The sequence below is a fragment of the Gambusia affinis genome, linkage group LG08 (assembly GCF_019740435.1).
Source record: "Gambusia affinis linkage group LG08, SWU_Gaff_1.0, whole genome shotgun sequence".
Lineage (NCBI taxonomy): Eukaryota > Metazoa > Chordata > Actinopteri > Cyprinodontiformes > Poeciliidae > Gambusia > Gambusia affinis.
Window position 1 is genome coordinate 8,391,874 of NC_057875.1, and position 126,355 is coordinate 8,518,228.

General features: G+C 37.8%; 10 protein-coding genes across 19 annotated transcripts; 6 read left to right on the forward strand and 4 right to left on the reverse strand.

The window, feature by feature from the left end:
* Positions 1–1,416: 1,416 nt before the first annotated feature.
* LOC122835053 (circadian-associated transcriptional repressor) lies at positions 1,417–12,709 on the forward strand. Its single transcript, XM_044123760.1, has 6 exons — positions 1,417–1,680; positions 3,928–4,333; positions 4,663–4,738; positions 5,833–5,911; positions 8,477–8,603; positions 11,070–12,709. Exons 2-6 carry the CDS (start codon positions 3,968–3,970, stop codon positions 11,460–11,462), a joined length of 1,041 nt encoding a protein of 346 aa, XP_043979695.1. The 5' UTR covers positions 1,417–1,680; positions 3,928–3,967; the 3' UTR covers positions 11,463–12,709.
* Positions 12,710–19,604: 6,895 nt separating this feature from the next.
* On the reverse strand, positions 19,605–38,845 carry dapk2b (death-associated protein kinase 2b). Of its 3 annotated transcripts, none has more exons than XM_044123762.1 (12): positions 38,646–38,845; positions 37,900–38,071; positions 30,470–30,691; positions 28,905–29,043; positions 26,950–27,079; positions 26,801–26,849; positions 26,683–26,709; positions 26,445–26,597; positions 25,289–25,334; positions 21,704–21,793; positions 21,510–21,590; positions 19,605–20,545 (listed from the first exon to the last, which is right to left on the reverse strand). In XM_044123762.1, exons 2-12 carry the CDS (start codon positions 37,974–37,976, stop codon positions 20,468–20,470), a joined length of 1,092 nt encoding a protein of 363 aa, XP_043979697.1. In that variant the 5' UTR covers positions 37,977–38,071; positions 38,646–38,845; the 3' UTR covers positions 19,605–20,467. The 3 variants fall into 3 exon arrangements, with proteins under 3 accessions (XP_043979697.1, XP_043979696.1, XP_043979698.1); XM_044123761.1 differs by having other exon boundaries at positions 38,650–38,742; XM_044123763.1 differs by lacking the exons at positions 37,900–38,071; positions 38,646–38,845 and adding an exon at positions 30,827–30,898.
* A 119-nt stretch (positions 38,846–38,964) lies between these two features.
* tbc1d2b (TBC1 domain family, member 2B) lies at positions 38,965–57,143 on the reverse strand. Its single transcript, XM_044123764.1, has 13 exons — positions 56,708–57,143; positions 53,355–53,505; positions 49,131–49,278; positions 47,593–47,747; positions 47,252–47,505; positions 44,924–45,334; positions 44,708–44,818; positions 44,405–44,604; positions 43,324–43,818; positions 43,123–43,240; positions 42,103–42,288; positions 41,716–41,837; positions 38,965–41,002 (listed from the first exon to the last, which is right to left on the reverse strand). Exons 1-13 carry the CDS (start codon positions 57,125–57,127, stop codon positions 40,807–40,809), a joined length of 2,967 nt encoding a protein of 988 aa, XP_043979699.1. The 5' UTR covers positions 57,128–57,143; the 3' UTR covers positions 38,965–40,806.
* Positions 56,407–64,519, forward strand: LOC122835056. Of its 4 annotated transcripts, XM_044123767.1 has the most exons (10): positions 56,407–56,509; positions 58,352–58,407; positions 60,967–61,090; positions 61,171–61,313; positions 61,723–61,889; positions 62,404–62,493; positions 62,826–62,991; positions 63,079–63,234; positions 63,562–64,221; positions 64,316–64,519. In XM_044123767.1, the coding sequence occupies exons 3-10, from the start codon at positions 61,036–61,038 to the stop codon at positions 64,358–64,360; spliced, it is 1,482 nt and encodes a 493-aa protein (XP_043979702.1). In that variant the 5' UTR covers positions 56,407–56,509; positions 58,352–58,407; positions 60,967–61,035; the 3' UTR covers positions 64,361–64,519. The 4 variants fall into 4 exon arrangements, with proteins under 4 accessions (XP_043979702.1, XP_043979701.1, XP_043979703.1 ...); XM_044123766.1 differs by having other exon boundaries at positions 58,352–61,090; XM_044123768.1 differs by lacking the exon at positions 58,352–58,407 and having other exon boundaries at positions 56,410–56,509.
* A 3,956-nt stretch (positions 64,520–68,475) lies between these two features.
* cib2 (calcium and integrin binding family member 2) lies at positions 68,476–84,917 on the reverse strand. 2 transcript variants are annotated; one of them, XM_044123775.1, is made up of 6 exons: positions 84,793–84,917; positions 72,143–72,177; positions 70,167–70,278; positions 69,543–69,690; positions 69,246–69,441; positions 68,476–69,139 (listed from the first exon to the last, which is right to left on the reverse strand). In XM_044123775.1, exons 3-6 carry the CDS (start codon positions 70,233–70,235, stop codon positions 69,118–69,120), a joined length of 435 nt encoding a protein of 144 aa, XP_043979710.1. In that variant the 5' UTR covers positions 70,236–70,278; positions 72,143–72,177; positions 84,793–84,917; the 3' UTR covers positions 68,476–69,117. The 2 variants fall into 2 exon arrangements, with proteins under 2 accessions (XP_043979710.1, XP_043979709.1); XM_044123774.1 differs by lacking the exon at positions 84,793–84,917 and adding an exon at positions 74,301–74,880.
* Positions 75,035–78,534, forward strand: lrrc61 (leucine rich repeat containing 61). 3 transcript variants are annotated; one of them, XM_044123771.1, is made up of 10 exons: positions 75,062–75,164; positions 75,258–75,294; positions 76,172–76,267; positions 76,340–76,486; positions 76,582–76,642; positions 76,971–77,056; positions 77,142–77,207; positions 77,314–77,382; positions 77,513–77,638; positions 77,871–78,532. In XM_044123771.1, exons 1-10 carry the CDS (start codon positions 75,162–75,164, stop codon positions 77,975–77,977), a joined length of 798 nt encoding a protein of 265 aa, XP_043979706.1. In that variant the 5' UTR covers positions 75,062–75,161; the 3' UTR covers positions 77,978–78,532. The 3 variants fall into 3 exon arrangements, with proteins under 3 accessions (XP_043979707.1, XP_043979706.1, XP_043979708.1); XM_044123772.1 differs by lacking the exon at positions 75,258–75,294 and having other exon boundaries at positions 75,035–75,164; positions 77,871–78,534; XM_044123773.1 differs by having other exon boundaries at positions 75,083–75,294; positions 77,871–78,533.
* Positions 78,717–83,984, forward strand: idh3a (isocitrate dehydrogenase (NAD(+)) 3 catalytic subunit alpha). The gene is made up of 11 exons (XM_044123770.1): positions 78,717–78,997; positions 79,809–79,871; positions 79,994–80,077; positions 80,248–80,362; positions 80,521–80,708; positions 80,870–81,003; positions 81,090–81,192; positions 82,111–82,175; positions 82,412–82,496; positions 82,611–82,763; positions 82,847–83,984. Exons 1-11 carry the CDS (start codon positions 78,983–78,985, stop codon positions 82,928–82,930), a joined length of 1,089 nt encoding a protein of 362 aa, XP_043979705.1. The 5' UTR covers positions 78,717–78,982; the 3' UTR covers positions 82,931–83,984.
* A 1,079-nt stretch (positions 84,918–85,996) lies between the features above and the next one.
* On the forward strand, positions 85,997–89,342 carry dnaja (DnaJ heat shock protein family (Hsp40) member A). Its single transcript, XM_044123776.1, has 8 exons — positions 85,997–86,154; positions 86,477–86,615; positions 87,458–87,632; positions 87,727–87,831; positions 87,925–88,152; positions 88,247–88,477; positions 88,573–88,673; positions 88,771–89,342. Exons 2-8 carry the CDS (start codon positions 86,484–86,486, stop codon positions 88,984–88,986), a joined length of 1,188 nt encoding a protein of 395 aa, XP_043979711.1. The 5' UTR covers positions 85,997–86,154; positions 86,477–86,483; the 3' UTR covers positions 88,987–89,342.
* Positions 89,343–90,585: 1,243 nt separating this feature from the next.
* On the forward strand, positions 90,586–94,781 carry LOC122835062 (ras-related protein Rab-8B-like). The gene is made up of 8 exons (XM_044123780.1): positions 90,586–90,868; positions 92,192–92,252; positions 92,352–92,412; positions 92,506–92,583; positions 92,723–92,812; positions 92,903–92,968; positions 93,535–93,585; positions 93,667–94,781. Exons 1-8 carry the CDS (start codon positions 90,745–90,747, stop codon positions 93,757–93,759), a joined length of 624 nt encoding a protein of 207 aa, XP_043979715.1. The 5' UTR covers positions 90,586–90,744; the 3' UTR covers positions 93,760–94,781.
* A 42-nt stretch (positions 94,782–94,823) lies between these two features.
* LOC122835061 (transient receptor potential cation channel subfamily M member 1-like) lies at positions 94,824–114,131 on the reverse strand. Of its 2 annotated transcripts, XM_044123778.1 has the most exons (27): positions 114,060–114,131; positions 106,891–106,967; positions 106,012–106,207; positions 105,720–105,933; positions 105,301–105,425; positions 105,054–105,225; positions 104,244–104,418; positions 104,027–104,150; positions 101,935–102,007; positions 101,366–101,466; positions 100,863–101,039; positions 100,632–100,766; positions 100,451–100,501; positions 100,195–100,335; positions 100,081–100,110; positions 99,693–99,985; positions 99,355–99,583; positions 99,136–99,267; positions 98,922–99,053; positions 98,696–98,824; positions 98,356–98,607; positions 98,078–98,270; positions 97,070–97,090; positions 96,828–96,972; positions 96,517–96,722; positions 96,274–96,406; positions 94,824–96,195 (listed from the first exon to the last, which is right to left on the reverse strand). In XM_044123778.1, exons 1-27 carry the CDS (start codon positions 114,129–114,131, stop codon positions 94,926–94,928), a joined length of 4,998 nt encoding a protein of 1,665 aa, XP_043979713.1. In that variant the 3' UTR covers positions 94,824–94,925. The 2 variants fall into 2 exon arrangements, with proteins under 2 accessions (XP_043979713.1, XP_043979714.1); XM_044123779.1 differs by lacking the exons at positions 94,824–96,195; positions 96,274–96,406; positions 96,517–96,722; ... (15 more) ...; positions 101,935–102,007; positions 114,060–114,131 and adding an exon at positions 108,003–108,143 and having other exon boundaries at positions 103,935–104,418.
* Positions 114,132–126,355: the final 12,224 nt, after the last annotated feature.

Genomic DNA, 126,355 nt, shown 5'->3' on the forward strand with positions numbered 1-126,355 from the left:
CTTAATCCCAACTGGTTTACATTACTTACAACAGCAAATGAAATGACACTCACAGGGCTTTCGATGTATAGAAATCAAACAAAATTTCACAAAACTGTCATGCTTGTCATAGTAAAAACATCCCAATTTCATGCAGTAAAGTCATTTTCATCATTGAATGAAAGTCAAAGGCTTTGAAACAAAAATGGAGGTGAGCAAATGTGAAATTGATTTAAAATATTTTAAATTTAGATAGGAGTTAGGACCATCACTAGTCCTCATGCGTTAAACATACTTGGATCATAATAAGAAAATTATTTTCATTCTATTATAAAGGATCACTGAATAGATTTTGCTGTAACATTTTTGGAATCAAGAGTTCTTTTAAGATGATACAAGTCGGATTTGGTCTTGGCCTTTCTTGGACTAGCTTTTAGCTTTTTTACATATTGGGATCAATATACAAAATAAAGACACTAAGACATTCAATGCAGGTATGGTGAGGTAAATGCAAACAAAATAAAGCTAATAATTAACAGCCAAATTGTTCAAGCACTTCTGCTTCATCTTCTTAACAGAGGAGAAATGTACAGGCAACAATGGATAAAAGTGAACAAAGAATAATAGTTAAGACTACTTTTTATTATTCTATAAAATCTGATAATACATCAGGGAATAACTTCAAAATCAACTTAGCCATGTTTCTGTTTCAACTCTGAAGTTCAACTAAATTTCCAGCAGCTAAGTATATGGAAGATATCCAACTTGATTTAAAAGTTTAGGTTGGTGAGACGCAACTAACTTTCCGACTTTAAGGGACCTTGCTATTATTATTTTTTAATTTGGAAGAGAACCTTGCAGCAAGGAGGGCCTGTGCTTGAATCCTGGTCCCACTGCATGGAGGCTGTATCTTCCTGCGTGTGTGGGTTCTCTCTGGGTACTCTGGCTTCCATCCACTGCCCAGAAATGTAACTCTTAGGTTAACTAAATCGCCTTTATGTATGGTTTTGGGTGCAAGGTTGCTTGCGATGTGCAACTTTGTGCTGTCCTGGTAATGGATTGGAGACATGTCTAGTTGAGTCTAAAAAGTTATTCAGTTATGTAAATAAGTTTTTTACACCACGAACATATTTCTAAGATGTGGGGAAAAGATTTGCTATTTCCATTATCCGCAGCTGCTTCCTGAAACCGCCGACTTTTCATAGCCATGTCCCCTCAACTTACCTACATGCTTCGAGCCATGCATCATCATCATCATCATCCTCATCCAGATGATCATGACACCGAATGCCTGTGCAGCGTGTAGTGACCAGAGGCCATCCCCGGCTTGACTTGTCGCCCAGCTGCTGAAATGGAAACCGATCCGCGTGTCCACGTGTTTGTGTCATTTCCATGCAATTTGCATATGTAAACTGGCCTCGCCTATTGCTCCGCGGCTGCACCGAATGGACGAGGCGATTCGTCGGCAGGGGCCAGGCGCAGCAGCGAATGGGAGAGCCGCAGCGCGCCGGTCCCGCCCTCTCAGACACGTTGCTTCGGGAGAAGCAACACGGGGTTGATCACTGGCTGTGGCTGCTGCCTCACCGCTCACACGCCGCACACGTCTCTCACATCAGCTGCTCCTCTCTGCCCGACGCTCCTGCCGGATTCACAGCTGAACAAAGGAGGAGAGGACACGACCGGCCGCCGCATCCCGGGAAGGTAGGTAGACCTCCACATCTCACGCCTCACCGGTCAGATTATCTCCGTATGAGCCGGCGAAGCGCTCCTGTTACTTATTTTAAAAACAAAATCTTCTGGAGGAATTTAACAGATATAATCGCAAGAAAAAAAAGACCTACTTCTACGACCTGAAAGTGGATTTTTGTTAATAGATTGATCAGTATTTCTAATACTCTTTTCTGATTATGCCTTTATGTAATCTAACAGGGTGCTGCCAAATTTACTATGACCGATGAGGAAGTCTATTGTGTCTCCTGCTCTGATAGGCGGACAGCCCTGATCATTCGCTTTATCTGATTTTCCTCCCCTTATGGTCAATGATTACAATGTTTTACCTCCTCTCGGTAATATTCTTACATAATGCGACTGTATGTCGGTAACTGATGAGCACCGTCTGTACATGTAGGGGTCCCTACCTGCCCAGGTGTGCACCACAATGGCCGTTTGATATTTTACATCTTTGACAAATTACACATTCTATCGTTTCTTAATCAAAATAAAAGAATTACAGGCCTGGGTTGTGTTGAAGTGTTTTCAAAGGCCCAGGGTTAATCGATCGTTGTTAAAAGCCTGGCATGTTGTTTCATTACATAAGTAAATGAAGTCTTTGGTTGAACAAGTCCAGCTTGATGCTAGGTTGTTGTTTTTTTTAGATGTATGAAATGCTCCAGTCATTTCTTTTATGAAAGTAAAGTGTAATTGCCTTATGAGACTTCATATCACAGGAAGTATGGGATCTCTTAGTCAGCCCATGTTATAAACAGAAAATTTTATAGTGGACTGTATAAAGATTAGATAAAAGATGTATACTAATCTGTTTGAACTGCCTTTTGGGTTATTATATATCAATTGCTTGCTATTATAATTTTAGAACTACAGTCTGGTTTCTGTGATTTTTGATGCTCCTGTTTCTATCCGTGAAACAAATGCATGCAGCATTTTTTTAGGCCTGTGTCGGGTTGTGTGAATGAGTGAACCCCCTCTGCTCCACCCTCGCTCTTTGACTATAAGATCAGAGTCCTAAAACAAAGAAAGAGTGAGCCATTGCTCCTTCTAACCCTCAAATTTCACAGAAAACCCGAGACATGCCAGGCGTTAACAATCCAACCACTAAAGATAACCCTGTTCTGTTCTCACTTCCTTTTATCGCCAAGGAAAAGCACTGAAGCTCCTGCAAGCAATTAGGCGTCCGCGAGAATCTTTTTGAATTTTTTGTCCACAAGACATTCTTCAAAGCGAACCAGTAGAGAGCTGATGTTTTACTACGTCTTTTATTACTTCTTCAAGACGTCGAGGCTCCAGTCCCGTCCCTGGTCCCCTTTTTGAAGGAAGCTAATGATGTCCATGGATGAATGTAGCAACTGTTGGGGGTCAGAATCAGATTTTACACAATATCATAGAATTATGATGATAATTATACAAAAAGTTATAATGTTATATAATCAATCTTGCACAGGTATAACATGCTAATATTAGCAAGTTATTATTTGGGCTGCCTGTCTTGCAACCAGCCTGCAGTCTGCTGCTTTACAAACTGCCAACTTTTTAAAAACAACTTTTTCTCTATAAGAGAGATTGATGGATGCCTCTTCATTTTTAACACAATAATCTTATGTGTTTTTTAAGACCTGAAGTATTACCAAACAGAGAGGGAAAAGTGTTAGCCTTTAAGCCTTTTTTCAGCTAACTGGTTGGAAATGTGTGTAAATGACTTGATTATCTATGCAAGAGATCAGTCTCGCTTTCTCAGGGAGTGCATAAAAAAAGATTTTCAGCCATAGGAACAATTTGACAAAACTGGTACCTGGCCCATGACTAATTTGTGCACAACCTGGCATGTGTGAAAACTTCCTTTGTCAAGGTTTACAGTGACAAGAGTTTGGACACATGTAGATCTGCGGCCTGGAGGGATGTTTTCGTGTTTGATGGTGCTTGGTCTGTGTTTACTAGCTCAGGTGTTGCATCTGCAAAACAAACAGGTCATTGTGGTCTCACTGCCACTGTCTGCTCTGGCGCCGCTTTGTCCTTACTCATGTCTACTTACTTGGAGATGCTGTATTTTTGGAAGACTGTTTATTACTGTTATTATTCCACCAAATCCTCGGTGCTCAGACAAGGACGCTCCAGTAGTTATTTTGACTCCAGCCTTGATTTGTTGATTTTTTGGTCATGTGTCTCATCTCCACCCATGTTTGTTTTCCTTCATGAATCTCTATCTCACCCCAGGTCAGTGATGGTCAATGCTGGTTAGAGTCTGCAGCTGAGGATGTCTGCTACAGATTCAGACAACTCCATCGACTGGCTGGCCAGCGACACAGAAGAAAATGAGAGCGAGCAAGAGCCGGACTGCACTGCAAAGCGCAGCCAGAGAGAGGCTCCTCTGTCTGAGAGCAGCAGCGAGCTGAGCGAGGACAACTGGTGCGAAGTCTCCGGTAGCAGGGGATCTCCCGGCGGCACTGCGAGATCGGACAGAGACTCCGGCAATGGACTGTGTAAATCACAGCGCGGAGAAAAGGTGAACGGCAAGAACACTCAACCGGTGAAAAGACCTCATTGCTCCACAGGAGAGCTGTGCAAGGAACGGCAGCTAATATCCAACGCATTTGAGAAAGATCAAGTTTTTATCAACAAGGTGAGCACCCCTGCGACTGTTCTGTTTTATTTCTCACTGGAGGTAGTTGACAGTGTCAACAAAACTAGGACATGCCCTATCACCCAGATCCACCCCCACACCAACACACACTCCCCACTGCTGCTTTTACTGACATTTCCAGTAAGGCTGTCCCTTCTCTGTAACTGCATAAGGGGTGTTTGTCATTTTGGTCTCACAGAACTGTGTCTTTTGATAAGAAAGCAAGCACAGCGTGTGAGTTATTTGACTTGTGCTACTCAATATGCATTTCAGATGTTTTAGCTCATGTTTAATCACCTGATTGTAAATCAATCTGTTATCATTTCCAGTGCATGGAGCTACAATGCTACATCCATCCGCTGTCATCAATCTTGAATGGCCTTCGTTCAGGGAGATACAAAGAAAGTAAGTCAGCCTGTGCATTTGTCCTCAACAAGTTTGCGTAATTAACTTGAATAAGATGACCTCTGATGTTGCAACTAGAGATGCAGCAATTAGGCTTTTCCTGGTTTAAGTTGAGTATGACAGGTCCTGTTTTTTTTGTTGATTTATTCTGAGAACAGTGACACATGAAAGAGAAAATTTAAACATTTTTGAATACAGTAAAATTAGGTCTGCGTGTGTGTATATATATGTATATATATATATATATATATATAATAACACATTGGTATGACTTTTTTTTATGCTTTTATGACTTTTATAATGGAAAAAAGGGATTTTTCCGTATTTGACCTAACAATCACCAATCAGTGCTGATTAAGGAAAAACCGGCCACGTGGTTGGTACATCTATAATTGCAGCATTCCACATCTCAAAAACCTGCGTTTTCTATGGTCTCAGCAGTAAATTGAAGCAGGGTTTGTTTGTGTGGAATCTAACTGACTGCTGGTGAAAAGGAGCATTTGGGCCTGTCAACATTTCTCCCAGAAAAACAATGGAGGGAACAGACAACACGCAGACCTTTGTGGAAAAAACATGTCCCTGAGATTTGAGAGTGTGATGTCTGAAACATGTATTGTTGTTGGACTATCCAATAACCACAAATATTTATGAACCCATCTCCGTGTGTTATGTAACAAAGATCATTTCGGGTGAAGGCTCGCTTAGGGACTATGCTATTTCAACTGATAAAGAAAGCACTCTGCAATATTATTTAGCCTACCAACAGTAAGAAACTTTCTACACTTCTTTGCAAACTTGGCAGAAGTGAGTGGGAACATACTGTACCATAGCTTTACCAAAGAAGAAGCAGCTGCTGTTTGTGTTTTGGTCCGAGCAGCATTACATGTGCTTTACTGCAGATAATGCCCGTGTCCAGACAAGCTTAGATTTTGGGATCTTGGTCAGACCCAAACCTTATGTGACCTAGTGCTTGCTGCTCACAGAAGCAGGGGAGGCTGTTCCCTTGTACAAACATTTCACAGAGCCCATCTGCAGCACAGACTCGGGGCCTGCTGTTGACGTGCTTCACGCTGCAGCTTTTCTTTCTTTTCCAGGGCTCAGCAGTTTCCAGGAGAGTGTGGCTATGGACAGGATTCAAAGGATCATGGGTGTTCTGCAGAACCCCTTCATGGGGTGAGTTTGACCTACATACCTCTGTATCTGTTTTCCTCTAAATGTTGTATAAAATGCCTTGAAAAGTATTGAAATCTCTTGACTGCTTAAGATTTTGTCACATTACAGCCACAAACTTCAGTGTACTTTGATTTTGTGTTCTAGATCAACACAACAGAACACTTAGTTGTCAAGCAGAAGAAAAACGGTAGTTTTTAGGGGTTGCAAAAGCAACCCCTGAAACCAACTGGTGGTATTCAACCTCCTTTACTCTGATACCCATCATTATAAACAAAAAATGTTTTGCTTAATGTAACTCACCCCCCACGCCTCCAGTGATCTACAGCTTAGTTGGCATGTGGTGTTGGATAATATTAGTTGTACAATCCACAAATCTGGCCCTGATGGGAGAGTGACAAGGTTAGATATTTTTAAAAGAAAGTCTAGCCATTCTTTTAAAAATGTCTAAAAGAATAGCTTATTTAATCTTTGCCACCAGCTTCTACTCAGATGAGATCAAAGACACAGTGTCTAATGTTAAACTTGTGCCGCATAACACCCTGAACACATCATCCTTACATTAAAACATGCCGTGGAGATGGCTATCATCAGCTGGGGGCTGAAAAGCTGGACAGAGATGATGGGAAGATGAATGGAGCTAAAGACAATGAAAATCTGGTTGAAAACCTTTTAGAAACTCCCAAAGCCTTAAGACTTGGGCAGAGATTTCCCTTACAGCAGGATAGCAACCCTAAACATACAGCTAGAGCAGGGGTGCCCAAAGTCGGTCTTCGAGGGCCGGCATGCTGCATGTTTTAGTTTTAGTTTAGTTCACCCCTGAGCTAGAGCTACGATGGATTGCTTTCAAATCGTCCAGTCAAAAGTCCAGACCTAAGTCCAAATTCAAATTCTAAATTCTAAGTTGCTTTTAACAGAAGCTAACCAACCCAACCAACTGAAACTGAGGTGCCATATTTTATGAAACAGGAATTTGTCAACTTTTCTCTTCCTAGATGTTCAGAGCGGTTAGAGACATAGTCCAAATTATTTGCAACTGTGATATCTGTAGAAATATAGAAAATAGAAAGATTTATAAATGAACCCATAACTCTTGCACCACTTTACAACAAAGGTTTTCTTTATGTTATCAAATAAAACCCGGATGTAAAACAATGGAGTTGCTTTCACCATGTCGTAACTTGAAAAGCTCTTGGCTGCATTTTATCCTTTTTTGTTTTAAACATGCTGCAGCCTGGATGCGTGCACTGCCTAAATGTGTTTTTCCGCTGTAGCTTAAATCTAGTCGGGGATCTGAAGTGAAGCACATCCGGCTGCACGGAAATACTGTTTGCTTTCTAAGTGGTCTCCATTATGTCTGTGACACATGGCTCACAGCAGGTTGCTGCTACCCCCACACGCATTCAGGATAAATTTACTGCAGAGACGGCAGAGTCGCTCTCTAGCCGGCCATCTCGTTAAAAATGTATCATGCTCCTCGGTGGGAGAGGGACGCTTGTGTCTGCTTGATTAGCTCTCCACCGACCATACAGTGTAATGGAGTATGATATTTCCCCTATCTCCTCTGTAGAAAGGAGAAAGTCTGAGTCCTTGTAATATGATCATCTTTCATCTAATGAAACTGAAGCTTTGTTGAATTATGTTGGTAAAAATAAAAATATACTGTAATTGTTTTTTTTGTTTGTTTTTTTGAGCTCTCAGTTTTAAAAGCGACCTATTTTTTTCCGGCTGTTCACTGAAAACAAAAGCAGATTAATAATAAATGCACCCTTGATATTTAAGCACGGTTTCTATTGGGTGTATCAAGGTATGCTGCTGAGTCTGGCACAGACTAATTGAAGAGACCTCCCAGCAGCTGCTGCCGTCATATTTAAGACAAAGAGTGGGTGTGGCCGCCTCCTGCAGACAGTTAGGGCTCAGCCTGGAAGGTGGGCTTAGCCCCTCCCACTTTCCTTCAGTTTGTCTGTCCCAGCTTTCTGCTCTGTGCTACCAGCTGGCGGCCCCTCCAGCTCCACAAAAGCAGATAGGATCAAAGTGACTTCTTTTTTTTTTTTCTTTTTGTTTAGCTAGCGGATAATCTTCCACATGAATTTTACATGTTTCGAAAATGAATATAACAAGAAGGTCCCGATCGTGTGACGGCAGTTAATCCCCTGCCTACCATCTGGTTTTGTCAGGACTCTTCTGAGCGCGCTCCCCTCCTTCCTCCTCCCACGACATCATCTAGTTTATTTCCACAATGACGCTGTTGGACACCGTTGTGGCTTTGGTGTTTATATTTAGACACAAGCAGAGCTATTACACGTCAAGCCACGTGTGAGCTCTAAACATGTGAGAAATGTACTCAAGACTGTCCCCCCCACACACACACACACGCACACACATGCTTGCTTTTCAAGGCTGCATATTTCCTAGGTACGTCTGATTGGGAGATAACAGTTCTCCGAAGCAGTTGGCGAGAATGTTTGTAGACCAAGATTCATGCATGATAGCAAAAGTAAACACTGTGTTTCTTTCTCTGTCTTCTCTCCTCCACCTCTGGTTCCGTTCTCTTCCTTTTTTTCCCAGAGAGAAATATGTTGACATCATTCTGAAAATGGAGGCGATGCTAAAGAGCTGGTTCCCTCATGTGAAACTCCAAGAACAACTCGCCGCCACACAGACAGAGGGACTTGTGCCCAGTAAAAGACTTAAGGTAAAGGTTTAAAAAAAAAAAAAAGCAACCCTGTTGTGTAAGAGCTCGTCAAGACGACATGAGCCGCTGCCGAGAGTGACAGCGTTGAAACGGTAGAGACAAAAATACCCATTGTTATTTAATCACAGCTCTGTGACAAGAAAAGAAGGATTTAAGGCTATTTTTTTTTTACTGAGTCTCAGGTTCACTTAGAACAATGACACAAGAACAAAGATAAAACTGGAGGAGTGTCCCTCTCAGGCTTAGAACGGTCTGAATATACCTGGAAGAATCCTTTGCATTTAAGTGGTGTGTATTTATCCCTGACGTTAATCTAATCCTCCCAAAAAAAGGAGGTATCATGTTGCAGGTTTTTCTTGTCATTGTAAAGATGAAATGTTTTTATAAGTTCACTACACAAGCTGTCAGTGTTGTTTCAGTGACTACATTAAAAAAAGAAGAAGAGAATCTATTCTGTAAAAGACTGGAGCAGAGATTCACCTTCCAGCAAATATACAATACAGTCACAGTAATGCAGGACTGAGCTGGTGCATGTGGTTCCTGATCTCAGTGCTGCTATGCACACTTCGAGTTTGAACCTTATAGCATGTGGTCGTACCTGTCCTTTCTTTTGTTTTTCTTTTTCATCAGGCAGTAAATTTAGATTTTAAGGTGCTAATCCTACCTTCAAAAGAAAAACCATGAAGCATGTAATTATGATGTGGAAAGTTGAGTGACTCATTTCTCAGTGGGTGATTTTTGAAATGTACACAATTATAGGTAATGACCTGTTTACAAGGTCAAAGTAGCACAAGCCACGGATGTCTATATATAGTCACGTTGCAAAATGTCCTGCATTAATTTAAATCTACTGTCATTTATCATCACAGGCTGGCCGAGATAGTATTATTACCAATAAGTCCCAGTGATAAATGTGTTAGCCCCTTTCCTGGTCTTTCCTTCCCTAAAGGTGTTGCTATTAATATCAAACCGTCCCACAAATGATAAGAGTGAACAAGACTGTAATCACATGATTATCTTTTATCTTCTAATTATCCATAATTGACATCCTACAGGAGACCAATTAAGAGTTATTTTCTTTGATCTCAGATCGTATTTTGTCCTTTTTCATAAGAGCTAACTGGCCTAAACAGGATTCAAACCCAGTCAGAGGAAATGTTGTATAATCGAAAGCCTTCAGAAAGTAACAAACAGCCAAACTGGATTACACATAAGATTGGAGAATGTTATGTTTATCTATCTCCATAATTCCTTGAAATACTTACCTACCTAGAAAAATAAACTCATATGTTGTTTTCGGTACATAGATACAAAATAACATATTTTGCTGCTTTAACTTTCAAGAAAGAAACATTCCCTGACATATTTCTTTTTAATTTTTAAAGATGCGATCTGAAAACTATTTATTCCTAATTTTTCCCATGTGTGTGCAACCCTCTCTTTTACAGCATCGTATAATTACTGACCGCTGCATTTCACATGCAGTCTCTGAGTGTCATCCGCAGAAACAGACGAAACCTTCCTTATGTTACCTGTTTGCAAAAAAAAGCTTAAATCTCATTCTCAGCAACTGCATTGGCTCACGCCTATTGTCAGACAGAGTATTAGACTTTCCTGATCCAAAATGTCAACCGCAGATGCCAACTAACTTGTAGCAAACAAGCTTCTTGAGAAGTCGTGTCAGTTGATTTTCTGTTAGACCGACCGCCAGATTTATTGGCACAGCTGGTGAAGTCATGCAATGACTTTAAATATATATAAATTTAAGAGTTATTACTCTTAAATAATAGAATATTCACTGCAATGACATGATGTCATACGTAGTCTGAAAAATGCAGCCTATTAAAATTTATAGTTATTTGGAAATATACATACATATCTATCCATATATATGTATGTATTTATATATATATAAATTTCATCCCATGCTTGATGCAACTGTTATTGTCAAGCCTTACAATTCCTTAAAAAAAATACATACACAAGTAAAGTGCACATCAAGAAAACAAACATATATATTTCAACTGAATTTGATGACAGAGTTATTAATCCAAGACACTTTTTTTGCTGGGGTGTAAAAATTTATGAGATAGATTTCCTTCAGCTGTACTGCAAAATGGAAAATAGAAGAGAACTATTATTTCAAAAAGGAGAATGTGTGCCAGTCTTAATAAGTCATGACATGTCAAATACAAGCAGCTACTTGCCTTATTTTATCCATCTGTACCGTTGCAGCAATAATTATAGTTTAAATGAATAATTACTTTTTATTGTAGTATTTGCACATCTTGCATTTAGAGAAATAAAGTAACAACTTGTAGAACAACTTTACTTGCAATGTTAATCTCCCTTTTTTAAAATAAAGCAAACAAAATGGTAATATAAACTTTTAAAAGACATTTAATTAATTTGAATTGTCTCTGATTATGTCGTTGAAGAACTGAAGGTCTCCATGTTCCCTCACAGTTATCTCCAACGACGACGTCTGCAGCCGGGAGCTCCGTCTTTCGCGGCGAACCTCCAACCGGCACCAAAGCTCTGAGGGTCACGGACCTGACTCCGCCCGAAGCCTACTCCGCCAACAACCTGAAGTGGCTCCACACGTCGCCTATCTGCTCCCCGACAGCCGAGGAGGCCCAGGCTGGTCCCAGGCACCCGCTGTTGCCCAGAGACAAAGACCTTACGCAAGACAGTGCTGTTTCCTCCAGCACAGACGGCAACGCTAAGACAGACTCTGTGCCCCAAGGCCCACCGCCAGGCAAAATCAACGCTCCCTGCCTGGAACGGCTCCTTAAATCCACAGACAGCATCATCACACGCAAGGAGACTGGGGGTTTGATGGGCAGCAGCTGGTCCTAGTCCAAACATAAGGGGGTCTGGGGTGTCCGGCCATAAAGTGGCATTCGACCCAGCCTCGCCTTGCCCCTTCCTGCTCAGAGCCAGTCAGCCAGCTTCGCTCATTCCAGCCTTCGGGATCGCGTTCAAAAAACAAAAAAAAGGGACGTCGCAGATTCCTCTTCAGCACGGAGCGGGTATCGACGAACATGCTGCTGTCTCTGACATAACGAGCATCCGCCTTCATTTTCCGTTTTCTGTTGACTTATCCTCGTTTCTCTAGTTTGCATTCTCGAGTTGCGTGTGTGTGTGTGTGTGTGTGTGTGTGAGCATCCAAAGGCTAGTCGACAAGTGCGCTGATAACCGAAGCAAGTATTGTCAGAACTGGAGTCTTCCCGCCGGCTCCCGGGCTCACTGATACAGGTTTACACCAATCTGCTGTTTTGCTTGGAAGGGAAGATACATTTTAGCTGGTAGGAAGGATTTTCAGATATTCATACATGGTCTACATATTGTTGTGCTGAAAATGTGGCTGAAATATGATGGTAGAGACCCCTCTTAGCCCCCCGCCTCCCTTCCCAGTGACTCCACTCTTAGGTTTATTGATGTGACTGTTACTCATTTCTACTCTTCATCGATAAATCCTTTTTGGGTACAACTGTTCTACCTCATCGAGCACCACGTCACGGTTAGTGAGTTGGGATGTGACCACTTTGCTCAGAGTCTGGACCCCCGATCAGATCTGCGGTGAGCCAAACGGAGACCACCCGAGGCCTCCGACGGCGAGGCCGTGCAGTACAAACAGAGGATGCTCTCTCTCGCTCTTTCTCTCCCTGTGGCCTGACTGGTGCCATTGTAAAGAATGTCAGCTGAAGAGTTGTTTTTTCTGAGTCTCCCAGAAGAAGGCAAACAGTGCCTGCAAAGTCAAGCTGTGCCTGTGAGCTGGTTTGATTAAAAAAAGAAAAAGAAAAAAAAGAGAAGCATTTATATTACCTGCACCTCTGTGGGATGTATGGAATCAGGAATTGTCACTCTCCTGCCATTTTCCTGTACGAGTAAATTATTGCCAACTACTAGCTGTGGTGGAGTAGAACAACTATCATTTTGTTTTGCCACAGAACTAGATGGTGTGTTAGACCACCTGAGAGGAACAAAGGATGCGTCTGTGTAAATCTTACTGCGAAGGTTGTCGATTTACCCTGAAAAGTGGCCTTTATAGTGTGAAATTTTATACTTTCTAAATAAATGTGGTTATATTTGTTTGATGCAAACTGCTTGAGATTAATTATATATTTTTCCCCTGTGAATACATTGTCAGATTTTTACTGTTTGATTTAATTGAAGAAGCTATACAATTTTTCACTTTTTATTTATTTTTTGTTCTGTTGTCCTTAAATACTTGTCTCAAATTTTAAAACAAAGCCTCCTGCTTTGGCCTAAATTACCCAAATTCTGCTTACTCAGTTCCGGGCTTATGGATGGAGCCAGTGGGCTGGTTTTACACCACAGGGTTGAGTTGTGGGTTTCATCCACCTCAAACTGGTTTAATGTGAATAATCTGTTAACAGGGAAGATACCAAACATAACTCACATTATGGATTACTAAACAACTAATTTTAAAATAATAAAAAAAATAGTTACACTGAAATTCTGCAATAAAAGATGGTCAACACAATGTCTGACAGTAACACTTTTATTGAGAAAGAAACTCAGATAACAAAATCCAATGCAGAGTGTTTATTGCTCATCTTATCTTGACTTTACAAAACAATTGTTTGCTCAAAGTGAGAAAGTTTAATATAGCCGGTAGCACATTACTTAGCACGTAAACGACTTATTTACATTTGATTGACGAGTACAACACCTACAGTTAGAGCATCCGAACTACAAGTTGAGTTGTCTAATTGATGTAATATCTACCCACTTTCAGCAATACATGTAAGAATGCATTTCTCCAATTCTATTTGATAAAACACAGATGAAACATGTTTATAAGTATGTCTTTTATGCTTGGACGGGAGCAATATCATAAAAATTATTTCATTTTTTAAATTACAGAGCTACCAATAAACTATAATAATAAACCATGCACTATTTAATTATTTTTTAATTACATTTGGCTATGTAAAAGAAGTATGGCCTTTTAAACCTCTTTCAAATATTTTATTAATTTGAGAAAACTCTACTTACATCTTAAAAATAATGCAAATGTGGATCTTTTAAATTTAATCAGACAAAATCAAGCGTCACCTGATTAGAAGATAAACTGGTGTGTAATTTAATATCATTATATAGTAGATAATAAATACAACTGCTCCATGACGACTTCAGAGGTTTGCTATGGAAAACAGAAGTGACCACCCAGCATGACGGAGACCAAGGACACAGCAGGTATGTCAGGGATAATGCTGTGGAGAAATTCAAAACAGGTTGTATCACCAGAATGTGAAAAAGTTCAGGCATATTAATGCTTTTGCAAGGCTCTGTATGGTATACAAGCACATGTTTTCATATAAAACAGTATCTATTTCACTGATTATTTAGTAAAACTTCCACCGAAAACCTCGATCTTATAACAATAGCTGAAGGAAGGAGTGGTGTGTGTGTGTGCGTGTGTGTGCATGTTTTCAGACTTGAACTAGACTGCAGACTGCACCTGACTAAAGAAAGGAAAGCTAAATATTATCAATGATGATTACAAAGACAAAAAAATAAATTAATCTGAATAACATTTTTAATATTTTGAAAAACAGATAGAAATTCAGCTGAACCCTCCAACATTGGGACTTTGTGCTACATCTGCTTTTTCTCACCCCTGCTTAATAACATAAAAAACATGATGTATTTACAAAGTGTCAAAGCAGATTTTTTTTAAAAGTACGGCACTCATATCCCTTTGAGCTCTGCATAGTCATGTGTCACTTTTTCTAGACTGAAAGGGAGTGATTGGATTGATTAACCACACTGCATTGATTTCAGTGACACTGTCCCAGATCCCATCAACCAGGGCAAGGCTAATGGTCCAGGCTCACGTGCATAGATGACCTGATAGTGTCCATGGCCAACCACAGCGGGCAAGGACTGTCTGGAAAAACTGAAGTTTTTATTAATGAGCGGAGGAGCTGCATCAACAGAAAGGGCACCTTTATAATTGTGAGGCAAAACAGGGGGAATGCCAACAGACATTGTCTGATGCCCTCCAGAAATATGAAGGGACACAGCTTTAGATGTTATACAAAATGTAGTATAAATTTTAATCTTCTTGTGTATACTGCAACGTGTATACAGGAACCCTTTTTAAATTCTCATACAATACAACCACAGACTTCAATAATTGAAATACATTTATATTATTCTGTTCTACTGTTGGCTTTTTGAAATCTGAAAGACAAAATCAGCTACAAAATCCAAAGTCATAGTTACTTTGCTCCTCAGTTTTGTCCCACAAGTGTTCAACAGCACACCGCCAGATATTAATATGGAATATTGTCAGCCAGGATGAGAAATTGTATTGCTTTCCATTTTAAAGCTGCAGCATGTTATTTTCCCTTTAGAAAACCAATTGATGTCTGAGTTCCTTTTGTCCAGGCCACATTTTATGGGCAGAAGTACAAAGACTGGTCATTACTAGAGCAGCGCAAGTGAGAGTCTTTTGTTAAAAGCGTTCAAAAGGAGATTGGGAAAAAAGGGTATGAGGACTGGTTCAAGGTTCCAGGTGCAAAAGGATAGATGGAATATTAAATAGGGCCTCATTCACTCAAGCTGCTTTTTGCTAATTGGCCTTCACTTTGAGAGTAAAATGAGAACGGCATTAGCTTGAATTACAGCCAGCATGATGGTGCCTTACTGTGCTACAGTTATTTAAGGCACTGCATTGTATGAAACGTGCAGACACTGTCATGTGCAAGTTCGCTCTCCTTCACATACCCAATAATATGACTAATTATTGGGTTATATAATATAATTAATATTATTAGGTCTGTTGTGCAGCTTTTGTCCTGTACAATAGATCCTATTTTTGGAAATAATTGCATCACTTTGTGCTGTTCACTTTTTAAAGGTTGTCGGTGAAGTGCAGGTCAAATGCTCCAGTCTATATGCTCTGCTTTTCCAGTTTGTACCATGTTACAATAACACCAATAATGACAACATTTTATATAAAATCATCCTAAATGCCAATTTTGTTCACTGTCAGACTGTAATGCATGAATCGCAGAAATATGCAACGCAGCAGTGAGCAGAAGAATCCCCACTGATTTCCTCTGTAATTCTGTGAATTGTTAGAATGGTGGAATCTCTGCTCAAAACATTTTCCATGAGACCTCGACATGCTAGAATCCCATTCCTGCAAAGCAACGAATAGACTCATTATGTTATTACGAGCTGCAAGTGATTCATTCGCACTCCACAGAGATAATGGTCTCATCTGTCAGAGAACCAAGCACCTTTAATTAAGAGACGTGTGAACTGAAAATATCCCCCCTGCTCAATTATCAGAAAAGCAGGTTATACAAATAATTAAACAGTAGCAATAATCCAGAGCCACTTCTGACTGTGAGATCTTCAATTTGCCAATCCCAATCTGGTTTGAATAAACTGGTTAATGTCGTCTGGTTTTATGTGGATGAATAAAAGCAGCGCTCTGGAAGTATTCTGAGCTCCCAGTGCCAAGAAAGCACCAAGTGCATCTAAGATTCAGGTAGGAAAGGGCTTCTGACATTCAGAGAAGTGCAATCGATTTTGCTGGCTCCAATAGGTTACCCTTTAAAAGTGACAGAACAATGCTGAAAGGGCCACAGCATCTTACAGTGAAGGCTTGCTATGTTTTTGTATTTTTGAAAGTAGGAAAAAGGAGACTTGTGTGTACACAAGAAACTGAAAAATACATCTTAGTGTTCAAATATTTTCTCTAGTAAGATTCTTTTTCCTCACGCGGTTGAGATTTGTTGATTCAATCTCTAAGCTGTGTTTGTAGATCAACTTCAAATTTCAAATGTTCTGTGGATTATAACATTTTATCTCTTGGAGCTATATGTACTTATGTATAAATACACATAGATACAGACAGATCTATGTTTCATAGATGTGACTGGGTTTATTCATGCACAAAATGTGCTTGATTTGTTCACATTTAGACCTTGGTACCTTGTTTGGTTTGTCGACAGCTTTACATTTATAATTTAGCTGCAATTGATACACTGAATAAGCAGTCACTTAACTACCAAAGCAAATATTCAGACCCACAAGTAAACAACAGGTAACCCAGGGCAACAAGTCACCAGTTGTGGTAATTTCTGCATAATATGTTTGGGAATGAGTGTTCAGCCTCTCTGTTTCCAGGATATTTAATATTTTAGAGACCACGGTAAAATAAGTATGTTTGTATGGGATTATTTTAAACAAAATTGGTTGTTCTTTTTGCACCCAAATATGTGCTCTACAAACAAAAGCTGGTGTCAGTCATGTCTTCATTTACCAACTGGATTTTTTTCTCTGAAAACATACAGGGAATATGGTGCACTGATAGTTGTTCTTGTCACCACAGATTCACAGCTTTAACTAAAGGTCCATCTCTCAAGTCACATATTTTGTCCTGAAAGGGAGCGGTAGTCATCCTCCATACAGTAATGAGCAATCCTTGTCACCTCCCTCGAGCCTAATGGTGCAGGTACCAGTGAGGCAGATCATAGAAGATGAAGCGCAGTGGGAAATGAGATCACTACCACACAAATGCCACTCAGCGTTCAGGAGAACAGAAGACACTCCTCGCCCTCCCCTTCATTCACCCACTCCCATTTTGTCTTATTTCCAAGAATAAGTAGGCAGGCTGTGCTCTCATAGGTATAAATAATGGAAGCAGCCTGCAGCAGGAGCTCATTTCCAGTGAGTGATCATCACACCGATGTAAGACCTAATGATCACACAGATAAAGAGAGAGGCTGGCATGAATGATTAACATTGTCAGTTCCGTCTCTAGAGCCGCGCAGCCACTGCTGTCGGATCCTCTGACCACTCTGAGTGTGCAGCATCAAAAGCATCCAGGAAAGTATGACTGAGTATGAATCACTGGACTCAGCACATGGGAGTGAATAACACAATCATTAACTCTAAATGTTATGAAATATTTACATTATCCAATATCTTTATAGGTAATTTACAAATTTACAAAGATATGATCTATGTTATTTTCTCTTTTTTATTTTTATGCATTTATTAAAATTTTACTTAAATAATACACAAAAGTTATTTACTAAATTGTGACACATTCGGCTTTTGGTCACTAGATGGCACTATTGTAACAATAAAAGAGTATGTAGAGAACGTTCTCTCTTCCTCATAATTATGTCAAGCTAACGTTAAAGATACACATCTCTCAAAATGCATATAACAGATATTTAAATTTTTTAAAATAAGGTTTTGAAATATTCACTGGTATATTTTCTCTCTTTTTTGGTTCATTCGGAATTAGAGTCTCATGTTCACAACAGCATTCTTACAGAGCGTAGTGTAGGTTTGACTCATGCTGAAAATAGGAGATCTCGCATTCTGAGCTGATGACACAGCTGAGTCAAACTCTGTTCTAAAGACATCCTGAAGGACGTGGTTTTGAGTTGCACTGAGGTTTGTGATAGCAAGTTTTATTTGTCTGCTGGAATAAGCTGGGCTTCCAGTCATATTGACATAAGTCTGCTGGAATCCCACAGAAGTGATCCCAGCACACCAGCTGTGACTCCTGTTGCCATGAGATGCCTCAGACTGAACTGTAGCGGATGACTGGAAGGCACGTCATCTGAATCTAACCCAGTGACAAAAACCTGAGCTCATGCATCAGCGAGAGGAGAATGAAACATTTACATTAAGCTGTCTGTTTCATCAGGCGGGGTACATATGATAAGCCTGAGCATGCAACAAATGTTCTCTCTTATCTCATCTCATGCCAGTAAGACGCCGGCTGTCATTACAGAGTACCAGAACCTGCTAACCAACCAACACTATAGCCAGGCAGTCATGACAGAAAGGCTTTAACTGCTTTTCATCTGGCAATGCAGGTGGATTCCTAAATCTACCCAAGAAACCAATTAATACATAGTGGTTTTATTCAGTTGGTATTAAATATTTAAATTGAAGCATAAAAATTTAAAAATGTGTGACTTTTTATGGTGAAATTTATGCTAAAGTAATTTCAAGGTTAATTGTTTCTTAAGTGGTTCTTTTGGACACTCAGCAGTATTTTATTTGAGTTGTATTGGGTTGTATATGATCCATTCCTAAATCATTTTGTGCTCTGCATTTGCTTAGCATTTGAGAGACCACAGCAGTAAAATCCACTACAGAAACTCCTACAACAGAGTATGGAAAAAGCAAACAGGAAAAAGATCAAGGCTAATTCTGAGCAGGTGTTCTTGTGTTGAACTGCTTCAGTAAGTTTGTCACAGTTAGTAAAGTGTCTGCTTTGAAGTATTACATAAAAATCCTGTGATATATGAAAACCATGTCATTTTTATTTGCTTTTTCAGCCTGCTGTTATGAAGTTATATCTTCTTTCACTCAAACCAGCTTGTTCAAATAAAACTTAGAGAAACTTCACCTCTCACAAATGCCAGAGATGAATTTATAATACTTGGAAAACTGGAAAGCGAACTTAATATTTATGCCAGACTTCACAAATTTATGTTCACCTCTTTTCTTAAATCTTTCTTTGGCTTATGCTCATGCAGGCACATGCATGAATGCATGGGTTGTTTTCAGTAGCACTTCCTGCTGTTTTTCACTAGGCAAATATACGACTCCATAATATTATCTGAGTAGACCAACACTGCAGCAGGATTCAGAAAAATTTCACAGTAAATCGACATGAAATGAATGAAGCCAAAACTGGCCACAGACTCTCAAGCTGACCCACTTGTTGGTTTCTCACTATTTGTACAAACTGGCTACATTATGCCATCGCCAACTTGTATTTAGTTCAGGTCAATTTATCCGTTCAATCTCCTTCAACCCAGCTGAGCCCAAACACCCTGACTGATGCGATAATAGTTGCTTGGAGAAAGTAAAAAAAAAAAATAAAAAAAGTTATGCAAATGTTCCAATACGCATCATTTTTGATGTGTGTGTAAAACTGTTGTTCAGTTACACGCTTTTGACCACACTTTTATATAACATAAAAATATTCTTCACTTTTATTACACAAAATATCAGTTCATACAGGTATAGCATAAAATGTGTGTTTAAAACTATAAAAGCCCAGATGAAAGCTAAAGTAAACTTAAGACATTTGTTGGTGCTACAGAGCTTCTATTTACACCATAAATACATCACATTATAACAATAATTAAAACAAGAAAATTAGCTTCACATATAAAGATTTATATGGCATCTTTATGTACACGTAAGAAAACAATTCATTTTTTTAATATGATCATTTACAAGTATGCAGTAAACAGGTGGTTCTGTATACAGGCTCATGAGAATTATTGCTGAGTTTGCAAAATGTGCAGGACAACAGTAAACACTATTTGCACATACAGGGCTGCATCTAAGCAGAAAAACATGTAAACATTTGGTTACAAAGATCTAATACCAATTTGTGTTGCTCCGGGGGCTAAAACTTTTAAATTCCCAATACTTCGGAGAGCAGCACCAACATGTAACCAGTGAAAGAAAACAACAAGAAAAAAAAAAGCGTGCGACTATCAATAGACAACAGCTGAAGCACTTTGTGAGGCTGCAGTCATAAGAGGAACCTTTCTGCGTTCTTGTGCAAGTGTATTCACTAAGAGTTCCTGTCAACAGTATAGTTGCTGCAAATATTCTTCTGCCAGAAAGCAGCTTCAATTAAAAAGCGGCAGTAGTCCGTGTCACACGCAGCAGACTGTGTGCTCATTTTGTAAAAAACTAACCCAGACATTGCCTTAAACAGCTGTAACTCAAACACATGCGGTTGCTGCTCAAATTCTGTGTGCTTCAAAAATAAAAAATGGTCCAGAGTCACTGTTTTACACCAGAAATAGGGTTTATCCAGTACTCCTTCAGGAAGTACTGCTTCTCTTCCTGGTCTTGGGCCTCCTCTTGAGAATATCGTCCTCTTGGTCACTTTCACAATCCCTCTGATTCAAATAATAATAAAAAAAGTGGTTTGCATCATTGATATTGTGACAGCAGCAGAGTGTAGAAATAAAAATAGGATCTTTTTTAAGTAAAATCCGGAATTACTTCTTGAACTATTGTATTCTAGTCCATCTAACAATGTTTCTGCATTACTGCTGCACATATGTGTACATTTGAACCACAAGAAACTATCAGTATGTATTGGAATGCTCTAAGGTTTTTCCAAAGAAACATCTATAATACACCTATAGGCACTTATGTACTCAGATATAGACTGGTAAAGACGCATGTAAAGGAAGGAATTTCACTATCTGCTCCAAAGCATAACAAAATCTATCAAAGTATGCCTAATGTATCTGAAAAATATATTTTTCAGAAGAAAACTTTTCTCAATTAAGTTTACTTCTGTACAAATGTATAAAAGTTGCTGGGTATTTTTTCATCCACTCCAGTATGAGAGCATTTCTCAAAATACTAGTTCTTGCTCAAATATTTGTTTGTTTATATCTAATTAGATACAGCCACATTTATCGGTGTTGATTTGTTGAGGTGGCATGATAAATATGCTTGCTACTTTTGTTTAAAACAATCACATCTTATCCAGAGTAGAATTTTTTGATTTGTTTAGTTTGAGATTCCACATCTTTATCACTATTGCAGACAAATTTGTCCTTACCTAAATACAAAATCATAATTATTGTTGGTAAGATTGCTGATCTTAAATTAAAGGAAAGGTGCTTCTAGACACATGTGTGCAAGGTTAGGTAAACCACGCAACTCTGTTTCCAGTCTCTAACAGAAGCAAAGCCCTTGCGGAGACTATCTGTGAAATAGCAACTCAGATATGAGAGCAGCAGCAGCAGCAGCAGCAGCAGTCTAAACCTGCATCAGCAAAGTCTGGAGGCAGCTTTCCTAAATTATTCCTCTGCTGCAACTGGTGAACCCTGGCAACATTCTCCTCACCTGATCCTCTTCGGGCAACTTCTGACCCTTCTTCATGATCCTCGTTAAGTGGTTGCACAAAGCCACGATTCGAAAGGACAGCTGAAGACATCATAAAAAAAAAAGATGTGAAATCACAAAATTAACCAAGTGCAACATTTTCCACAGATGATTTAAGAGTTAAATCTGAGTTGAATCCTTGTTATGCAATTTACCTTCCAGCGTCGTCTTGCATATTGCTTCTTAAAATTCTCCAAGTTGACCACTGATAGCCTCTTCACCATCGCTTGCCTGGAATTGAGAGGCTAAAGACACACAACACAACATGGGATGACAAGACAAAGAAAATATGTGATGTTAAATGTTTAATTCTCCTAGCATCACACTGCTCAGATGTTGACAACGAGCCTAAGAAAGGTCAAGGATCTTGCTAAAATTGCAGTTTAAATGGTGAGTTTATAGTAAAAAAAAAAGAAAGAAGAAGAGACAAAAATGTGAGGAAAAAAATATTTATTTGGAAGAGCAAATTAAAGTAGAATTAAAGAAATGTATTTATACACCAGAGGTTTTATAATGGGTGATGGATCCTTGTCATCTCCATGAAAGAAATACAAAAAGTAAACAATTTTAACACCGAGTAAATGTGCAAATTTAAATGAATCAAAGGCAAAAATAACATGTTTTAACAAATCTTTAAGAAACAATAATTACCATCAAGTAAAATAAATAAATAAATAAATACAGAAATACGTAAATAAAATGATAAAGAAAAAAGAAATTAACTTTCTGACATCATTAAATTAAGAAAAGTGCTTGATTTTGTGCTCAATGTGAAATACTTTCATTTTTAAAGAACCAACATAATTGCAAGTTTTAAAAGTATTTCAGAGACAAACTATAAGTATAGCTTTATGATCCACAAAAATACAATAATTTCTAACAGGGTCTGAGTTCAAGCTGGAACCATTAGGAAATTAGATAAGTTTATTTTTGGACAGGGCGCTGAGCCTGTTAGTAGTTGGTGTGGGTTAGTGCCTGATGTGAGACAGACGAGCTTAGACAAATGACTGATAACGAACTGAACCCATCAGTGAACAGATAGAGAAAACCAAACTACTTCTTCAACTGAAAAACCAGTCTCCTAAACATTGCTTAAATTTGTATAAATAATCCATTTCTGATATGTTATGTTGTTACAAACATGAGATGAACTGCACTAGGATCACTGAACTAAACTTTCAATCTGAGTGGGTTTGGAAAATAAGAAAACTCCTATATCTGCGAGACCAAATGTTAACAAGTGATACAGACAGTTGAGTCAAATTATAGGAAGTTGTAGCAATAGATATTTTTTAGAATAGAGGAAAAAATGTTTAAAATCAATGAGACAAAACAGCCAGGTTATAAAATTTAAGTTGCTGCACAGATGCAGATGCAAACCTAAATTCACATCCAGCTATGATGAAACCAGCTACTCACGACATTCCAGAACATTTCTGGTAAAATCATTTCTTTAGAACTTAACACCATATAAATATTTAAATAAACAGTATAGGCAGGCAGTCTCTGTGTTACTTTCTTATGTCCATTTATTTTCAAAGAAACTAAATCAGTAACCATTTTCTCCTTTAGTTTATCATGAAAGCAAAAAAAAATGGCTTTTTTTCACAAAATTCTACATCATGTTTATATTTCCTGTACTAAAAAGGTGTTTCTAACTCATATTAACTAACTTTTGTACCTTCATCTAGAACCATGGTTTTCAAACTGTACTACAAGTATCAACACCTGCATTCATTTTTCCTTCAGTGGAGATTTTGTCATTGATCATTTACAACAGATTAATGGAGATGAAGAAACAACTCAAAAAGAAATATGACCAGGTGCTGGTGGCTTTGTTCCATTTATACCAAACCCAGCTTTGCTCTTCAAAACCTTATAATGGTTGACAGACAAATTTGACTGAATATGTTGGGGCTGGTGAGAAATCCCTTTCATACTTGTACTGTAGTTTTGAAATTAGGGACCTTCTTGGTTAATTATTCTAATCTCAGTTTAGATTATAGCTAAAATTTTGAACATGTGATTGAGCGGCATCCTTCATCTAAACAGGCACTGCCAGAAGATAAAACAGTTCTTTCTTCTTTATTGTTTGGTGTTAAAAATGTTTTGATTGTTTCGTGCCAGACGTCTTGGGAACAAACTGGGACCATTAGCAATCATTGCTACTTGCCAGGGAGAAGATTATGCAATAGTTTTAAGGGTTTTTTTTTTTATAGTCTATTCATATTCTACCATTGGAAATGTGGTTATAGCTCTCCAATCCATCAGCAGGAGCCTGCCTAAAGTTAAGTTTCAGTAAACAACTGAAGATCAGAAGTAAAAAGGTTTTTAAGCTAATGTAAGGTTATCTTAAGGCTATGATAATTAATGAGCATATTGTAGAAACAAATGTTTGAAGACAATTTGTCAAGAAAGAAAATTGGGACAGGCATTCAGAAGCTCAAATCCATAAAAAAAAACTTTAGCTTTTTAGATCCCATAAGGATTTTTAAGAATAATAAAATTGACTCCATTCCTACATTAGGCAGACTCTCATACATGGTTTGGCCTCTGGACACAGTTCAGATCCGCAGGACTCCTGCGGCAGAGCCTGGTTTACGTCTGCACTCTGGATGCTCCATTAACTCCTTCAGGAGTTGACGTAGCTCCCGGTTCAACTCCACCCTCATGATGTCCAGTTGGCTCTGCCTGATGTTCTCCAGAGTCACATTCATCGCCTTGACGTCTTCTTGCAACTGCCTCCATTTTGCAAAATTCAAAGTGAGTCTGAGAGGGAAGTTTCTTCACAGCTTTGCTCTGCCCCTTTTACCAAGCCTTCTTGTCGACGTAGATGGAGGACTGCTTCCACGCCGCATTGCAGTGTGCTGTGGGGACCCTCTACCTCCAATGGCCCCTTCTCCATGAAGCCGATGTGCCTCACCACACAACCAAAGCACTCCACATTAATGTACGTGTTGTTTTGAGGCAAGCTGCAGTGTGTCTGGATGCTGTACTCCTTCAGGTGTTTGCTTTCCAGCTTTTCGGTTTTCTTCTCAGCTCCAGACACATTGCCATCCTTCTCCGTTTGGCCCCAGGACTTAAGAAGGATTGAAGGAGGATGGGGGGAACACTGAGTGAGAGGCAGTCACACAGATCCATCTTGAAAACACACATTGTGGTGAGAATCCCAGTAGATGAACCACAGTGGTGATTAGTGCATGAAGATGGTAAAAACACAGCAAACATTCTTGAGGAGTGTGTAATATTTCCTGGTTTCATGCTTTGATCCAAACAGGATGGTGGGACTTTACAGCAAAAAAAAAAACAAACAAACACCTTTTACATGCATTACAGCAACCATTGTGAGTGAACTTCCTCAATGTCGTCAGCTGTTGCATTTCCTTGCCATCAAATTCTGATATTTTGTTTCGGTTCAGTCACATTTAGACAAAGAGACTTTTCACACAGCCTCAGGGTCTATATGATGTCGTGGGTGTAAGTTGTGAAGGGTGAAATAAATACCGCAGGTGGGAGTGAAGTCCAGAAACATACAAGCCAGAGGGTGTAAACTCAGGGACTCTGAGACTGCAGTCACACATCTTTGAACTTTTAATGATAAATCTACTTTTCCTACGAGCAGTGACTCAGTTACCCGGACACAGCATTTGACATTAGTAACCTCCTTTGTTTCATTTTCAATAAGACATGACTGGAACAACACCAAACAGGCCACAGAGCAGTCTGAATACACCACATACCTTAATCCACGGGTGATTCAAGGCATCTTGGATAGTCATTCGTTTTCTGAAATTGACAGAAAAAGGGCAGCTGAGTAAACAAGTCTGTCACACACACATGGCGAGCTAGTCTGTCATGCATTACAATTAAACTCTCTAAGGAGTTCAGTCAGATGAAAAAGCTCTCAGTAATATCATGTTTCCTAAAGGGTTATTTAAATGGAAACAGATGTTAGAAATAAGAGGTCACATGATGCAAATAAAGATAAGTATTATTTTGTCTATGATAGTTAGCTTATGTTTTAGCCACAGTTTGTTTTACTGATACTATACATAATATTGTCATAAACACCAAGTACAAACAGTGCCTTACAGAACTGCGTGTACTACTTGAATTTCTTCATATTAATGTGGCATTTTGAACTGAAGACAAGTGCTAACCTCACTTTTCATTTTTTTTGAAAAAAGATATTTTACATGACATGAAATGCGTGGTGCATTTGTCAAACAAATACAAGGCTCCTAGATAAAAAAAACTTGTTAGAGTCTAAAAAAATTATACTTGGCCTAAAGTTCACTTCACATAACCATAAATGTACAACCAGAGCAAAACTACAATGGTTTCAAAGCATATTCATGTGTTGGAATGGTACTGTCAAATTCCAGAGCGGTATTTAGCTGATCATCCGTGGCAACACTTGAAAATGTGTTTAAATGTGCTTTTCATTCAGTCTGACTGATCTTGAGTTATTTTAGAAAAGAAAAGAGTGTTCTCTTTTCTTTTCTAAAATTCTAAAACACATTTAATTTATAGAAGCTCAAAGATGGTACAGAGATGCCCTGAAAGACATTCCGCTGCTCCTGCAGTGAAATGTTACTTCTTCAAAGTATCGACTCAAACAGGATGAATATAAATGCTCGTTGCAGTTTTTAGATGTTTAATTGTTAAACTCTTTTCACATGAAGTATTATTTTCCATGGCATAATTATGCACCACCTTGTGCCACATAAAAGCCTAATAAAACACACTGAAGTTTGCAGTTGAATGTGAAATCATTCAAATGGTATTAATACTTTAGTAAAGCACCTTGTGCCATGAATCTGGACTGACTGATGTTTGACAACAGATCCCCTGTAACATGTCAGATTGTCCCTCAGCTGTTTTCCATTGTTTTACCTCGTGTCTTTTTCCAGTAGCTGCCTGATGAAGCTCTTGGCCAGCTCGCTGGTATTACTGAAAAACTCTTCATCAAAGTCATAGTCCACCGCTGAGATGTTTCCCAACGTTTCCTGCTTTGTTTCGCCAAGGAAAGGCGAGATGCCGCTCAAACTGAAACAACAGCACAGAGATATTCACACACTGACCAGGATCTTCTCCACATAATCCCCTGCGACGCATTCAGATACCAACTCACAGTATGTAGGTGATGACTCCGATGCTCCTGTGAAAACAGCACAAGATTAATCCAAAGTTATGCACAGCGGCTTGTTGTGTGGAAGCCAGCAGGGTCAGACGTAATTAGGGGCTCTCACCACATGTCTGCCTCCAGTCCTAGCTGCTCATAGTTGACTATCTCCGGAGCTGAAAATAGACAGAGCAAACTAAACTTTGCAGACTACAAAGGGTCAGGCAACAAGCAATTGGAGTGTGAAAATATTCCAGATGGTAAAAAAGCTCTTACCCACAAATTCAGGTGTTCCAAAAATGTTTTTGAAATCTGCCCCAGGCTTTATTTTGTGTGCCAGTCCAAAGTCTATGACTTTAATGCGCGGTAGAGGGACACTCCTGTCCAGCAGCATTATGTTTTCAGGCTACAGGACAAGTACAACAAAAGCAGACATTTTTTTTAACAGCTTTTTCTTGTTTTTGTTTGTTTGTTTGTTTTGCTGCTAAGATTGGATAATGAGTTAACAGGTATTCAGCTCAGGTTACCTTGATAAAACTGCCTTTATATGTATGCATTAAAGAAAAGCAGGTATTTGTGTTAGTGCAAATTATAAGATACATTTTCATAGGTTCTTGTATCTATTAGCTCACTGCAGTTTTGTTACAGAGCTTTAATTTATGCATTTTATGATTTACAAAAAAAATGCATAATCACATAATCACATGGAAATCTCTGAGATGCAAATATTCAAAGCACAAACTGGAAGGCGGTCTGTGGGCCTCTCGGTTTGCTGCTTTTTCCACACAGGATGTCAGCAAGGGTTAGTTGAGTAATGTGATACAATTTTGGTCAGATTCTGCAAATATTTCTCATTTCAAAAGCTGGTTTCTCTTCGTGGCCTTTGTAAAAAAAAAAAAAATGTATGTCGCTCTGACACATGGGGGAGAAAAGTGGCTCAGATAAGCTCCATTTCAACAAAATAAAAAGAGAAATATTTTAATCCCCAAATATAAAAAACCAAACATCCGGTTTAATCATAATCCAATGAAGAATTTAAGAAAAAAAAAATTAGCTGAAGGAATCTATTTTTTTTCTTTCTTTATTATTATTATTAGTTTTGGTGGAACATGAATGTTTAAAGATAAGCTAGCATTGTTAATCCCGGCTGTATTTAGCAGAATGAGGGAAAATGTGGAAGTTGGGGTTGGAAGTACTTTTCCTGATTTCCTGAGCAGAGTCTGCCAGCAGCTAGGCATCCTTTTCATCAAATACCCCTTAGCTGCTGAAGCATATTGGCTAACAAGACGCATTTACAAAGAGCAAGCAATGAATCACTGTGTTGCAAACTGAAAAGCCATTGTATGCAGTGATGCTTTTTCATAAGGGTGATATGGCTCTGAGCCTGTCAGCTGTTCCCAAAGCAAGTTAACTGCTTCCCATTTTTATGAGCCCAGAACTATGAATAGTCTAAGCACTGTAATGAAATATGACTTTATCCATTAAGGACGATCAATATTGATTTGCACCTCATATAAATACAAAGATTAGTTGACACTTTACTTCTATTAACTTTTTAAGCGGAAAGACTCAACCAAGGGCACCATTTAATCAGGAGCTGCCACTGATTGTATGACCCAAACTGGACTGATTGTGAGTTAAAATCTCTGGGATGGTACCATTATGTTTCTTAGTAGTTAAACACTTCCAGCAATATAGTTCTGCTTTTATGGGAAAGGCATCTCAAATGTATGTGTGCATCAAATTTGGAAATGCAAAAGAATTCGGGGGGAATACATAACTACAAATCATCCCTTTTCTGTCTACCAAACATAATAAACTTTAGCATCTCTTTTTTGGAAAATGAAGGACCAGCTGGATTTGTCTTGACTAATAGGTTGAAGCTTGGGTTCAATGTACATCAGCATTCTCTCACTGTAAATGCAGAAAATAAAAGAGTGAAAATGAGAGTAAAAAAAAAGGACAGCAATTTTAACAAACCTGTGTGGGTGACCCGGCTCTCTGAGAGAGAAGAGACAACTTTGTAGAGTTGCTATCTGACAGTCTAAATGCTTCCCACCCCAAAACAGGAAGGATATGCATATCAGAGTGGTGAGACATTGCCTCAAAAATATTTAAGACTTGCTGGTTGAATTTCACAAAAAGTTCTCAAAGCCCTAAACCCCATAGATCTTGTTGAGGGAAAGGATTTAGTCATAGGTAAAATCTAATAGTGATGGAACATACCATACCTTTAAATCGAAATGTGCAATCCCCTTCGAATGGAGGTACTGCACCCCGTCTAGTATCTGTTTAATAAACTGAGTGGCCTCCTCCTCACAGAGAGACTCTTTCTGAGCCAGAAAATCAAAGAGCTCCCCTCCGGAGACCCTGCGAACACACACAGACATGTACACACTTGCTTATTGTGGACTCAGATAATCAAGAGCAAGGGCCTCTGCACTCCTTTATCTAAAGTGTGCTCTCAGGAGCTGGATGCCCAACTCATGGATGCCTTAGATACATAATATATGTTTGTTGTATCAACTCGGGAGACATTAACTCTACATATGAATCACTGTTTTCCCTCCATAAAGCTAATGACAAGGCTTATGGCAGTTTATGCATAAACAGAGAACCATCTGGCAGCTAACATCCTGTTGAGTCTGTCAGTCACTCAACAATAATTGGATTGGGTTTTCTCTGGTCCTAATTAGGCCATACATTTTCCCAGGCCCTTGTTGGACACAAAGGGGGCCTGCTGGGGCATAGGCATTATTTTCTTTGTCAGACTATTTAGTTCTATCTCACATACATGATAGTTTCAAGCCAAAGGGTTTAAACAAACAACAGTTTCAGCAAACAGTTCATGTGAGCAGAAACACTAAAGTTCAAGGCCAGTGAGTTGCGCTGGTTATTCAACTCAGGAATACATTTTGTAAGAGATTGCTCTGGCACTAATAAACACTTGAATACTTCCACATTCTGTCCCATGACAATGTTCCAACTATCATTTTATTATGATTTTGCATGACAGACCGACACAACACGATGCATTGTGAAATGTTAGGCCAATGGCCGATTTGCAAATAAAAATCTGCAAAGTGTGGCATTCAATTGCATTCACCCCCCTTCACTCTGATACATTTAAATTATTTTCAGTGACCTAATTAGTACATATAGTTCACCTGTTTGTCATTTAATCTCAGTATAAACTGCTCTGTTGTATGAAAACTTGAACATACAGCCAGGAGGGTGAAAGCATCGATCAAACTATCAGCCTATGAAACATGGAGGTGACAGCATCATGTTGTGGGGATACATTTTATCAACTGGGTCAGGAAAGCTAGTCGTAATAGTATGGGAAGCTGGATGAGGCTAAAATCGGGACAATCCTGGAAGAAAATCTGCAAATGCTTGACTGAGGTGACAGTTCACCTTTCATCAGGACAACAACCCTAAAATACAACCAGAGCTACAGTGGTTTGGATCAAATTCAAGCAGTATTAGAACGGTCAGGTCAACCTTTAGATCGAAATGTAGGATCTGAATTACACTGCTCTACATTCAGTCATGGTATTTTGTGCAAACGCTTCACATGCAAAGCTTTGTACACCTTTATTTGCAAAGCTCTGGGGGGCAAACACAAAATCTCCTGGAATAGTAATTTAAAGTGCTGCTCAAGATATAAAAAACACACAAAAAAAATAAGCTTTATCTGTAATGTCAAAATGTGACAAAAAACTGAGCATGTACATTTAAAGCTAAATTGTTTTAACCAAAAATACAGAAGCGTTTAATTCGTGCAGTGACTCACAGTTCGAGGATGAGCACCACGTCTGTGCGGTTCTCATACACGTCATGCAGCTCTACGATGTTTGGGTGTTGGATCTCCTGCAGGATGTCCACTTCTCTCTCAATCTCCTCTCTTTTCACACCCCGTCTGCTGACTCGACTGTGGCGCTTTTTGACGAACTTGGCAGCATACGCAGTGCCTGTGCTCTTCTCTTTACAACGCCTGACAACTGCAAACTGCCCGCTGTAGACACAAAGGAAAAAAGCAAGATTATTAATAATTAGCATGATAAATATCTTCAGTCGTTTGGTATATAAGTTTGGAGCAGGTGCCATTTTATGACAACAGGACATAGCTAAACAAATAGTGAGCAGGAACCTGTGTGTCAAAAGCGTCTGAAATATTCTGATGTAGTTCATTACTTCCTGTTTCCTGATGAGACAGAGAACAATCAACCAGGCTGAACATGTGGACAGAGTCTCTCACCTCCTACTACATCCAACTTCCTGCCAAAGCTCTTCCTTCTTTTCCAGTATCTAGTCCACTGAAAGAATCCCACAAACCCTGAATATTTCATAACAGAGGTGCAGCTTTCAGACCATCCACAATTGGTTCTTTGTGTTTTTTATGTGTTTTGCTACAGCCGCTGAATTCTTGACCCTTAATGCTTGAGCTAACTGCTCCTTTTGACTCCGTTAAATGTCTTACTTTTGCTGTCATGTGCATCCATAAGATTTTTTCAGTCAGAAATGGCCCACCAACTTAATGAACTACACGTATGAAAACAACATCCAGTTAATAATATATAGGTAGCCTAAGACTTTGTTTTGAGGGGACTGTCAGACTAAAGTAATCCTGCTGCCTGTCCTGCTGCTTCAGTCATTATCTGCTGCTGTGGACTGACCGCCTGACTCCATACATCCCGACTAGGAAAACAAACCTCTGGGTTACTCGGCCATTATTGTTCGGTCACGCAAAATATGAGTGGAGTACATGGGCATGTTTATGAAAGAAATGCTTGTATCTTTTGCAAATGTTGCACAACCCTAATAAGGTCATATTTTCTTACTGATGAGCTAAACTGCATATCTACAAAACGCTGGAGTATCAAATTTATATACTTGTTTACACAATATTTAAGAATAAAACATTTTCTTTTGAGATGAGAGTGACCTTACATCAGGCAAAATAATGACTGTCAATCACAATAATGTAATCATAGTTTATGAGTCTTCGCAGAGTTTTTCTGTTTCTCCATTTGCTTCATGTTATTTTCTTTTATTTTTTAATGAGGGTAATAATGACTTAGCCATCAGGTTTTACTTAAACTGCTCCTCCACACTTGTATTTTTTCATTCTAAGTAACATGATTTTTTTGTAAATCATCAGACCAGCAGATTCTGCTGCCTGTGCTCTAGAAAAACATTTGGAAATCCCCCTGTTGACTGAACTTTAAGCCTCATATTTCACAGCTACACTGATGTCTATCATTTCCTATGATTTTCACATTCATAACAAACCTCCCGTGTAACAAGGGCTAGTTTTACATAATACTGTGGTTCTACTTGGAAGCAAAATAATACTCGGTCCAGACTTTCTCCATTTTGGAATAATAAGAGTTGTTGTTTTGAGAGATAAATTTAACTCCTTAATCTGTGGAAAAAAATTTCACTTTCTAGTGGTTTGCTGGTATAACAAACCATGAGAAATGGCTATTTTTGTTTCCCATCACATTTTAAATGTGTTTAGCTCATGGGATGATGTACTTGTTGTGTTTCTCTGTTAATATGTCCTCTATCTGCTGCTGAATGGGAGGGGTTTGATAGGCAGGTAGGCTGAGAAGGTTTCTTACACAATACCAGCTGTGGCTAAACCTTCTTGTGTACCTTTAATAAGTGCTTACACAGACAACACTGGTGCATCTCAGAGGAAATGAATACAAAGTAAACATTGTGGTATAAAGTTACAGCTGATTCTTTGAGTCCTCTTCAAACACAATGTTGTGTGAAAGTTGAACCAACATGTTGTTTTATAAACACATCCAGCCCAGCTTACTGCTGAAAAATATCCTCTGTGAACCTCCCATCTAGAAAATAACAAAATGCTAACCAGTATTACTTAGGCACCTGATGAGAGAAGAATTGAAAGTTCACATTTTGCATCACTATTTAGTTTGCGTGACTGCAAACTAAATAGATTACTAAACCCAAGATTCATTCACGGTACTTTGGTGGCTCTTACTGGCTAATTGCTACATCAATTAGTAACTCTAGTCATTATAATAAGTAGAATTTTCCAAAAGGATGACTTGTTAGAGCACATAGATCTTTCCTTTCAGCACAAACAAACAAACACAGAAGTGCTATCGGAAGTGTTTCAAACATTCCCAGTATAGAGAGAAACAGAGAGGGAGGAAAAACTATCATGCTGGGTTTCACATACAACTTACGTCAAAGCCAAGTTGTTCTGACTGCAAACTGGAAGACCATCCGGATATGCTAAATGTTGTGTGATTCATAATCTAACCACAATTTGACATATGAGCTAATAAAAGTGTACTTTGTTGCATTTTTCAGTATTCTGACAAAATTTTGCAGTGTTATGTTGGAGTTTTTACAATGTTCCAATCATGTAGCGGCCATGTTGGATAATGAAATTGAAATAGGGGACAAACATCAGACTCTCCCACCTGGAATTTCAATTTTATAGGCTCCCTTATTCTATTTGGTTTTTTTCATCTTTACCATGTGCATATTTATCATTGAGAATTTTTTGCGCATTGCCTTTTGTTAATAGCACAAAATTATGTTGTAAACCAATGAATGTTTACCTCAGAATACCAAACTGAAAACATCTAAGTCCCGCTGGGTTGTTGTTTTGTAATGTTCTGAGGAATCTTTAGACATACTGATTTGGTATGCCAAGATTCAGAATGCCATTAGACAGGTAAAGACATTAACGGGTGTTCTGCCTGTGAGTCTGTTGAAGAGGAATGCATTTCAACTGTTGCTTTGTGCTGTAGATTACTTTCAAGAAGCCTTTCTATTAAAGCCCTAAAGCCATGGGTTCTTTCAAAGGTTTGTATTCCATGTGAACATGTTTCAGCACAGAGCACAAGGGAAAGTGAGGATTTAACTTGCAACAGTGCCCCAGAAGCTGTTGCATATACATGCCTCATTGGAAAAATAACTACAGAGTGGGTGGATGGGGGCTAAAGCAGTTTGGAAACTCAAATACTCCCTCTGTACGATCTGTTCACAGGCCATCTCCACCCATGAGCCCTCCCTGAAAGGCTGACCCCGATATTGAAGACCATCATTATGTGTGAACTGAGGAGGAGGGAAAAAGACCTAAAGAATTTCTTTTGCAAAAAAACAAGCATCAAATGGCCTGAGGGGAGGAAGTGTCACATGGTAAGCAATCCAAGGAATCTCATCTAAGTATATAAGCTTGAGATTGATAGATGCCATTAAAATATGAGAAAGTGGCCAAACCAGGTGTCAATGTAAGTGGCTTTGTTTAAGTGTGGTTACAAAGTGTAGAGTAACAGCAGAGAGAGGAGTGATGGTGGCAGTGCTGTTTGTCATCGTATCTAAGCCGGTCGGCGTGGCTGAAAGTGTCAGTTTGCTCCAGAGTTTCCATTTCCAACAGCTGACGGGCCATTAGCCACAGACAAGGTGGAGAGAATGCTCGGACAAGCGGCGCCGACGAGATATCAAAATGTGCTTCTCAAATGAGTAACTGCTGGTTCTGTGTGACAAAGACTGTTAGAATGATAGCTGATTCACTGATCTAAACCGATCATCTCCGTCATCTGCACACCAAATGTTGAGGTGCTCAGGGGGAAGCACATGGATATCCTCTAATGGGTGTAAAAACACTAAATTAGACTAACAGACATTTATTTGCTCTACAAATGGCATTTTTTGATGTTCTATACCCTAAAAATGTTCAGAACGACCTTAGAATGATTAATTATCAGAGGAGCTGCAGCGCTGCATATGAATTGTCCTCTGTCAAACAGAAATTTTAGGAATTCCAGAAACTTCACCATGTAGTGTTTTTTTTTCTTTTTCCTTTTTTTTACTCAAAACCAGCAATGTCTGTATCCTAGAGCAAACTACACACACTCTTTTCCTACTCCTCATATAAATATAAAAATACATGCCTTCTACTCCTTGACTTTTAGAGGAAATAAAGGGACTGCTGTGAAGTGCTGCTAATGTGGTTTAATACATTTGACTTTTTCCAACAAATCAATTTGAAGAAATTTGTTCAGACAATATAATCTCTTACTGGATATCTCCTCAAGCAATCTCTTGTTAATAAAAATAAACATTCACAAGATAGAGGGGCTCACAGAATTAACAAATTAGTAGAAAATGATGAGAATCAGATGCTGCAGCCTTCACAGTCACCAGATTTTGACCAAGTTATGTACTTTGGAGAAGTAGTGACTAATAACAAACCCCACAGATGGAGTAATGTTGTTTGGTCAAATGTTTTATCCCTCAAGATGCATTCCAGAGACTTGCAAAATCACAGCTAAGCTGTGCTGACGTTGTTCTGGCAGAAAGTGGTGACCCAACACATTATTAGGAGGTGATTTATGGATGGTCCCTACAGATTAGTGTTTATGTCAGCTTGAATAAAAGAGTTGGATCTGTACATAAAAGAATAGTATAGCCATGTGTATGATACTGCTTGTAAAAACCAGTGTCAAACCTCTCAGGATGTTGTTAAAGAGCAATGGCCAAATTCATAGTGACGTCAGTCAGGATTTCATCACAAACAGAAAAGTTTAGACATCTTTTCTTCCTGTTTAGGCATGCAAAGAGAAAGGGTGCTCCCTTTTTTATGATGACAGCTTAACTAGTTTCATACGTACCATAACTAGTCATGGGCTGGCTTCCAATATCAAAGTACACCAAGTGAATCACTTACTGTTTCAAAACTCATACAGTAATCTGTGATAATGTTTCAAATATTTAAAGAGAAAGTGTCAGGGTGATCAGGGTTTTATCCAGCTGTAAGAACATAAGTAAATACAACAATGCCCCGCCCCCAAAAGTGGTGAGTTGACTGGGAATAAAAAGGCTACTACACTTTCACTCCCTTAGAAGCAGACATATTCAGCTTTCCAAACAAACAGTCATTCTGTGTAAAATAAAAGATTGCTACCCATCATTCTTACTAAGTTAAGCAAAAAAAAAAAATGCCTCCATAATCAGACAGTCTTCAGCTGGAGTGGCTCCAACCAATGATTGGGGGTTACTGGTTATTCAAATCAGTGATCACACTAATTTAAATGCAATCTTATAATATTGATCATTTGTACATATTAGTAATTTAATTAATAATAGATATCAATGACACTGGCAAGACTGAGGGAAGAAGATTAAATTCTACATTTTAAATGTTGGTAACACTTACATAATAGATAAAAATGAAACTTATTGTTTACAGGGCTAACCAATGTTCCTTCTGACATTTGCTTTTGTTACAGCACATGCAGCAGGGGAATGTACCAGTGTGAATGTGATGTTACGTAGATGACGAAACAGTTACAGTATCTCCCATGTAACGACTTACACCTTGAAGCTTGGGCTTGTTCGGGGGCAAGAACACAACTGTCCTCAGTGGTACAAAACACCATTGACAGCAGGGCAGAATGATGAATTATCAAACCACTAACAACTAGCTCAACATCTCCATGGAGCAGACAACCTACTGATCCCCCAAATTTTACTTTTTGGTGATCTTATTCAACCTTTCCAACACCTGAGGAACAGTTACTCAAGTGGAAAGCTATGAATCATTAAATGTACGCAGTGTTGATTCATCTGTCTTGTTTGGAAAATTGTCATACCTGTGAGAAGTAAAACGGAGTTGGCGACTCGCTGTGTCTCTTTAAATTTTTTTGTTTTCGCTTTGTGGTTTTTCGCCACAGGATTCCGGGTTGTCATGATTGTGCTTCAGCGCATGTCTTAAGATAAACTCACAGCAGAATTTTTATGCTTCAACACAACTGACATTATCAGGATTTACAAAATGCACATCCTTGTCAGTAATGTAAATTTTTTTTAGCCGTTCTCAAAAGAACACTTACTCTTGAAAACGTTATCTATATTTTTTCAATTATTTGTATTCAGTTCCATGAATTTTAACAGAACTTGTAACCTAAACTTTTTCACATTATGCAACATAAAGGCCACAAACCTTATTTCTTTGGACGGGGGCAGGGGCGTGTTTTATTTTATAGACAAAAACAAAGTAGATCATAGCACTTGTGAAGTGAAAGGAAAATGAAACACCAATGTCTAGCATGCACATGTATCTAGCTCCTCTAATCAATACGTGTTGAAACCACCCATCTTCACTTTCGCAGAAGCAAAAGACATGGCTGGTATTTCTACCAGTTTTGCACAACAGAGAGTAAAATCCTTGTGCATTCTTCTTTGTAAAATAGATAAAGTTCAGTCACAATTAAATTGGAACATCTTTTGTAAGTATTGCTGCAGATTCTGAAATGGATTTAGGTCTGGGCTTTGACTTAATTATTTTCAATGGGCTAAAAAAATCCATTCTGCTTCACAAATATCCACTTTTTTGTTGGTCTAAATTTGAAAACAGTGTTTGTAGTCTGAAAACGTTGAAAGAGTATGAGTAATTTTTTGTTTTGCTGTAAATATTATCAGCTTTCAGTTGTCTGTGGAAAATTCCAGAGATAAGTGATTGGGCTGTTATTCATAAATCAATTATTACTTTCCACTGTTATTAATGACCTAAAGATGATCTTTAAACTATTGGTCTTTAAACTATACATACCATGTTGGCATAAAATGGGTTGCTTTGTTAGACATTCTTCTTCCTTTGGTGTAAACATACAAGTGGAGCAGCCGAGACAAAGATGTTTTGGAGGAAATGGCCATGAAAAAGCATTAGGACACAGTGTGTTTACTTGGTTTAACAGCGAAAAGGTTAGAGGTTACCATCCATTTACATCCACTCTATCTGCTGCTGCACATGCCTAAGCCAGCAATTACCAAATAGATATGTGGCTTCCTCAGTGAGTCTATATTGTTCTCTGAGAACTTCCTTAAATTCATTTCCCCAGGAGATAGCTAGGTTTGCTTCAAAAATATTTGTAAATGTTGTACCCATTGCTGATAATAGCAATAATAATAATAATAATTAATTATCCCCAACACGTCCTGTTTGTCTGATTGTGTTTGCATGTCAACTTTTATCTCATGTTGTAAACTCCAACCTATTTAGTCACAGTGACACTCCCCAGCTCAAGTTTAAACAGGCCAGCTGTGTGCATACTTTTATACACTGAGCCACGCAGCCCACAGAGACCTCAACCACACACGCACACATACAGAGTGACATTTAAAGAGCAAGGAGGAAATACCTTCGTCTTCACACAACTTTGAGGGATTCCTCACCTTCCCAGTTCTTCTCCAATATCATAGAAGTCTTCCACGTTCTCCTGCTTGAATACCGCCATGCCAGGTGTCCTCATTGATGTGGTGGTCTCCTTGACATGTGCTGCAGAAGCCTGTGGATCAGTCTCACCTGGAGAAAGTCTTCCTATTTATCAACTCCACAGGTTCAACTCTGTTGGTGAATAAAGGGTGTTCATGTTGGTCTCTGGCTTAAGGCATAACATTTTTCCACCACATGTTCCAGCTTGCTGTAGCTGCACCTACTTTCACCTTACAGCAGAAAATACATCACCTTGATCAACAAAGACAATGCAAAACAATAATGACAGTTACAAACGATCTATAACATAGGACTATCACCAGTTGGACAAAACAGGAATGTTTAGTTCCTGCGATTATTAAAGGATTAGAGAGGAAAAGAGGATTTATGCATAATTAGGGCAAGGCCTCTGCTGTGAAACATTTTATCTAGCACAAACATAAACTGATTAAAATTACAAGGCCTTTTGCGGGTGTTCTGACTGAAAATCTAAAGACAAACTGGAAACAAATAGTCTAACTTGGCTGTGAACAGATTGGTACAAGCAAATACGAACTGAAAAGCCACAAACTTCCTATCTAGTGAGTTTCACAAAGTCTGTCTAGTGAGTTTCACAAACTCTATCTAGTGAGTTTCACAAACTGCCATCAATCAAACGGACGCTTGAGGTTGTAAAGTCAGTAAGATGGAGAAAAGAGGATAAAACCTGCATCAGATCCCACGTCTCCTACAGCCGGTCCGGTCCTCTCATAGGTGTAGCAACTGAGGCAGAAACCTGGTCCTCTGGCTCCTCTGCTGCTCTGTCACCAACCCGCACAGCAAACCCGTCGGGCTTTGTTTCTACACAAGTCCCTCCCCCCCTTAAACCCGTCTATACTGATCTGTTATGAAAGTATAGCGTGCAGCAGAAGAGAGGCAGGCAATCAGCAACGATCACCGCATGTGTGCTATTTGGTCTGACAGGGTTTTTGAGGAACTGAGAAAAAATTTGTATCTATATCCCAGATGCAAATAAAACCAGATGCTCATGTCAGAGCTTTTTATTGAATTGGTTTTACAAAAGCAAAGAGATACATAGACTTTTACAATTCCCATCTCAGATCTGACAGATTAAGACAGACTTACATAAAAAAAGTTGAAGTGCCCTGTAGTATTCTGAGTTTTCTTAATATGTTTGTGCAATACACTGCCAAAAAAACATGAGAAAAAAAAGAAAGAGGAAACACAGAAGCAGAGATAAGTTTTCAATGTAGTTTTTTTTAAACTTGCAACAGACCGAGCAACAACTTATCTCATTACTAGTTGTAAAAATGAATTAAAAAAATGAATCTAAATAATTGGGAAATGTTGATCTCATGAGAAACCTGCTCTCATAAACATGTTTGAGGACAGCAAAAAGAAAAATTCTAACATTTTTCAATGTTTTACATTTGATTTAAAACTGTAAACCAGGTCAGGTCCAGATACTGCAGCAGAGAATGGTGGCTGATCTCTGTAAACGGGTTCAAGTGAGTGAAAAAATTTAAACAGCTGTAAATGATACTTTAAAGAAACTTTCTCATCTTCATCACATTGAGTGCCATCCATCAAGGTTTTCACAGTTGATCAGCCAATCACGCATATACAAGTTCTAATTCCTAAACAAATGGTGGGGATATCAAGTTGTCCATACCGATCAGCAATAAGCTCCTTCACATTCTGAAAGTACCTGAATGTGGATCAACATGCAAGATTTTCCTTTTATTGTCCTCCGTTTTAAGGAAAAATGCTTCCCTCATTCATTATGAATCCCAATTCAGTTTTTATAAAAATCAGTACAAAGGCAGACTTTTTAACTATTATTATTATAAAATTATTCAACTTTTTCACAAGAGTATCTATAAAATCGAGTGAAGACTTGAGAAACATTACACTGCCATTCAGTGGACAACAATAGCAAATACAACAGAATTCTTTTCTGAGGTAAGGTTCAGAGAAAGGAAATGCAGAAAAAAAACTGAAAGAAAGTTTCTACAAAGTAAGAATATTTCACTAAAAAAAATAGACAAAGCAGTCAGAGTTGAAAACAATATCCAATTTTCTCCAAATTATTTTTTATGTAAAAGAGGAATGCAAGTGGAAAAATTATCAGCTATATGATACAACTTTAAAAGAATTACTTACGGCTTTTTAAAATAACTAGAAGATACAGATATTGAACCCAAATATTAATGGACTGATTAACGAGACAATACTGGCTCTCAGTCATCAACACTAATTCTACCTGCCATTTATGCAACTGAAAAAAGAAAAATATTTTGTTTTTAGCTCATCCGTTCATTTCGACATTTTAGATTTAAGCAAATTCTTGAATGAAACTTTAAAAACTAAGGAATGTTTCAGCAAAATATTTCAGTTACAGCATGAATAATTCAAGTGCATTATAAGAAAAAGACAAAGAACCCTTTACAAGAAATTAAAAAAAGATATCAATCAAAGAAAGGGAACAAAGCACAGAATAAAAATAGAAATTTCTTTGTGGAAATGTGAGCACAAAAAAGAAAAAAGGAATTCCTTCAAAAGGCATAAAAATGCTTGAAAATACTGTTTCTGGCTGCATGGTTTGGCAATATAGAAACGTAAACTGCTGACAATGGACAACATAAACATAGACAGCAAAACTATTTTACACAATGAAAAACAATTGGCAGGAATACTGATACAATGTGTTTTATCCTTTGATTTCAGTTCATTATTCAATTTTTGATGCAGAGACCAACTCCGAGCTTGGAAAATAAAACCCTTCAGCAGCTGTAAAGCGTTGCCACTCTGTGGAAAAGCTCCCTTTGTCTTCATTCTTAAAGCGACACAGCCTGGAAATAAAAAGCTCAGTTATCCTCCTCATCGTCACTGACAAAGCTCCGTCGATCCAGACTCGTCTCCCTCTCCTTCAGGAATGTCTGTCTGATGGCCTCCAGCTCTGTCAGCTCCAGGCGAACCTTCTCTAAGTGGAAGGAGCGGCGGTTCTGGATTTGCCTCATGGGAAACGGGTTCATGTCCACGAAAGCAATGTTCATCAGCTTCCTGGAAAATAAAACAAAAAATTATTTCTGACTAAAGTATTTTAAACCGCAGACAATATTATCCTCTTAGTTTTTGGGTTCCTCTCTAAATCAGTGGTCCCCAACCTTTTTAGTACAGCGGACCGGTCAACCCTTCGTGAACGCGTGGGTTACAAGGATCGAGACCGATGCTGTTCTAACTTACGAGGGGGGGGGGGGCGTGCACATTGTGAGGATCGAGACCAGCGAAGTTGTTTCTTACTCATTCTGCTGCATGTTGGCGCAAGACGTAACCGACAGCATCCAGTTTAGGATTTTCAAAATAAAAGCTCCTCCAGACTCAATACATAGAACGGACATATTTAATTATTTCTTGCGTGGCCCGGTACCAATTGGTCCACGCCCGGTGGTGGGGGACCACTGCTCTAAATTACAAGCCTGTCTTTTCTCAGCTACATGAATGGAAATCGCTTGCCTAATTCCCTCATATAGAATGAAGATGAACTCTTGCAATTTGAGACAGAAGTGAAAAATGTTTATGAAATTGTGGAAAATTATAATTATTTAACATTTCAATCAATGTTGCACACTTAAAAAACTGATCACTGTAAACCTCTTTTTTTTTTTGTTTGTTTGTGCACAGAAAGGATATCTGGGTTATCATTTCCATCCTTACTGCTGGAGAAGCATTGTTCTGAACAATGCAAAACGTTCCAGCTATCAAAGTGACCTGACCTTGAGTCCAGGATTGTGCGTGTAAAGTGTCGAAGGTATTTAAAGATGGCCGTCGTGTCCTGCAGCTTCAAAAACTCTTCTTCTTGGTATTTGAAGAGGGCGAGAGCAAATCGAAATATGATCTGTAGAAGAAAAAAAACAAACATAATGTCGCATGACTTTTTGTTTGCACCTTTATGTGTTAAAAAAAAAAAAGTTGTTAAACTGTCCACAAGCTGAAAGACAAACTTTCTCTATGGTGAATTTCACAAGTTTCACACAAAGTCTTCACAGACTCAGTAAATAAAAGGTGTTAGTCTAACTGTGATGTTTCCTTTACCCGTTCTACAGGGCTCTGCAGCTCTATGACCATGTTAAAAAAAAATCTTACTCTTTTCCATGTCTCACCTTTGGCCCCTCGAACAGGAAGGCATCCCAGATCTTGAACAGGATGTCGCTCACCACGCTGTCCACAAACACCACCAGGAACCAGTTGAAGGTGATGAGGGAGAAATCCACCTTGTGCTGCTCAAAGTGGGCATGAAGGCGCGGCAACTTCTCACTCATCAGGTCCTTGAACACACGCTGGTCGACCTGCAGGAAGCAGACATTCACATTTTACAGAAGTTAAAGGTTGAATCTAAGAGAGGAAACTAATCAGCCGTCAAATAAATATGAAAGCACTCAAAAAACTAAAAATCTAATTACGGCTGAAAAGATTAATCGGATTAATCGATTATTGAAATACTCGCCAACTAATTTAGTAAGAGATTAATCGTTAATTGGAGTATATATTCTCTAAGAAAGCCCATTTGCTGAAAGAGCAACATACTCAGAGGAGCAATTAATCCAAAACTGTAAATATACAGTATATATTTTGCATTTGCAATGAATAAAAATAATACTTTGTACATTTGTTCTACCCAAAACTCCTCTTGTGGCAGTTTTAGCTTCACCTAGGTTCAATTTGTAAAAGAAAAATAATAATAATAATAATCTCTTATTAAACAATTTGTTTTCCACTTAATTAGCTAATCCAAAAATAGTAATGTAAAGTATATTGGTATTAAGCTAATTAGAAACTCAACATCAATACATGGGAGTTTTTCACATGTTGACATTAGAAGTATATTATTAACTGCAGAAGCAACTTTGTTACAAATGATCAAACATTCACTAATGGAATAACAGATTATTGAATTTTAGGCATTAAAATGTATATTTTACTGTTTGTAAAGGAATTGAATTACTCATTTATTTACATTTTTAATGCATTTCTGATACCAGACCAAAAATAAAAAGACTTGAATGAAAAATCTGCAGAATGTGTACATTTTTATCTGATTAATTGTCAGAATAATCAATAACTGAAATCACCAATAGTTGCAGCCCGACACTAAAACTCTTTGTATAAATAAGCTAAGTTACCTGAGAGCCCAGCAGAGTCTTTGTGTAATAATCTCTTGGCATGAAGACCTCTACGATGGCTACAAGAGTCCAAAAGGCATCTTCTTGGTCTAGATAAAGCAAGGCGATTGCTGCTAGCCTAAGAAAACACGCATTAAATAGGAATCATTTTAAAAGCCAGCAAATAATAGAAACCCAGAGGTGCCAGATGAGGTCCGGTACCTGTTGAGACCCTGACAGTAGCCGATGTCTGGATTCCTCCAGGAGAAGGCCACCAGAACATTCCGCAGCTTGTGGATCCCGCCTGCGCTTGGCGAGGCGTAGTGCTTGTTGTTGGGCAACGTCCGGAGCAAGTCCAGCTCGATCTGCTTGGACGCCGGGTTGGGCCGATCCCGCGCCACGTTCAGCAGTGTCTCGTAATAATCCGGGGCCAAGTGGTCGCGGAACTTCTTGACGTGGAAGGTGACGCACCAGCGCCACACGATGGAGCGGTGCTTGTGCGGCACGCCGCAGCGGATCAGAGTCTTGAGCTCGGGGGAACGCACCAGGTCTCTGTTCATGGTGCTGGCCAGAAAGTTCTCCCACTTCACCCCGACTGAAACCTCCTGGTCGGTCATGGACAGGGACTTCAGCTCTAAGGCCCTCATCTTTGCAACCAGCTTCTCCTCTTCCTCCTCTTCCTCTGGGACTGTTTTGAAGCCATACACATCATATTCACTGACGGAGAGAGAAAATAAAATGAATCACCTTCAATCTGCAAACAGATTAAAAAAAAAGAGAGAGAGAAACTCGAACCATTACCCTAAGAAACATTTAGTTTCTTAGGGTTGCTTTGGGTATATAATAATACATTTGCACCATGACAGCGTGCCTGAGCTTGTCTGGAAGTAACAGCAAATAATGACTGAAAAACATCAGGCAGCAGACAGAGTTTTTCTAGTCACGAATATTTGCATGCAGCTATAAATTAAAGTAGATCAGGTCCTGGGGCTGCACAAACCTCACCTTTGAGAAACAGATTTCTTCCTCATAGGGTTCAGGTGAAACACAAACAAAATCAGACAAGCTCTGGTGAGAATTTCCCTCTCAAATATTTTCACACTTTGTTACATTAAAACGGACAGAAAACAGATTGGATAATAGATTAGAAGTCAACAGAATCTCCCAACCGAGCTGAGGATCTCTGCAGCTTCTCCATATTTACCACGGCTCTCAAGGCTGTTCCTTTGCTCCTTACTCTCCTTGCCCAGCATGTCATTTTGAAGCTGAAAGGAAGAACTTAAATCTAGCAAACAATTAATACCTGACTGAATTTGGTTTGAAGATCTGGTGTTCGTTCTGGTCTGGGCTCTCCACCTGCAAGGCGTCCTCCAGTAATCTGGAAATGACTTCCCGGGCCGGGGCCGGGTCCTGCTCCGACGAACAGACCGGCTTTCTCACCTCCTGAAGCAGCACCAAATATTTACTCTCCACTTGACAGAGTTTGGCCTCCAGAGCTGTGCACTGCAACAAGGGTGGGAATAATAGTTTTAATTTCTCACACATTCAGATTTGTGAACATCGAGTTGAACTTATCCAAGTTTACAGTTTTTTTTATTGTTTTTACCCTTGCTTCTAAAGCCTTTTCCCGAATCTCTGCATTCCTGCGCATGACAGTCAACTCCAGGATCTCCTTGTTCAGAAACTTGTTTTGGGATTTATATCCTTGAAGACTGTCCTAATATTGAAAATAAAAGAAGCAAAAATGTTTACCAGTGAGATTTAAAATAAAACATCTTTTTGATTCTTTTTCCCCATGTGGTTTAAGAATCGTCTTCTGCACCTTTAGGATGCTCAGTTCCTGCTGAGGTGGTGGAGAACCAGCGTCGCTCACATTCCCGCTCTGCTCAGAGTTTTCCTGCGATAGCTTCACGATGACCTGATCTTTGGCCTGGATGGTCTCCATCAGCATCCCCAGCTGGTCATTAATTTCCCCTACCTTGATTTTCAGGCCCTTCAGCTCCTGCTGCAGGCTCTCCTTCTCCAGAGCGAGACGCTCCATGTGTCCACACAGTGACTGGATCTGCATGTCTCGCTCCTGGAGGACCGCCTCCAGCTGGGTGACGTCCTCCTGGGTCACGGCCAGACTGGGAGCCTGCTCCAGGGCCACGGACGGATCCGGAGCTGCTCGCCATATGCTGGGCCTCTCAAACTGGGAGGTTCTGAGAGTCTGCTGCAGGAGCCTCACCAACTCCTACAGGGGCAGGAAGAGGAGATCTTTTTGGAATTAACAAAACCTTAAGCTTAAACTATGAAAACATGGAATTTATGGCAAGCATTTATTTAGGTGGGTAAAAAATATACTTGACGTCACAGTGACGAGGTTAATAAGATCATTTTCATGCTCTGACTTTTTCCTGTAGTTGTAGCCAACTTTGTTTCTATAAGGCTGGCATTCTAAGACGCAACATAAAATACTATTACTGCCGTATTTGGAATCATCAGTATCTCAAAACATCCTACCTTATTAATACATCACAACATCAGCTCCTACAATATATGTCGAACTCAAGGCCCGTGGGCCAAATTGGGCCCACCAAAACTATTTATGTGGCCCTCTAGTGTTTTACAGGGCCACATAAATAGAACCTTAAGTTGACTGTTCTGTTCTTAAGTATTGATCAATCAAACAAAATCATTTTTTATTTGTAAAGTGCCAAATTACATCAATGTGAGAATGTTAATTATTTGATTTTAAGAATTACTCTTTCAATGAAGAAAAAGCTGTAATGTTTTAACAGTTTGTAACAGGTAGTTTTATCAGCGCATTCAGCCACAACCAAACTTTTAAGGACATCTGTGATCTTGATGTGACCCGGAATGAAAATGAGTTTGACCTCTGTGTCTAAACGGTCAAAATATGTGTTCAAATCCCACTCAGTTAATACGAGCAATGAGTTATCTGAAGTGCATTAACATGTGAAATTCTTTTGCATATTATAACAAGGGTTGCTACATATTTTTTAATTAAAAATGTACAATTTTCTTCATAAACTATACACTTTGATAGTGAAGTGCCATTTAGCTGCTTTTTGTGGCAACTGAACTAACATGGGTCAGCTCTACCTTCAAATCTATAACTCTCAAGAAAATAATTGAGCATCCCACAATAAATACGAACTCTTAGAAACATCGTTTGTAAACTTTGGTAGATTTATTTCATTTCCTAAAATAATAATATTAATAATAAAAACAAAACATCTTAAACGGACCATGTGACAGACAAGTGAACTGCTCATCATAAACAAGCAGAGTGATTCTTAATGTTACAAGATACAAAGTTATTGAGATCAGTGAAAACCTTTTCGATTATGTTCCAGCCCTCACTTAAACCAAACATGAAAACAGGACAGGAAGAGCAGGATCTCAAATACAAGCAGCAGGTTTACAGCCTGGGAGAACTCAGAGTAGAGTTCCTGCTTTTTCTTTTTTTTTTTTTTTTTTTTTAAAGAACCAGTTCAGCTAGTTTAGAATCCTGTTCTTAACTAGCTCAACTGTCCTAAAGGGAGTCTTTCCAGATGTATCAGATCTCTCTGCCGGCTTGGAAACATTCATTGTGATTTTTGACTTTATTGGTCAATATCATCTTTGTGCATGTATTTTTAATTATTTATTTTTTTATAAAAAAAACTGTTTTGAAAGTTGTAATGCAACACACAAAACGGAAATGAACAATAAGGTAGCTGCAAGTATGTGGAGGGGAAAAAACAATTAATTGCATCAGCTCTGAAAGAGTTAACCTGAGAAAATATGATGTCGCCTTTAAAGCTGATAGGTTGCTTTTAGACAAAGCAACCAATCAGCTGTGGAGAAATAAAAAAAAAATTAAAAAAGAGAACAGGAAGAAATGGAAAGAAATGCTGCAGCTATGATTGTTTTCGACAGAACTGCTGTTTCCTTATTTCAGACCGAAGCATGAGTAATCACTCCCTGTCTTCCTGTACCAGTGAGAGCTGAAAAATGACACCCAACCTTTTAGTCTGACAAGGCAAGACTGGGTATGTGAAAGCACAATGCAACCTTTGAATTAAAAGAGGTCTGTAAAAGGTTCTTATTATAAAATAAAGTATCATAAAGTTTGATAAAACAGTACAAAGAAGAATAAGCTCACTTTCTGGCTGGCCAGCTCCTCCGTGAGTTTGATTTGCTCTTGCTGCATCTGGTTCATCTCGTCCTGCTGATTCTGGAGGCGGAGCTGCATCTCCAAAGATTTGCTGCCGTTGCACTCCCCTGTCGGACTCCCAGAACCGCGTCTCTCCACGCCACGTCCGAACTTCCCTGGTCCCCACACGTCTCGGAGCAGGAGCCTCTGGGGTCGTTGACGGTTTCGCCCGAAATCGAAGGTGAACGCCGAGCCGAAAGAATCTGAGCAAGAAGAGGAGCAGATGCAGAGAGGAATGCTAAAGCAGAATTCATCTCCAAGCAGTCGCGGATGAGCGAGAGTGGACTCACGTCTCTGTGTGTCCAGATGAGGTTTCTGTTCGGCGAAGTCCTTCGGGGGAGCGTCCAACATCTCCCACTCCTCTGAGCTGCTGTTGTGGTTGCTGGTATAAAACATGCTGCGTCTGTTCTCCCCTCGGCCTGGCCGCAGATTAGACATGGAGTTCCTGAGAAAAAAAAAAAGAGAGGAGAAACCGATTTAAACTCGACTGTCCGCAACTTCGTGAAAGTTACTAGGCTGAGTTGAAGTTCTAAATGTCAGCAGAGGAAAATGAAGCTGCAGAGAAATGACACAGATCCCTCAGAAACAATCCAACTAAATGATGATTTCATTTTCAGAAAATGTCCTTCTAGTGTAAAACTTCAATGTACTTCAATGAAATATTTATACACTTTCAGCTTGTTCGCATTTACCGGTAGTCAAGTTCCAACCAAAACCGTTATTTCTTCAGATTTTATGTGACAGATCAACACAAAGTAACTGAAAAGGAAAAGAAATCCCAAAAGAATATATGTGACATTCAAGCAACTTTACTCTGATCTATGCAAATAAAAATCTAATTCAGCCAACTGCCTTTAGAAATCATTTAGTCAATAAATAGAGTAAAAACAATGAGTATCAATGGATATTTTCTAGATTTAAAAAAATCTGTTCTGTGATGATTAAAGCAACAGCAGGTAACAAAACATCCTTAGCTTTGAATCTCATGTAGCACTGTTCAATCTACCATGGGAAAACCAAAAACAATAGATTAACTGCAAACTGATCAAGACATGGTCTGCAAAAACTATCAGGCCAGGAAATAATAATTTGATGACAGAAAATTTTGTGGAAGAACAACAAGAAGAAAACTGCTATTGAAAAATGTTATGAGAAGTACTGACTTGTGCAGTGCTAGTAGATGCATACTGAAAAAGACTTGCAGAAAGAAATTAAACGATAAGCAGAAAGATATAGGTACTTAAGTTTTGATTTATTTTGTATTCACAAAAGTACAATAACTACAAATGAAAACCATGCATTTTAGATTTTTACGAGTAAACAAAATCTGAAAACATTTATGGGCTGCTCTGTGTTAACACAATTGTGTGTTTGATAATGGAAAAAACATGTTGAAAAGTTCAAGATTACCTCAGTAAGGAACTTTCTATTCATCATCATACTGAATTAGTAAGAAATTCAACACTAGCAGCATTTGACTCTGATGTTCAAACACTTTGTCACAACATGAAAATGTAATACATGCTGTACATCAATCCGTCTATTTAGGGATCAAATCTTTTGAGCAAATATGTCTACACACTAGAAAGAGGAACTCTTGATTGTTGAATAGTTGATAAACTAGTGAACTACAGATGTGACCACTTCCTCTACTACCATTGGCCTCAGGTAGAACCAAAGCGATTTTCTTCCCTCATTTAGAGACACAAACCAGACAAAGCCTGCAATAACTTGGCAGCAAGCCTACAAAAAATCCTGAACTTTGTAATAAAACAGCTTGAGGTACAAATCATGCTCTGAAGAGCCCTCACTAGGCTTTCACCCTTACCTGAGCTCTGTACCAAAGTTTTTGAGGGAGAAGGGCCCTCTGGCTGACTGGATTCCCACCATTCTTCCTACATCCATTTCTGTGTCCATAGCAAAGTCGCTGCGGACTTTCTCCATGCTTTCACTTAGCTCCGCAACGAAGAAAGCATCTGAAAATCATAACAGAGTTTGTTAGAATCAACTAATTAGTGCAACAGTCCAACCGCTTCCTCTCAAGGAAATATACCTATTGGTAAAAGGATGCAATAAGTTTGAGTTAAATAAGGAAAGCTAATTATGTTTCAACTTTCTGACATCCTGCAGAAATACTCAAATCAGATATTCTTTCTCGCATGAGCGTATGGAAACATTTCATGAAGGATCAAGAACTTATAGCAAAAAAAAAACAAAAAACAAAAAGAGTAAAAAAACAGCAGAACAAAGTTGTTTGATAAAATTATCTAGAAACAGTGAGATCTCAGTCTGCTTAAATGTTCAAACTAAGGCAACCACTTAACAGCCCTGTTTCGTTTTATACTTCATAGTCTGATATCATGTAATCAATAACCTTTGCTGATCTAACAAAAGTTTTAAAATGTTAACTTTTCACTCACACCAAGATGGGACAAAATACAGCAGGCCTTCCAGACATTCTGGTAAGCATCACAGGTCACACACATTTCAACACAGCTAAGAAAAAAAGAAGTGTACTTGTGTCAAAATTGAGAGAACACAGGATGTGATGGTGCAAATCTATCACATTGCAGACTGAGAAACATGCCCGGCTTTGAATGGAAGCGTAATAAACTGAAAACAACAAACAAATATCTCTTTAAAATATTAGTGGGTGTGTGATTAAGTGCAACAAAGGATCTATTCCAGGATAATTGTGATTATAATATAAATCATCAAAAGGATTGATATAATAATTTGTGTGGCTTCTCAATTGGACCTTCACAGTTCTCTGTAACCAAAGTTGCACTTAACTCCAACGTGCACTGATCAGCTCCACAAAGCAACAGTCCACAAAGTCTTCAGTCACCACTGCTTGATTTTCACTTTTTTTATTATTGCACCTATAGTAAAAACATTCAGATAAAGAGCAACAGTTTGTTACTCCGCGGTTGACTATATTTTGTGATCATCTGTGGTTCACAGCAGTAAAGATAGATCACGGTTAACTTCGCCCCATATCTTCTGCAGGCATAGTTTAACTGAGAGTTGCCAATACCAGAGCCTTCACCTCCATCTTGATTAGATATATCCAAAATATTAAGGCATCTGTTGCCCAGATTTGTTTTTTGAAAGCTAATTTAAATGTAAAACATCCCATTTTATTCAACAGCAATCTCCCTTAAATCAGTAAAACAATTCAAAATGTTTTCCAGTGTTGTTTTTCACAACACTGGAAAACACCCACTGCTAATTGACTGAAAACTCAGTGAGAGTACAACTATTATTTTTTTGTTAAGCTGAAATCGTTCTAGATGAACAACTCAACCAATATCAAAAACACTAGGAAAGAAATCATGCCAATATGATGAATGTAGCAACCTTATGATTATTTCAGCTCTCCCATTACTTATACTGATACCAACTAGTAGTGCAGTAATCAATCGATCGGCCCCAGTTTCCTTAATCTTGGGTGATTGGCAATCAGTACATATAAGTGAAATCAATCTTATCCATCTCCGCAAAGGTCTGAAAAGAAGAAAACAGGTCTATAATATAACCTATTATGTAAGTTTTGTTTGTTTTCATAATGTGACATATTAAATACCAAGTGAAGAGATTTTTTTTGTGTTAATTTAATAATTTGGAGAGCAATTCTTTTCATTTATATTTGAGAGCACTACCTCGTGTGGACAGAACAAGTTTGTATTGTTTCACAGGTATCGTTACATATTTTTCAATAAAATTGGAATGTTGAAGGTGTATTGTGACCTTATAAGACCTCACAGTGTCAATTCTTTTAAAAAAAGAAAAAGAATTGGCCGGTTAGCCTTTTTAAAGATTGGTGATTGGTCAGAAAACATACTATACTGTTACTCTGTCAGAGAAGTTTTAATATCAAATAACTCGAGTCAATACAAAAAGTTTTAAATTCATTATTTCATTGGTTAAACCAGTCTGACCTCCACGAAAAAGTAATTTATTCTTAACCTAATAATTGTTTGAGCCACTTTGGCACCAACAACAATAAGTAAAAGCCAATGATTAACAAGGAGTCTTTTACATCACTGTGGAATAATTTTGGGCCATTTTCTTTAAGTTTGGAGGGATTTCATGTATTAACTGTTATTATGCACCGTCACACTACCACCACAATACTTTACCGTAGCTATGACGTTCCTTTTCATACCTATGCTATGACCAAACATAATCACAATTATGCTGACTTTGGGAATGCCTTAAAATACCAAGCAATGTAATAAAACAGCAAGTAATGGGACGTTTGCACCATGCTCTGGTTTGGAGGAAAACTATTAAAGCTGTAAAGCAAACAAAGTGGTAGGGTTACGTACCACAGAGCTTCAAACTTATCAGTCTTTATGATCAACTTCTTAGGTTTGTTTAAGTTTTTACGATGTTCTTTTTTTGGAAAAGAAAATCATACCTGCGGTTGAGGAATGATGCAATAGGAAACCTCAGATGCAACAGGATAAACACAATTTAAAAAAAAGCTTTTTTGTATTTACAGACAATGTTTGACAATGACATTTGTTTTAAACGTATAAATGTTGTACTTCCTCACAACATTGCAAGAAGTGGTAACCGATACTAATTGAAGCTGATCAACTCCCTAAAATGCTAATTATTATTATTTGATGTGTGCTAATAAAAAACTCCCTTCTTTTATATGCTTAATATTAAAGTAAATTAATTATTCTAAAAAAAACATATTTTTAACAATATAGAGTTATATCATCCATATTTAGCAACTACTTTTAAATAATAAAAAAAAAGCTAAAGCTCTTGGCAGATAAAAAATGACTTCAGAAGATTTGACCTGCATCAAGCTCTATTCATGTCCAACATTCTAGTCTAAACACTGTTACACAGGCCCAGATGAGGAAAGATAACTCAGGTATTTGAACATTTTGAAGACAGATAAGAACAGAGAACAGTCTAGAAAGAGGAAAACATGTGAGTTATTTGCATAGGAACAGGAAAGACGGCAGGATTCATAGTTCAAAACACTCAGCAGAATGACAAAATATCTCCCCCCATTAATGCATGGTGCTTAAACAACAACAAGTGACAAGACTTAATAGGTCAAAGAACAATTTTCAACACATTTTCATCCATAGGTGTTAAGTACAGTCAATATTTTTTTTTCACGCTCTGGCTCAGACACTAGTGCAACTCGAATGCTTTATTTCAAAGTAACAACAAAGTATACTCTGCTACAAAAAAGTTAACTTGTAAAGCTAAAAAACAGAAAAAATGAATGTGCACAAGAATTTGCCATAAATATATTATTATGATCGGTTTTGGAAGATCAGCAACATGGTCCAATTCTTCATAATCTACTTTTTTCATGTCACAAAATTATTAGAAAAATCTCAAATAATAATTAGCATAAATCTATGTTAACTCAATTATCTTTCTAGTAAATTCTAGAAGAACTGCAGAACATAAAAACATTATGATTTGATCCACACAGTTTTGATAATCTAATTCAGAGATGACCCAGATAGGGACCAGAAGCAAATAATTTTACTATTGACTAGCTCTGATCAGTCAGCCACTCAGAAGCTAAAAATTCAATAAACCCATCCCTTGTTACCAGGTCATTCTCACAACAACACTCTTCGGTGTAGAAGTTAAAACTGCAGGAAGAAATCTAAAAAGTAAGCCATTTTTAGTGTCAGTGTGGCGTTTAAAATGAAATCAGAGGAATAATTGGCTGTAAAAAGCTTCCAGGAGGCAAACTATGTTTGAATTTGATGACGTGAAACATCAGTAACTCCACCCAGGTAAAATGTCAGTGTCATTAAGCAAAAACCTAGCTCTAATATCATTGATGTCAATTCAATTTTCTTTGTCTCTTACATTCTAATTCTTTAAGGGCCTCACATTCCAACACACTGTTTCCAGAGAAACACAAAAACCCTGAAACCAAATATTTCCAATAGTTCCGTTTGCAGCAGAAAGTAAATATTAATCTGCTGCCAACAGGAGGTCACAATCATCTGATGTGTGAGAATGGTGAGGTCGTTGCTGACTGTGTGTTCTTGCCTACCGCTGTCCTTGCCCACCAAGCCGGTGGGAGGGTAGGCCTGCGTGGGAGAACTCAAGCTGTCTCTCTTCCCCGTGCCTCTGGTGTTGCTGTACTCCCAACGCTTCTGCTGCAACTCCTGGAGCCAGTAATGCATCACCTGTCTGCTGGGGGCCTGGAAACAAGTGCACAGACCCACAGTTATTCAATGTTCATGTTCATGTTATTCAAATAGAAACTTCCCTTTTCAAATGTTGCGGTACAGCATTTTAAATGGCCATAGGGCAGTTTCCAGGAACAATGGAAAACCTTTTTATCAATATATATCTATATATTTTCAAAGTCAGATTCAAAAGAACTAAAATTTGTCAGAGAAAGTTTTGGCTATCTGCTTGGTATGAGAAAAGTGATGCTTCCTCCCCCACCTGTTGCTGCAAACAAATGGTGGCTCCTTTCGTTTTCCTTCCTTGCAAGAAACACAAGGTCACCTGAGTTGTGGTAGAGAACCTGACTATTACTTTTATTAACTCAACTGGATTAGTTAAAATATCCAAGTTTTAGTCTCACTAAGCATTTTTAGTAAAGTATCGAAATTAAAAGAGTATTCTCTAAAAGAAAAAAAAACATCTAAGTAAGTTTATTTCATCATTATTAAGCTACTGTCTAGAAAGATCACCCACATCCCCGACAAGATAAAGAACGAATGCATGAAACTATCAGTAGCAATTCTATGGAACAGCCAATATTGCTGAGATATTCTTTTTTTAATTTTGTATTTAGGAGCAATAATTAACACCTGCATTTTGTCAGGAATTAGCTGGAGAAAATTATAATCTAATTTGTGTCTGATTTCTGATAGCCACTTGATTAAATTAGACAACTAATGGAACTCAGATGCCCCAGCAAAACGGTAAAGCTGGAGGTCATCTGCATAGATGATAACCACATTTACAAGAAACCAGACTGAAATGTATTCTCCTGAAAAGAGGACTTATTTTGCTACAACTTTTCCCAGAATTTTGACACAGGCATTGTGCACACTGTTGCAGGAACCAGAGTGATTGTTATTCTGTTCACACTGTCCATCAAAAGCATAGCGTTGTCCTAGTTTGAAATGGTAAAATATGAAGTTCTGGCTCATTTAGCCATGTAATTCAACGACTTACAGCCAATGGACTTTGAACTTGGTAGCTTTAAGTAAACATTTAAAATTGTGGATATTTTAACTAATCCAGTTGAGTTAATAAAAGTAATATTAGATGTATTCTATTAGCCTTCTACACTAAGAAAGCAAAAAATTATTGTATGCAAGAGGAAAGTGCAGATAACTTATTTGGATCCAGTTGATGAGCAGTGCACAGCAATAGATGTGCAGCATTATACGTTTCATAGCTAAAGGAAACTATAGAGCAAGTAGTGTATTCTCTGATCCCACATTAAGAGGACAATAAAACTGAATTTTGACCAGCAGTAACTCTTTAGAGTCTTGACATACCTATTCGGCTTAAAATGAAAACAGCGAGATCAAGTTTATGATAGCACAAGAATCTCAAATCAGTCCATATCTAATTTTGAAAAAACAATGTTTCCACTCTGCAGTTACATTGATAAAAAAATAAATTAAAAAAAGCTGTGCGTTTACAGTCCAGGAGCTCTACAAATAACTAGTTACTCTTTGGCTCAGTCATGTGAAATAGCAGAGAGGCTGGTTTCAGTCTCAGTTCCAGCCTCTAGCTGTACAAGCTGTTTGGCATTAGCCAGTCAGACCATCTGCTGAAAAAGAAACTGACTTTAGACAGTGGGAGCCAGGCCACCTGTCTTACTCACAGTCATATGACAGCAGAGAAGACTGAGGCAGCATCACATGAAGTGCTGTGACCAGTGAGCCCAACAGTGAGTGGGCTCAGTTGATTAATGGGCAAATAGACACTGCCTGCATCATCCCCTTATAACAGCTTTTCATTTGATTATGTGGATCATAGTTTTGAGAATTTCTAAGGTTAATAAAAGTAAATTAGGCCAAGCAAGGAGTAGATTTTATCAAATATAGATGATATACTAGAGACAGGATTTAACTCCAAGGTTTCATTTGGAAAAGAATGCAAGTTGAATGCTTCTTTATTTTAAAGAATGAAGCATGTCTTTTGGCTGAACAAAAGGGCTGTCACAAGTAAAGAATGTAGGTTTTATTTTTGCTAACAAGCAGAACATTAACCAAATATTATTTTTTCGGAATATTTCCCTACATTATCTAAAAGACAAAAGAAAATCAATTATTTTAAGCGCTGAAACTTTATTGCAAACATTTTGATTGATAAATGTCAATTTTGAAACATTAAATTTTTTTGAAACAGTCACTTTTTTTTGTATATACAAAAAGTTCTGGTTGGAACCTTTGTATTTGCACATTAGTGGTACCACCGTAAATCTAACAGACAAGCCACAAATACAAGCAATATATGACAACGCGACGCTTACTGTGGGCTATGTTTTGCTTCAAAATGTAAAAAAAAGACCATAGGAGACAAAATACTATAGTGCACAAGTTGTGCAAGCAGTAAGGAGTTGTTCTTACTGCAACAACTGAAACAGCTGTTTAATTTAGCATCAAGAAGTGTTTTCCAATTTAAAATGTTGCTTATTTTGTTGATTTAAAATGTGATTAATTGCCAGTCATTCATTCCAGTCCACATAATTAACTCAAAATTTTAATTAAGTCCCACCTCTACTTTTTTAAGTATAATTTTGCATAGGAACATTTTACATATTTTAGTGAAAACTGAAGGGCAAATTATTCATTAATTTCATCTTTATAAATGTTGCAGTTGTCTTTAGTTATCTTTTTTTTTTTTATCTTACATGCAAGATCTTGTTCTGTGAGTGCCTTTTCAGATGAATTTGTTTGCTTTGATAAACATTGGATATTTTCATATCATGCCAAGTCTCATAATGTATTTATTTTAAAAAAGTAAATCAGAGATTGATGTGGATGTCAGCAAAAAACATTGATTCATTATAGTTAATTTTTCACTGCCAAATGTAAACATTAACTGGGAAACAGGAAGGTGTGTGGAAATGTGGCGGATGATGGGCCGTCAAAATTCTACTCCGGGCCTCATTCAATTTTTGGTCGGCTCTGAACACATACACACAATCAGCTGGTGAAGTTTCGGCCTGTGGTAGGTTATTTTCAACACAACTTCTCTAAAAATCTCTGCCACTCGACATATTTCCACGGGTGTTTTAAAAGTAAAACGAAAAACAATTTGTTAAGAAGGGTGTGTCTGTAGCCTTTCGTGAGACAGAAAGGAAGCGACACATTACAAAAACAGTTATCTGATGAGTGTTGTGATAGAACTGTTGAAATAAGTTTCTACCTTCAAGAGAAATTCTTTCCCAGCTGTACGGATCTCGAACTGTCCCTCTTCCCCCTCCACGTCGTACATGAAGCAGGCATCGCCTATGTCAATGTGTCCGAGAGGCAGGGCATCTTGGGGAGTCTTGAAATAATACAAGTAACATTTCCTCGGGTCGTACACGAACCACCTCAGTTTGTAGCCCCTGAGAGGCCCCTTGCCGGAGAGTTTGTTCAAGTAGCCGCACAGCTTGGAGGCCTGCTCCTTCGCTCCCTCCACCTCGGCCACATCTAGAGACTTGAAGGACTGCAGCCGTGAAGCTGTACAGGAGCTCTCCCCGCTGCCATCCTCCTCTTCGTGCATCTTTCTTAGAAGTTTCTTCTTCTTGCAGCCCCGCAGATGGCAACTCCTGGATCCATCCGCATGACTGTTTTCCCCCATAAAGGGGGTGATGGGAAATGTAGTTTGATGTACGTAGTTGTGACGTGTTAGTGAGAGGTATGCTGTGCTACCGAGAAGCGCCACAGGGAGATGCTGTTTTATAAGACAAGGAAAATAAAGCGACAGACCGGAAACAGAGGGTAAACACTTCTCTTCTTTGTGTGAGAGATTAAATTAGGAAATTAAAATTTCTTTTATTTGAGATATGAGATATAGTCTGTACTATTTAGAACAAAGTATAAATTGTTTTTGAGCTTAACTTGTTCTGTCCTCTAAATTTGGAGGAAATCTACAGCTTTTAGAGAGCCATCATACCCAAGAAATCTCTTGAATTGACTTTTGCAGCTGATTGTAAAAGTTCATAATTCCTATTAGGTACATCTACATGGAACCGGAGGCTCCTTTACCTGAATACGTTAATAGTCTCCCCTATCAAATACATGTCAGAGTCACCTGTTGCTTAAGTTGCATATTCACCATGAGCCTCAGTGCCTACATTTGTCTAATATATTACTGTCACTATTGTACCATTTTGTATTTAGGTGATTTTATTAGTAAGGTGAATGAATGGATGTTGAATTGATGTTTGACAGTTTATGTCTGGTGAATCAGGTTGGCAATTGTTTTCACAATACCCCTTATCTAAAGGTATGTTTAAATAATATATGAATTAGTTGTTGAATCTTTGAAATTCAGAAAGTGAAGAAGGTCAACTGAATGACTGACATAGAAACATGCTCCGTGTGTGAGCCAGATCTAGAATAACACATAAAAGTGATGAGCTGATGCCAGGCAAGTAGGTTAAGATAAGAGTTATCTTTTGTTTTATTGTTTCCACAAACACTTATGTATGTTATGCGTTCTAGTCATAAAATTGCTATTAACAAAAAACAAACTAAGTAATAAGTACAACATGGGTATATTTTCTGCACATCATGTTTTCCTTTCTCCCACACTTCTGCAACACCTGCATTGTCATTCCATCCAACACATGCTAGGAAACACAGCTGCAAAAACAAAACATAAGATATGCATATGATAAAAGATAATTATGATGTCACAAATTTCTTACATTGTGAACAGAACTGTAGTGGTATTTATAATCAGTCTCTCTCCTTCTTGTAAAACCTTCAGCTGAAGGTTAATGCTGCTTTGGACTAGATTTATTCATATCAAAGCTGCAATCTCTGATGTGGGCGTGTACTTAATGTATGTATTTCGCAGTGTGACTCATAAGAGGAGAAGAATGAGAGTTCAAGCTGCCGGAACTCAGACTGAAGGTGAAACAAAAACACACTTAAGTTATTCAGATGATTAATGGGTACAAACCTGTTGTACTAGGGTGTATGTGGGCCCCAGTACAGTGAGTAAACAGTAGGTGATTAGTGTTATGCTGGGAAATACAACTGTTGTTTTTCCCATTTTGAACCAGTGCTTTACAGTGAAAACTCCCAAACCACCTGTACAACTGTCCCCAATTACAAGTTCTGATAATCTCCTGGTAAGATTTATATTCTAGCTACTTAGGAAAGCTTAAAGAGTTCAGGAAGTTGTTTGTTTTACCTCGAGCTCGAGGCATGAAAAGCAGACAGACGGGATGCGGTTCAGTTGCTGTGACATTTTATGGGCGCCAAATTGTGACCTTTCAAGGATACACATCCCCCCTCTGAGAGGTGGGCTGTCATAAAGCCGGTGTAACCAAAATAGTTCAAACAGCTTCAAGAACGTTCATTTTATTTTTAGAAACCTTTTATACTCAGTTGAATAATGTTGAATTTTGACAAATTATTTGCATAGCAACGTTTGTTCTGACTTTGTTCTTTTCAAAGATGGATACAGTGATAAGAATTTACCTCAAACCTCACATCTCCCCCAGAGGAGTGAGCTATGAATCACAAAGTGCTGTAAAACAGACAGTCTGCACTGCTACCAGTATGCTGAAATTATAGGCTATGTTACTGTAGCGGTTGTTAGTCATACATGGAACATAAAATACAATTATTGACATGATACTTATTCTTCACGTGTAATATAAACACACACACACACGAAAAAAAAAAATTCACAGGAAAATATGAGACCAGAATCAATTTAAGGAAATGTTTAAATTACATTTTTCTCTTATTATTGTCAGAAAAATAAGAGAATAATTTATAGTACCAAAAAGTAATCCTGCTATACATCTTTGCTAATAAATGACACCTGGTTTAATCCTAACAAATGGCCTTTAGAAATGGTAACAAGAAAAGAACCTTAAAATCTTCATAACCATATTATTACAAAAATTACTGATAAACTTAAAATAATATAAATAAATCATAAACCAACCATATTCAGAAGTTTGTTGCAATGAGAGAATTCTCTTTTGAGACATTGTGAGGAACATCTGATTTCCAAGAAGAAAATAAAAAACGTATTTTTATTAAAACAACCAGGACACCTAACTGCAACGGCCTTTAAGTGTGCTCACTGCAAATAAATGCACCGTTAAAGAAAAAGGATGTTGAAGCATTAGTATTTGTAATAATCTGTGAAATGCTTGGGGAATAAAATTAGTTTGGAGGAGATCCAAGTATATTTATTTCTTTTTAGCACTGGACATCATCTCAAAACAGTCTCCAGAGCCTTTAAAATTTGAAGAATTTGTGTGGAGAGAAAAAAAAAATTGGGTCAACATTGCTCCCACTGCATTCAAGTACAGTAAAAACAATTTTCCTTCTTATAGATCTATATAGTTTTTACTTTTTAATACTTGTATGCAACTGATCATCATATCATTTTAATAACAGACAACATAAGTAGCAGGCAAAATGCAGTTCTAAATTAAACTAAGGTAATAAATTAATTAATTCAGGAAAACCAAACTAACCAAGCTACCTGGGTCATATTTAAAACATGATCTCTGCCTGAATTTAGTAACTAGTGGCGCTACCTTAAGCGCAACATCAAAAGTGTTCACCATAACTGCTAAAGAGTACTTATCATTGTGGGGAAATTGGACCCACTTTTTTGTACAGAATTATTCTACTGCAGCCACCCTAGAAGACATTAAAACAACGACCTGTTTAAGGTCATACCTCAACCTCCAAACTGGGTTTAAGTTCAAACTTTGACTAGCCCTATCCACGTCAATACCTCCATTAGAAATATAGTTACCGAGAAAATTACTGTGTATAATACTTATTTTCCCTACTAAGGGAGTAAAAATGCTGGATTTACGTTGCCATTGTAGAGGCAAAGTGAAATCATGTCTTATTTTGTTCTCCATGACACAGAGTATTTCTGCCATTTGGCTCTCCCCCACTGGGACTTCCTACCGTGCTTTACAGAGCTGAACCTAAATGATTCATGACAACAGTCTGAGCCATGGGGGGAATGAGTTATGCTTTTTTATGAGAACCTCAAAAGCAGACCCAGGGAAATGTCTTGTGTTTTCAGAAGCTTATTAAGCCCTATTGAAAACATATCAAACCTTCCCAAATATTTCCATCCCTCCATTTGTTTAGTCCTTCCTTACAAACTTGATCTGAATTCACAGCACCCCCCTAAAAAACACACAGAAAAACACACTGACGCAACTTCTCATCCGTCACTACGGTAAACAGACGCTCCATGGGTAAAACACCTCCCCCTTTCAAACCAATGCATGCGTTTGCTCACAAACCACTGTTTCTCTACACGTTACTTTCCTTTCTCTTCAGGAAGCGTTCGCTTTGTTCAACAACCCTCAGCTCTCTTTGTTATGCAAATGACGGCCGTGCCGTTGCCGAGTACCTCTGCTTTCCAGACCAGTGGAAAAATGTGTGTAATTGTAAATGTCATCTGTCTATATCTCTCAGTGTGGGGTCACAATCAAACCATTTTCAGTTGGAGATTTCAGAGGATCAGAAGCTGAGAGGAGAATTTTAATGTTTGCTGCAATGACAAGGGGTTCAAATCACACACTGGTATCCACAAGGACAGGTATGTACCCCACTCACTGAGAACTATTTTACTGGAACACAATGTGAGCTTTACAGTGAAATCTTATTCATTTTCTTCAGTGACTGAGAGGAGCTGCTGCTCATTGTGTCGACAACAGAAAGCCAAATCTGAAAATATTAGCTATTTTTCACATTCAAGACAGAAGGAGGAATATCCTACGAAGACTCCCTGCATTAAGACACGTGTGAAGCTGTGTTTCAAGGTAAGAAATAAACCTGTCACTAGCAGCTTAAAGTTAATTCATGATTTAGCTATTTTAACCCACCTGCAAAGTATATATTACATTGGTTTTGTGAAAGGGTAACATAGGTCAGGCCTTTTCTATTTTTTTTTATATTTTACTATGGGTTTGTTAATGCTATTAAATTCTATATATAAACAGTAACCAAATTGTGTACTATAATAGACAGGAAGGGTTTATTTTTCCCCCTGTGCCGTAATCATGAAAAAAACAAAAACAAACGTACAGCAAGAACATTGTGCTGCATTCAGGCTTTGAGTGACGCCTCCTGGAAAATAAGCAAATTAGATTGTCAAAATACTGACATGCTCTGTGCAGTGGGGCATAAATCCTGCTTGTACTCATTGGACACCTGTGTTACTTTGATCAGGACAAAGTGAGGATGGAGCAAAGGGAGCCGACTGTGGATTCTGCTGCTGAAGTTGCGGAGGGGAGATTTAGAGAGTTGACCACTAAGTGGTTCATAGATTCTCAGCTGCCTCTTATTGTCAACAACGGCCTTTTCCCCAGCTGGTTCCTGGGCTTCATTAGCAGAAAGTAAGTATTCACAGAAAATGTGCTGTTATTTTGCACATTTCACACTCATGTGTAAAGTAAACTTGTTATTTTTAACAAAAAAATCCTTGACATTGCTATTAGCTTTGTGTTTGCATGCATGTTTAATTTTTTGATAAATTTTAAATTGTAAAGAAAAAAAATTAGAAGCTTAGAGAAGCAGTTATGTCATTACAAGCCACAGACATGTTATCTGTGATGGAAAGTGTCCACTTTACAGTACACCCACATTCACTTTCCTCTGGCAGACACTACACTCCTACATAAAATGTATGTGGGACAGTTACTTAAGTACATCCAGTGTCAGCTATTTCGAAAGGGCATATTGTGAAATGGGTTTTTTCTTTAAGACAGTGATACTTCCAAAGTGGAAATTTTTTGAAAGTGCTTTACTCTCTCAGAAAAAAATATAAAATTTTAAAATGGGTTACAAATATGCTTAAAATTTATATTTGAAGATGGTCTGATTTTCACACTGTTCTTGGTCTGTCTACAGAGATGCTGAGGACATGCTTAGAGAAAAGGATCTTGGCTGTTTCCTGATTCGTCTCAGTGATAAAGCTATTGGATATATTCTGTCGTACAAGTGAGTACTGGTTTACTCCAATAAACCTGGTTTATTGATTTTTCATTTTTATTTTAAGCAGATTTTTCATATAAAAGCTGACTTCCTCACAAATTAAGTCTGCTTCTTGGAACATTAAATAATAAAAACAAGCAGCACCATAAACACCCCATCAAATATGCCTTTATTTTTAGCACTCGATCCAAATCTTACACTATGGGAGCTTTGGAGACTCAGAAATTTCCAATGTAATTTTTTTTAATGGCCACTTTTACCATTAATTTAAAAGTTCAAGTTTTGCATATAATATAATTGCAACAACTTTCTAAAAATATTCTGTTTTTCTTTTGCAGAGGCAGAGATCGGTGTCGCCACTTTGTGATAAGCCAGAGCGAGACTGGACGGTTTGTAGTGTGTGGAGACACAGAGGAACACAACACTTTGTTTGACCTAATAGAACACTATAAAACAAAACCCGTTGAGCCCTTTGGAGAATATCTGACATCTCCATGCTACAGGGTGAGTTTTTACACATTTTACTTTTTTTTTTTTTTTTTTTGGAAGAGGATTTAATCAATGTCTTAAATGGTGTTTTTGTTCTTATAGGAAGTCAATGAGGACCTCTATGATACCATCCAGGTCAACCCCAAAGAAAAACCAGCTGCTCCTCTCAGAGAAGCAAAGAAAGTGCATAAGCAGCAGATGAACTCAGCCACAGACCAGCAACCAGTGCGGGCACCAAGGATTAACAGGACTGAAGAGGTGAGTCCAAAGAATAAAAAAAATAAAAGCAACATAAATATATATTTTCTACACTGTTATATTCTACCAATATTTTCTGTACAAAACATAAGACACATTAATATATACTTTTGACCTCAAGTTATTTACATTGTTGTCCACGTCATTGTGTTTTGGTATTGTCTTTAATTGTGAATTTATGAGAAGGAAACTGCAATTTTGTTGTGTGTTTATTATGACAAATCTATGTTGACCTAATTACATACTAACTTGTTTATCTGGAAAAACAACAAAATTTTGCATGATGGCCGACTTTTCAAATAAACGTTTTTGTTTTCTTAAAAATAGGAAGTACCACCTTTGCCACGGAGGACCCGGCACGTTGAGAGCACCCCAGTCAGTGACAATGATGGGGTTCTGTATGCTCAGCTTAGGAAGCAAACACCTAGAGCCCATCACACCTCCAGGGACAAGTCCCCTGGCTCAAATCAAGGCAAAGTCGAGAGGCTGAACACTAAAGAGCAAAACAACGGCAGGTGTAGTCCTTCATCTGACCCTGAATCTCTCTACTCTGAGCTCAACGCTCTTGACACCAAGAGCATGTCCCTGCCACTGCTGGACAACATCTCTGATGGCGAGCAATGTTACAGACTGAGCGTACCTCCTGACACGCCGCCACGACTTTCCCCAAGGCCAGTCCGGCAGGCCTCCGGCGGCATCTCGCAGTCAAATAGCACCCACAGCCTGGACGCCATGAGCGACCACTCGGTCTATCACCTGGCTGGCAGCCACAGCCCAACAGCATCTGAAACTGCATTATCCACAGAGCAGCTCGATGACTCCCTGTACGCCGAGATCTCCATCGAAGCCCCTGTCATTGATAACGACAACACTTATGAGATCCTCCCCAACCACAAGGAGCCCGTCAAGCCCAAAGCCAACAGAAACACTCAAGAGCCCGGGGAGGAGACGAAACGCAAATATAACCACAGATCCTCGGGGTTAAAGGTGAGTTGCAAGCTTTTCTTTCAGTACTTCTTCATTTATTATTTATTTTGCTTTATTTTCTGATATTGACAGGTTATATATTTACGTTTTGCAGAATGACAAATGGAAATGGCTTTTCCCCGAGACCAAGAGGAAGTGACAAACCAAATAATGAAGAAAAGGCTTACCTAATTTCACTTATCTAACACTACTTTGCTTCTTCTGTTGTATATTTCCTTGCAATGTACATATTTATTTAAAACCGATCAAAGTTACCCATGTACATCTGATTGAATTTATTAAAGCTGTTGAAAATGTATAAAATTGCTTTATTAACACCATTTCAGTAAATTAAACATATTCAAATCTCTTCTTTTAGAGCTACAACTAAACTGCTATGAGAAAATTGTTGTCATCTGGACGGGAAGAACAAACTGATATTTTTTGTATGGGAGAATGTCAAATGCATTGTTTAACATAAGTTGCTGGAGATGTTTTACCTTTAGTCCAGATTAATGAGCCAGTTTGGCCCTTTCAAAAGGAGAAAATTAGCAAGGTTAATGACAGATGACCTCTGCTTCCTAATAAGGAAACACAAATGCAAAATGCTGGACTGTTAAGAAATGTCCATGTGTAGACATCAAAATGCAAATAACTCCTGAAATACCTACATTTTAACACATTAATACCTTCCAGTGTTATCAAAACCTTTGCAGTGTATGGTTCGCTCTTGCAATGTGGTGCTCTTACTGTTTAGCCCTCTATAGCTGCCTGGAGAAGCATTCTTGTAATGCATGGCCTCATGTGGGCACGTTCAGGGAAATGCAGTGCACTCACTGGGGAAAATTTGCTGAAAGGTGTGCAGCTGATATTTAAAAATGTTTTTTCTACCATCAGAGCTTCACTTATTTTTACAGGAAACTAATTTGCATAAAGATTTTTAAAATCTGCATTCAACAGTAATGGAAAAATAAGCAGAAGGGTCTAAAATGCCTTTTAGTATCTTTTATCATGTGCTTTTTTTCTTTTCTAGTTACTGCTTTAGTGGGGCCTATAAACGATAGTAAAGCTCATATTTATGCTTATGTGCCTGCATGAATTTGTGCAGGCACATGACTCAGTGTATCTGCACTTAAACAGCAATACATCTGCTGCAGTGTTGCGTTTGGTACAGAAATTTTAGAAATTAGAATGTAAGGTGTTTCCCCTATAAGTCCTCTAAGGGAAACCAGGGTATGTTAAACTGCCAAAGTGTTAATCATTCAGTTTTTGTGACCTTTCTGCTTCACAACAAAGAACTGGATGATAAGATGTCACTATTAAGAAAATTAATAACAGCGTAAAGTCGAAGCAGATCATTACGTAATAAGTGTGTGATTGTGCAACAGTGAAAAACAAACTACAAATGGTGTAAAGCTGCAATGGATAATTATTGCATAAGTTCCTCATTGAGCAATAGTGGTATCTCTGTATGATATTAAGAAATACAGTTCATCTACATCAAATTTACATAACATGAAACACTTCATGGTGGTTGACTTATTCTCTCCTTTACTACTGTTACTAAATCTTGATCATTGCAGCACATTAATACACTCAGATTCATGTTATTCCGTGGGAGCTGCAGCTTTATGTTTAAGGAGTGAATCTCCTCACCATCAACTCTTACTGTGTCCCCTTTGGTTTATGTGTAAAATGTCTTATTGCTTCAATGGGTTAGCAATCTTCCTAGTCTTCTATGCAACATGTGAGTTTTTTCATAGTCCCATTATCATGTTGCATTGTAGCTTTTTTGCTGATGGTCCCAGTAAGACTAGCAATTATTAAGGCCCCTGAATATTTGATTTAAAAAAATAAATAAATAAAAAGTAAAAAATTGGGAGATAAGAGTAATCCACAGGTGTCAAACTCCAGTCCTCAAGGGCCAGTGTCCTGCAACTTTTAGATGTATGACCTTTAGGTCATACATGAATATCCAGAAACAAACTGCAGAGTGCACAGAATCAACACAGAATACTGTGCTCAATACATACATAATGCAAATCTGTTGCACTAAAACCAACACTTGGTAATCATCAACCATCATAGGCAAGACCATTTCCTCCTGTTTTCCAATGAGATCGCCTTTGTGTGCAGGATTTAAGAATGTTTGAATACTGGGGCAGATCATTCCTGACTACATCCTCCTGAAATAAAATGATGATGTTAATTCCTAACAGAAAGCAGCTGTCCAAACCAACTTGACAGAAGATGGAAATATTCATCGGAGTTCAAATTCACATGGATAACTTGATGTCACTGATGGAATAATGAACACTGCTTTCTAGCAGAAAAAGAAAATGGCCAGGAAAAAGTTTATGAACATAAGCTCAAGCGTACTAGTTTTACACTGCAAAACAACACTCTGAAGTGCACTAGCAAGTTTGCCTCTGACTGACTCAGGGCGGCACAACCATTCAGTAAACCTAGGGAAAAATGAGTGGATGTATTTATTTTTTATTAACAATTTCATGTGGCATGATAGATTGATGATGATGATGATCTTTGCTGATGATGTTATGCTGTAAAAGAAAGATGAATACACTTTTTCAACTGTTCATTCTTCATCCTTATCACTCATGAGTTTTAATTAAGTCGCTTTCAGATTATAGTTTTGTTCTATGATTTGCATTATTTCTTTACACCTCACATCATCCAAAAGATCTAGACACATAGTTTAGGCATTAAGGACGGTTCACCAATATTTTGCCTGATCTGAGAAATTTTCTGATCAGCAGAATATATTTCAGATAACTGAAGAAGTTATTTGAAATATATTACTTTGGGGATGGTTAACCACGCAGCCACGCCCATTTGGTTCCATAATCCCAGCTGCATATTCAGAAAGCACACAGAGCCTATGACCTTACCAGATTGACTAGTATGATGTGAAAGGGCAAAGAAATTAAAGACCTATGGGAAGTTAACATTCTGTATTCAAAATATTTATTTTAATTGGTGGCATGTAATGTTGAAGTTTTCAGATAACCAGAATTTTTTTAAATGAATTGTAAGTAATAATCATCAAAGTCATTAGAAAATGCTTGAAATACATCAACTTTTATTTCAGTAACTCAATTTACTCAGTGAAACACATTATTTAGATTCATTACACACAGACTGACATTTTTAAGCATTTATTTCATATAACCAATAAAACATTTTTGATTAGACTACACCATCAGACCAATAAAATATTATTTTAATACATAAATTTATGCTTTATGGAAAAATAAGTTGAATCAGAATTTTTATTTTCAAAAAGTTTCGTTTATCATCGTTTCTGTCAGACTGTTAGATGTAACTGCACTTCAGTACCTTGCCATAATTAGCATGTGAATGTGTGAGTAAAGAGAAATAGCTCATTTTCTTGTAAAACATTTTTGCATGTCTTAATAAAGCCCTTTAATTCTATTTTTAATCTGACAAAAGAGACTCATGAGAATGCAGATTCTTTTTTACTGAAGATGACTAGATTGGCTTTTGAAAGCTATGCTCCCACTAGCTCAGGTTATAACAGGAAATAATATTAGCCACCATAACTATGCAGATGACACACAGCTCTACATTACGATGTCACCAGGTGACTCTGAACCCATCCAATCACTGAACAGATGCTTACAACAGATAAATATATGGATGTGCCAAAACTTTCTCCAGCTGAACAGAAACAAAACTGAAGTTATTATTTTTGGACCTAAAGAGGAACGATCTAGAGTCAGTGCACAGTTTCAGTTATTACAACTAAAAACCAGTAATCAGGCCCGAAACCTGGGACTACTGATGGATTCTGACCTGAGTCTCCGGAGCCACATAAAGACAGTTAGAAAGTCGGCCTTCTATCACCTGAAGAACATTTCCAGGATTAAAGGACTAATGTGTCAGCCAGATCTAGAGAAACTCATCCATGCGTTTATCTTCAGTCGCATTGATTATTGCAACAGCGTCTTCAGAGGTCTGTCCAACAAATCAATCAAACAGCTGCAGCTGATCCAGAACGTTGCTGCTCGCGTTCTCACTAAAACCAGGAAAATAGAGCACATAACACCAGTTTTAAAGTCCCTACACTGGCTCCCTGTAATTCAAAGAATAGACTTTAAAAATAGTCACTGAATGGTTTAGCACCACAATACATTTAAGACCTGCTGTTGTTGTATCAACCTTCCAGACCTCTCAGGTTTTCCGGTTCTGGTCTGCTCTGCATCCCCAGAACCAGAACCAAACGAGGAGAAGCAGCATTCAGCATCTATGCACCACAAATTTGGAACAAACTTGCGAAAAACTGTAAAACAGTCAGTACAACTGACTTCCTTTAAAGCTCACCTGTCTAGGATTGTATTTGAAACATAATCAATTACAAATGTAATGATGAAACTTGACTTAGTGTCATGTCTTCATTGTTGATTCTATGTTACAAATGCACAAAAATCCGTGAGGGACGATGGAGTCCCAGAGCAAAATTCCGGGACAGAGGTGTACAGAGCCTCGAGCCGGAAGCCCGTTGAAAGGCTGTTTACATCGTTTTAAACCGCGTGATTGCGAGCGTGAGTGGGAATAAAAATACCAATAGGCTTTTCGTTCCATGTAACACAGTAGGAGTGTAACCGGCAAATCTTTTATGGATGAAAAAGCAAGAACCCCCCACTTGATGACTTTGTGTTTCTGTGTTTGATATGATGTAAAGCACTTTTGATTTGATTTTGATGCAACTGTTTACTGGTACCCTAAGTTTGGGATTTCAGGTTTTCTTCAGATAAGGCCACATCAAGAAAAGTTTATGTATAACTGAAGATCAGAGTAGTGATGTGGCAGGGATAGCTCTGGTTCAGTCCCCAGGTTTATGAAGCTGCTGACATCAAAACGGTCAAACCATCCATCTCAGATACGAATATGAAAAGTGCTGGAAGAACGTAGAACACAGCAGTGTTAATTTCAATTAATAGGGATGTTTTTTGGAGAAACAACTCTACAACATAGGGTTAAAACATTATTTAAGCAAGCATTACCTTAAAAAATCTGGAGCCCTGGTTATCATGTTTTCAAAGTCAGCGTAGGAGAGTTTATTGTCTCCATCCAAATCTGCCTCCTCAATGGCTTTCACACACACCAATTCAACCTCCTCAGGAGTCAGCTCCTCCTTTGTCAGCTTATTTAAAGTCTTCTCAAGATCCTCCTTGCACAGGTAGTTATCCACGTTGTAATCTAAGATGAAAATAAATACTGAGTGAATTAATTTGAAACATAATTTCATAAAATTTAATTGTATAAAAAGACATAAAAGCCTTTTTACATGTTGTTATTACCATATATCTTAAAGGCATATATGGCTTTAAGTTCTCTTGGAGCCATTTCACTGAGGACTGAGAACATATCTACAAATTCATTGAAACTGAGGTTCCCCATCCCATCCTCGGAGAATGACTCCACAATCCGATTGCGGAATGGGTTTTCCTGCACATCAGGCAAAAATATTCAGAGTAATGCAAATGATGTTAAGCAAAAATATACTGAAAATTTTCTCATTTCACATGAAAATCACTCATGGTTTTAGTAGTTGAATAGTTTGGTAAGACATTAACTTCATAATTCAAAAGAGTTTTAGAAACAGGCATGTGATTTTTGCATACTGCATTTATTGGATTTTGCTGACCAAAAACTTCAGAAGATGCTATTCAAACCGATCTGGCACAAAATGAAAAGGTAATTTAATACAAAAATGTTTGACTTAGGACTGGTTTCTTTAAGCTTTATACAATAAGATTAGGCTGATAAAAAAATTATTTATGGTTAAAAATAAATTATGTCCTTTAATCAAGAAATAGATGTAAGTTAACAGTTCAGGATGCAGGTGAAATTTTAAGAAAGAACAAAATGACACAAACAAGATGTTTTAATAAAGCTTTTTAAAATGATCATCTTTGTTTTACCTTTAATTCTGGCATGTCAACAATCAGCGCTAAAGGCAGTTTACAATCCGGTTCATTGGTGTAGTCCATTGGTACAAGATGTGGAGCCAACTCATGATATCTGCTGTGTAACCTAAGGGGAAATGCAAAGCAGATTGGAACAAATATAATTTATAATTTGCAAAATATACCACAAGGTATTATTCCCCTTTTTTGAGCTACAACAGCTTTGACCTTCCCTGCCAGGCTGTCTCTTATGTTTAGGAGTGTGTGTAGTATTTTGTTTTAGTATGTTTTGTAGTATTTTTAGTATTTTTATCCTTCATTTAGAAGCATATTTGGTAGACAAGAAGGCATGGCTCTCTCCATACAAAGGAGGGATACCCTTGCTAGCACGTTGCTGTGAATTTCTGGAAATTTTAAGCACTGCAATTGATGGAACATTCTTTTTAAGGGAAAGTTGGCTATGCAAATTTATTCTGCGTTGCCTCTGTGCCAAAAAGGAACTTACAGAAACCTGTTGAGTAATATTTACATCAGTTACCATGTGGATTTGAAATAAACACCTGAAAAGCCCACATTTAACTAAAATTCTTGCTTTAACCAACTTATTGTCTCCTCTTAGGACAAAATGTGGCTACCTCCCTTTGTTGGGACCCTCAAATTCATTTAATAGAAAGTCATAAAGGGCCCATCTAAACACTATTTATTGTCACCTTTACTTTTCACAACCTTCTTTGTGGATATTTTTTTAACAATATTTTTTATGGCTCAGGTAGCCTTTATTTGAGAGTGGTTAGACAGGAAAGTAGGTAAAAGTGGGGGAGAACATGTGGCAAAGATCACCAGGTTGGGACTTGAACCTGTGACCTCCATGTTGATAACAAGGGCCTCCAAATGAAGGTTGTGCTTTAACTCTGTGCTACCACAGCACCCCTTCTTTGTGAATCTTAACATATTAGTTTTATTTTTCAACTTCTAAGAACTAAGAACATACACTGAAACATGAGCAACACTACTCAGCTCCATGAAGAAAAATATAGACTGTTTTTACATGTCAGTCTCCTGGTGAGTGACATGAAAAGAGAGGTGATGCTACCCATCAATTCAGTTGTGCATTGCCATATCTTTTCAAGATTTTGAAGTGTCCTCAAACTCCAATGCAACAACATTTTCTTGATCTCCATGGACAACAGCCTCTAGCCTTCATATTTTAGTCAAGAGCAAGTTCTGAGATACTGAATGAGTTTTATTCACTGTCATTCTTGATCACAGTTTTCTGTTTGTGTCCTGATTGAGTCTTGCTTACTGATGTTGTTCAGCTCATTTACCTGTAATCACTTAGAAAACACTTTACGCAAAACAGCTTACAAGTGAGAGGCAACGTTCAAGCTTCTTATGGTAATACACCTTTACACAAGTTTTAGGTGATAAATCTGGTTAAACTGCAGACTAAAAGGCAACAGAAGAAGAGGGCAAAGTAAATCCGGCTTAAGTTTGTCAATGTTTCGGGTAACAGGAAAGGAGGAGTTCTTGGAAGACATCACTGAATCAACTTACAGGAACCTTACCTCAAAATGTATCGGTTTCAACATAAATAGTAACAGAAGACTATTCAACAAATTCATATTGCATAAGGTACCAAGATTCTCTCACCATTCTAGTTAATCCATTTCTTTCCAGCTGGAAACTATCATCTTAGACTTTGAAATGTATTTCTCATAAATTTGTAGAAAATTGGTAGAACAGCTAAGATAACTTACACAGGATCCCACAGGCAGATTTAGGCAATAAAGCGTTGAGGTGAAAACAATCTGGAGAGATTTTTTTTATTTTTATTGTAGAACCTTGTTTAACAAGGAAACTTTAACATACAGGCTAACATAATCACTGATTTCATGGTCAAAACATGTGGTCAAATGATTAGTCTGGTGATTATCAGAACTACCACATTGCCATTTAATAAGAATCAAACAAGACAAAGAAAAATGTCTTACCGCAAAATCTCTTTGCGAGTGAAAAATGTGCAGTCCTGCAATAAGAGTAAACAGAAGATCAAAGCTCTAGTTCAAAAGAAATAAAGCATATATGTCAATCAGACACAACATGACATTCCAAAAATGCAGTTCTTGTGTTGTATTGGTGTTGCAGCGTTTAGTGTCCATAAAAATTGCTCCAAGAAAAGTACAGTGATAAACTGAGTCACTGCTTAGGGTGACCAAACGTCCGGGACATGTCCGTATTTCACGTCCTGTCCCGGGCGTCCCGGGTTTTTTTTTAGAAAGTGAGGAAATGTCCTGTTTTTTAAATTACCTTCATTGGACCATTAAATTTACGGGCACTAGGGCACTGCGCACGGCGCTGCATGTGACGTAATCCCTGAGCTGCGTCAGTGCGGGCAGCCCTGTTCTTAATCCAAGGTGTCGTGGTGTCTCTCCCTCCCTCTCCACCCCCCTCCGCTCCAACATGTGGTGGTGTCTCCCCCCCGCTCAAAGGTGTCCTGGTTTTCCCAAATGAAAATATGGTCACCCTATCACTGCTGTGTGTAGAAGGCGAAGAGGCATGCTCACACTGTTCATATTATTATGCTTCATTAATTGATACATATTTCTTTTTATTACATATTGTTTGAAATATAGCATCAGCCTGCATCAGTCACTCAGTGACCCATCTATCAAATCATATTAATTAGTGTTACAGATTTTCTAAACATAGCACTAGTCTCAAACGCATTGTTCTGAAACTTTTAATTGACCCTCTGCATCAAGACACAAATATTAGCTCATTAGCAGAGCTCTGCAGACATTGACTGCATGCTAGTGAGGCATTTAATTCAAGAGTATAGGACAAGGAACCCATCTTAAATTTGCAGAAGTCTGATCCTTGAGAACTGCAGTTTGAGACCGCCGATAAAAAGCTTGACCAGGTGTCTGGTTTCTATAAAGCGCTGATGGCTGTGAGAGTACACACAGCAACATGATCTGCTGTTGTCTAACATGCATGTGTTGGCACATGTAATATCCAATAGCCCAACAAAAGAACGCCTTGGTTTATGTCAGCCTTTTGTACTGTCTGACCTGTGTTCGTAGGTGTAAAAAACAGCACATAATACAGCTGCGGATTTCTAGAACAAAGTGTACTGTAAATGTCTGGAGTATAACAGTGATTGTGTCTTACACCAGATGCTTTAACTTAGTAACAGTATGTATCCTATGTTTGTGTAAATGCCTCTGAAACTCAAAAAGACGCTCGAGCTGTAGGGGTAAGAGCCTGAAAATCTGAATAGGGAAACATACTAACAGGACAAAACAAAGAGCAAAGGGATTCTAAGAGGATTTTTTAAAGAGCACTATAGTAACCAGAGCGACTCTTGAGAGCTAAGCTGAGTCCTGAGAGTAGAGTTTCATGACATATCACTGGCTTGGCATCAATTATTAATCCCACAGCAAATCACAAGGTGAACTATTGCAAACGGAGTGCTGTATTATCAGAGTGATACTTGGATTACTAGCTAAAGTGGACTTTTTTTTTTTTTCATACAATGAGTTTGTGTCCATTCTTCAATGTTAAGTCTAATTTGAATGTCAAGTCAATCAGATCATTTTAAAAATCATTCCTTCAGTAAACAAGGAGCTTAGAATACAATGTAATTAATTTTAGACACCAATTTCCTATTCTCAGTTTTCAATATGAAAAATTAAAGAACAATATATCATAATGCAAACAGGTATAGATAATGCCTAACATAAAACAAAATACAGCAAATAAAATGGAGTACAGAACTTCACTTTTGCAATGTTATTTTTCTCTCATTATCATTTTGTTTGGAAAAGACTAAAGAGCAGGGACAATTGCATTGATAAGCCTTAAAACTCCTACATGTTCTGTTAAACAACCTAACAGAAATTGAACAGAAATTTGAGACACAATTTTTTACTTTTTATAGTCCTCAGAGTAATAATAATAATAAAAAAAATCAGTCAGACCTTGAAGAAAAAAGCCATGATTGGTTCATCTCTAACTTTATCTAAATATCTTTCAATTCAAAATGCTTATAATTTCTTTGAATAAGAAATATGTTTTCTTATAAGGACGGTATGCATCACTTTCCTCCATCCTCCATCATAACACAGACATAGCATCCATTCATCTTACCTGATAAGCATCAAGTTGCTCATCTGTGAATATTGTTTGCTTATTACCCATCTTTATCAAGTAATTTGTTGCTTGTACACATTCAAAGCAAATAATGTCCACCACCTTTTCTCAGAGAAAGGCATTTAGGGAGTCGGTGGAGTCAAAGTCTCCACACAAGCTGAGCCAAGTATTGTTGCAAGAACTTAAAAAAGATTGTTGTTGATGTCCATTCAGGAGATTCCTGCCATGAGAGCAAACATTCGCAGGAAAAATAAAAAATAAAAAGACCGAAGAGCATGTGTCTTTTCACAGTTGAGCCAGAGGAGTGGATTTTTCTGCAAACTCTGTTGAGCGCAAACTGATCTGCTTTTCCTTAAGAACCCAGGTGGTGTTTCCAACGGGGTGCAGACAAACCAATCAGACAACCCACAGGCAGATAAATAAGTAAACATGAACTAGAACCTACTGGCAACAAGGTTGATATAACAGCAAAGAAGGTCCTTTAGATAAGAACTTCTATTGAACTATCACATTATTTTATAAATATTGAAAAATATATATATTCTAAGGAGATCGTTTAAAGAGCATCGTGTAAAGTGAGGCCTAGTTTAAACGTATAGGCTATATATCAATTAAATCCTGTTAATTATCAAGAGCCATATATATATATATATATGTAAAATGTAGTTTTTATCAAATAACCTGTTGCACCTGAAGTAAAATAAACTAGTTCATCTTCAGCTCCTTAACTCAGAGATGATTGTTTTCCTGCAAACTCTCCCCCCGTTGAGCTGCAGAGGCTGGTGTGATGTCCGTCTCTAATCCACCTGCCTGTTATTACAGCACCAATGAGCGTGTCCTTATCCCACCTCTGGACAAATGGTAATTTCACGCTCCGTAAATAATTCCTGTCTTGATTTGCCCTGGTTTAATTGTCACCCTTTGTGACATTTGTTTGATTTCTAACTATCAAAGTTCCCCAGCATGGACTGTAAGCGAGAAAAGGAGCAGGGTAAGTTTCACTGATAGCTTGTTGCTACGTTACTGTGTTAGCTTCTAGTAGCTTGTGCTATTTGTAGCTAACTGTGTCCAGAGAAAAAATGAAGCTAACAACGCGTCTGTGCTTGTCATTCTTCCTGTTGCTTCATCATCTTTAGAGAAAAAAATAAACATGAGCTCTACTATTTTATTTCAGACACCCGCTCTCTTTTTATGTTATGATTATGATGATTATCATAATTTTTCCTAGCTGCTGCCATAGGAACGACGCTCACTGTTAGCACAAATGTAGCTAACATTATTTAACGCTGCTGCTAGGTGAACGTAAAGAAAGTTCACATTTCTCATGTATTGCTTCTCAAAGATAAGACATAATTGGTACGCCTATTTTTTCACCAATATTGTTTTTCTACTTTATATTCTCTTGTTTACAATTCAGTAAGCTAAATTCAAAATATAACGGACTGGTATTTACATATAAAAAGACACCATCCTCATTATCTATGGTTCAGTGAGTGAGGAGAATTTATGTGTAGGACTCACAGTGCCTTAAGCGCAGTAAAGCAAACATAACTCCCTCAGCTGTTACTCATGCATGCTAGTGGGATTATAACGTTACACAACAGTGAGCACATCAGCACATCTGTTGTGACCCTCTCCTTTGGAGCTATCAGTAAAAATGCTCTGTGTACTGTCAGAAAAAAAAATTAATATGCTGCTTCTATTTAAAGTTCCTTTTCCCCTGCCTTTAACAGAACAAACAGTGCTTCCAGCATTTTCTTTTGCATCGCTGAGTCACAAATTATAAGATCTGTAGTTGTACTGCATATTTAAGAATAGAAAGTGAATGTGCTTTGTTTTGTACGGTCTTGTCACTCTGGTTCCCTCAGATGCAGAGTGTGAGAAGATAACCGCTGTGCTGCTGAAGTCACGGACAGGAGAATTTGATTTGGAATCCATTCTATTTCTGAAACTCAGAGTTCTTGGTAAGGATTAGTGCATGTTTTTAATTTTTATGTTCATTCGGTTACTATAAAAATTTACTTTTTGTCTTTAAGGTATACATGACCTTGGATGCATTGGGGAGTGTGTAAATTTGGAGAGGCTGGATCTATTTGGGAACAATGTCACAAATATAGGACCTCTATCATCTCTTCGTCTTCTTTCTGTGCTTAATTTGTCTTCTAACAGAATCTCTAATATAGGTAAGGCAAACAGGCTTTATTTATTTATTTTTATTTTTTCAGAATGGCATTGTGTAAAAATCTTTTGTGTTCTCTGTTTTTGGTTGTTTTCCCAGAGCCACTTCGTAGTTGTGAAAATTTACAGACTTTAAATTTAGCTGGTAATGTCATATCCAGGTATGTTACAAATTTACATGCTAATAGTATTGTAAAACAATATTTTAATATTCTATAAAAATAAATCAAAACTGCCGGTTAACTGATATTAACCAGCAACAGTTCAATTGCTGGTTAACGTCACTGATTATAAATTGGATAAAGTTTTTCTGTCAATATTCTAGTTTTAGAATGTATACAAATAAACTAGGTTTTACTTCAACTCTTTTGATAAATGCTGAAACCTTTTCATTATATTTAGATTTTGTCGCTTATTGCGGTAATTAAGGTCTATGCTGAATTAGATTTAAGATAAGAACCTTATTTCTAATGTGCTGTTTTTCGACAGCACTGAGAACCTACATTGCCTTGTTTCTCTGAAAAAGCTAGAGAACATACGTCTGAGAGACAACACTTACAATTACAGTAACCCAGGTAATTTATGAGAAATTTATCTGCAGTTGCAGTAAATGGAAGATGGTGAGTAATGTTTGTTATGTTGCTGCTTTGGTTTTGTCAGTGTGCAGGAGTGCATCATACAGAGCTCTTGTACTCGAGATGTTCCCGAACATCAAGGTTCTAGATGGTAAGATTTATTTTTCTGTCATTCCTTATCTTGACAGTATTATTAGTCCTGAAGGCATTGCTTTGTTTTGGCTGAATATGCTTATATTATTTGTTTTAAATTACAGGAGAGAGAGTTGTTGGACGAGGAAGTGAATTATACCAGTTATGCAAAGACATTGATGAGACCATAAAAGGTTTTTTTGTTGTTGTTTGCTACAAATATACTTCTATTCAATGACCAACAACAGTCTTACATGGATGTATATTTAATGCAATGTTTTTGTAAAATATCGTTGAACTGTTCATTTTTCTCTAAATGATCAGCTGGTTCATACAAGAATGGGCAGCTCATTGAACATCCCGATTGCAAGCCATGGGTTGATGATGGTTACTGGGAGATAAAGCGATCAAACAATGCCATTATTGAAGAAGCCTACAAACAGTTCAATGGTGAGGTTCACAGTGCTTTTTTGATATTATCTATACTGATATTACATGTGCGCCTGAGTAGATTTGATGAGCATCAAAAGTTTATCCAAAAATATTTACGATTGTGTATGTAATGAATCTCCTTTTGAGTTTCACTTTTAAAAATAAATAACAGTATTGAACTAACTTCACAGTGACATTCTAATGAATTAATGTCACCTGTTCATGTAATTGTCTTTTTTTTTCCCTCCAGATGTTCTTCATGAATGCAGACTCTTGAATAACAGAGCCACTCATGTGATTTCCCAGACTGAGAGATCAATGAGCTTGAAGAAGCAGCCAAAGCAATACGCCATCTGAATTGGGCTATTTTGTACAAACCTTTTATGTAACTTTCTGCCGCCTTTTTTGCTTTGTAATGATGTACTATGACAGATGTACTGTAGCTTTTTTCAAACAACCATGCTATATCCAAATGCTTTTTAAATATCATTGCCTGACACACGTGCTCCGTGCCACAGTGTGTAAACTTCGCTCTTATTGTATTCATCCTATGCATTGGTTGACAGAATAAATACGGAGGCTGTTTGAAAACCTTGACCCATACTGATGCCCCTCAGTTTGGCTCATTGATGTCTTAACTTGCACAATGTGCATTTTGTACAATGCTGTAGCCTGAAGTAATACTGATAGCTATGCTGCTCATTAGAATTTGTATTGGTCTTTGCTTACAGGATGTCCTTAATTTTACGTTGCTGGTTAATTTAAAGAGTAAATGTGTCCTCTATTGTATGTTTTTGTCGTGCATATGCAAAGATAGACTGATTGATTGTTGGCTCTTTCTACTTGTTTTTTTTTATTTTTATTATAGGATTTCTCTGTGCAACCAACTTGCTGAAAATACATTATTTATAAGCCTATCAATGTGTATTTAATTCTGACCTTATTTAGAATAAATTCAGATATGATGCATACCTATATCACCCTCTTTACGATAAGAGCAAAATGTGTATATTGTGATGAACTTGTTAAAACAAATATGATCTTTGTAAGGCATAAGGCAGTCCCATAAATAATGCCACGCTGCCACCTGCTGGTGATTGTCCAAAACACTTATAAATAACCTAACACAGACATTAGACACGCATTGGTCATATTTGATATTTATCTGTAATAGAAAAGTTGACATTTAGTTTACTGCTTTTCTTTGTTGAAGAAAGTAATTATTTGAACCACTATATACAGGTACAATCATCGGTTTGTATTTTAGCGAATTTAGTTTATTTTGAAAGCCGGAAGTTTGTGCCGCACTGCTCCCGCCGCTCTTCAGAGCTCCACCTCGTCTACCTCACGATAGCAGGAAACATGTGGAGGTCAACGGTATGCATCCATAAAATTTACCTCACTTTGTCTTATGCAATTCACTAAATCTTTTATGTTTTGTGTCAGATTTTTGTAAGTGCTCTCAAGCTGAAAAAGGAAAATAAAGTTACGAGGATAAAATGAGCTACAACTTTATGGTTACTATAGTAAATAGAATCTTGCTAGTATTACCTAGGTAGCTCACTGACTAGATGGTTTATCTGTTCTTCTGCAGATCATTTTGGGAGCTATTTCTGTTGAAGATAATTTTCTTGTTAGACCCAACATATAGTAACACATGTCTACTGTCTACAGATTGTCCATCTGCTAACAAAGTATGGTTTTTATATCAATGGCAAGGACAAAATCAAACCACAGCAACCACAGTACGTTTAGTCTACTTGACTATGGAATGCTAACTGTCCTTGCTGTTGCAGCTACATCACAGCAATCAGATGGAGGTTTTTGCAGTTGTCACATAAAACTTATAGTGTTGCCTGGGCTCTAAAGCCCATTTTTATGGTGGCCAAAACAAATAGCTGATGGTATTCTTTCACATAATATTCCTGCTTTTAATTTCTGTTTTTGTTTTTCTTTTGAGGATGCTGGTGAGGGTTGCTTTCTTTTTGGTTGCTTCAAAGGCCATCGCTGAAGATTTACCATGAATTAAGGGGGTTTCTTATTCTAAGTTTTTTTTGCTTGAAGTTCTCTTTGCAGAACTTAAAGAATAACGATGTGTCATCCATTGAGCTTCACAATGGATAACACTCAAGTCATCCACTGTGGATGACTTGACTGTTTTACTAAAGTGGTGTTTCCGAAATTGTAGGCATCGCGCGTAGTTGCTGCTTTGAAGAATGAGCTTCTACAATCCAGAAGTTTCATCCGTGGGGTATTTACATTTTCTTCTTTTTTCAAATTTACTTTAGATTACTACAATAATTTTTTTGTTTGTTTTAATGTTTGGGTGAACACAATCTTTGTTTTGTTCTATGTCTCTCTTTTTCCAAACAGATGAAAACTGTTACATTAATCCCTGGTGATGGCATTGGTCCAGAGATCTCTGCGGCTGTCATGAAGATATTCTTAGCAGCTGAAGTTGGTTATTTTAATTTTTTTCTACTGTCAATCAGGTTTTTCTACTGATTTTTGACAGGTTCATTGTGAGAAATATAGCTTTTTTTTAAAAAAATGCTGCTCAATATATATGATATGCATCATCTAAGAAGATAGTGTTGTGCTTGGTGTTTGCTTATGTACTAAACTAGGTTCCCATCGAGTGGGAAGAAAGAAACATCACAGCTATACAGGGACCAGGTGGAAAGTGGATGATCCCTCATGATGCTAAAGAATCTATGGATAAAACAAAACTCGGTCTGAAAGGTAACCTAAACCCTTTTTGCAACAAAGTCAAATTTTCTACACATTTTCCCACATAAAAATAATTGCTTTACTTTATTCAATTTCACAGTTTTGTTGAAAAGTGAATTTTAAATAATACGTTTATTTAGCGGATATTTTTCCACTATTTCTATCTACAGGTCCTTTGAAAACACCAATAGCAGCAGGTCATCCCTCCATGAACCTGCTTCTGAGAAAGACGTTTGACCTCTATGCTAATGTGCGGCCCTGCAGGTCCATTGAGGGTTATGACACGCCTTATACTGATGTGAACCTGGTTACCATCAGGGAAAACACTGAGGGAGAGTATAGTGGGATTGAACATGTGGTAAAACTCTTCATCCACTTTTTTGATTAGAGCTATTTTATTTTATTGCTTTTAATATTAAAACAACACAACTCACTGTTATCTTTGCTTACAATAACTTACTATTGAGTTTCATTAGACGTTAGTCATGTTCATTTTTAATGATGCACCTCTACTTTCAGATTGTTGATGGAGTTGTGCAGAGTATTAAGCTCATCACAGAACAAGCCAGCGAGCGCATTGCAGAGTATGCTTTTGAATATGCAAAAAACAATCAGAGGTCCAGTGTTACTGCTGTTCACAAGGCTAATATCATGTATGTTACATTTCTCGACAGATGCCATCAAAGCTTGTCATGCTAAAGATCCTGAATGACTGTCTGATGTTTGTTCATCTTTTCAGGCGAATGTCAGATGGACTTTTCCTGCGAAAGTGCAGAGAGGCCGCAGAGAAGCACAGAGATATAAATTTCACAGAGATGTACTTGGATACTGTGTGCCTTAATGTAAGTTCCAGCAACTTCTATTAGGAATCAAGTTAGTTTTTCTTGTTTTATTTAGGCCTTAGCTGGTATGAGATACTCACTGTGTAGAGTGTTACAGTATTGTGATGTTTATAGCAACATTTTTACATTATTTAATTGATTTCATTTAAAATAAAAAAGTAATAGATATTTCTAACATTGATGACAATAGTATTAAAAGTATTAAATGAATACCGGTAGCTATCCTTTAAATATGCTTATAGTGGAGAATTAGTCTTTTTACTGTAATTTTAAAAAATACAATCACAGGTGGCGTTCTTTATCCCCTTTTAAATAAATGATAAAGTAGTAGCCTTTCAGCCAGCTGACCTGCAGCAGTATGATGAGGGTAGGATGTTCCATCCAGACTGCAAAAATCCCAGTCACTCCAGCAGTGTCTCTTGTATCTTATTAAAAATTCTTAAAACTGTAGAACAGGATGATGAAGACATTTTTGTGGTTCTGAAATTAGAACTTTGTTGGACATTGATAGTGGTAACCAGCCTATGTAGAGCCATTTTTAATCATTTTATGTTGAAGACCTACAACATGAAATGACTAAAAATTGCTCGACATAGGCCAGACATATTGCAACGTCTTACCACAAGAGGGAGTAATAACTCTATGTGTCACATAGATTTAATGGATTATACAAACTTCAAATAGAGACAAGGACTGCATGGACTTTGTTGAAATAAGTTAAATAAGTGATACATAGTTTTACTACATGGAAATGGTTAAAGGAAGCTTACTTTGCATTGTGTCAGAACAGCTGTCAACTCATCCCCTGTCTTGAATGAGCTTTGATTGGCAACATTTGATTCCCATACAATCCATGTGTATTTCTGTGGCATTCTTGATATTGCAATTAAAGGCAACATTGTGAAAATACTCTTACAGATGGTCCAGGATCCCTCGCAATTTGATGTCCTGGTGATGCCAAATTTGTATGGAGACATCTTGAGGTAATTACATAGTAAATACACAATAAGTTCTTCGTTTAAAGTTTTACAAATTGGGAAAAATTAAAACTTAAGAATCGGGTCAGAAAATATGGTGATATTTGTTAACCGAACCAGAAATAATAAGTAGAAAATAATCACAAGTGGCAAAAAGTAAACCTTATCAGAATGTAACAGAAAGAAATCTGCATTTGTTTTTTTTTTTTGTTGTTTTTTTTTGTTTTTTTAATTCATTGCAGTGATCTCTGTGCTGGATTAATTGGAGGTTTGGGAGTGACGCCAAGTGGAAACATTGGTGCACATGGAGTGGCCATATTTGAGTCAGTATGTTGTTTTATATTTTATCACACGTAGAACAGTAAGATTTGCTTCCATTTTGTTTGAGAAAATAACATCAACCATGGTAGTTGACTGTTGTTTTTTATTTCCTCCGGCCAGGTTCATGGAACTGCTCCAGATATCGCAGGAAAAGATCTTGCGAACCCCACTGCCCTGCTGCTCAGCGCCATCATGATGCTGCGCCACATGGGCTTACATAGCCATGCCCAGAAAATTGAAACTGCCTGCTTTAACACCATTCAGGACAAAAGGGTAATTCGCTTTTAAAGACAACTTGCTGTTGGTGTATTAATAATGTGATGCTCCTTCTAAAGTTTTTCATAATTTTCTTAAAGGTTCTAACCAAAGACTTGGGAGGAAACTCCAAGTGCTCAGAGTTCACAGAAGCAATTTGTCAAAGAGTTCGGGACATGAAGTGAAAGGAGCTTGTGAGGCTTCTCATAATATGTCAGTAGAGTATCCCGTTGCACTGTGTGATTCTATGTTAAAACTTTTACCCAGAACATGTGTTTAAAATTCTGGTGCTTATGAACTTGAATATTTACAAAGAATTGTCTTAACCACATCATCTAGAACATCTGTATATATGACAAGCTAAATAAGATTTTTGAGGATGATTACTCATTAATCTTTAATGTGTCGTAAGTCTTCCATTATGGTGCCCAGAGATTACGCACTTGATAGTAGTGGGGAAAAAAAACATGCTTCCTTATGCACAAAACCTTATCATTTTGCACTTGGTATGTTTTTAAACCACTAGGTGTTGTTATTCCAAATTGTATGAATGTGTAGAGCACAATTCCAACAGAAATGTGAAACTTTAACCTGTTTTTATTTCAATCTAGGTTGCTATTAAAGTTACCTGACAACATTTTCATATATCCAATCTTGGTCTGAGACTATTTTTTAAAGACAGTTTCTTATGTTTAGAGGTATTCATTGTGATAGCTAAACTTTTCTAATGTTTAAAGGCATTATAAAGTGTGTATGTACAAAAAGGTAAAAAATAAAAAGTTCTAATTTTAGGGTTACATTCTTTAAGGGAAATGAAAGTTTGATTCAATTCAGAATGAGCACTGAAATCGCACAATTTGTAATCGCTCTAGAAACATAACACGATGTGAAAGTGGAATAGTTGTGTAGTAGCTGTCTAAGTTTCATTACAAATATGGACAAATTACACAGACAAGTCATTCTAAAAACATATTTCATGTTGTCAATTTTTATCTTTTGTGTACCTTCCTTTGTTCAGCTCTTTTATTTATGTTCTTGTTTGAAAATGCTATTTAAATAAAGTTGAATTTATTACATGTTTAACTTCATCATTAGTTCTTGAATGTTATAGGTCTTAAACAAACGGTTCAAAATTACACTTGTTTGAAAACGTCTTCTGAAAGTATGAGTACCAAGATAGGAAGTTCAAGACCATTTTGACAGACTTGAAGAAAAGTTGAATAAAAAAATAAAACATTTGAATGATAAAGGCCTCAAATACTAATTAGAAGAAGAGTTTCTTTTTTGATCAGATTTCCTTAGTTCTAAGTTTTTATATTAACTTACAATGTTAACAAACAAGATTTGTATTAAAATAGGCCTGCTAAATTATAGCTATCTCCAAAATTTGCTCTCTAAATCATTTTGAAAGTTGCTCTTTACCCACTGCCCTTTTGATGCAGACAGGAATCATGTGAAGACATTTGAGAAGCTAACTTAAAATAACCCCCAAGGAGTGCTAACAGCTAAACATCGCATTATGTTCAGTCATGAAGAGCTCCATATATAAACTTGATGCAAATCAGATTGTTAATTCCGTGAAATCTGGACTTCTACTTTGTCATAATGCATACAATTGAGAAGAAACTCGGTGGCTGCGTTGAAAAGCTTTTGCACTTTTGCAAAAACACATTTCCACTTTTCCCATTCATTTTTGCCAGCAAAGCATGCTGGTTCCTATACTTTGCAACTTTGATATAAATTTTTCCATGCTTGAAGCACTGCTGGGCCAATCACTTTAGTTAGACCTGCATATCTCAGATACTATCTGTCTGAGTGGCAGCAGTCGTTAGTTAACAGTATACAGAGGACATCTTGTACCTTGTGACGTTCCAGCAGGACTCCCAATGTAACAGAGCGAATAAACATGTCCTCACAATAGCATTACTGTCTTACACTTCGAAGCAGTGACTATCCTGCTTGTTCAGTTGTTTGTTTTAATGACAAAGGATTGTTAACCAAAACTTTATTTCTATTTGTTTTCCATTTATTGTGTATATCCACTTACCCTTGAAGAGCCGCAGCAAAGTACATCCTGGAAAGGTTACCAGTCCATCACAGGGCAAGTTAAAGACATTGGAAAAACAACCATGCTCACACACTCATACCTGGGAGCTATTTAGAGAGACTAGTTAACCTAACAGTGATATTTTTAGACTGTGGGTGGAAGCCGGAGTGTCTGAAGAGAACCCACACATACTCAGGGAGAATATGCAAACTCCATGCAAGAAGACCCCAGACCAGGATTCAAACCCAGGAACTTCCATTTTAGCTGCAAGGCAAAAATGTGTTACCAACTGTGCCACTGACTGTGCTTTTATTTTGTAAAAATAAATGGGTGCTAGTGTAATTCCGTCTAATATACCCATGCCCTGTCTCAGTCCTATCTTCATACTTATCAAAGAATTCTAGTGTCCCTCTAATCTTTGTCTGTTATTATTTCAGTATATCCATCTAATTTTCAATGTTTCCACTGAGTGCAGATAATCCTAGAGGTACCAAGGCCTCCTTGCCATCATAATCTTTAGCTCCTGCCACATATTCTCTGTCAGTCAGATTTAAGTGAGGACTGGACCACGCCAAAACATAATAATTCCCGCAATAAAAATATGTGGGTGCATGTAACAGATTTCTTAGAATCTAAATCTGTTAGTGGTAATTTTGGGATGCACTCAGTGAAATAAATGCAGTGAAGTGTTTTTAGGTACAGCATGAGGCAAATCATTTTAAAATACCCTTCAGCCATTATTTTTTGAAGAATGACTTCAGAAGGTTCCAGAAAGAAAAAAAAGTCTACAAATAAACTTGAGTACTTTTACAACAATATAAAAAGCGATGTCTCCTCTTAAGAAGCAGTAAATATTTTTGGAGTAAATGACAGCAGAAATATGTCTAACTGTTTTGATTGGATTACTGAGCATTGTCTGTTACAATGATGAGTTTGCAAGATCGGTTCGAAGCTTGAAGACAACCTTAAAACGTTTCTGAAACAGTTCTGTTTAACTGTTGATGCTGAATTTGATCTTTATGCAACAGCAACACTATCCCTCTATTCCCCTCTCTCGGAGCGGTGTTGCATAATATTCTTTGAAAGACCTTCACCTATTGCCCCGTATTTGAAGACAGAAATTAGGTCAAATTATTCGAGAAGCCGGTTTAGGAGCGCCACCCCTCTCTTGCCCGCCATTTTTTCCAGTTCTGGTATTTTCTAGACTCTCTGCGTAAGTCTTACGACACATCCGGGTGGCGCTGCTCGGATTTCTCTAGTAACTTCTACACAGCGGTTCGACTATAAGAAGGAGCCGTGTCCTACTCGTCCATTGTCAGTTAAACAGCTCCTCGTTAGGGTGAGACTGAGAAAATACAGCAAGTAAGTGGGATACTTTTTTATTGTTAAACTGATCTTTATCAAGCTATGGACTGCATTAAAGGAGTTTAATTAAGCTCAGTGGTAAGAGTAAGCTGCTGTTTTTAATATCATTTAACCAACTTTTAACGTCAAGTTTAATATGCAGTCTGGTTAGTTTATTTTTGTGTATTAAAACTGAAAGAGGAAATTCCATTTTAAATATTATCTTTATAGGAGGATACGTTCACAACTTGCTCTAATTTCTTTTGACATTTTTTATTCCAAATTGGGTAATACAACGGAATTAAATAGAAGCTATTTTATTTATTTATTTTTACAATAGAGTCACCATGGTGCACGAAACTGGTTACTACGATCTCTTGGGGGTCAGTCCAAAAGCCTCGACGGACGAAATTAAAAAAGCCTACAGAAAACTAGCACTGAAATATCACCCGGACAAGAATCCAAATGAAGGCGAAAAGGTAAGAGAGAAATGTAGAGATTACTCTAATGTGTGAAAATGTTCAGTTGTTCAGTGGACCGTTGCTTTCCGTTTTTAAACCTCCTTGTTGAGAGACGAGACAGGAGGAACTTTCTGGAAACATCCACTGCGCTGCTTCTGTGTTAACAGTGGGGGAGATTAGACCGGAGTAGAAGAGCTAACCAATTCTGAAATGTATTATTATTTAAGATCACACATTGTAGCACATGACTTTTTAATCCATTTATTGGTTTTTGTGGGGGGGTTTCTTCAATTTTAATTAGGTCTCAGGAATTGCATTTTAAACAGCTGCAGTTTTTAAAAGCTAAAATCCTGGGGTAATTTATGTTCCACGGTCTAAATAGAAATATCTATATATATATATCCATTTATATTTCTGACTTAAAATCACAAATGACTTAATTTAAAGAAGTTTTTTGGGGGGATTTCTCAGTCTCCAGATGATCTTTAATAAATGGTGATGGTGACAAATTGATGCATGCCAGTGGGACATGCTATAAGTGCTAGAAAACTTTAAATAACAGAGCACTGTGGTGGATTTAGAGAAACCTCTTATATAAGGCAAATCAAACACAGTGTTGTCATATCAAAACTACTGTGTTCATATTTTAAGTATAAATAAAGAGCTGTTTTTGAGGGGAAGGCTGATCAGGTAGCACACTAATTTATCAAACCACCTCCATAGTGAAGCTGATAAAAATAGAAATGCTGTTTTAAAATCCAGTATGAAAGAAGAATCAGCTGTCTTTCTCTAGTAGGAAATAAAGTATGTCTAACATGTAAGTTTAGAGCCACTTAAAGCTTTCTCTTTTGTTTTAACAGTTCAAGCTCATCTCTCATGCCTACGAGGTGTTGTCTGATCCAAAGAAGAGGGACCTATATGACCAAGGAGGGGAACAAGCTATTAAAGAGGGAGGCATGAGCTCTGGGGCTTCGCCAATGGATGTGTTTGACATGTTCTTTGGAGGTGGAGGTCGAATGCAGAGAGAGAGAAGAGGTGGGATACAATTACAAAGTCTAAGAACTCCAACTTGGATGTGATGCGCTTTGAATATTTAGGTTTTAAATTGCATTTTATTTTTTTCCTGAAGGAAAAAATGTTGTTCACCAGCTTAGTGTCACACTAGAAGAAATGTACAACGGTTCTACTAGGAAGCTTGGACTTCAGAAGAATGTCATTTGTGAAAAATGTGACGGTAAGTGTTGGATCTTTATTAGGATACCTTTTAAAAAGTCCCAAAACTGTTTCTCAAGACAGAAAATAAATGTACCTTGGTTTCATTTTAAAGGTTACGGTGGTAAAAAAGGGGCTTTGGAGAAGTGTTCGACTTGCAAAGGCAGAGGAGTACAAATCAGAGTGCAACAGATTGGGCCGGGCATGATTCAGCAGACCCAGAGCATGTGTCACGACTGCCAGGGACAGGGGGAGAAGTTTAATGCAAAGGACCGCTGTAAGAACTGCAACGGACACAAACTGGAGCGCAAGAAGAAAATTCTTGAAGTTCACATTGACAAAGGTAAGATGTTCTGACTTGAAATATGCAAAAGTAAAATAATCCAATATAATTTATACAAGGGACTTGGATAAAACATTGATTTTAATTGTTCCAGGTATGAAAGATGGACAGAAAATTACATTTCACGGAGAGGGTGACCAGGAACCGGGACTAGAACCTGGAGATGTTGTCATTGTCCTGGATCAGAAGGAGCACCCTCTTTTCCAGAGGCAAGGAGACGATCTGGTAATGAAGATGAACATCAAACTTGCAGAGGCCCTGTGTGGTTTCAGAAAGACCGTCCGAACGTTAGACAACAGATCGCTCATCATCAGCACAATGCCAGGTACAGTACAGCAATTATTTTGGTTGATCAGTTGTCTTTACCTGTATTACTGCTGTTGGGGTTTATAGATGTATTAACTTTTTGTTCTCTTTTAGGAGAAGTCATCAAGCACAATGACATCAAATGTGTTCAAAATGAGGGTATGCCTATCCACCGGGATCCCTATGAAAGAGGAATGCTCATCATTCAGTTCCAGGTGAGTTTCTTAATGCATTTTCAAAAACCGACACTGATTTTAAGTAGAACTTTTGTGGCGTATCAAGCAACTGGCTGATCATATTTTCTGCTTCCAGGTGGAGTTCCCAGAAAACCACTGGCTACCAGAGCATCTCATGTTCCAGCTGGAAAGACTGCTTCCTCCCAGAGAGGATGTGATGATCACGGAGGACATGGAGGAGGTGGACCTCTGTGAAGTTGATCTCAATTCACAACAGAAACACTACCACAGAGAAGCCTATGAGGAGGAAGAAGAGGGTCCCAGAGGCGGAGTGCAATGTCAAACACAGTGATTGTAATCTAGGTTCCAGTTCTTGGTTTTGAAAAAGGTTCGATTCACTGCAGTTTCAAAGTATGGACTTAAAAGAAAAACACCTTTAACAACACAGCAGCCAATTTTTGATTTTTATATGTGCGTTTGACACAAACATGTAACTGAAGAAGTGGTCTTCTGTTTTACAAACTGTATTTTCATGTCACTGTTTCGTATTTCAAGAATTGTTTTTCTTTTATTTGTTTGTATGTACTTATCAATTCTACACTCAATTCTTTGTTTTCAGAGCCTATAAGGATGATTCATATGCTTTCTGTGAAGGTAACGTCAGCTGTGACAGATTTGGGGTCATTTAATAAAGTATAGGGATCTTCATCTGGAAGTTGTTTTTAATTGCACATTGTATTCTTGCCTAATTTGTTTCTGATAAGCAGATGGCCTGAAGGAGAAACCTTTGACAAAAAAAGTCATTGAAGGTGAAGGAAACCTTAATCTAAGTCCAGTCTAAAGTACAATCACCAATAAATTGTCCAAAAATCATCTTTAATGAAGGTTACTAAAGCAAGATGTTTTTTTTTTGTTATTATCAGACTAAAATATTTAAAACCCAATGTCTCCCTAAAGGTTGGAATCTTGAGCAAAGCAGCTATTGCACAAGACCAAAGTGAATTTCTATTAAAACAACTCCAGACTCAAAACCAATATAAAGATTTAACTTATTGTTACATTTGCAGTTCTTAGAAAAAATACGGTTGAGAGAGTCAGGGTACACTACCTATGTGCAAAACGATTAGAATGTAAACAGCCAACTGTCAGAAAGAAGAAACAAACAATATCACAGGCTTCACTTAACCTAATATACTTGTTTCTTTTATTCTGTGCTTTACATTGATATTAAATAGATAATAATTCATCATTTATTAATTAGTTTGAACATGTTGCATTCAAAAACATGTTTCACACTAAAAGACCATTGGTGGCGAACCCACCTCCTGATTCCATCTCTCATCTAAATAATAATGGACCTCTGTAAATAGGTGGCCAATGCAAACATGATTTTACTTTAAAAATCAATAATACAGTATTTGCACTGATATGATTTTGAGACAGTAGATGTATTTGGTGTTGGCTCCTCTTGGAACGACGAACAGAAATTCATTTTAAGTAAGACATCATCATCATTATTGTGAGAATCATTCTCAACAGCTATAATTTGAATTGCTTATAGCTTTTTAAAATCCTGAACTATTGCGTATTCTCGTTGTACTTGTAAAGTCAGAGCTCTCAAAGCAACCCTAAGTTCAGTTTCCAATAAAGCTAGATAGAATGTAGCGAAGTGTCAATGAGATGTAGTGCCAGCATAAACCAATCACCACTGGTTTATAGATTATTATACCAGTAACACTTTGCACTATAAAGTATCTACTTGTGAAAATGTTTATTTTGCTTTCTAATAAACAAAAAGTATAGAAATACGTGTCAACGTGTTATTTTGTAATCAGCAACAAAACAAATAGTAAATCTCCTGCCCCCTCTCATCTCAGGTGCGACTATTTCCACCTTCATATCCCTTTAAGTCGCCGTTTTGTTTGAAACTGCACATCCCACAAAGCAACGCGAAAACAATGACGTCAACACCCCCGGCACCGGTTTTGCTGTGCAGCCAGACTGCCCCGATTCGGCAGCCGACAGCTGAGGATATCCACCCAGGCGGACTCCGCCTGCTCCTAACGGCATTTTGTAAAGACCTAAACACTGGACTCTATTATTTTTTAAAATGGCGAAAACGTACGACTACCTCTTCAAACTGTTGCTTATCGGAGACAGCGGCGTCGGTAAGACATGTCTGCTATTCAGATTCAGCGAGGACTCCTTCAATACCACCTTCATATCCACAATAGGTGAGTATCCCGAGGACGCCTCAAGGAAAAAAAACAACACATTTTAAACTTAAAAATGGTTTACTCAACCTTCGAAAAGACCTTGTTAGTAGTAACGTTTGTAAAATAGCAGCTTTAATGCATATCACGGAGACCTGCTTTGTGTTAATGATCTGTGAGGGTTTTAAAGCCAGACAATGGACGTGAGAGGCAAGTGGTAATGATTATTTCCTGTAAGCTTACGTCCATCAATTAGGTTACTACACTGATTAATGGCTGATGCCATTGATAGTTATGGAGACTACATTAGTAGTCTCCATAACCACCTACTGATGTAGTCTCCATAACCTCAAGGCTGCTGTGGTCACCAATGAATATTCCTCTGTACCTATATTCTTTCATTGTTTTTAGTTTTTACAAATTTATCGTTACCGTCTTAATATGTGGAGAAGTGTTTAATAATGTTATTAGTGATCAACGGCAAGATTAATGTAATGCTCAGAGATCATACACTGCTCGGAAACCTATGGAAAAGTATGGAATTTGATTAGAGTATTTTTCAAGTCTGAATATATATGAAAACGCATTTGGAAAAAAAATATTTTTGTTCTCAGACTTTATTCTATGTTAATTGACTAAACCTGGCATGGATTTGCCATGTTAGACCATTAATTCACCACTCTTTCCAGAGGGAGAACATAAAATTGAAGTCGGCATTTGATTTATTTCCAGTCAGTTCTTTAAGCAGCCCATCAGTAGCTACAAATCGTAAACTAAATTCACGGTGCATAAACAAATCAGGGTATTCCATCTTGAAACTCTTTACAAACTGCACTTAAGAAACTCAGAGGTGAAAAACCTAAATGTGAATGCATCATTATACAAATTCATGTCTTGCTGCATATCACGTTTTACTAAACAGTAAACAAGGTTTGGAGATATGCTCCATTTTAGGGGAGAGTTGGTTATTACAAGAGTATTTTAAGCTTATTTCAACACACCTAATGTAATTGTATAATAATACAAATGACATGGAATTGCTAAGCATTTTATACTCTCCAAGCTTGTATTTTTAACCTTATTTAGGGAGGTCAAAGCTTTAGTTAAGTTATCTGACTCATCAAAACATAATGTTTGTCACTGGTTTCTCAATTGCTGCTTGTATGTTGCTTTTATGACTTCTTATTCTTATGTTCTTATTATGTAAAGCACTTTGAACTGCCTTTTTGCTCAAATGTGCTATGCCAATATACTTGATTGATTGAAAAATACAGCATTTTGACATGAAAAATATGTAGGAACTCTGAATTCCTTTTCTAAGCCCATTTGTTTGCTCCAACACAGGGATCGATTTCAAGATCAGAACAATAGAGCTGGATGGGAAACGAGTTAAACTCCAGATTTGGTAACTGAACCTTTTGAGAGTTTAATCCTGAAGGGAAAAGAAAACCCAGTACGAATGTAGCCATATCTTTTTCTTTTTTTTTTTAATTGACGCTCTCAGGGACACTGCGGGACAGGAGAGGTTTCGCACCATTACCACAGCTTACTACAGAGGAGCAATGGTAAGTCCCTGCTTTTTCAATCTGTTCACTGTAAATCTACCATGCATTTTCATTACAGGGTTGAGAAACTTCAGAAGTTTTTCTCCTCTGTAGGGCATCATGTTAGTCTATGACATCAGCAACGAGAAGTCCTTTGACAACATAAAAAACTGGATTAGAAACATTGAAGAGGTAACCTCACATTACTTAACAATATGAAATACTTTTTTTTTCTAAAAGCTGATTAAGAATTATCAAAATTCTTGTGCTTTACCTTTGTTTTTTCTCTCAACAATCTATTTCTTTAAATGATCCTTTTCAATATTTTTAGCATGCCTCATCTGATGTGGAGAAAATGATCTTGGGTAACAAATGTGACATGACTGACAGGAGACAGGTGTCGAAAGACCGGGGTGAAAAAGTGAGTGTCCAGTTAGTCACCAACGCTAAAAACATCTCTAGAAAGCAAATGCAGTTTTGAAATAAATACTTTTTATTTAATCTCCCTCAGCTGGCTATTGATTATGGAGTGAAGTTCTTAGAAACCAGCGCAAAGTCTGGCTTAAATGTAGAAGAGGTAAGTGAAACATTTTGAGCTTGATAGTAGCAATAGTAACCCTTGTATTTACACATTTTGTCACATTGCAAACAGTTTGTAGAGACAAAGTAAATAGCCCAGGGTTAGTTAGATTGAATGTCTCTGAACACCAGATTTTATATCTTGTTGCAGAATCTTAATTGGATTTAGGTACATGCTCAAATTGAAACCATTCGGTTTTAGCTCTGGTTATATGTTTAAGGTCATTATTCTGCTGGTGAATCGGTTACCTTTTTAAATGTTAGAGTATTTACCTCTAACATATTCTAAGTATTAGAGTATTTACCTCTAACACTTAAAAAAATTACAGCATTTAGTAATTAGGTGTTTTTTGAATGCATGAACTGAATGCAAATCCATACCACTTTTCAGATTTTTATTTTTTAGAAATACCTGTTTACATTTCATATTTATGCTCTACTTTATAATGGTTCAGTCACACGAAATTGAAATTGTTCAGAAGTTTGTAATGTGAAATTGTATTAATACACATAAAATAAATCATTTTCATAATAATTAACATTTTTTATTCTTTTTTTTCTCAGGCCTTTTATACTATTGCAAGAGACATATTGAACAATCTGTGCTCAAAGACGGTAGGTAGTGAAGACATTCTTAAAAAAAGATGCTGCTGTTTTTCTTAATAACACTCAGTTTGTTGCTTCTTTGACTGGTAGACTGACAGCAGTGGTGGAGGCACCGGAAAACCGGTGAAGATCACCGATAAGAAGTCAAAGAGAATTAAATTCTTCAAGTGTTCACTTCTCTAAGCAGCAGGCGGATAGTCGTCACATTTCTATCGTGACCTTGCTTATTTTAGAGGACTCCTTCCTCTCGGGCTTCCTCGCTGCAGCAGCACTGCTCTTGCACACACGGTCTTACTGCCACCTGAGGTCTTGGGCAGTCGAGATGCTGCCCTGATTTGCTGATCAGAAGAGTATCGATGGAGACTGAAGGCCTGATACTTTGCGTCTGCTCATACAAAAGACTCGTGCAGGGGTTTGTAGCTTTCCCTGCAGTGCCTGCTTGTAGTGAGCAATAATTCTTCTGCCGTTTATAATATAAAAATACATAGGTTGCACATTGTTGTCTTATTATTTTACTTACCGTAGCACCATTTTTATATTATATATACTACCTATTATCAAAATTCCTATGAAAATGCTTTGAGATATCAGGTTTAAGCATTGATTGTATGTGTCTGTGTGAAGTTCATGTATGTTACTAAGCTTTTGGCCTTTTTGTTGCACTGACATTAGTTCTGCTGCTAAGGAGAATTGTGATAGAAATTAGAATAGCTGAAAATAAGCATAGGAAAACCACTTGTATTCTAATATTTTTTTATTTTTTTTAATGGAACCTACATTTATAGATATTTCAGTGTTAAAATGAAACTGTGGGAGGAATGTTTTGTTTTTCTCAGAAGCAGGACTAAATTCACAGTGTTATACAAGTGTATTGGTTTTGCATGAAAGCAGTAGGGAGATCCCAATGTGGGTTCAGTACTAAGCACAGAGTATCAGACAAAAGAAAATGTTTACAAATAGTATTTGAAAATGTCAACCATGTATAGAATTTTGGTGTGTTTTGCTGTTCACATTGTATATGCATGAATTTTTCTTACGTTTTTTTTTTAACTGAAACCGACAATATTTAGTAGATTTTCATTCACATTTCCGCTCCATGAAAACACATAATTGGGGAAAAAACTGTAATGTGACTTGTAGTATTTGTAAGTTCTCATATGTTACACCCAGAGAAAAGAGCAACAGTAAAGAAAAAAAAATCTTCAGAAATTTCTTGTGATTTTTCTTTAACCCCTTAACATTTAACAAACAATTTTACCACCACTATTTAAGGATGATTTTCTTTCTGTCTTGGTTTTATAATCCATGTGTTTTTTCTTTATTCCTTTTATTTCTTGTCTTGCAAACCCTCATGTGTTTTTCCCGCCTTCATCTTCTTCATCTTCCCATCCAAGGGCTGACACTCTGCTTGCTTCGGCGAGGTCTCGCTCACTGCTGGAGGCTCTCGGCTCTTTTAAGAACACCACGGGCTTTACTTTTCTGTCACTGGCGTTGCAGCTCTGTGACCTGTGAGACCTCGTATACCTTTCATCGGCTACAGTCAGGTAGTCGGTACCATCCGAAGGGTTTCTTTTGGGCTTTGTTGTCTTGCGGTCTTCGTCCTGCTCCGTTTCTGTTTGTCCTATCTCACTATCTGAAGGAACTACATCTTTGTGATTCATTTCTAACTCTTCAGGTGAAGCAGCAGTTTGGAACTGCTGAGCGAGGTTTTTGACTGATGATGCTTTTCCACTAGAATGGACCTGATGCTTTAAATCTGCTGGCGTTTGAGTTGTATCACCTGCTTCAACTGGATCGTAGATGATGGTGCTGATAGCCCTCTTCCTAGTGATGGGAGACGTTTGACTTTCAACTGGAAGATCTCTTAGAGATTTTGCCCTCCTTGGAGAAGAGGAAGGTGCTACCTGAGGTTTTGCCTCGCTTGTAGGCTCAGCAGATCTCTCTGGTTTATCAGGGGGGTGGACAGTGATGGTGCTCCTAGATCTTTTCTTTATTAAAGGAGAGGAGGGCTGGTCTTCAGCAGGAAAGTATTTCAGGGACTTCGCCCTTTTGGCAGGCGATAAAGGTTTTAGCCTGTTTTGGTCTGACAGTTTGTCCAGAAACATTGTGCTGCCTTGCTTTATGTTGGTTATGGTCTCTTGGCTTGAAGCCCCAGATGAAAGCTTCTGTTCACATGGAGATATGAGAATGTCCACACATGAGCTAGGTCGCGATCTCTCCAAACCACCAACCTCTAGCGTCTGTGCTACATTGAGAGCACAAGTGCTCGAGGCTTGACGCATACTCCGCTCTCTCTCGAGGCCTACTTTCTCGTCTGTGTCCTTCTGCCTGGTTGCAAACTCTTCCATGTCCATGTGGAAGCGGTAGAGACTGTAACCATCTGCACTGTTAATACTGCCCTGCCGGAGGAGAGTGGAATGATCACACACAGATGAGTTTCTAGAGAAGGTTCTAGTTAGCTCCAGTTTGTCCAGCCCTGCAAGCTTTTCCAATGCGGAAGCCATACGTCCGTGGAGCTCTTCCAGCTGGGCCAGACGCAGGTCTACTGTCTGCAAAGATGCTTTCATGGTGTTCTCCCTTTCATTGACCTCTTCCAGACGCATTGACATGTTCTCAACTCTGCAGATAAGATGAGAGAGGGAGCATAAAATAGCTGTATTTGGAAATACAAAAAGTACAACTGAGAATGCATTTTACCTCTCTGAAGTAACCTTGATGCGTTCATCACTTGAAGACTGTTGCTCATCTTCCTTTTCCCGGAAGTATTCCTCCACGCACTGTTCCTCAAACTCATACAGATTCTTTAGCTCCTCTGGATTTAGTCTGAGCTCTGCAAGAAACATTAGAACACAAAGTTAGTCAGAACTTTAGCGTAATCAACAGAAACATTTTCTGGTAAAACAAGATCTTCGTAATTTTGTTCAACTGAAGGAGACTAACTGAGGCCCCGATCCTTCTCATCAAGCTCTCCTTCCTTATTTCTCCTGATGCAACGCCGGAAAAGCCTGTTTAAGAGGATGTAGAGGTGACTCAGGATGATGAGAGGTGGAGGCAGGATTGGGCGGTCGTGGAAAGTCATGATTAGCTGGTATCTTTGAAACTTCCAGACCTGGTTGGAGATGGACTTGACTTCAAAGAAGGTGTTGCTATAAGATAGAAAAGATAAAAAATAATAATGTTAATAATAATCATTTTTAACTCTGAAGATGTTTCAATGTCAGTCATCTTTATTTATTTATTTATTCTTTTACTTGAAGACGGCAATGAGCAAGTTAACCAGAAGGATGTTTGCAACGAGAAGATAACAAGCCATAATTGCAGGCGTGAGCCATGCACCGGGGATGCATGGAGGAAGCTTTTTCCCATCTTCATCATATAAATGTTCTCCACACGGAGCTGTGAGGAGAGAGGTGAGAAAATTAGCTTTGCTATTAAACAAAGTTCAGCAGCAAACTGATTAGAGTTGAGAATCCATGATTTAAAGACTACTTACGATTAATTTCCATTGCATAGACTTATGAAAATACAAAGAAACAATTGCAGAAGGACAGAGAAAAAGTTAAAATCAATATAAAAAAACCCATGTTGATTTCTGTCAAGGTGAAGTTGGTATATGAAAAAGGAAAAATAACACTGGAGCACTTCCATCAAATTGGATGTTAATGACTGTTTTTGTCCCTGGGTTATGTTTAGTGTCATTTTTGAGTTAAATCACATAACTAGTTTAAAGTTTAAATTAGCAATATGCAGCAGCAATGTAATAATTTTTAAATTTTATAAACCAAAGATTAACTGAAGAGTTTTAAAAGTCAGACGTTGTCTTCATTCATTGACTTTCTAAATTATGTTTATTCCAAATGACAAATATTTCTACAGCCTTATATCACAATGTGAACAAATATTTGACCTTAATGATTTTGAGATCAATGTCATAAGCCGAGAAGAACAAAGCATATGAATTAAGAATAGAAGTTCCAGAACTCAAGACCAGCTTCTTTATTGGAAAAGAATAGAAAAGCATTATATATATATATATTTTTTTAAGTTACTTTCTGGAACTCTTAAACATTTACAGAATACTGCAAAATTATTCATTGAAAGAAAATGTTTGGGCAAATGTACAAACTAAATTATTCCTGTTTGAAATTTATGTCATACTTTTTTTTTTCATTGGTGGGTTTAAAAAATTTAAAAACATTACATGTTGTTTGCTGATTGGTAATTTTGACTATGTATTGATATCTTCAACTTGACAGAAGCACTTTTCACAGAAAAACAAATCTTAATGGCTGATGATTGTTAGTGAGAAGACATGTATTGTCTGTTCTGTTCCTGTTCCATGCAGCATTATTGCCATAAATGCCATAAGAATTGTCACAAATCTGCCAGCAGAGGGAGCCAAAGTATGGAGTGTACCATTTTGTACACAACAAAGTGTCAACTTTACTGAAATTTTAAAAGACACTGATCATCTGCCCAGAATCAGGAAACAGAATCTTACTATGAATTCTAGTCTTACGGTCTATCGAGTCCGCAAAAACCTCCCCATAGATCATCCAGTAGGGCATGTAGAAGATGTTCCTGGCCAGGCGCCACGTCGGCTCTTCATCCGGATGAAGAATGGCTTGCCGAGCTACGCCGAAGCTCATCAGTACCACCAGCATGATCACGACAAAGTACATCATGTCAATCATCTGAAGGAAAAAGAAGCAAACACACTTGAGCTCAGTTTGCTCTTTTTATACCTACAAAGATTTTGTATGACGTCACTGTGTTTACCATTTTCCCTATCATCATCACATATGGTCCCAGGTACTTGTTGACTCCAAAGATGTCCAGCACACGAATGTACCAGAAGATGATGTCTATGCAGTAGATGACTCTGCCATAGCCCATGTATGGTTCCGGCTGCAGCCGCAGCATCAGCGCCAGAAGGAAGGTAGAGATGGCAGCAAGGTCTGTGATGTTCCAGTAGTCCTCCATCCAAACACTTATCTTCTGCTTCAGCTTTCCTGGTTCTGACATCAGTATCTAGATACCAGGATTTATAAGTTAACATTGTATCAATCAATGTTTAAATATTATAAAATATTTTAGGACAATTTTAACATTTTAGCACCTGTCGAACTTTTTCTGTGCCAAGAGTGAGGATGTATGCAATGACCATCCACTCTTGTATAGATGGCCATCGCTCCATTTTCACAAGGATGATGTAATTATACAACATCAAATAACCCAGATAGGAAATCTAATGGGGAAACAATGTAAGAATAGAAATTTAAGGTCATCTTTATTCAAAAGATTTTAAAATGTTTTATCTTTGAGTAAGTTTTAGTTGAACTTACGGTGTTGAACCAGAATTTGGTAAAAGGGGCATCATAAAATTCAAAGAACCTTTTTGCAATGGGAATTTTGCGCACATTAGTATTGCCCTCCTCCTCATCTCCTTTGCGGGAAGTCCCATCATTGTTAAGGTCCTATAACATAAACGCAAAGTCTTGTCATCTTTCATCATGACAATAACAGAATGTGAAACTAATCATCAGCATCAACACTGACCTTGCTGGATTTTGCATCATCATCCTTGTTCTTTCCCTCTTCTTTTTCTCCAGGTCTTTGATAAGAAGTGTCCTCTCCAATTCGGAAGTCCAGGAGCATAATCAGTGGGGGGAATATAATTCCCAGAATAACCTAGGTGGGACATCGTCAATCTGATTACATCGTTATTTTTAAACAGGTTTCCAAAACTGCTTAACAAAAAACTATTTCAGAATCCACCTTGAGGCCAGGATTTTTTCCAATCCTCAAACAGCCCATCCACATGTCAGTGAGCAACATTTGGCTGCAGGTGTGAGCGATAAAATCCCGCTGTTTTGCAGCCACCGCCAGCTTCAGACAGGTCGAGTTACTCCAGTTGACTAGCTCGTATGTTAGGAGTTTCATGGCTACTTGTTCGTCGCGCTTGTAGGACTGATCCAACAGCTCATAAGCTAGTTGCCCAAATTCTCTGAAAAAGATGACAGCTGCAAACATTATGTAAAAGACCTAAACAAGCAAAAACCAAAAAAAATTTAAGTGTGTGCTTTTATTTCAATGTTTCACTCTGCAGCACTGACTTGGAGTTGTTCTCCAGGTCTTGGGATATGTCGTCCACCAGTTCACTTTCAGAGCACTCGTGGGCCATGGTCTTATACAGCTTACAAGCTACCAGGGCCTTCGCCATAGCCTCCTCCCCACGCTGCCAAAGAAACAACGCCATCTTCTGGCGCTTTAAAAGAACTGCCCACAGCATCAGCTCGTGGAACGGGTACTTGAATCGGCAGACCTCTGGGTCATCCACATCTATTTCCACCTCTTCTTCCTTCTTCTTTTTGTTCTTTTTCTTGCCTTTTGGTCTTGGTTCATCATCCTGAAAAAAAAAAAGAAAAAAGAAAATCAAACTTGTACTCAAGCATTTTGTTGTAGCTATTAAATAAATGAACTAAAAGGAGTTTTCAACCTCACCTCCATTCCCAGGAGCTTCAAAGCTTTTGGCTGCACAAGAGAAAAAAGTGATCTATTGTTAATGAAAATTACTCTGAGTGGATCATTCATCTATTGTCTTCCATCAATGCATACCCTTTTTAGGCCATATAGATTATTGTATAGGTTGCGGAAAGCCTTTCTTGTATAGTTGCTCCTGTAAGCTCCTCCCATGAGGTATTCCAACACCAGACCAATATCAATCAAAGTGATCTGATAATCTGGAGGAAGATTTCCCTGGAGAATCAAAAGTTACGTTTAAGATATTTAGGACTTTCAAAATATTTAGTATAGCCTGAAATATTAATGAAATTTTGATTCTATTCTATTGAATTTGTGAAATATAATTTACCTTCTTAACATCTCTAACCACAGCATGCAGAGTATTTGCAGGGCCAAGTTTCTGAGAAAATTAATGATTGGAAGAAGGTTAGTAATAATGTTTCTGCACCTTTTAGTTCTATTTTTGCCTTAGATCTCCATGAGAACTCTCAAATTTGCTCTCAGTTCATGTTTTTGTGTTTTAGACCCACAGTGTTGTACAGCTCCTCCAGTCTAGGGATGGTGAGGAAATGATGAATGTTGACCCCGTTCTCAAGCAGAAGTTTGACGAAGTCCACTCTGTCCAGCACCAGAGCATCCATCATAGCCTGCTCCAAAGAGTTCACCTAGCACACGGTAAGATATGGAACATAGCCATTAATTTAGCCTAAGCTATGTTTCCTCATTTTCCATGAAATGTTTTCTGCAATCTTCATTCTCACCCAGCGAATTAGCTCCAGCTTTCTGGGATCTGTCTCCTCAGGAGGTTCAGGTTTGGCTTTTCCTTTTCCCTTCCCCTTTTTGGCCCGAACCTTGCTGCGTGGAGCGCTGGCTGGACTCTTTGGTTTTTCCTGAGTTGGAGCAGCACTATTTGTTGTGCTGGCAATGGCTCCAGCGGGCTGATAGGAAGTAAAATTAAAGAAAAAACTGTTGTTTCTCTTTTGAGCAATAAAAAAACATCAATAATTTTTTGTAGTCTTCTTCTAATTTGAATTGACCATTTTGCTTTTTTACATTGGAAATTTAAAAAATGTTTTACATCACCGGTTTATCTTTAACAGAGAATAAGCTCTCTTGACTGAGCTTTCATCTACCCTGCTTAAGGCTGTTTCCCTTTTTGTCCACACCATATCCATATTTTATGTCTTAAATGCTATGTATAATAAGCAGTGTAGCTGCTGTGGAAACTTTTGTATTGATTGGTTAATATACGCAGACCACTCACTGGTAAGTTGTGCCCGTAAACGAAAATGTGATTGCGGGCAATATCCACTCGGTTCCAGGCCAGGGCCAGACTGAGTTGGTCTGCTGCTGATGCATTAGTGCCTGATGCAAGCAAACAATCAAAAGCAGAGAGAACATGTGAGAAACAAGTCAGTGCTGCCTGCAGTAAAAAAAAAAAAAAAAATTGCTGTGAAGTTTTTCTGCAAATATAGCACCTGTCAACATGATTCAGGACTTCTAATTTTAAAACTTGCAACTACTCAATTTTTTTTATATGGCCAAATTGCCAAACAGCAATAATAAAAGCTCATTTTATGTAACAAAATACTGAATCTTAATGTAAAATATCCACTGGTTACAAGTTATCCTAATAGTGAGTTAAAACTGGAAGTGTTTGGCAAGTCTCAAGTGTTTCTGAGGATATTGTAACCCTAACTAAATATTTTCAGCTCAGACGATACTTGGTTGGTGTGTTATTTGAATGAAGAATTAAATAGTCTAAAATTTCTGGGAAGGTGGCTTCTCTGACTTTGGATTTGTAAAAAAAGTAATCAACCAACACTAGAATACCTTTTAACAAGGCAGTCAGAATAGCCATTTCAATATCCTGTTGCCCCTCAGAGCCCATTCGAAAAACAGTAATCTACATGCAGGAAAGGAGAAAAAGAGAAAAGTTTAATAATGGTTTAATGGTTCAGCAGAAAACCAAACTAAATTACCTTGGATGTTATAATTTTTCTAGAAAGTATTTCCCCACCCACTTCTGGTTTTAACCAGAACTTCAGACTTCTACATTCTACATCTATCCTTATGAAAACAATCAGCCACTTTTCTCAGCAAGGAGGAATAGTGCTCTCTTTGTTAGATATTCAGCTGTATCCAACAATATTATGCAGACCATTCTGTCACATGCATTCTTAGCAGATTGAATTAGACTTGCCTGAACACTGACACTGCACACCAGGCCACGAGATAGGTTAACAATAAGCATCACACAGCAATTTAAACACTGTAAACATTTTTGTGCATTCAATTGCCAGTTGTTTTGTCTGTGTTTGCTTATTTAATAAAAGTGTCTTACTATTTCTGCATTTTCATCAGTTTATTCCAGCTGCTTCAAGTGGTGCACTTATCATAGAATGAAAGGATTGTATCAGGTCACCACACTTTCACCTGCACTTAAAACATTGCAGCATCAGATTGTGTATATCCTACAGTGATATGATCTTTGAAAAAGCTGTTTAAGTTGCTTATCCTGGTCTGTTGGAGAATTATGAAGCCTAAAACATCAGAGTGTGTCGGAGGAGTGATAGCACTCTGAAAGCCGAGAGAGGATTAGCGACATAGAACCTCTCCTGTATCTGCGTGCAACATGCTTTCTATGAACACATAAACTAAGCGCTTCCACCAAACAAGATGGAGTGTGCACTGATCTTCCTCATCTAGATCTATATGGTTTATCAAGGCTTTATATGATGGGTAATCCTCATTGCATCACTTGTGAGGATTCTGCTCCAGATGCTATTTTTGCAAATGTGTTTTGTGAAGATTTTTATAATTATGATTAATCTAGTGCACATTCCAAGTCTGGTCTACATTCAGGGTCTTGGAAAGGTGTTCATATATCCTTTGAAATGTTTCACATTTGATATGGCACAATCATATACTTTATTGTATTTGCTTTATTGGGGGGTGCAGGAGGGTGGATGGTGGTTCATGTGAGACTGATTACAGCTGCAAGTATTTTGAGTGTCTTTAACAGCATTGCACATGTAGAGCCTGAAAGCTTTGCATGTTCTTTTTTGCAAAAGAGCTTAATCTCAGGGGAAGGAAAGTGTTGGAATCTAACAAATTTGAAGCCTTGCCACAAATTTTTGATTGGGTTTAAGTCTTAATTTTGACTTGGCCATTGTAATACTTAAAAAGGCTCTGTGTTTAAGATCAATTTTCTGGTGTAAGGTGAACCTTCCCCCCTGCTTAAGACTTTTGCAATCTCCAACATACCCTTTCTGCCCAGCTTTTATCTCCCTGCTGCATTGTTTGTATGTTGGGCACAAAGTTGAGTTTTGATCTTGGCACAATCTTCCATGATTGTTCAGTAATATTTTCTGTCACACCTGTGAGGCTTTTACAGAGCAGCGGTATTTGAATTGTATTTAAGCAGACTCTGTTTACTAATTAAGTGACCATCTGATGTAATTTGGTTGCACTGGATTTTGTTTAGGCTGAATAAAAATTCATAATATGCTTTTCAGATTTTCATTTGTAAAAAGCTTGGAAAACCTTGTCTCATTTTTTTTTTTTACCTCAACTTCAAAGTATTGCATAACTTTGAATGTATCATAAATGTCGTCTTAAATATGGTGAAGATTTTGGTTGTAAAGTCATAAAATATGAAGAAGTTAGAGGGATATAAATATATTTTCAAATGATTTTACAAAAATAATTTAATTGCCAACATGATCCAAAAAGCTAGAAACACAATTTATTTGGATCACGTTTATTCACACTGTTAATGGAGATATACGGAGATGAGTGAAATGGATATATGAAAGACAATGGACACTGGATGATCTCAGAAATGTTTATTATGTGACAAACACACAATATTCCCACATGAAAGATGATTTCAAACATGAATAATACCTCCACTGTTACTCACCAACTCCCTTTTTTTCATACACTCCATTACCATGAGCAGGATCTGCTGAGACTGGCTTTTGCTATAATTAAACGTCTTCTGGATTGTGACTAAGAGCTGGTCTCGGACATCATCGTTAACCAGGCTTCAGGAGAGGATTGATAAATCATATTTAAAACTTCTTTGACCTGAGAATACCACCAAGGCGTTGTGAGAGACGAATTATCTGAGACCTCACCCTCCATCCTCTGAAAACTTGTGTGCAAAGGATATGATGTCTGAAGCGCGGCCGCTGCCATCACAGACCACCACGGGGATGGGAGGCTCATCCCTTAGGCTCTCTAAGGTGATGGAGATGACATTGGGACCTCCCTCCACTATCAAACACACAAGAGGAACACCCTGACCCAAACCTGGAACACATGAAGACAAAGAGTCAACTCAGACACTAAAAAAAGAAAAAACAAGAAACCAAATTTCATGTGATGTAGGAAGAAGGGAGTGAAGTCAGTGGTGACAGCTGAGCATCCCTTTGCTGTCCCTGCCTTCTCGAAGTTCCAGGCATAGGATGACAAAGGGAAGCCCACGGGTCACAGGGGAGCTCTCCAACGGCTTGTCCTTTTTAGAACCTTGTTCACAATTGCAAGTTCTGCATATAAGCCCACTTTTGTGTGAGCTCTATCAGTCCGTTGGATTTTTATCTAAATCCTCGAACTCATCCCCAAGCAAACCAGCTGTGAGAACAAAACGTTGATGTATGCACCACGCCCTCTTCTTTTATCTCGGTGCATTTTAGTAACAGTGTTACATTGCCGCATTCAGGGTTTGTATAGTTACAATATACTGGGTCAATGTTTTTGCATGGATAACATTTCTAGACAGAACACTGCTTAATTTTATTTTTATTTTTTTATGTGGACAAAGGCCAAAGACATTAAAAAGTAATATTTAACTATCAATCTAAGATAATTTGAATGCACCACTGGAACATGTAAATAATCTCTGACCAAGAGCCCCACAATTTCCTGAATCCAGGAAATCCACTTACGAGTGTTGATCTTCTGCAAGGAGATGTGCTTCTCCAACAGCCGACGGAGTTTGACCTCAGAGCCATACTTCCCACAGGTTCCGTTGTCGGTGAGGATGAAATGAGAATGGCTGCTGTTGAGCACCGCCAGCTTACTCAGTGGGTTTGCCATTGATTGATAGGGTCTGGTTACCTAGAAAAGCAATGGAGAGGAAACTGTCAATCAGAGCTATCAAAGAAACAAAAAAGAAAGAAATTCTGCTCTTACATCTTTTCCAATGAGATCCTCTTTGTTCTCCAAGATGCCCCAAGGAGCAATCCCTATTGCACACACTTTCCCTCGTGACTTGGATGAATGGTCCTTTAAGGCATCCCCAACGTGACGGATGACGCCTAAAGTAAGATTAGCAAACCCGATTACAATGAATAAAACCTTTTTCCAGAAACCTCATGGAGCTTTGTCATGGGACATACTTTGGCGAAATCCACACGGAATGCAATTTGTGCTAAATTTCCAAGCAATGGTTCTAATTATAGAGCTTAAATCTGTGACAATGTGCTTGATAAACCTCTTCCCTCAGGAAATTGCAGTAGAGGTGTTATGCAATGACATTTTAGAGTCAAGGTAATCTTCTAATGTCACAATCTGGGAATTTATTTAGTGAACAGTAAAAGCATTCGAATAACCTGTGTTCACTCCGCCAGTGAAGATCCAAGCTCCTGTGGTGACAGCTGCTTTTATCAGGCCTTTCCCAAACACTTGCTTGAGTTTGGGTTGGAGGTCAAAGTTCTGGAGACCCCCATGCACCGAAATGAGCAACGTTGGCAGCTCCAGCTGCCAGTCCTTCACCATCAGATGCAGGAGGTTGTCAGGCTTGGTGTCATAAGAAACGCGAATGTACTGCGGAAGAAAATCATTTTGGTTGGTTGTGTTTGCTTTAAACTGCATAGCAAATGGAGAAAATCTCAAATCACTCACCATTGCCTTGTTGACGAATCCTCCTCCCTGAAACTCAATGATCCCATAAGAGTCTGTAGGGTAGGTCCTGGTGTGCTTCACCACACTCCATTTATCACTCGGTGTCTCAATTTGCACCAGTGGGGTCGCCTCTGCTATGGAATTGGCACCAGGAGGGATGGCCACATGTTGCGTCACCAGCTGACCACAGGCACATCTGCAGCAGATACATTTGTTGTGAATTAAGAAATGCTTTGACTTTTTGAAATGAAAGAAATGACGTGTATAAGATGGGCTTTTCCTGAAAGTGTCTTTTTTTCGTGCTCTTTGAAAATGTGCACTACTTGTCAGCAGCACACCAGGCAATAAGTAAGTTTGTAAAATCTCCATAAACGGTACTTTAAGCTTAATGAGCACTAAATAATTTAGAAAACCAATTAGACACTACAAAGAACATATTTCTAACAAAAAATAGAAGTATGTAGATTTAAATAGATATGAATTCCTTATTATTATGACAGGTCAAGGTTAGGGTTCATTGTCTTTTATTAATGTATAAAACGTGGCCTTGTCGATCTGTCAGTTTTTTCTTAAATGTCAGCTTATGACCAACAAAATTACAATGGACAAGATGTCTTATTTTATTCTATGCAACTCTTCTGAACAAGATCAACAACAAATCATTTGATTTGATTTATTCTTAAGAACAGTTTTTACAGCATAAAAATAGTTTGATATCACTAAATTTATATGAAGAATCTTAACACCACACTCTTCCTTTTCCATGACACCAAATTTAAGAAGTGCTGATCTAAACATTTGTAAATAATTGCAAATCCTTGTTGAAAATCTGACTTGTCACAAAATTCTTTTTATTTTCATGTTTTGGTTTTTTTTTACCTGGTCGGGTCCTTGCTGGGAAATATGTGAACACATTCCCTTTTCAGGAATGTCCTCTCAATCCAAGCTTTCTGTGCCTGCGAAGACAAAACATGACAGAACCTAAGTGAGCATTATAAGCTATCATTGCTTCCCCCGGAGATCAGCCTCAGCAATCTGTCTGAATTTAAGTTGCACTTTCCAAATCCTCTTAGTTGTAATCCCTGGTTGAAAGATGCTGATAGTTTGAAATGTGCAAAGAAGGCATAAATGCCAGGGGAAAATATTTCAGCCTGAAATAGAGTGAATACAGTTAGTGGTGGATTCTGATCCAGTGGCTCCAGCTTAGAAAACCAGTCCGTTTTCTTTTAATAGCGCAGAATGTTGCAGAGTGAGAAGTTGATACAAGTTAAAAAAGAAGTTTCCCACACATTTCTTGTTCTCCAGGGTGGATCAAAGTTTCCCAGAACACGAAGCACGTTTTCTTTCTATCTTTCTTCACCTCCCACCCCGACCTCAAGAACTTTTTATAACAGTTGCAATCAAATTTGCTGAATAATCTGCTGCGACACCTTCCAGGAAATCAATAAGAAATAAAATTCAGGCAGAACAGACGGTATTAAATTATGTTAAAGTATCTACAACTAAGTCACATGAGAAAGAATTAGAGGCCATGCACAAACTCTGCTGGTGTCTTGTGACTGGTCACACGTTCTGCAGACACAAACTGCTCTCTCCCTGCCTCAGCACCTCAAACTCACATGTATTAAAAATTTAAAGGTTGAGCCGTTTAGTTTGTTTCTTCCCACACTTTGTTTAGATCTTCTAAACCAGTGGAAACATAATATTTTATTAGTTTTATTTTTGCCATTGAAATGAAAGGTATTTCACCTGCTTACCAGCAACTTATTTTATTTTATTGTTGCCTTTTCCATCTTATTTTTCTTTTCCTCTGAATCATCTTGGCTTGCAGTCTTATTATGCATCATTAAACAACCAGAGCTCCTGCTGTGCTGCCTGCTCATATTTAACTTGTCTGAATTCACCCTTCAGGGTCTACAAAGCAAATTACATCTCAATCTATTAGGTATTTCTGAAATATTGTTATAAATTAGCTTTGTAAATAGACTTACACGCAGCCTTCTGTTGTAGCCTTTCAGTCCCCTTCTCTGGTACTACAACACGTTAGGGTTTGAGAAGTGAAGAGAAGACTGGTGCTCCTTTGGTTGAGCCTTCCTCTCGTGCTGCATACCCTGCCAAGCTTTCCCATTGAATCCCACCGGACATGAAACTTCTTCACTTTATGAGGGCCGCCTAATATGATGAGCATGTGAGCAAGGTCTTTGTTCACCCAAGTCCCATGACTCCAGTTCAAGGTAATCCTTTTGGTAGTCCCATGACCCCCTTCTGCATGCCCACGGGGTATTTTCATCCTTGGCTTGAAACAAGGCACAATAAATCTACTTTGATAACCAGCCCCTAATCTCCCAATTTGTTTAAACCTCATTTCTTTGTTTTCCCCCTGCACTTTCTGGTTGATCTTGTGGATGATCTTGTGCATGTGTCTGGAGAAGATGGCACAGAACGCCTAAACTAGTTGATCAGAAACTCTTCAGGTTTTCATCTGAAAATCTTCAACCCCCCTCGTTTCCAGCCCTTTCCCCCCCAAACTCCCTTGATATCAACTTCATTTGCATAATTGGGAGAATTGGATGCAGACATACTTTTGTGGGACACCTTGTTAAAGAATGACTAGTTTCCAGACGGGGGCAAGGTCAGTCAATGCTAATTGCACTTAATCTCGATTTTCACACACCACATTTTTAAAGAGAGAAATGAAAAAATAGCAAATATATTCACACCCCTTGAGTTTGGTCACATTTATTCAACTTACAATCACTCGTCGCCCTGTTCTTTTAAAAATAGAACATGGTGATTAAACACAGTTACCCATACCAGCCTTTCCCGATTGTTAACTTGTTAAAAAAACAATTTTTTAATTATCCTGTCCACAGATTAGCACTACTTTGTTTTGCAAAGAATGTGATTAAACCATGGCAAAAGAGGGTGAAATAAGGTTAAAAACCTCAAGCAATCCTGCATTAAATGTATTCTGTCAACACTGTCATACGAGCCCCTTTTGTGGCTAAAGAGAGCAGTTCGAGTCTGACCGAGCTGATGATAGAAAATACTGGGTGGGAGAACCCCAACATCCACAGACTTCACCTGTTTTTGTCCTGCTCAAGTTTAAGCCATTGTTCATTTCAGCACAGCAAAAGTAAAGCGCATTTTCAGAAGGGGATATTTGGCGAGTAATGACGCATTTATTTCAGCTTATTTAAACTCATTAACCACAGCAACTAAAGCCAGAATCCAATCGGCCAGCAAAACTGCTGCCCTCGTTAGAAGCTTGCCATTAGCTCTTAACCAACAAAGACCCTGGAGAATTTAGATGTTGCAGGCACAGATTGTGTCAAACCAAGCAAGTAGTCAAGACTTAACCCTAGCATCGAAACAAAACCCAACATTCATTCTGGAACGTACGCTTTTCTTGGAAAGATATTTGCCTAAAACAAAAGGAAAGTTGTGCAAGTTGAACATGAGTTCTTATTTGTTGAAAGAGATGAATATTAAAAACTATAAAACTGCAGTTTTATAGGTTGTACAAATAATTTTTTGTTCTCTTGAAACGGTGACCTCTGACCCCATTTATAGGTCTTACATGTTTCTCTATAACTTTTTTCCCCACCTACTTACAAATTGTGGATTTTCTGTACATTTTCAAACACATACAGGCCACATAGGCAGCACGCCATCCATTCTCTTCTTTTTTTTTTTTTTTTTTGAAATCACATGGTGTTGGTCTCCTGACCCACAGCTTAGCAGCTAATTTGTTTCAGTGAAGCTACAATTGCACCATTGAACTCCTAAAAGCCATTTGAACAAGTTGTAATGATTCATTTCAAGCTGCTATCGGGACCCCACTGGAGTGGAAGATAAAACCAACTAATTCCTCTGCTCTGATTGGCAATGGGGTTAGAGCTTAATGAGCTGTGGCACAAAGAAAACACACGCGGTTGTAATAAATGTGCTGGACACATAAAAAGCTTGCTTTTACGAGGATTGACTTGAGGGCAGAAGATTTTTACAATGATTTTTACATTTCTCCAATTTTGAAACGTTGGTTTGGCAAATTGGTACCCACTGTGAGGCAGGCTGTTTTTAGACGGCCCGGCTTGTAAATGAACTCATTGTCCTCCAGAGTTGAAAATCCATTTAGGCGTCACGAGTCCGACATGTCACTGATTATCCCCAAGAGTCAGAGGAGTCATAAGACATGTTTTAGAGCTGCTGTTTTTCCACCAAGGATAGAAAGGCAGAAATAAATGAAATCATAAAAACAGAAAATAACTGAATTTTGAGATAGTACACTACAGATCTTTTTGTACTGATGTGATCATAAAGGTGTATTTATCACCTTTGGAAAAAAATGTGTAAGTGGAAAATGATGCAAATATAGTATGTAAGGGGGAACAGTTTTCAGTTGTTATTTTGCGTTAATGTAAACATTTTGGAGAATTACAGCCAATCTCAGTGAAACTAGATAGTGGTTTGTATTTTTGGAGTAAAGATAGATTTAAAAAAAACAAACAAACAACTAATTTAAACTGTGTTATTAATTTTTTTACATGAAAGGCCACTTTTAGATCTGCTGCTAGCTACTACTTGTTAAATTTATAGCTTAACACAAAATGCTCTGTTATGCTTTCCTCCCTATTTTGAAGAGTATTTATGATAACTAGTCCTTTTTCTAATGTCATTCATGGCAAAAATAATTTATAAAACTGTAATTTGTTGAAAATATCCAGTTACATTATATTCTGTGACAAAATTATGATAAAAACTCAAGATTGGACATTTTTCAGTCCAATCTTGCTGAGATAGACATTCTCCAAATTCTGACATTTTAATAAATTTTCTTTGAATTTTCTCTTAAACTCTATAACTTGAGTTAAATATTCTGGGTTTAGGCCAAGGTTTTACTTCATGGCTCCTGTTTCTACAGTATCTCTACATAATATCCTTTCTATGGCACCATTATTTTGTGAAGTGTACTAAACAGCACCACGACATGGCATGAAGTTTCCACTTGTTTGCCCCCCCAGTACATATAATGTTTTCAGCTTTACAAGCTTCCAATTTTTCACCAAATATAAAGAGGATCTTTATGACCTCACACTTTGAGTTGTTTCTCTGAATATGTTCTCTTTTGTTCCTGAGTCCATCCATAAATCGTAAACTTCTTCCTGTCAGCCCATGTGACTACTTCCCTGTGACTAATGAGACTTTTACCAGCTGCAGCCAACATCTTCACTAGGTATTTAATTTTGTTGTCGAGGTTCAATTACACATTCCTCACAAAAACATTTTAATCTCTGGAACACAAAACCCGTCTCCTTTCTTGAAGGATATGATGTCTAGATATTTCAAGAAGCTGATGCTCCATCTTTATGATGGAGCATCAGTTTAACTCCCTGTTCAATATTCATTCAGCTTTCAGATAAATGCCACAGAGCCATATTTGTGCGATAAAATACAAGTAGATTTCCAGAATATACATAAATGTAATGCATTTTACACTTGTATATTAAGTTTGATTATGCTAAAAAATTTTATTTCTATTCGATGAATATTGAATTCATATTAGTATTTTTCTACATGTTTTATTAGGTCATCCAAATTTGTCATGTGCTCCAGATAATGTAATCTGATTTCCACTTAATGATTAGTAGAATGTTTAATCCTTTTGCAAACCTTCAAATTTAATCTGAGAGTTCCTTTTTTTTCATTAGAACAAAATTATTTTAGGTTATAAAAGTTGAGTACAACAACCATATAGCTTTTGTTTATTATTAAGGAAACTTTCTGTAATGCTGCCACATTTAAAGATTGTTTTAATTTTCATGAGCTTTCTTCACACAAAGAGCCTGCTGTGCCTCAGCCTGAAACACTGAAACCTAGCTCTCAAGATGTGAGCCCTTAAGCTTTTTAACGCTCTTTGGCCCTCACCTGACCTGAGCCTGACTCTTACATCACACACAGTCATATGAGGCTGAAAATCACTGGGTTTGTTAATCAAATTTCCACTGACTGTCCTGCCGTTGTGTATTTGAACAATGTAAACGATTAATTTTATGGTACTCATAAAATTTATCCCAGAATTTCGCCCACCGTCAGGCTAGAGACTTTTTATATGTACTTCTTTCTGCAATTCTGCAAGCTGAACCTTTTTCTCAGAATAGGGTGAATAGAGATGAACGCTTTCCTAATTTCATTAATGGCAACAGGGTAATATAGTCTGAGCACACTTAGCTGAATGTGCTTGGTGATGCAGAACTGTGGGTAATGCTCCCAACGAGCACGACATCTGCCCTCATTGTTTTAATTTGTGACTTTTTTTTTTTTTTTTAAACCTAATTTCAAAATGACAAGGATGAAAAATAATTTGTGGTCCATACCGTGAGGCTCCATAAATTATGGTTATTTTGGAATAGAAAATTAAATCTACAGTGAAAGCAACCAAAATATTATATGTTTCTAGAAAAACATTGAACGTGGTACTTTGTTGATTTTTGATACTATTAATATCACAGAACTGTTCACCTTAGAGCATAGTTTAAGTTAATGAAGTGCAAAACATCATATAAAAAGCTTGAGGAATGTATTCTATTTTGGTTGCACCAGAACATTTAAAGGTTGCTAAAATATCCACAAAAAGAGCATGGTTTATCATAATCTGTTCTCATTAATGCCTAATAATCACGTCTACCCTTTGATGTTTAACTTTTCGACATTGACCGAATGATTAAAAAAGCATGAAATGAACCATAGTTCTAAACCACATGAGGGGTGTTTGTGGCATTCTGGCACTACTGTGTTCTTTCACAAAATCAGTAAAAATGGGCTCATTTGTTGATTTGCTCTCTTTTAGTCCATGAAAAATATACAAGCTAGATCCTTCATGCTTTCAATGATGTGAACTGAAGCGTATTAATGACATGAAAGCAGAGTTTAGAAAGAGTCTGCAATCTGTCATGACTCCACAGAGAGACCATTTTAAAGGATTAAAGTTGTGTTCAGGGGAAACTAGATGCTCAGTTTTAAACACCACTAAAAGGTGACTTTAGAGGGTTTTGGATCAAAATACTGGCCTTATAGCCATACTTCTGCCCAAGTAATCTGAACAAACCAGCATTTCAATGAAAGAGTCAAGGCTTTTTTTTTGTTTTCATGGTGTGATAACAAGTGTGATCACATGTGGATTCCAGTGTTTTGTGCCGAAGTCTGCCTTTTTTTTAAATTCATCCCTATTTATTCAAAAAATTTCAAATGAAACCCAGTCCAACAAACTCCCATTCAGCTGTCGCCTGGTTAGTAAATTGAGTAAATATGTGCGACATGACCTCAGTATAAATACATCTATTTTGTGAAGCCCTCTGAGGTTTGTTAGAGAAAATTAGTGAACAAACAGAATCATGGAGAACTAGGAATACAGCAGGCAGGTCAGGGAGAAATCTCTGAGGACTTTTTTAAGCAAGATTGGGTTGGATATCAGTATCCCAAGCTTTGAGCATTTCATGGAACACTGTTCTACCTATTGTCTGAAAAATCAAAAGAAAAAGTTCCTTTCTTTAGATTACAAGGACAATTCTGTTTTTTGAGAAAAATTAACACTGCATATCACCCTGACCACATGATACAAACATGGGGGGGGGGGGGCAACATCATGCTATGGGGAGACATTACATCTGTTGTGCAAAATGTAATGTTGTTGACTGTGTGTTTATATTTTTGTAGTTTTATGATGTAAAGCACTTTGAAATGCCTTGTTGCTGAAAGGTGCTATACAAATAAAATTTGATTGATTAATGTTTTCAGGAGAAACATGAAATGTGGTCAGAGCTGATTAACACTTTACAATTTTTAGCTTCTGTGTTTTTATTTATTGCATGAAATCCTAATAAGATAGAATTAAACTTTTGACTGTAACATGAGAATATGTGAAAAAGTTCAAGAGGTAAAAGTAATTTGTCAAATGACTGCAGGTTCCTAAAACCAGACAACATCAATTCCAGATGACAACTTTTAAAACACTGAAAATAAGCTGTTTTCTGCAGGCTTCCTCTTACCTTTTGCGAGCCAGATGTGCTGCGTTTGAGGGAGGATCTTTTAAAAGTGCCAGCCTGACCCTTGGTGTCCATCTTGAAAGCTTTAGCACAGAAAAGGGATCCTCAATGAGCTTCAGCCACAAAGCTGAGGCATGACTGCCACCTCTAAATTCAAACTTCGAAATAATTAGGCCTGTGATTCTCCATCAGTACAGGTCTGAGTGCTTCTCTCCCCTCTCTGCAGCTTTCACTCAACTGACAAGACAGATATTCCAGCCAGGGATATAAATCACTTGATGACACACTTGACACATAGACCCTTTTTCTCTGCCGAGCATCCCATAATCAGGCTTAATGCAGCCAGCTCTTGAGGCCTCAGAGTCTAATGGATAGAGATTTAATAAATGGTTATTGAAGGTAAATCTGCTTTGGTACACCACAACGCTGAAAAAGGCTGAGAGGGGCTGTGAAAGCTGCGATGCCAGTGTTAACTGGCCGAGAGCAGACAGTTGTTTCACCAGATGAGGCTTCCAGCTCCATGTGTCTGGAAGGGGAGACAGTAAGGACTCAGTAGGGTGCAGGTGAACAGACAGGGAACAATACCTTACATCTACTGAAAAGCAGTTCCACTGTAGAAGATGCACTGAATAATTTGTGCAGGTTTTCACACAAAAAAATGCTAAAATGTTTTGAAAATTTTACACATGGCAACATAATTTAATGTTATATTAAGTTATGTTGCCATGTGTTTCAGCATGTTCAAATTCCATTGCTTTTGAGTAACATGGACAGAGAGAAGCTCATTACTGAATATTTTTTAAACTTCATCTTGCTCCAAGTGAACAAAATATGCATGCAATTCACCAGCGCTCATTTATAGCCTTTGTGAGAATGTGAAAACCAAGACTAAATAGTAAAACTAATGTAATTTAAAATGTATTGTTTCAGAAGAAGCAATGTTCCAGTTGAAAAAGTAGATATTCAACAACTCCCTCTGCTGGACACACATTGTCATGATCTTATGAGTGAAAAAAGCATTCAGTTGTGGTTGATGTGAGTGATTGCCACATCACTTTTGCACATTTTGTCATCTTACAACAACAAATTTTGAAGTGGAAGGAAAAAGACGGGTTTTTCAAATCCGATTCATCTACAACAATTAGAAAAGTGTTACTTGTTTTAGTATTATGATGTTTGTTAGAGAACAGCAGTGAATAAACGATAAACCAAAGAACAGAGTTGACGGGTCAGATCTTTTGAGGGTTAGGTTGGAAAACTATGGCCCAAGTTTTTAATATTTTAGGGAGCACTGTTCAGTCCGTTACTTAAAAAAATGTGTTAGAATGACCCAGTCAAAGGTCTATGCATAATCCAATTGAGTATTTTGGGCAAGGCTCTACATCCATTTGAGCGAGCTTTAAATTAAGAAAGAATGTCAGCCTCTTGATGTATGTAGTAGGTCGAGACATTCTTCACTTGCAGCTAGTGAAAGATGGTTCTACAAAGTGAAAACTAAAGAGGGACTGAATAAAAATGCATATGCCACTCTTTCAATTGGTTTTATTTGTAACAAATGACTTACAAGAATGTCTTATTTTCCTTCCAATTTACACTTATGCAATATTTTGCACTGGCTTGCCATATAATCCCAATGAAGTAAAATAAAATGACAATCTGAGCTTTACAATGAGATGATAGCTATCAACAGCTATCCTGAAGAAAAGGTGTGCAGTGTTTAAAAACTAACAGGAGACAGTTACTCTCCTGACTGTACTGTCAATCACTATGAGCCATGAGAAACAACTGTACCTGCTGTAGTCAGATCCCCTTTGGTAATGATCACAAGCATTGCATACAAACCACTGGCAGATGACTTCCATGTTTTGGTGTGTCGAACGCGTCTGTGAGTCTGGCTGAATGTGTCTCATAATGGATAATGCGCAATTTCTCCTCGTAAGCAGGCACAGATGAGCTTTATTATCTGTCAGTGGCTTTGCATTGGTCAGTGGAGGAGATTAGTTAGCCCCAGTGAAGAGTGGGACACATGGGGGGAGGAATATTCACTGAAACATGTGACAACATAAAAATATATATAACTGGGGATGATGGAGGCCACTACTGTAAACATATAAACAAAGTTTGTTAAACAGAAGTAAACTTTCACATTTAGACTGGCATTTGGTGATTATGTGAATTAAATAGTATGAGTAATTGAATTAAAATTTTCAAAACAGTATTTTGTTGCTGTATAAACTTCCACCGTTGACTTAAATGTTGATGGAATCAGTTACAAAGTAATTTATGCAGACTTGAAGTTTTACTTTTCCATGAATCAAATTGTCTGTGGTTTGAGTTCTTATGTTGCCTAACAGTTGACTTTGATGATCACAAAAATCATAGTCAGTAAACTGATACTTCATAAAGTTAATAAGTTAGACTTAAAAACCTTATATTAAAACTTTTTTAAGCAACACAAAACTGAAATCAATTTAGCACTGAAGAAACCTCCTACCAAATGTAAAAAATAATAAGTTTATCTACAAGAATTTGTTTTCTGTTAACCCTTAACCTCTTACCTAGCTTTATGCTAATGAATGATATGCCTGCCTCACATTAATTATTAGCAGATGCACTCTGTATCACATCTTGCTTTTTGTAACATTCAGACTCAATTAATCCTTCAATTCTTTGTTCTTTTTCCAATTTTTTTTGTCTTCTAACTATTTCTGATGTTTTTGTACTACTTCTGTCTTAATTATTGATTGGCTCCACTCTATCAAGCAACAAATGGCTTGGATTTCTTCTAATTCATAACTTTGATACTTTTCATGAATAATTTACCATAGCAACTCAGGTTGTAAGAACAGTTTTTTTTTTTTCATCTCTGAAACCTTTATTCCTGAAAACCAAAAAGAGTATGGGACTATTCATGGAAGAACTGCCACTGTGTGAACCGATTCAGTGAGATTCGATAATTCAGCAACACCTAGATTTTCTTAGATTTATTCTAAGATTTATGCTTTTCTAATGCTTCTGCAAATTTTAATTTCTCATCAGTTGTTTCTGCATCTGTTCTGCTAATCCGTTTCACTTGTAGCATTAAGAGAACATTAATGCAACGACTGCTACCTGTTTCAAGCAGAAAAGAACACTAGAGACAAGGACAGTTCTCAACTGCAGTCACTAGAGGGAGCCGTGTTCAAAGGGAAGGAGTGAGTTTGTTCACAGTGCTGGCCCCTGCTTGTTATGATCAGCTGTCTCAAAAGTTGTACTGCTTCAAAGGTTAAATACATAAAAAAAAATTTGCATCCTCAAGCAGAAAAATTGGGTCTGGATTTATATATTTGACATTTACTACAGTGTCCCTGCTTGCTCCCTATTTTGTGAGGCTCAGTTTACCTTCCTGTGTTTTATTTGACGATTTGTAAATACGTGCTTGACTCATCTCATCATTTAAACCAGATGGCATAAGGCCAGCAGCTGGAAAAGTTCTTTTAGAAACTGTTTCCACATGTGATTCCAAGAGGGAATACTACTCCTTTCAGGAAGGGGAGATGATTCTTGTTGTAGAAGTTGTTCTTTGTTTTGGTGAAATGTCTATTGGTACAGCCTCGAGCAAGGAAACCCAAATATTGAAGTGTACAGAACAGTACCACAGAAACTTGTTTTTGGGGAGGTGGATGGTTCACCACACCAAGCAAAGGTATGTGGTGTTTGTTTTTTTGTGTGCACTTTGGCTTTTATCAAATTGATCAACACTGACCTGCAGGAACAAATCAGCAAAGGTTGTTTGTTTCTGATCAGCCAATGTTTGTCCTGGTTGCTAAGGAAACAGACAACACCCTCACCGGAGACTTTGGTGCTTCAGGTGTGTTCAGTCCCTTTGTGCTGCTCAGGAGGAAAACACACTCATCTGATAATACAGTGCACAATGTTGGAAATATAGATAAGGCATTCAAAACATTAAGAGGAAAAATAATGCATCACATAGATGATGACCTTTAAGACTATTGACATTTTTTTCTGTCTTCACTGATGAAGGTGGGAACTTCGGTGAAGGAAGTGATGCTTAGAGATTTGGGTCATGTACTGACATGTTCCCTACATGTGCTCTTCATGAGTTCCCAGAAAGCATTCAGGTCTTCTCATGTAATTATAACCTATATAGCATAATAAGATAAAAGCCATGTGCCCAGAACCCAAAATAAAACCAAATTAGAGGGTAACTTTACATATCCTTAGAATTTTGTTGAATTATCTTTTACATGTGCAATGCGTAATGAGTGAGTGCTTCTGCTCCTTTTCCCCCAAGATAACTGCAACTTATCATGTTTTAGATTTCCATTGTAAAATAAAAGTTTAAAAGGATAATAAAACAGTCATCCCAAATCCATCCATACTGATGGGAGGGTAGTAACTTTACCTAATTGATCTGCTTTTCAGTCTACATTTCAGACTTATTCCATTCTCTGGCAAAAAAAAGTTTTACATTTGTTTTTCCTTCTTTTAGACGCATGAAAATTCATCCATCCATTGTGTATACCTGCTTATCCTAAAAGGAGTTGCAGGGATCGAAAGGTAGAGTAGTCACTAGACAGATCGCTAGTTCATCACAGGGTAAAACCACAAAACACATGATAAACAACCATGCGCACACACTCATGCCAAAGGGCAATTTCACTAGTTTACCAAACACTTCTGTTTTTGGATTGTGGGGTGAACCCAGAGAGAACCCACACATGCATAGGGAGAAGATGCAAACTCCATGCAGAAACAACTCAGACTAGTATTTAAACCCAGAGTCTTCTTGCTGCAAGACAACACTGCTGCCCACACTGCCAAAGTGCGTCCACATATAAAAGCATTAGGTATAATTTGTGGCTGTTACTAAGAAATCAAGGAAACCTTTAAATAAATAAACTAGTTGTACTAAATGTAATTTTAAAAGCAGTAAAGTTAATTCACGTGTAAAAAATCCTTTATAGTGGAAAAGTTTGTGTGTTTCTCATTTCACACTTTTCATTGAATTAATGTCTGTTAATTAAATGTAACAAAAAGTTATTTTAATCTGCTGTACAGAGGAGAATGGAATTCGATTGCTAAGTAACATGTACAGGGAGACTAAAATCTAATGCAATCATTAATTTGGTGGTGGTTGATCTGTACTCTCATGTCAGCACAAACAGGATTTTACGGAAGTAGGAAGGAGGAGGTGTGATAGACGCTAGACCTCCATGTGGCTGACAGTTTCCCAGATGAACACACAGGCTTTTCTAGACTGCTTTGTCTGCTTGTGTTCACAGTCTGGCTCATTACACACCGCTATAGCAAGGATATTCCTGGAAAGCCTTTTTCCCTGGAGAAATGGAATCTCATACTTTATCATGTAGCCAACATACTTAACTCTATTCCATTTTTTTCCGCTGGCGTAAGGAATTTTCAGCATCGACAGAATGGAGGCCCTCACAAAGGTTAAACAGGGAATCCATGTATTGTACTGGGACCATAAAACAAACTGGAGGACGTTTCCCCAACAGCTGTCTTCATTTCACAATCTGCCTCTAACAGAAATGAAAAGTAGCTTCTTCCTTTGATCACAAGAGTTTCATAAGTCTACATGTTTGTGAGAACTGAGTCTGTACTTTCCCAGAGAGCAGTGAAGCAGAACAGTTGCCTCAATCCTGCGCTCAGCTGCGTAAACTTCCAGAATCAGGTCACAGGCCAACATCCAAACACCCCAAAGTAGGATTTGATCTTAAAAGCCTTATTTCCGAAACACTTTTCCTGACTTTCTAATGGAACCACCCAGATTTACAGGAAAAAAAAGATGAATAATCTGATCTGGTCTGCAGTAACACTCTGGAGATTGAGGATGGGAGCAGACAGCTAGACCAACAAAAAGCCCAAAACTGCTGATCATCACTTCTGCACCAGGAACTGAAGCCACATGGGAAAATTGTCTATGCGTCAGAGTGTGACCACAGTATAGCAGATGCAAATAAATGTCAGAACACCACGAAACAAGTAAAAATCAATAATTGGTGCTGTGCTTGTTTGATTTTCCCATCAGCTTAAGAGCTAGTGTGAAAAGGATTACTGAGCATTATGAGCCCAAAAAACAGTCCACATTTTCAGTGCTCCAGCTGCTATTAATGCTGTGGTGGCTCTTTGTAGTCCACCAAAATGTTTCTGTTACCGGGTCACACATAAACATCCATCTGTGGCATGAGACAACCATGAGCTCAGAGTATTTTGTTCCAACTTCAACTCATGCTGAATTCCAGGATTCGAAAAAGTACAGACATTTTGATTGGTTTATTTTTATGACAAAGCAGTGGATGTGGACTCTGGTGATGAACACATGTGAACATACAGAATGAAAACCATCTGGAGTTGCATCGCATTGTTGTCAGAATGTACTAGATAAACTAGCCAATCTTCAACTTATTTCAGCAAATTCAAACACTGAATTTCTCGGAAGGTTGAATATCTAAAGATAATTTGAAGGGAATTCTAGATTTACAACTTCACGTTTCAGATAGAAATACAGTATTGGTAGAATTCACTTGTATTAGATAACTTCCTTGCAGAAACTTAGTTTTAAGCATTTGGCTTTACTTAAACAATAGGTTTGAGGACATAAGCTGATCCATTCATTCTTTCCAAAATTAGTTTCCTGTGTTCTGGGGTCCATATCCGATTAGAGCATCTAGCTTTGCCCAAAGTTAAACCCATCTAATTATTGATATGGAGTGAAGTTGATGAAGTTGGGAATAGTCGCTCTCCTTCATTTTGTCATTCATTTATGTAATGCACTACTACCACCAGCAGCCTTATTTTACACCTTATTGTAACATAATTTTAGTAACATCATCCTCCCCACACCTCGTTTTATGATGAGGATGCTTTTTTTTCAGCCAAGACAGGAAATCTAATCAGAGTTGCAATGACCAAACATGAAGCCAGAGCTACAATGGAACGGTTTTGATTAAAATAAATACATGGCCTAGTCAATGTCAATGCCTAATTCCAGCTAATAATCTGTAACAAGATGTGGACTGATATGAATATGATTACTGAAGAAATAATTTATATTTTTTGACATACAATTTCTTTATTAAAAATGTAATGAAAGTCAATAAAAAAAGGGTTTTGTCAAAACTGATATTGCCTTACATAGTATTACCATTGTTTCAGACATTTCTATTTCTTTTTCTATTGGAAACAAACTTCTTTGTTGAATGCAAATAATATTAAATCTAAACTGGGCAGGAGAATAAAAATAGCAAGTCTATATAATTTCCATTTATGTTTTAAGTTGTAATGCTATTTCACTCTGGAAAGTGAATTGTTCAAGTGCTTTACCTAAAAGCGCATGTAAACTTCAGACTGACTACTGACTACAGACTACTTCATTATTCCATGTATGTGACTGCTATAAGACTTGTCTCCACTGGGTAAATCAGCAAACAACACCTGTTGAAGAAAGCTGCAGACAGCAGAGGCTTTCCATCGATTGTCTCGGCTGTGCTGCAGACCACACAGACCCGTGTAAAAGCAAGTCGACGGGCACCTATCTAATCCTGCTGATCATAGCAGCATCGTCATTATCTGTGGGCTCCTGGCAGTGACTGTAATTAGAGCTGCCTTACATGATCTGAAACACAGATGGTATTGGGGAGCCTAAGCAAATACCACAGGGGTAATCTGTTGAGGCAGTGGCAGCAGACGAACCAGTGAAGAACTGAACTGAGCGAAGGCAAAATGCCCAGCACAATGAGCCAAATCAAACTCTGTGGTCATTTACTGTAGATTCAATGTCTCATGTTAAATATATATTTGTACCAATGGATCTTCATGGAAATATAGGTGTGTAAAATTAATAAAACAAATTCTGACTAAAAAATAAATCCTAAAAAATCATTTCCTTCCGGTTAGTGAAGAACCGGAAGAAAATGCTCTCTGGATTGTGTTCAGTCACAGCAAGACCCGCAATCTAGTTTTCATAGCTTTTAGTTTTATGCCCAATATGGCTGCACCACTCACAAAAGATTCTGAAACCTGCACGTGCAAACTATTTATTAGAATCTGTGATGGTCTGTATCCTTTAAACCAGTGGCAACTAATAGTGTTATACAACTTCTATTTATGAACACGTTTGAGCTCACTAACCGGAAGAAAATGACTTTTTTATTGGCTTGTATTTATAACAATAATAAGCATAGCAGCAAATTGTAATTCCCATAGACTTTTCACCCTGCAACCAGAACATCTGTTTTGCTTTTGTTCATCTGTCCTATCCTGGCATTTAAGGCTAAGATAGCATGCCATCTCCTTTTTATCTCCAGTTTCATGGCTGTTTTGCTCTATTAAAATGGTATTTCATGATAGTCTCTCTTCTTTAGGTAGCTTTGTTAGGTGAGACCATAGAGAAAGATTATTTACAATCATTAAAATTTGAGGGGAAAAGGGTATCTTGTGTTGAAGAAAGCCTATGTAACATCTTACGTGACAAACTATTACCGCCAATTTCCACGTTACTTAGCTTTAGTGTTTCTTTGGGACGTTTTACTTGGTACTAATCTGATGGGAAAAGAATACTACAAGAACAAAGACAACTGTTGCTCTAAAACCATGCATCTACAATAGGTCTGGAAGATATGCACAGATGGATCATTGTGGCAGAGACACAATCTCAGTCTGAGGTTTTTGTTTGCATGCCTGTAAACTAACTAAAAATTTCCCGCATTAAATCAAAAAGAAAGTCGCTGCAGTGGCTTCACACTGCTGGTGACCTATATTCAACTTGCCATGTCAGCCCAGAAAGTCAGGCAGGGGATGCATCCTGCAGAAGGGAGACTCCCAGAGAACATAGCAACAGAAACTCTCCTCCCACCTTTCCCTCCCCTCCCTGGCTGGGGCTGGAGCGATGCGGGCCAGGCAGGCAGCGGGCTCGTTGTGTTCAGCTCCCGCTTCAGCTTTTTTTTTTTTCTTTTTTTGGGGTGGGGGGGGACTGGTTTAACATATGGCTTCATTGTGCATTGTAGGCTATAGCTTTTCATATCTCCAACGCTGTGCAAAAGCCGCATGATTTCAGGGAAGCCAAAATCATGGTTTTGCTGATGTGCGCAAATCCGAGCAGCTCTCTATTAAAACTTTAGTGCGCTTCCTGATTGACTTGTTGTCATGGACAGACTCCTTAATAACACAGTGTGCAACAGTTTAAAAGCGGTAATCACGCTGGCTGCCCACACCCGCAGACAGCTGGTGAAGAATGACTACCTGTTTGTTTTGGAGCGGAGCATGTTGTTGGCACAGTTTACGGCCCCGTTGCGTGCCTAACAGAGCGGACCGCCACAGTTTGGTGACGCAAGGGGAACTATTAATATCTAAGGAACGGGATGTTCTCGTTACAGCGCCGGGGTCACTTGAGGATAAACAGTCCCCTATAATCGGTGTCACTGTGGCGAGGCAGGAGCGATAGATTGTCGAGTTTTCTTTCTTTTCCTTTTTTTTTTCCAGGGAGCCACTCTGGCCTCCCCCCACTCAGGCACCCTAAACATCTCCGCGGTCAAGCGGGTTCATGCGTCGAGCTGCGGGGGTTGTGTGCGTGGAGCCTCGCCCACTTATGAACCCAGTGACACCAGTGCACACACTGGTCGGAGCCATGAAAACAGCCATGTGATGTAAGAACACCTCTGTGGAAATCGTTTGTTTTGAAATTCAGCCCGCCTGTTTTTCGTTTGAACTTTCCTTGCACCAAGGGGGCGCCGAAATAAGGACAGCCTATTCTCCCCCATTTTTAAATCGCAAGTCTGTCATGCATCTTAAAAGTGCACAGCTAAAAGTCTAAAATGCAAACTTCATAATGGAGTTTCAACAAAGACAACAGATCAGGAGCAGAACATTGCAGTGTTTTCTCTCTTCAGATATTTCTTCTGTTTTTGATATATATATATATATATATATATATAAACGAAACTTAAATGTTTTAGATTATAATGCAGATTGTAACACCAGATAAAGAAAACTAAGTTTACAAGAAAATCTAATTTTGGACTGGTGAGTTGAGATTCACAAGCCTTACCTATCCCTGGTTTCTGCCAAACTTTAAGACCAGTAAATGACTTATCAGTAAATACATAATTTGCCTCAACTATGTCTGTGTTTTTAATTCAATAATCAAGAGTTTCCTGGAGATATTCTTTGGACTTAAGAGACAAAACTGAAACTTTTTGAAAACTGTCTTGTGGTATCTGACATCAAAACTAAGACAACATTTTAGAAATGCTTTAATATAGAGAGCCATAAATTTATAAGTACACCCTGAAGGAGAATCTCAGACTATCAGTTGTTACATTCAGCTCAAGTGTATTTAAGCTAATCAATTAGGGTAATTCAGACTGAGATGTTGTTGGATAAGCAGTTGATGCTCAGAAACACAAAACCGATGGTGACCATGTTAACTAAAACAATTCTGCAAGGAAGAAAAGGTCAAATTCCCTGAAAGACTTACTTGATGCAATAAAGGATATTATTATTCTTTTCTGTACGTAGATGCACTGTCTGGTGTTCCAGTACTGCGGAAGAAAGTATAAATGCTAAAAAGCATATTTTTAATTCAAGAGAAAATTTTATGTTGAGTTCCTTTTTTCCAGTCACATCTCCACATAAGTTGCACGTAATGTGGTGGATATGTTTTTGCATAATCTAACAAAGCAAGAGCAAAAATCAAACAACTTCCTTAGAAACAACCACAATAACAAAACAAAACAAAACCCTTGTGAAATGTGTTTCACTTTGTATGTAGATGGAGATCCACAGTTCAAAAATAAATAAATCATTCCATTTTATAACAGATACACAGCTAATTGTTTAAATATGTAATACGTCAAATGTATGTTTAATTTACAAAAAGCTTACATGATTATGTCACGGTTTATTTATTTGTGGTCATTTGCTGAAACACATCATGGATCTGTCAGCCCAAACATCGTAATCAGGATTATTACCACTGTTTTTATCATTGTAATTGGTCTGAAGCTACACTGTTGTGCACATTGACCAATCAGCTCCTAGGATCCAATAATTAAATTCTGAACTAATTATTTATGAATTTAACAGATAAGATGATACACTTTTAATGAATTAATTTCACATATCAATTTTTTATATTTATACTTAATTACTGAGACTTTTAAATCACAAAAATTGCATTTAATTATTCATTTATTAAAACTATTTATTTTATTTATATTTAAATTTTAACATATAAAAAATAAAATAAATGATTTAATAAATTAGTTATTTATCACATCATGACCCTTTTGGCCATTGATACCTTTAATTTTGATGTATTATTAACATAAAAAAGTATTTTATGCCTTCTATTTTTTAATATTTTATCTTCCACATGTGTGAAAGTGAAAAGTAATCCTCAGTTCCTCATGTGTTGCTTGTTTCACCCTTATATAGATGTTCTGATGGAGTTCTTTTTCAGTATGTGGTGGATTTCGTTTTCATCAATGTTTATTCCCAGTGGGTTACATGTCATTTGCACTAAGTGCTTCCACTGAATGGCTCTACAAAAAAAAGTTAGTCATCCCTACAGCATCAAAAGTGCAAGCTGATGCAAACTCTGCAGACTGAATTCTATGTTTCAGAATCAGGTTCCCTCACCAGTTGCCGAGTGCCCCAGGCCCCCGACATCCACACACTGGAGTGATCCATGCAGTTTGAACAGAGCTGCTGCCACCGAACAAATGAAAGCAAAAACAAAACTGTGTCGCCTTCACTTTGCTCTTTTGAGTTGCATTGTGTGGAAGAGACAAAGCCCCCACGCTGTGGTGAGGATCAACAATGATGGCAGTACCAAGTCATCGTGGCTCAGCATCAGCCTGGGGTCAGCTGACTGACGCAGTTATTGTGAACTCAGCTCAGTTACATACATAAGGGTCGTCACGTTTGCGTCACATGTGAAAATAAGTGTCTTATTTTTTGAAGTTATGCAGAGAAGTACAACAGGGTCTGTCAGCAATGATGGGCAGCGCTCTGTTCTTTGTGGCAGCAGCAGCATGGCGGGGGATGCAGGCAGGATTAACATAGTGGTGAAAAAAGCAGCTTCTGTTATGTGGCTGAACGTTGAGAGCCTGAAGGCAGAGGGAAGCCACCCGAATTCAACTTTTAGGCCAAACATCTCCCGGCACAGATCAGGCTCATCTTCCTCTTCTGTACTAAAAAACAGAAAACAAGACAGATGGCAGAAAAACATTGCAGTTTATCACAAAGACTACTGACACTACTTAAGGGACTGTGAC

What these genes read in the sequence shown, in the direction of transcription:
- LOC122835056 (XM_044123766.1), top strand. Translation starts at nt 60,943, where the DNA reads ATGTCATCTGTCTATATCTCTCAGTGTGGGGTCACAATCAAACCATTT. An exon ending in CTGGGCTTCATTAGCAGAAA is followed by an intron (nt 61,890 to 62,403) that starts GTAAGTATTCAC and finishes GTCTGTCTACAG; the next exon opens with AGATGCTGAGGACATGCTTA. An exon ending in GGATATATTCTGTCGTACAA is followed by an intron (nt 62,494 to 62,825) that starts GTGAGTACTGGT and finishes TTTCTTTTGCAG; the next exon opens with AGGCAGAGATCGGTGTCGCC.
- LOC122835062 (XM_044123780.1), top strand. Translation starts at nt 90,745, where the DNA reads ATGGCGAAAACGTACGACTACCTCTTCAAACTGTTGCTTATCGGAGAC. An exon ending in CGAGTTAAACTCCAGATTTG is followed by an intron (nt 92,253 to 92,351) that starts GTAACTGAACCT and finishes TGACGCTCTCAG; the next exon opens with GGACACTGCGGGACAGGAGA. An exon ending in CTTACTACAGAGGAGCAATG is followed by an intron (nt 92,413 to 92,505) that starts GTAAGTCCCTGC and finishes TCTCCTCTGTAG; the next exon opens with GGCATCATGTTAGTCTATGA.
- cib2 (XM_044123774.1), bottom strand. Translation starts at nt 74,351, where the DNA reads ATGGGTAATAAGCAAACAATATTCACAGATGAGCAACTTGATGCTTAT. An exon ending in AGCAACTTGATGCTTATCAG is followed by an intron (nt 72,178 to 74,300) that starts GTAAGATGAATG and finishes CTCTTATTGCAG; the next exon opens with GACTGCACATTTTTCACTCG. An exon ending in ACTCGCAAAGAGATTTTGCG is followed by an intron (nt 70,279 to 72,142) that starts GTAAGACATTTT and finishes ATTTCCCCTTAG; the next exon opens with GTTACACAGCAGATATCATG.
- dnaja (XM_044123776.1), top strand. Translation starts at nt 86,484, where the DNA reads ATGGTGCACGAAACTGGTTACTACGATCTCTTGGGGGTCAGTCCAAAA. An exon ending in CATTTGTGAAAAATGTGACG is followed by an intron (nt 87,832 to 87,924) that starts GTAAGTGTTGGA and finishes TTCATTTTAAAG; the next exon opens with GTTACGGTGGTAAAAAAGGG. An exon ending in TGCTCATCATTCAGTTCCAG is followed by an intron (nt 88,674 to 88,770) that starts GTGAGTTTCTTA and finishes TTCTGCTTCCAG; the next exon opens with GTGGAGTTCCCAGAAAACCA.
- idh3a (XM_044123770.1), top strand. An exon ending in CCAGAAGTTTCATCCGTGGG is followed by an intron (nt 79,872 to 79,993) that starts GTATTTACATTT and finishes TTTTCCAAACAG; the next exon opens with ATGAAAACTGTTACATTAAT. An exon ending in TGGATACTGTGTGCCTTAAT is followed by an intron (nt 81,193 to 82,110) that starts GTAAGTTCCAGC and finishes ATACTCTTACAG; the next exon opens with ATGGTCCAGGATCCCTCGCA.
- tbc1d2b (XM_044123764.1), bottom strand. Translation starts at nt 57,127, where the DNA reads ATGGGGGAAAACAGTCATGCGGATGGATCCAGGAGTTGCCATCTGCGG. An exon ending in CTTGGTGGGCAAGGACAGCG is followed by an intron (nt 49,279 to 53,354) that starts GTAGGCAAGAAC and finishes TATGATTTTCAG; the next exon opens with ATGCTTTCTTCGTTGCGGAG. An exon ending in TCATCTGGACACACAGAGAC is followed by an intron (nt 47,506 to 47,592) that starts GTGAGTCCACTC and finishes CTTCTTGCTCAG; the next exon opens with ATTCTTTCGGCTCGGCGTTC.
- LOC122835053 (XM_044123760.1), top strand. Translation starts at nt 3,968, where the DNA reads ATGTCTGCTACAGATTCAGACAACTCCATCGACTGGCTGGCCAGCGAC. An exon ending in ATCAAGTTTTTATCAACAAG is followed by an intron (nt 4,334 to 4,662) that starts GTGAGCACCCCT and finishes TATCATTTCCAG; the next exon opens with TGCATGGAGCTACAATGCTA. An exon ending in TGCCCAGTAAAAGACTTAAG is followed by an intron (nt 8,604 to 11,069) that starts GTAAAGGTTTAA and finishes GTTCCCTCACAG; the next exon opens with TTATCTCCAACGACGACGTC.
- dapk2b (XM_044123762.1), bottom strand. Translation starts at nt 37,976, where the DNA reads ATGAGGACACCTGGCATGGCGGTATTCAAGCAGGAGAACGTGGAAGAC. An exon ending in GGACTGGAGGCAGACATGTG is followed by an intron (nt 26,710 to 26,800) that starts GTGAGAGCCCCT and finishes CTGTTTTCACAG; the next exon opens with GAGCATCGGAGTCATCACCT. An exon ending in AGTTGCCCGAAGAGGATCAG is followed by an intron (nt 20,546 to 21,509) that starts GTGAGGAGAATG and finishes TATTTGAATCAG; the next exon opens with AGGGATTGTGAAAGTGACCA.
- LOC122835061 (XM_044123778.1), bottom strand. Translation starts at nt 114,131, where the DNA reads ATGGACACCAAGGGTCAGGCTGGCACTTTTAAAAGATCCTCCCTCAAA. An exon ending in AGCTGGAGCTAATTCGCTGG is followed by an intron (nt 100,767 to 100,862) that starts GTGAGAATGAAG and finishes ACCGTGTGCTAG; the next exon opens with GTGAACTCTTTGGAGCAGGC. An exon ending in TGAGAAGGATCGGGGCCTCA is followed by an intron (nt 96,407 to 96,516) that starts GTTAGTCTCCTT and finishes TGTTTCTTGCAG; the next exon opens with AGCTCAGACTAAATCCAGAG.
- lrrc61 (XM_044123771.1), top strand. An exon ending in GAACATCAAGGTTCTAGATG is followed by an intron (nt 77,208 to 77,313) that starts GTAAGATTTATT and finishes TTTAAATTACAG; the next exon opens with GAGAGAGAGTTGTTGGACGA. An exon ending in CATTGATGAGACCATAAAAG is followed by an intron (nt 77,383 to 77,512) that starts GTTTTTTTGTTG and finishes CTAAATGATCAG; the next exon opens with CTGGTTCATACAAGAATGGG.